The 144179-nt window shown below is 40.2% G+C and overlaps 5 protein-coding genes across 5 annotated transcripts; 3 read left to right on the top strand and 2 right to left on the bottom strand.

The window, feature by feature from the left end:
- Positions 1–301: 301 nt before the first annotated feature.
- LOC115384422 (leptin receptor-like) lies at positions 302–26737 on the top strand. Its single transcript, XM_030086693.1, is given in 24 exon segments — positions 302–423; positions 4005–4060; positions 5361–5413; positions 6648–6875; positions 8864–8993; positions 9630–9814; positions 13343–13491; positions 13964–14105; positions 15830–15990; positions 16081–16180; positions 16907–17006; positions 17242–17456; positions 18313–18361; positions 18363–18465; positions 19072–19119; positions 19121–19202; positions 19205–19225; positions 19424–19506; positions 20524–20737; positions 22392–22586; positions 22708–22791; positions 22934–23027; positions 23402–23477; positions 24859–26737. Coding segments are annotated over 23 exon segments (3456 nt in total). The 5' UTR covers positions 302–423; positions 4005–4046; the 3' UTR covers positions 25789–26737.
- A 21253-nt stretch (positions 26738–47990) lies between these two features.
- LOC115384415 (leucine rich adaptor protein 1-like) lies at positions 47991–57250 on the bottom strand. The gene is made up of 2 exons (XM_030086685.1): positions 56813–57250; positions 47991–48929 (listed from the first exon to the last, which is right to left on the bottom strand). Exons 1-2 carry the CDS (start codon positions 57026–57028, stop codon positions 48045–48047), a joined length of 1101 nt encoding a protein of 366 aa, XP_029942545.1. The 5' UTR covers positions 57029–57250; the 3' UTR covers positions 47991–48044.
- A 7566-nt stretch (positions 57251–64816) lies between these two features.
- Positions 64817–69893, top strand: LOC115384413 (tetratricopeptide repeat protein 22-like). Its single transcript, XM_030086683.1, has 8 exons — positions 64817–65166; positions 65420–65720; positions 66155–66210; positions 66289–66404; positions 66829–66947; positions 68199–68360; positions 68596–68748; positions 68835–69893. Exons 1-8 carry the CDS (start codon positions 64904–64906, stop codon positions 69369–69371), a joined length of 1707 nt encoding a protein of 568 aa, XP_029942543.1. The 5' UTR covers positions 64817–64903; the 3' UTR covers positions 69372–69893.
- Positions 69894–73868: 3975 nt separating this feature from the next.
- On the bottom strand, positions 73869–81988 carry LOC115384414 (secretory phospholipase A2 receptor-like). The gene is made up of 6 exons (XM_030086684.1): positions 81940–81988; positions 81579–81616; positions 81107–81403; positions 78518–78598; positions 77804–78178; positions 73869–76316 (listed from the first exon to the last, which is right to left on the bottom strand). The coding sequence occupies exons 2-6, from the start codon at positions 81607–81609 to the stop codon at positions 75895–75897; spliced, it is 1206 nt and encodes a 401-aa protein (XP_029942544.1). The 5' UTR covers positions 81610–81616; positions 81940–81988; the 3' UTR covers positions 73869–75894.
- Positions 81989–84108: 2120 nt separating this feature from the next.
- LOC115384416 (cornifelin homolog A-like) lies at positions 84109–88696 on the top strand. Its single transcript, XM_030086686.1, has 4 exons — positions 84109–84239; positions 85758–85861; positions 85986–86173; positions 86873–88696. Exons 2-4 carry the CDS (start codon positions 85795–85797, stop codon positions 87005–87007), a joined length of 390 nt encoding a protein of 129 aa, XP_029942546.1. The 5' UTR covers positions 84109–84239; positions 85758–85794; the 3' UTR covers positions 87008–88696.
- The last annotated feature ends 55483 nt before the right edge of the window (positions 88697–144179 follow it).

Genomic DNA, 144179 nt, shown 5'->3' on the forward strand with positions numbered 1-144179 from the left:
ACAAAAATAAAATAAAATAAAACCACATGGTCCTAACAACATTCAACTACAAAGCATGTGATTTCCAGAGGCGTCCTGAACGCATCACGGCAGGCTGGGCGTTCTTGTCTCTCCTCCTTCAGATCATCAGATCAGTCGCTCCTGTACTCCGAGAGAGAGAGAGAGAGAGAGAGAGAGAGAGAGAGAGAGAGGGAGAGAGAGAGGAGAGAGAGAGAGAGAGAGGAGAGAGAGAGAGAGAGAGAGAGGAGAGAGAGAGAGAGAGGAGAGGAGAGAGAGAGAGAGAGAGGGAGAGGGAGGAAAGGTTTCTTAGCGGGAAGTCCTCAGTGATCTGAGCGGAGCGGATCTTCAGATTGGAATAAACGCACCTGAATGAATGTGCGCTGAAGGGAAACCTGGAAGCTCCATCGCTCCATCAGCATCGATGTAAGAGTCGCGTTAATTCCTACCGATTCTCATTTAAACCTTTGTTGTTCTTACTCGAGTCTCTCCTTGAGCTCATTTCAGACCTATTGTACCGTGCAGCATGACTTTCACACTCCTGTAGCGCTGACAGCTTGAAGGATTTCAAACGCCAGGATGTGTTTTTTTGTTTAACTTTCTATTCATTTCTGAATTATGACACCTTTTTGATTTTTTTTTTTTTGTATTATTGTCACTTCTTAACCTCAAAATGTTCCTTTTTTTCGCAAGCTGGTTTAACATTTTAGTTACTTTTAATTAAAAAGTTGTCAGCACTGTCATGAGGTTTTTTTTTTCATACAAAGAGGAACATTTGTGTGAGTTGTTCGTATTTACTTGAATGAAAGAGTCTCTCATCATAAGTGTGGTGCTGCTGATGGTGGAGTGGTGGGAAACATGAGAAACAAGCCCCAGCGCGCTTCAGACCAGCAGCTCCAGTGACTCACCTCCTGGATGAATACTTGGCAAGGTGGAGTCTCTGTGGGACCAGGGGCCAAGGGGCCTGGTCTCTCTTGCAAGTGGAAAAAAAAAAAAAGTTTGAGATGACTGTCTTTATTCAGCCTAAGTGCTTCCAGAAAACATGAGAAAGCAGGAGTGTGCAGAGTTTGAATGAGCATCCATTGGTTGTTATTGAGAGAGCTGGTGTGTCTGCACGTGTGTGAGCAACTGAGGATCAGCAACACTCAGTGCATCCCTGCTCTGTCATACAAACATAATACCTGTGATCAGTGAAGTCTGTATGCCAGCTGTTTGTTTCTGGTCAAATATTAAGCTACCTGAGAACGTTGCCTCCTCTCACAGGTTCCACATTATGTTTTATTTATTGTCACGGTACATCTCACATCCAAGTTAAGATGTTTTTCAGGATTTGAATTGATGCACATTTTCATTATTGATAAATCTGAGTTAATTTATTGTCTAACTGTTTAGATGTTTGACCTGAGAAAGGTCAGGGGGATTTGAAGAAAAATGTTGATCACTTTGTTACGTTTCAGAAAAAAACTCACAAGAGGAAAATTTACTTAAAAACAAAACTCTTGACAATGCCAGTCAATTTGTCTTTTTTCTGAAATAAATAACTGTTTTGGAAAGGGTTGGCATCAGCATGTTCACAAAATAACAGCAAGCTGTTCTTACCAAAATACATAAACAAAATGACATTTGATTTAGTGTGTTTCAGCAATTCATCACATTTTTAGAGCCAATAGATTTGTAATTTTGACCTCATTTACCTGGACAATGTGCTGACTGATTATTTGATTATATGTTGTTTTCTCTAACTGAATGCTGAAGGCTTAATTAATGAAAATGGTCATTTAAGACCCAGCTAGGTGCCAGTGGCTGAATAGGTTGAGAAGCTTCTGTAAAATTGTCATTATGTTGTGAAACTGCAGTAATCCAATTATTATGGTGGCATGGCATGTTCAAAACAACCATATAGTGGAGAAACACACACACACACACACACACACACACACACACACACACACACACACACACACACACACACACACACACACACACATTTGGTGGAGATTTTGACTGTGACAACTCTCCAATTGAACTCCGACTGGATTAAACCTGTGTGGGAAGTGTGGCAAATCAGTGAGGATTTTGTGACGTCTGTGTTACATTTTATCATGATGATTGGATCAGTGTGAGGATGTATGCTTTTAATCAGGTGTTGCATTTATGGATTAGAAAACAATAAAAGCACATATTTTCTCATACATATCATTTCTCAGTAACTCTTTCTGAAAATTCGTCACCAGTTATATATACACACACACACACATCAATTTCTAAAAAATACTTTCCTCTAATAGGATTTTATCTGTTACGTACAACTCTGTTGCACCTTTTTTTATATGTTTCACTGCAAATACAAGATTCAGCCTGTTTATCTTTTCCGCCCGGCATGCAAATGAGCCTTACCTGTCAATGCAACATATCATACATTCCTCCACATTTCACTCCTAAATTAACCCATCTAAAACTAATCAGATACGAAATATTGGTGATTGATATTGTAATGATCAAGTCAGATTCATTATAAGCTTAAATGTTAAAATTATATCACTGAATGTATGCTTTTCAAGAGGGTCTTGGCCATTAAAGATCCAAATACCAACACAAAGTCAATACCTTTAGAAATAAGTTGACATTTTCAGTTTATAGTCAATAATGTATAGCTATATAATGCTGTAACCAGCTACTTAAAGATCTGTTATTGGTACTGAGACTTTGCCAGCGTCGATAAGTAAATGGAAACAACAAACTTCGAGACATGTTTGCGCAGATGTTTTCACAGTTAGTCATCGGCACCTGAGGTTGATGCCATATCTATTGTTTGCTTAAGAGCAGAGGCCTTTAAACACACCAGGTGCTGCTCCTCATAGTCTGGCATATTAGGATTAATTATTTAGGAACGTCTTGTTGTGGTTTGTTTTGCATCTCACAGTTTTTTTTCGTTGCATCGCCCACACACAGACACAAACACAAACAAACACAAACACACACACACCTTGCACAGACTCTCATGAACAAGTTAGTTGTGCCTATTTTTAGATGAATCTGCAAAAGATTGCCCTTTTACATCGTGAACACACAATTCCTGGTGTTTGCTCACAGTGCTGTTTTTCACAGCTGCTTGCGTCGGTGTAGAATATCAATGAATTAAAAGATGTGATTGCTGTGTTAATTTGTCTCCTCAGTGCTCTTGCTTAGCACCAAAGCAACAAGTGGAAAGATCAATGATCAAATCAGGATCAATAAAAACAAAGCTGAGGACCAGTTAATTAGATTAGGTTTCAATGAAAGACATAGAAAAAGTGGACAAACAGAGACCTGAACCATTCACACCTTTCTTCTTGTCAGGATTTCATCTGCTTCCTCTGTACAGAATCAGAAGAAAATGTACATTTTAAAAGGTTTTTATACCAAATGTTTAGTATTTTTAAATGCTCTCTCTTTATCTACATCTCTACCTGAGTAAACAATGTTTTCTTCCTTTTTGTCAGCTGGGATTGGGTCCAGCTCCATGTGACTCTAATTTGGCTGAAGTACAGAGGACGAGTGAATTCAGCTGTTGGCTGCTCTTCTTATTCAACTCTAGGCTAAAAGTTTGGAAAATGAGCTAAAGACGTATCGATGACCTCTACCAAGAAGATATCTGAATCAGATGACGAACATCGTGACGCATTCGCTTTTTTTCCATGAATAAAAAGTAGCTCTGGAATGTTTTATCAGAGAAAGTGAGTGTTGGGGGGGTTACTGTTGATGGAATTTCTGCTTCTCAAATAGAGTTTAGCCAAGAAATCCTTTGTTGTTGTTCGGTACTGGTCTTACATAGCGTTTACAGTCTCTTTGGTTCAAGCTTTGCCAAGCATTATGATTTATTTCCACATTGATTTCAGTTCCTACAATCAACTTCAGTGTAAATTCAGTCAAAATGGACCTGTCAGATCGTTCTGCATGTTTGGGTATCATCACCACGGGATGCCATGCCTCCTTAAATTAACATTGCTTATTTTCTCTCTCTACAGTCAGATTTGCCCGTCAAAGCCCAGCTAGACCATGCTCAGGTTATGACCACAACAATGTAAGTACTCCATTATATTGATGATTCTTTTGTTAAATAGTGTTCTGAAGAATTGAGGCTCTGTGATTTCATCTCACTCCACTCATTGTCTATTCTGAATGTGAAAATATGGATCTTAGACTTATAAGGTTATGATTAGCATTAAGCGATTAAAGGGTAGTTACTGAACCTGCTGGAGCTGCCGGAGTCACGTTCGGTGTAAACCAGTCAGTAAAATTTAAAAGGGTGCAAATAAGAGCATTTTTTAACCCTTTCACACTGTGTTGAAGCCCTGAACTGTCCCGGTTTTCTTATCTTTGTGCTCTGTATTGAACCCTGTCGATCTATTCTGCTTCAGTTTCAAGCATGTTTTAACAGCTCTTCATAAAAGGACAGCTCATTCAACTGGAAGTCTTTATTTCTGGGCGCTTCTCTCACTCTGATCTGTTTGGTTGTGTGTTTACCTGTTGAGCACGAATTGAACTAAAGGATGTTTTCTGTGGGTTTTGGCCAATTCATCTAGGTCGAAAACAATTTGAATTTTAGGGAAATGCATTTCAATGGAAAGAAAAAAAACCTCCTAAAACATAAAATTTTTTAAAAGTTCAAGTCAAAAGTTGTCATAATGCTCTGTACATGAACAGACAACTTACAGTAAATACACTATTCAACATTGGGTTTTTTTTTGTCTTATTACCATCTCAGAAATTCCCCAGTTTGCATGACACATGCGTAAGGTTCTCATTCTCGTTTTGCATGACGGTGGTGGTATATCTGAGACCACAGCTTGTGTGGCGACTGTGAGCAGGGCGGGCGTATGAGTAAATGAAGCCACAGCCCCCCTCGGCACTGTAGCGCTGCATGAGGAGCCTGTGATAATGCAAACTGCTGACCAGTGTTGTGTGATGCAACACGGTGAGTGTGTCGGATGAGTCAGTGCACGAGGAGAGGAGTCCGTCAAGTTCTTCCACTGAGCCGATCGACTGTTAGAAAGCTGCCCTTCAACGGTACCAGACTGATTGCAGCGTCACACACGCCTCGCTCTCTAGTTTCCTAACATGCATTTTCATTTTGTCATTTTCAAGCTGTAAATGAGTGAAAACAGATTTCTCTATCGATAATATAACATATTTATGAAAATGTCACATCAAGGTTTTTTGCTTTCTATTGTATTCTCACAGCAGACAGACTTTATTGTTTCTGTTTGTGTTCCTGTCTTCAATTCACCTCTCACTTTGATTTCTGTTTTTATCGTGCTTTTCTCCTGTTTTCGCTTCTTACCAGTAGGACGCTGATTATCCTCTTATTTGTCTCTCCTCAGGATTCGCTCTGTGATGTTATCGGTCCTGATTCATGTTTTTCTGGTGTCTAATGGTGAGTTTCCCAGCTTGACAATTTGTTTCCTTGCTGAGCCTCTTTTCTCCTTTAAGTGACCGGTGCTGTTCTCATGTTCGGTAGAGACTATCGAGACAACTGATCAGTCTGTATTAGAACAGATCATTTCATAATATTGGCACGAAGACGAATGTTTGTCCCTTACATGTCACGTTTAAAGTTTACGTTGTTGTACGCTTGGTTCATTCCAGTCCTCATCAGACTGGAGTCTTATCTAAAGTAGATTTTATGACGGTTTGTTCTCAAAGGTTTTGGTTATTCGGGAATAAATGTGCCTGTCTTCCAGGAACTAAGAAATATGCAGAAATAACAGGAGATGTCATTTAGCCATTTACACCATTAGACATTTTGTCCATGTGTGATAATATCTGTAATTTTGCTCATTATATTTAAGAGTGAGAATACACTGTAGAGTAGTGTGAGTCTGCATTGGTCCAGCTTGAGATGTTTCTGAAAAGGCTATTATCCTTTTTATCTATTCCAAACTGAACATAAGAACTTCCTTAGAATCTATATCAGATCTAGTCTTTGGTCTTTTTTTTTTTTTTTTAATTTATTTAAAATCTGTGAAGTGATTTCTTACAGTTTTCATTTCCCATTTTCTCTTTGACAATGTTTCATTCATGATACCTTCACCTCCTTTTAAACAGATGATGATTTCCTACAAATCTTAATTTCTTTAATCGTAACTTAAGTGGAAAAATAGTGAAAATGTACTTTTTAGAGTGAACCTTGAGAATTAGTTACATTTTAATTTCTGCAAAATTATGAGTGCTAAACTTAGGGTATTTTACATAATAGTTTGCATCATTGGAACTCTCTGTGGTTACAAGGACATTTAATAATATGACTTAATTAAATCTGGATTTTCTAAGATAGATTTTCTTAGATGATTTATTACACTCAGCAACATTCAACTCCGATTGTACCATGTCAGACAGACGAGCACTTCTGGATTCTTTGACCTGCCAGGATAACAGAGGATGGAAATAAAATAAAATAAGAGAGAGAGAGAGAGAGAGAGAGAGAGAAACAACCCAGTGAGCAGCAGTTGTCTGGGTGAAGATGTCTGGTTGATGCTGGAGTTGGAATAAAATAACTAGACTAGAGAGCGGTTGGCAAAACATCAGAAATGTAAAACATCTGTCTGCAGTCTGTCTCTTTTCCTGTCTGTGCTTAATTTCACTTTCCTTTCCTGCACCTCTGCACGCAGGTGCTCAGTGTTTGGAGCCTGAGAATGGAGCATCTCCTGGCCCAGGTGCCCTTGATCTCCCGTGGCAGGATGAACTGTGCTGTGACTCACCTGCAGCCCACAGCAGTGTAGAAGGAGGCGGCAAAGACTCGCCGGGGAGAAACGAGTCTGAATTGCAGCTCCAGCGCCGTCGGCACTGTTACTTCAGGAGCTCCGTAGATGACTCCAGTCCTCATGACACATCTGGCGGTATGATTCAAAACATCTGTCTCTCATAATGAGGCTACATTCTCTTCTGTGTCCCACAGAAAGAAAGTGATCAGCCAGTCAAGATTAGTTGTCAAAAATCTATGCAGATTGTAGCTCTTCTTGAAAAGTATTGAATTAAAATGTCTGTGGTTGCGCTTGTTTTGTTGGGTTGGCCTCACAACGGGAGCACCCGGGAACTTTTTCCAGCATATTTCCAACATTTCTTCATTTTTACCAAATTAATTATGACAACAAAGATTCCCCTTTACCTGCAAACATTTTGCACATATTTGGTTTAAGGTTGCTAATTAGAAACGACCATATCATGTTCATATGCTCACTGTAACAGGTGCAACTGTCACAGAAGAAACCATTGGAAGGTGCCCTTAGGCTGTTTCTCCAGAGTGATTTTGTCCGGTCCTATTGGTCCTATGATGAATATTGCAACTGATAGTTTTAAGCTTTTTCTTCCCGTGGAGACATTTCAATGAATTCTGTGCATCTGTGGATTCGCAGCTTGATGCGGATGCCGCCTTATAGCCGTGCCTGCAGCAGCGTTACTTGTCGTCACTGATAGAGATGACCTCAAAGATCAGGCTGACAGGCTCATTACCCTTTAATGACTTTTCGTCCTGCATCCTCCCCCAGCCTCCTGTGGGGGCAGAGGACCATGTGACTGCACTGCTGTGACTGTCAAAGCTCCCTCGCCCTTTCACCAATCCGCACAGCAAAATCCAACCCACTGCATATACAATTTCAAATGGTGAAAATTAATGGAGCTATTTAGATTAAACAGCAAATATGAGCCAGTTGAAGAGGGTAATAACCATGAAATAGCTCCCTGTTAGTGTCTCTGGAGGAGAAGAATCGGACGAGGTGATATAAGTGAGGAAGGTTTGTTTGCTCCTTTTGATCAATCAGGCGCTGCAACATGTGAGGACTCCCAGATTTATGCCAGAACAGTTAAAGGTGCACATTGTGCCTCCCAGGTCGTTTACAAGGGCTCATGTCAGTGTGACTCAGGGACTTAGCTCTCAGTGCACAAAAAACAGGATCCACAGAATCTCACAAGACTTAAATTCACACAGTCATTTTGTCTGTTTTGCTCATTTGATTTGCATCTTTTGTTGCTGCAAAATTATCCGCCAAAGAGATGTGAGGGCTGAAAGTTAGGAGAATGAAGAAAACTCAAATAGTGCTTTTATAGAAACAAATAAAAACAAACTATAAGCAGGCTAGCGTTTTTTTCATGAACCGTTTTAGCCGGCACACAAGCTTGTGCAGGTCAGTAGTTTTGAATAGAGCGGAGCTCATTTTGGAGCGATGCAATATTTACTAAACTCAGAAAAAAGGTTTTCATACATTCTACTTGTTGCAAATTTGTTGTAAATTAGCCTTTTTATTGTATCTGTTTTTTAAAAGATGGACAACAATAAACCAGAAATGCTCAATATTAAATTTGTGTTTTAAAGTCTGAGTCATGATCAAAGTAACACCAAGGCACTATAGAATACATATGAAGAGGTCATTAAAAAGGAGAGCGAGAGACAGGCAGAAAAAGTTAATGATATGTAATGCTGACATTAATAATGTACACAGAGCAGAGAAAGTCTCAGTTCACTGAATAAGATCTACTATCTTAACCTACAGCAGCATAGCTGAGAAAGTTAATCAATGTGTGGAAGAGACAAACATAACAAAGAGGTTTGTCAAATAGAAAAGTCGCCCTGTATTCCAGCTGATGTTTCACTCAGTATCACCTACTGTATCAGAGGAGAGCTCAATAAAAAAATAAGATTGGCTGCAATTTCCACAACTTAAGAAGCACATGGATTCAAACAGGGAAAGTACCAGTAAACGGGCGGTGGGAAGGAAGGGTTTACAGGCATGAAACATTCAGCTCTGAGAACAATGCACTCAGCCCATTTCTCAGAAGTACTCATTGGTAGTTCACAGCACACTAATATGCAAATGCAATGTCTTGTCAGGCACCTGTTTGGACATTCGGTGCAGCGTTGATGAAAACTGGGGAAATTTAACATGTGACTTTGGGTCTCGCGGCCATCCGTCCAGCACGCCGTGGGCTGGGCTCGCGGTGATCAGACTGCAGCGGCTGATGTGAGTGTGAAGCTGCTCCGCTGTACTTGTTCCCTGTGTGTTTTCCATAACGTGCATGTTTGTATGTGAGTGAGTCACTGTGCTGAAGTGTTCTAATCTTTCTGAACTACTCACTGGGGGGTTGAGCATGTATATTGACTCTGATCAGAAGAGAAAGCGGGGTGATACTCCAGGGGCTTTGAGAAGTTATTATGGCCTCATTAAACAGGCAAACACTGATTTTAAACCATGAGAAGAAAGACGTCATGCTTCTTGCATGCTGTGCATTGCCACTTGTAAAGGCAGATAAGATTTGACTACACTGTGCTTTTGATCATGTCTGACATATGAGGAAATCTTTGGTAAATTTACTTTTCTACTTTGAAAAAGCCTTGAAGTATTATCATTCCTGCTAATAAAGTTAAAATGATTTAAGAAAGTAAATATGCACTTTATTCTGTGTGAAGAAGTTTCGCCTCAATAAAGGAAAACCACTTTATTTTTATGAATAAATATGCAAAAAATACAGTTTTTGCAAGGACATTTACAGCATTCTGAATTAGTTGAAACTCTTTGTTTCTGTTTTATATTCAGCATCAAAAATGATTTTTCTTTATTCATAAAACATTTTTTAAAGTTATTTTCATTTGTTTCCAGGTCCCACAAAGGGGCCACAGAGGGAAGTGATCTTGCGTCTGATAATCTTGTTGTCTGTGAAGTGAAGAACTCCTTCCTGTGCTCAGTCTCTCTCAATCACACCAAAAGTTTGGTCACAGTGGTGACAGTCAGCATCGCTGACGCTGCAGCTCCACCAGTTCTGCTCCGAGTCCCGGCATTTCCTGGTAAGAGATGGTTCTTTGTTAATATTTGTTTATAAACTGCTTTTCGTAACGGAAACACTTTGCTTTCCAGTATTTTAAATCCAAAAATGCATGCTTTTCAGCTAAATGCTTCCCATATTAAAACTTAACCCACAAAGTTAGATTGATTTTCCAAGTTCTGTTGAAACCACAAATGGCAAACAGAACACATCCTGTGAAGTACAGTCAGTGCAGCTTTTAATGGGAAACAGTCGCCAAAAAGTGGTGCACAACACCTGTTTATACTTCACAACTCACTTTTACACCAAACACCCTAAAAAAATCACCCAAAAAAAGCCCCTGTGTACTTTATATCTGCTGAGTTGCACTGAAATATTTTAATAAATGAAACCAAATGGGACATAAAACATTCTTCTTCTTCTTCTTCTTCTTCTTCTTCTTTCTTCTTTCTTCTTCTTTTCTTCTTCTTCTTCTTATTATTATTATTATATATTATTTTTTTAAGTTTTGCAATCTCTCTCATTTTGCATATGAAGATAGAACCGGCTGAATAATAACTTGTGCTTTATAACCACTTGTTGCCATTATAATGTTGCTTCATGAGATGTGCTGCTGATATTGAAGAGGCATCCTGTGCCTTTCTGGAAAGAAATGGTAAAAACATCTCCCAATGTTTCAAGCAGTGTCAGCGTACAATTTTTAAGCCATTTACTGTGAGTCGCCTCAGTCAAGACCAATATGTAGCCAGTTTCTGACTGAATGTTTGACATTTAAGATTAAGGACGAATATTTCAACCATTTTTACCACACTCACTTTAGGGCATTGCATTAAGTGTTCAAGGGAGTAAGTTCCCAGCAGCATTCATGTTTTATTCTTTAAGGTCTGAAGAATACATGCGCAGCCTTGCATGAAAATGAAGCAGAACTTCTCAGTGTTTGAAGCAAAAACATTTTCCTTGCTCACAATGATCCTTAAGGTGAATGAACACAGACAGATAAGGAGAAAAAACTGTTACTAAAGCTGTCAGTGGCTCCAAAAAAACAAAAAAAAACAGTGCAAGTAGCTGGTTCATGTGTACTTGCGTGCACGTGCACATGCAGATGTGCGTGTGCATGTGCATGCATGTCTGTGTGGGTTTTTACAGCTGTTTGATGAAGACATCTTTTAATGTTCATAGAGTAACGCGAGAAAAAAAAAAAGCACCATATGTAGATACATGTGGTTCAATATTAATGTAATGGTTGGACAGACGGTAAGGTAGAATTACATCAGCAGGACCTGAGTGTGTAGAGGCAAAGGAAATGCACCTGGATTACAGTGATCAATATGGGATTAATTGATCGTTGTTGTGTCAAGGGAAAGAAAGTCCATATCATCATCTGTTAACACCCACAACTTACTGTCCAGTAAACTCATGCTTGTCTTTCTAAAACATCTGCACGTGAAACTTGTCAGTCAATAACAGTTTTCCCTTCCAGCTGGAACGCCTTGCGATGCCTTTATGCACCGTGTACCACGTTTAAATGAATGATTTACAGTCTGCTCCTAACAGAGTAAATCTATGAGTGAATAGATGAGAGTGAATTCAGAGAGAATTCATTTAATGTCCCCTCAAAGTGTTGAATACACAGCAGGTGTTTCCGTGTGATTTCTCGAGCGATGGAGGATTTTCCATGCTCAGTTTGTCCAACTTGACCTCTTGTGTCAAACCAGCTGGAGCAGAGCGGAAACAGCAGAAGTGCTCACGCTCTGTTGCTCATAGCTTTCATGTTAACAGTCTCAGCTTCATGACCCCGTCAGGCTTTGTGGTCACGCTCCTTGAATAACCTTTATCTTCTAAAAGTTGCTCTCATCATCGGTATCTTTTCATTATATTTTTCAAACATCCAAATGGAAAGTGAAGCACTAAAGATTTTGCACCTGATGGGTGGATGGAAAGAATGTTTTGTCTGTGTTTTGTCTGTCTCACTTTTTTTTATTTTTTTTTATTTTTATTTGGAAAGTGTGGAAAGACTTATGACCACAGTACTTAATAGTGTTGTTTTCTTGGATTCTAAGATTTCTTGGACGATGTGTAACGTAACCATGGAGACTGTGGGTTAAATTTAAGCTGCATCACGTAGCGTGGGTGTATGTGTGTGTGTTTACTGTTTGATGGGTGAAAAGTCATGCTGAATCAACTCATTGCAGGCTTTGTTTGCCTTGTAAAAAGCAACAGTCAGTGGACAGTGTAATCTGATCTGTCGGGTTGGGACTGGTGGATTAAAGGGGTTTGGAGCCCCAAACAGGACTCAGGACTTTACCTTTAAATCATTTACTGGCTGTGCTCACAGTGCAGGACACTGATCCATGAGATAAAGCATAGAAGAGTCTTCTGGAAACACTTTTTAGTTTAAGGTCATCTCGTTGCGGAAAAGCTCAGTCAAGTTCATTTGCTGCACATTTCCTTGTGTCTAAATTGGACTGGATCTCTATGAACATTTCTGTTGCCAATACAGTTTTCAAGTCTGTTGGATCTTTTTGTTCCGCGCAGTATTGTCAAAATAAGGGAAGCTGCATAATTATGACCACCTGATACAGGATGTTGATTTCACCTGTCATCATTACAACTCAAATGCAAATCTCTTTGCATGTTTAAATTCAAAATATGTTCACGTTTATACAGCTTGGAGTTTGTAAATATGCATAAAATGATAGCATGGTCAAAATACTTGCATAAGTGTAAAAGTGAGTCGCTCAACCTCTCTTGTTTCCAATGTCTGAACAGTCTGAAAAAAATAGTTGGACTGTTAATCATCAGACTGTTTAATTTCTCCACTCCTTCGAGGCATGTTTGCGGTTTTATGTCTGTCAGTTATCTCTTCATTCATGAATCATGATTAAATGATGAACAGCTGCACCTTTGTTATTGTAGCTGCTACGCCTTCGCTGACAGTAGACATGAGTCTGGATCCACAACTCAGATTTCCACCAAATATTAAAATGAATACCAGTGCACTCGACATTAAAGACGTATTAACCAAATGCATTTGACATTTTGGTGCTGCTGAGGCCTAAAACAAGTGAGAGATCATGACATTTGTGCCAGGCTGCCATGTTAAATTACAGGCTTGTTGTTTTTCTTTTGAGCTCTCTATTTGAGGTTGTTGATAGATTTGTGTTTAATTTATGATTGTGCCACATATAATCTTAATAATAATATCATAAACTATCCCTATATGAAAGCAAGTTTCATTGCAACAAATCATTGGCTGAAGAGTGATGCTGTTATTTCATATTATATCAGTGACAAGTTTTAAGTACTGACCGAAAGTAAGCAGCAGGCGTCAATGAAATATCCATGAGTTAATGAGCTATGGGTAAAATGTAATTACCTCATAGTTCTCTGTTGCAGAGGGGATTAAGTGCCCTCTTCCATGCAAAGTGGCATTAAAGCAGGATCAAAGTGGTGTTATCATTATGAGTAATTTGTCAGACGTATAGTGAAACAGCTACAGTGCAGCACAAGGTACAATGATCTGTCCGGCCTTTTTTTTCTCTCTTCACAGTGAAACCGAATCCCCCCGTCAATCTGTCCCATATTCAGACGATTGAAGGAGACCTGATCTTACAGTGGGACGACCCTTCACACTCTGATAACAGCCCATTGAGGTATGAGGTCCGGTACTCCTCCAACGCTACTGACCCAGCCTGGCAGGTAAGCTCTGACCTGGTAGATACTGTACATGTATTATGTATTGATCAGACACCATGCAATGGAAGAACCAATATTTATTTACCAATAATTAATAGGGCTTAGTACATGCAGATAAATTATCTGATGATCAGACAGAATATTTGTCTTGAAAGTTGATAGATGCATAATACTTGTCATGTAATGTGCTTTTTTGGCTTTGAACACTGCGTTAGAGCAAAATATTTCCATAATATGTGTTTTTTGCTTTTGGACAGAAAGGAAAATACAGACTCCTCTAATTCATGTTGTGTGAAGTCATGATTAAAAATATAAAGTAAGCAATATGACAAAGATAAACAGAAAATGACAGAGCCCTGTTGTTGTTAAAGGCAAATTTTATCATAACGGTCCAGCTGCAGTTGTGTTATGATGATGAGCTTCAGTCATTCATCTTCTGTGCCGATTCATGTGTTCACCCTCCTTGTCTCTGCAGATGGTTTCTGCTCCCGGAGAGCCCAGGCTGTCTCTGGATCTGAAGCCCACACTGAACTACACGGTCCAGGTTCGATGCTCCAGCCTGAAGGAGCCTCCACTGTGGAGCGAGTGGAGCGAAGCTCACCACATCTGCCTGAACAGTAAGAAACACTTATCCCATCAGTAAGGTTATATTATTAATCCCATAAAATGTTTATCTTGAAAATGTTACAAGTTCCTAAACTTTTATTAAGTTAAGTTTAAGTTGCACTTCTTTTCTTCTTCTTCTTCTTCCTCTTCTTCTTCTTCTTCTTCTTCTTTTAAATGTCATCTTTGGACATGCTGCAGTATTGTTGCAGCTGAAAAGGCATCGCCTTATGTAAAACCCACCGTACTTCTACCCTCCTACGCAGGGGACTAAGGGACAGGGAAAGGGGGGAAAGGGAGGAGGCTCGAGGATTGAACATGGGGTTTAATTATGTGCAGACCCACACTGGTTCTTCAAAGAAAGACTGTGTTGGCTTTAATAATACACACCGACATTACAGATGTCTTTAATGTGACCAGAACTAAAAGTTTAATAGTTTGCAGTGACAATTTATAAGAATGTTGGTTAATTTCACACCCTCTTTATTTACAACAAAACAAAACCCACAAAAACTGGTAGAAATTTGTCATTTTGTTGCTTTCAGTATCCGTTGTGTCCAGTGGATGTTTGAAAATTATGCAACACCTATTTGCACCCAGTATTTTAAATTAGGCTTAATGATGGCAGTTCCATCCCTCATTTTATCTCAGAAGCTTTAAAGATGATAATTCATAGCCATGTGAGTCAGGTGACCTGTTGATCCTGATTACATTTTATGTCTATTTACACTGGTGCAAAACTATTAATAAGGAAACCATCTCATTAGCCCGAACCATTAAAGCGGAACTCATTTCAATACAGCTAGTGTCAGTAATCCCTGAATCAGAGGTCTTCTCCCAAGGTCGGACACCAACTGCACGTTCACAGTGGCCCTAAGCATTCCTGCATCTACTTAGTTACTACTGGACCTGGAGGGATACAGTCTTTCACCTGCTTGATGGTCATAAGTGATTTGTTGTCAGGCTCTGCTTCACTTCAGGATGACTCATTCATTAAATTTGATGTTTTGGAGTAAAAGGACAATTGGACAAGCACAAGACTGCAGCCCTCCAGAAGCCATGTATTGTGTTCAGTATGTCTCCATTCATACTTTCTGGCTGTTGCATAAACAGATGAAGATTTCAGAAGCTGTGTGGAATATTGAATTTTTCGTCCTCAAAAAATCCTCGAGCAGCACTGGCTTTGTGTTTGTGTGTTGTGAGAGTCGAAGGTCTGCACCTTTGAGTAGTAAAACGTTATGAGCCGCAAGAAACATTTTAAAAAGCCATTCCTGTGTAAATGTTTAGGTAAATGCTATATTAGAATGATGAATTATGATAGAATTGTGATTACAATTATAATTTTCTTGTGCAAGTATACACTTCAAATATCATGCAGATCTATCCAGTATTCATGAAAGTTTCTTTTGTGATTTGCTGATGAGTCATTTTCACTTTATTGTCTTTGCTGACAGAACAGATGTTTTGGTTCGATGCATCATAAGAAGCTGTCAGATAACAATCCTCATCTTTTCGCTTCAGCTTCAGATAAAAGCCTTTATGTTTTGTGTTTTCTGATATATGCTTTGTATTTTTTGTGTTTTATAATTAGGAAATTGTGGGTGAATTAATGAAGTGTTTCTTCTGCTGGACAGTTTTTGTTTTCGTTACCTTTATTACTACGAAATCAATTTATCTGAGTTTTGAGTTCATTCATTGTGACCCTTTTTTTTCATAATCTGATGTTTGGTGTGTGCAGTGGTGAGCTACATTCCTGAGAAAGTTGTTGTGCGACCGGGGGAGAATGTGACAGTGTACTGCGTGTTCAACGACCGCAGCATCAGTGCCAGCACAGCCATGTGGATGCTCAACTTAGGGCAGCTTATCCCTCGCAGTCAGTACCAGACAGTCAGCCAGCGGGTAAGAAAACTGTTTCTTTACTGGTCTGAAACTTTGTCTTTGTGCTCTTAGAGAATGTAAAAGATTTTTTTTTTCTTTTGTTCAAACCAGGTCAGTCAGATCACCGTGCATCCGTCAGAGCATCGGATGTACCACCTGCTGAGGTGCACGCAGGAGTTTTCCATTCCTTACAGTCAGATCTACATAGAAGGTGATTCTTTCTTAAAGCAAAAATTGCAAGAATGAGTTTCACCCATTTATTTATTTTTTAAATATTTAGCTATATCCTCAAAACCCTAGTATTTATATGACAAGAGCAAATTATGATGAGTTGATTAAATGTTCTAAAATCTGCGCCACTGATTTTCATTCGAGGGAATTCCATTTCATAGCCTGAGACCACCAGTTTGGTTCTTCAAGTGATATTATGGTTAAAAAAACAACGATGGAGACACAATACAACATGTAAAAAACAGTTAAGAAAGTTAGATGGACATTGGAAGTCACTAGTCTTGAAACACTAAAAACACTGTGAAAGTCTTGCATTAAAAACATAACACTTCTTGGTGTGTGACACAACAGCGCAGTGTGAGCATTCAGGTGCAGTGTGTGTGTGTGTGTGTGTGTGTGTGTGTGTGTGTGTGTGTGTGTGTGTGTGTCTGTGCATGTGTTTCAACAGTAGTTTTCATCACTAATTTTGGGGGACAAAATAAACATTTAGTTTTAAAAACATTGCATTTCATGTAGTAATTAAACATTCTGGGGATACAGTTTTGCTGTCTCTTTGTCTGTGTTCGCTTTTTTTTCTTTAATTAAACAAAAACAGAACAGACTAACAACGGTAAAAACAAAATGCATTGCAGAGCTCAAAAGATATTCCGGGTGAAGCCACTTTTTGTTACTAAGCCTCACAGTGTTTCTCTTTTATGTGTTTCAGGGGCACCAATTGATATAAACTGTGAAACCAATGGGGATATCGATGCAATGGACTGCAGCTGGACAATGACACAGTGGACTAAGCCCATATTTAGATCCAAGTAAAGCAACATGTACTATAATATGAAGAGTCATTCTTTCACCATGTTGGGAGGGCTTCACTGGGGCGGCAGTAACAGGACAGGGGTCGCAGTGATGTTATTTCCCAGCATGTGGATGTTAAAGCAAAGAATGTGTCAAAGTTTGTTTATTTTTTTGACAGTAAAACATGATAGTGAACTATGTGAGGTGAAGATGAGCACACATGATGTTTTTTTGGTCTTGTTTCCAATGAAGGTGGGCTGACCTGACATGTGATGAGATGGAGGAGAGGGAGAGGCTTGGGGAGGATGTGGGGTCCATGGACCCTGAATGCACCTCAGTGAAATCCAGGTCAACAACTTGCATCATCCAGCCTCTTCGCATGAACTGCTACAAGCTATGGCTGGAGATGCCGTCCATATTCGGCCCCATCAAGTCCAAACCTGTCTACGTATCGCCGATAGATCACGGTGAGAAAGGTTTTAAAAACAGTATTACATTACAAACCCAACAACTTTTACACTGGTTACATGTGAACACAAATATCATCACTTTCTCCTCCTTATAATGTCAAAAGTGGCTGCTTGTTACATTTTTACCACAGAAATTTAAATTCAGCCATGAAGACAAGACATTGAGTCATTTAATCTGCTTGGCTGTTAAATTTATATTTACACATGGTCTACAGATCATATGCGTAACCAGTCAAAACAGAGTGAAATACTATTTTGCTCTTTCTTTACTTTTACAGTCACAATTCAGAGTTGTAGTGAGAAGATTTATCCTTCTCCTACATTAAGCAAGTCTGCAGAACTGCCTTCTTCCAACATGTTGACTCAGAGTGACATTTAAAAACTAATTCATGCATTTATTACTTCCAGAGCAGACTGAATTTCTTTCATCAGGGTGTCACAATAACAGCTCAAAAGGTCTTTGCAAGATTGAAAATGCTTGCAGCAAAAAAGAACTGACAATAACCAGCATCAGAGATTCACATCGGTTCCAATGCTCGCTTCTCTTCATTAACTTACTGCTAAATCTGGAATCAAGTCCGTCTTTAAAGCTCATCATATCTTAAAGTGCTGCTAGTCCCTTATTAGCCAACAGAAGGCTTGTTCTCTGAGGTCCGGCTTGTCCCGAGGTTTTTTCTAAGAGTACAAGTTGAAGCAGAACTAACAAATTAAACTGAATTGATCTGAACTCAACAGAATTGAATTGTTACATTTTTTTTTTTACATTCATTGTGTTACATTCCAATATGTACATAGTTGTGGCATGTTGAAAAACAAGCTGAAACTGTTTTTGTGTGGTTTGCCTCACCTGCAGGTGAAACCCAATCCCCCACCTCCGTGAGAGCAGTCAGTCAGAGGACGGGTCCTGAGGGTCACCTGGGAGCCGCCGTCTCTACCAGCACAGGGTCTTCAGTGTCAGTTTCGCTACCGACCAAAGTCTGTCCTGGGGGACCAGCCAGAGTGGCAGGTGAGGTCTTCCTCTAGACTTTTCAATATGAGCAAAGCGACAGAAAGCCTTGGTGACCTTTATTTACCATTAGTGGACATTTTTGATGCTCTCTCAGTGAATGTGTGATTGTCGACTAAGAACTGAGTGTGTGTCTGTTGCATTAGTCACGTCTGTCATGAAGTGAGGACATCATAAAAAAACATGCATTGCATCCATCCACACAGGGGAAATTTGACTATTTGGATCTTCAGATACAGATAATGAGTGAATGAAGTTTTTGCTGGATCACAATGTTGAACTCACAAGCCCCATGTCAGATCAGTTTTTTTTTTTTTTTTTTTTTTAAATTTAAATTCCTATTACAATGGAATTAATCATCTTTGGAATTGTTCACATCTTTCTATTGGTGAGATCCACTCATCCCTCAAAAATATGAACAAAAAAACCCTTTCTCTCTCTGATTGATTAGAAAGGCTAGAGGTAGTGCAGCTGTCCTCTCCACACACACACACACACACACCACACACACACACACCACACACACACACACCACACACACACACACACACACACACAGATATTTTCCTTTCCTTTCCAAGAGACCTAAAAATATTGTGTTTGCAGGTCCTGAGCTCGGTGCGGGTTTCCATGGCGGAGGTCACAGTGTCAGACAATGTGCCAGGTGTATGCTACACAAGTTCGCTGCATGCACACAAATGGCACCGGATACTGGAGTGAATGGAGCGAGTCAGTTTACTCACACCACAAAACAGCAGAGGTAAATATAGAAATAAATTAATATATATCAAATGTATTGACATCAGTCCCAACTTCTCCAACCGTTTAAAAAAATAAAAACCTGGACAAACGTCTCTTGATTTATTCCCATATGGGAAATTCCCCCTGCCAGTACCATCTGCTCGATCACTAACTGTAACAGAGAAGTAATCCTGTCATATTTTGTCTCCTCTCTCAGCCCCTGAGCGCGGCCCTGATTTTTGGAGAATCCGTCAGGATGCCTCATTCGGAAACCAGACCAACGTTACTCTGTTGTTTGAGGTATGCAGAAACATTTAAGCCCATGATTGAATGGTTAGTCTTATTGTGTTTGTGCTGCTAAGAGGTCATCAGGATGATGTTAATTTGCCAGGAAGCAGAACACAACGCTCGCACAATTCAGACGACAGAATGAGGGATTGAGGTATTCGTGCAAAGGTCTTACGGTTTCAATGAGAGATGCCTGGGCAATCAGGCAGAGCAACCATAAAAGTATCCATAAAATCCAAACGGTGAAGATATATCTTGTACCTGGGAAAGGAGCAACGCCAGGGGTGTGTTTGGTTTCTGAAGTTGGAGCGGGATTGGAGTTGAGACATGGCGTGGGTCACAGGAGATTCAGACACTTTAGATCTGCAGAAACAGAAACAACAGCAGAGTCTGGCTTTGTGTGTGAGTCTGATCTGATCTGACAAGGCTGTTTTCTACCACTGTGTTTTCGTGAAGTGAATGAGTTTTGCCTGCAGCTGTTCACCAGCTAAACATCTGATCCCCCCTTCTCCGCTAGAGTCCAAAATTCATATCATTAATGCGAAAGCTCTAACGAAATGAACAATATCATAATTTTCAATATCAAATTTCAGAAAAATATTGATATATCTGAGATTTTTGATATATTGCCTAGCCATTTAATAAACATTCTAAACTCTCACACAGCAGGAGGTTTGAAATAAAGGCATGACACATATTCTGCAACTTAATGAACTAAATTTTATATCCTTTTATATCATGAAACTTGATGTTTGTGCAGAATCAATAGAAAGGTGACTGATTGAGTTATTGAGAGAGCATTGACCCAGGACATGTTGAAATCTGTAGTTTGAATCCCATATAGTCTGAGGTCTACATTGGCACGTTTGTGAAAATAGAAGGAAGACTAGAAGGAAAGACTTCAGATCAGTAGACATTAAACTATTAAACATAACAAAGAAAATTGCTGAGTGTTAAGCAAGGTTAGCTGAATTTTGTTTTCACAGTATTTACAGCTCATCTTTAAAAATTCTCTACTTTGTCTCCCAGCACCTCCCTGCATCCAGAAGCTCCTACTGTGTGGATGGATATATAGTCCAGCACCAGGGTGCAGGCGGCTTGGTGAAACGGCAGCGAATCAAGCCGATGTCTTCTTACAGCTTTGAGTGGAACCAGGAGCCCCAGACTGTCACTGTGGAGGCCTACAACAGTCTGGGAAACTCCTCTGACAACATGAACATGACCCTGGACAGAAAGCCTAAACGTGAGTGAGCACGTAACATGTTTATTCTACCTTAGAGGCAAAATGAATATGATCAAAAAAAGACAAATCAAAATACAGATAAAATAAGTATAGAATCAACATATTTACTTACATAAAAGCAATACTTTGGATTTGAAATTCATGTTTATAGCATTATGAAAATAGATTCTGGACGGACGACTCTACAGTTCACATTAATTCATGAATCCTATGATCAGTATTTCACTGTCAGACTAAAGATTTAAAATAAAAGAAACCCTGTACTAACAGCTTTTTTATTCAGTAGACGTGAGTTTCATCAGCTCGTTCAGGTTCATGATTCATGGCTTGTATCCACAGACCAGACACGGGTGCAGATTCACTGGAAAGGAAATAAGATGCTGAATGTTGTATTCAGAGCTTCTGAACAGCACAGCATTTCCAGGATATTGTTATCTTACTTATGTACTTGCTTATTTTACCAGGTAACCTATAAACACTCAACTTGACAGAATTTTCTATTTCCTAAAGTTTATTGGAAACAGCATCACTTTTTAAGACAAAATAAGTCCAGAGTAAAGTTTTTCATTTGTTTTTGTATGTGTTAATTTGCTATTATTTGGGCACATCTGTCATATATGCATAATTAATTTATGTATGACAGAATAATGTGCCTCAAACTTTGGGATTGCTTCTACACATACAGCTGAGCTACATGTCTCTCTGCGGAGTACATTAAGCAATAAACAAGACCTGGCAGCCATTAGCTTCAGGGTACTAAATAGTGTGTGGAGCATTCAAAACAGAGGCAACAAGGCTCATTTTGTTTTAATGACATCCGTCTGTCTGTGGGTAATTTCCGTCTCTGCCATTACTCATGACTCAGACGCCTAACTGGCAGAAATAAAAATGGTTTCCATGAAGATGGCCAGTTTTTTGTAATGTGTTTTCACGAAAACATTGCTTAACATTTTTTCACTTGTGCTGGAGTATTAGAGAACATGTTTACTCTCTCCATTATCATTTAAAAACAACTAATGCAGCTCTGAAAGGTCAAGCTGCCACAGTGCCTGCTCTGACAACATGTTTTCTTTGTTAATTAGGAACAAAAATGGCTGTCTGACAGATAAACATATGAGATTATTAGCAAACTTGTTTCCCAGTCCAGCTTTAATGATGAATAGTGATGGTGGATATTCATACATTATTGTTATACACTCAGAGTGATTGGAGATGGAGATCAGAAAATTTTATACGAATTTCTTACATTTTTCAGATAGTTTTACAGGGTTATTTCTATAACTTACATGACTGCTAACTTTTTTCTAAGCCTCAATCCTGTTTCACATTGCAGATTATTCCAAACAGTTAGTTAAATAACTTGCACACTGTTCACACGGCTGTAGTTGATGAAGCCACACATTAAGTTTTTGTGATATAGTTCAATCTCGATCAGTTAAATTGATAATGTGGTTGAAGGAAAAGACAATGACACTTGGACAATTTGAAGCTCTGTTAAATGTTCCAACCACAATAACCTGCAAAATTATCACCTGTTTGCAGATTGGATAGAAAAGACGAAAAGTTCAGGCTTAAGGTCGAACCTCAGACTGTACTGTATAAATCACTAGACTGCATTGTATTCATTCATCTGCTGTCACTTGTTCACTCGCAGGTCATTGTGTGCGTTCGTTTCATGTGGCGGTTGTCAACAGCACGTGTGTGTCGCTGTCGTGGAGCTTGTTGGACAACTGCTCCGTGCCTCTGTTCATGGTGGTCCAGTGGTCTCCACAGGGGCAGCAACAGTCGGGAGCGAGTGAAGAAACCTGGGCCAGACTCCCATACACAGACCGCCTCGTTCATCTGAGGGGTAATTCCTCGACCATCGCCATCACCTTGCTATTTCTGTTTTGAACGGATACCTGTGTTTCTATCAGGTGAAAGTGTGCGTATCCACACTAACCTGCAGCTGTTTTGATTTGTCCTGTCAGGCGACTTCTTCTCCTCAGAGGAGTACGGCTTCTACTTGTATCCTGTGTTTGCTGATGGGGAAGAACAGCCGGTGTTCACACTGGGTATGTCTGAAGGTTTCCAACTGTGATATTCTTTAAATAACTCAAGTAGTAGAACATTAAAAAATTCCAGCACCTTTACTTGTGGCATTATGTAAAGCTTTGATATGTTTTTTTTTTTTGTTTGTTTTGGTTTTTTTTTCAGCGTCCAGAGGAGATCCTGCAGTGTACATGATGATGATGATCATCTCCTTCCTTTCCATTGTGCTGTTAGTCACCTTGGTCCTTTCCCAAAACCAGTAAGAGCTAGTGAAACGGGTGGGAGTAAAACTTCAAACCTGTGGATACTGAATTACGTTCGTTCACAAGTCAAAAACAGCACCTACTATGATGAAGACGGATAACCTTTTTATGAGACTGTGTGAGGTGTCATGCATGTAATTAGTTTTCTCGACAAACATGTTAAAGGATGGAAGCCCTATGTTCATTTAATTTGGAGTGAAGAGACACCAGCGATTAAAAGCCTGAGATGTGACATTTCACAGGTCACAGGGGTGAAATTAGACTTGATGCTGGCTGATGAAAGGAGGAGGCATGAGACAGGAATATGTTAGGAAAAATTACTGTTTCCATGTTGTATCTCACTTGAATATCTGTTGTTTTTCATTTCCAGGATGAAAAAGTTTGTGTGGAAAGATGTCCCCAACCCAAAGAAGTGTTCTTGGGCTCGAGGGTTGGACTTCCAAAAGGTAAATCAACTCACAAACAAACAAAAGTCATGTTGAAATCCATTATTTGCAATTGAAATTGAACTTTTTAATAAAGTACTGTTAAATGTCACTAATTTGCTTGATAGTTGACAATTTATATGATTATCCAGCATTACAATAAACGTACAAACATTAATTAGGATTTTCAAACAGTTCCAAGGTGAAATCTCAGTGTTTTTACTGCAGTTTGAGTTACTAATTCATAAGAAAAGCAAGAACCAAAGGTCCCTTTATCCCACTGATTTTTATTTTAGAAAATTAAAAATAATATGTGACAGCATGAAAAAATGCCAAGTCAGCCTTGCTCAGTTCAAGCATGATAGTCATGATATAATGCATACAGAGGTCAGAACACTTCATTCATAATGAAGTCAATTCAATTCAAGTCTTCCTGTGAGAGGAAGAGGGTCAAACTGTGGTCCAAACCATGTGGTCAAATCTCTGATCAATCGCTTAGTATCCGTCGAAAACCACATGAGAAAAGTTTCTGGCCATATGTTGAAGCTACAAGAACTCATATTTATGCCATTACTTCCTCACAGCCCTGGATAATGTGGAGGTTTGTGTGTAGTACAGATACAGACCTTCATCGAAGTAGACCGAAACAGATGAGGGTAATCTAAAAAATTACACGTCAGAAGAAATGCACAGAACTGGACACAACAAATAGAGATGGACTGATCAGACAGAGGACAGCGCATATACACACTGCAGGTGGAGAGATAATGAGGAAAGCCTGACACCGTCCATTGGTCTAAAACATAACCAGCCACAGCACCAAACCAAAACATGAACTTTGGCGAGAACTAGACAAGAGCTACAGCTGTTAAGAACACGCAGGAGCACTGACCAGGTAGAGGATCAACGATCCCCAACACAGTAGGCTCAGAGGTGAACCTTAATGCTACGTCCTACAGAAACAAATATCACCTGTAAGTAAGCCAGTCTGATTGTAGTGTCTTTAAATGGTCAACCAGGGTAAATGATTAATATAGAAAAATTGTCAGTTTCAATGAAAGTTTTCTACTCATTGGCAAAGTTGTGAAATGCATTAAACAATGTGCTCGTTCTGGTGGATATGTTCCATTATCATTTTATGGGAATCAGGGCTTGTGGGAGCCTTTTTTTTTTTTTTTTAAACAAACATTAAAACATTTTCCCTGTATAGAATATCAAATATAAGGTCGTTTTTATGTACAGCAATAATAATCACATCAGGAAGATCCTGCATCAAGAGTTGTAACTTTTGACATGCCCATAATTTTTGGCCACTAGGGGGTGTTGTCTTAAAATTTTATTCATTGGCTCTTGATTAGAAAAAACATGTTTTAACTTCATTGCTTCGGTTATTCCCTTTTAGGTGGACGCCTTTGACCACCTGTTCCGACCTCCAGAAGGCCTGCCTGCCTGGCCACTGCTGCTCCCCTCTGAAAAGATTTCCAATGTTATCGTAGTGGATAAAACTCAAAATATAGCCCTGATCCAAAACCCACTGGTGTCCCTGACCCCTGAGCAGGCCACTGCAATAGCGATCTCCCTGTCCCCAGGATTTGACCACAAAGTCAGCCAGCCTACTGGGAGTGAGGGTCTTCTGAGTGAAACTCCTTCTGTGACCATCGCGCTGGACGCTTTAAGCCCTTTAGACCTCAGACCTGATGAGTTACAGCCATTTCCTCCTCTGGTGGACCAGCGCCAAGGAGGCACCGACACTTCGGCCCAGTCTTCTGTCACATATGCCACCGTGCTGCCCTCAGAACTGAATCAGGACCAGCAGCCCTTCCAACTTCATGACAAAGAAAGTAGTGGCAACAGTTCCAGTGATGAGGGAAATTTCTCCGCTAACAACTCTGACATTTCCGGATCTTTCCCCGGTGGCTTGTGGGAGCTTGACAGCTGTCGCGGTGGGGATATGGATGATCCCCGGCACTCCTGCTCCTACAACTCTGTGGAGGAGTTCTCTGAAACATCAGAACAGGAAGATGAAGTGGACGTGAAGAAGGAGACAGAGTTATATTATCTGGGGATGGACTATCAGGCAGAGGATGAGGAGAGTGAAGATGAAGACGAGCAGCAGAGAAGGGAAGAGACAAAAACTGAGCTTCTTAAAAGTGTTTTGAGCAGCGAGGACTGTCCTGTAGAGTCCCACCCGCTGCTCGACCCCGAGGACTCCAGGGAACGACCATCAGAGATGCCGTCCAGCTTCTCCTCACTATACCTGCCTCAGTTCAGAACTGCTGCGTACATGAGGCAACTCGCAACTCAGAAACACGACAGCACACCACAGCTGTAACACGCTGGTACACCATTAAAGCCTGGGTGTAGTTCACCGTATCATGATTCAGCATTTACCACAGCAGATTTGCATTTGTTCCACCAGACATAATGAGGTGTGGAGCTGGAAAGAGTAAGCGCACCTCGATTTATGTGTGATTGCAATCATTGTGGCTTTTGTGTTGTGTGGGAAAAGACATCGAAAAAGGCACGAGCCTCATGCATTGCCATCTCTTTCTTTTTTCATGATCCACATTATTGTGTGCAATAATGCAATCGTGCAGAATCTGTGACTGATGCTGTTACTTTTCTGGGAAAAATAAAGCACCTGGTGAGTAGCAGGCCGTGTGCAGGGAAGGCACACTGGTTCATCAGAAGGGATTGTAAAGAGTCACCGGGTGACTTTGTGCATCTGGTGTTATACGTGCATATTTAGGAGGTGGAGTAATGCGAATGCCTACTTGCACTTGTTGGCTAAAACACTGGAAAGCAGTATTTTCCAATTAATTTCTTGTGTTTAAATGGAAGATGAAAGAGAGTAAAGGCATACACACAAACCAAGAGAGAGAAAAACCCCATGATCTGCACATTTTTGGCTTCTCAATGTAGGTTTTACTGTAAAGCCCAACACTTGGATGTCACTTCAAAGCTTTTGGTGTGTCTAAGTGAGGCCAGCTGATGGTGAAAGTCAGTGAGTTACTGCAGGTGTCAAGTTGTGCCGTCACAAGCAGCTTGTGCATTAACATCTGCATGAACTGACTCATTCAAACCCAAAGGAGTTTTTTTGTACTTTGTGCAGTCCTGTAACTGACATGTGTGATATCTATTTTTGTTCTATGTTTGAATATTTTAAATTATAGTTGTATATAAAGACAAAATAATTTACATTTGAATTTAGCAAGTTGACCAAAATTATTATAAAAATGGAAATACAAAACAAGATTGACACAAATCGATATTGTACATGGAGAGCTTCTCTGTATTTTTCATGGTAAAAATAAAGTATTTATTGTGAACTTTGTGTTTGTGTATTTATGTGCACGTGTTTGAACTAATGAGGGAGCTGCAAGACGAAGAACTAATATCTTTAGCAGGAAGACCATCCACAAACACTCAGCATAGGGATAGAGGAAGCTTATAAAGTAAGTAAACACGTATATATTGGAATCATGAGGTTTTGGGTCGAGGTCATGTGATCCGGCTGGTCTGAGCACATCAAGGCTGCCAATTTTCCAATTTCAAAGCTTCATCCTCATGTAAAATGCATCAAATATTTTCTTTCTCAGACTGGAAGATTCTAAACAAGTCAATTTTTCTTTAGGAAAAAGTGTTGGCCATCAGTCCAGTTTTTCTAATGGTAACTTGAGGTTAACCAAAATGAACTTCATATAGTAAAACACTGGATTATGCACATTTTATCAGTGACAGAGCAGTTCTTTGAAATTATCCCAGGACAAAACATAAGACTTTTATTTGGATAAATCAGCCTGAGGATGAACAGGAACTGCCATCCCTCTGTAGAGTGCTAGCTCACCAACACAAGGCCATCTGGTGCTTCATGCGGATGTAGTTTCACTTCATAGACACAAGATGTCAGGAATGCGCACTGGAGGGATTCAGGGTATTTTACAGATGCCATGAAGGATGTGTCCTTAAAGGCTCTCTGTTCTTTTTCCCCCCCTCTTTCTGTTGTGTGTTTACCATAGAAGGCCTCTGCAATGAGAAGCCCTGCTGCCTCTGGAAACGAGAGGCTACAAAGTGCTCAGGCCTGAAGGAACGTCAGGCCCAGACATGGTTATACAAGGAAAGGTTACAGAGAAGGGCAGCAGTTGCTGTTATGGTGGTAGATTGACTTGAAGGGGCCAAGATTAGTTTTGCAGAACTAAAACAATTGCAATAATATTACAGGGATCAAAAAAAAAAAAAAAAAAAAAGGTGACTGTATAGAACAAGATGGAGCAAGCGACAAGCTGAAGTCCATACTACTTCACAAAGATGTATTCTTCTGATGGAGAGCAGTAAATAAGCCACTGCTTTTGCTTTTTTCCATTAGGATTGTATGTTAAAATAAGAAAGAAAAAAAATGGTCATATTTTAAAGTCACACCTGGCATGGCAGACAGCTATGGAAATAAGTTAAACATTGAGCTTATTAAATGAGTAATACATTTAAGAAGACATTTTACAGTTTCCGCTTTGGATCGCTGGAATGAAGCTGGAGATGATGCACCAGGAAGTATTTTGGCAATTCTTCCTGCTGTAGTTTAGATTTCAGACCTTTGAGTAATCAATGACTTGTTGCGTAATTGCATTTTTAAAGGGTTAGGGTTAGGTAAATAATGCCACTTCTTTCTGATTAGAGCCTATACTGAGTTAATCACTGCTTGACCTCGTGAACTTCATCAAAATCACACTTAGCTCAGTGGGGCTGATGGTGTCAGAATCAAAGTGTTCAGTAGAGCAATGATCCCAGTTTTAAAAAAAAACAATGATGGTAGAAAAATGTTGCAGGCTGAATTGATGAAATATTTGATGGAGGAAACGAGAAAGGTGACACTATGACAAGAAAAGTTATTCATGAAGAGTTTCAGGAAAATACTGCATATAAAAAAACCACAGTGTTTCTTGAGCCATACAGATCCGTGGAGAAATTCCAAATGTGTTATTTGCACACAACTTAGGGGTGCACAGTAAATATTATCCACTTTCTATTTCACAAATATCTACAGCTGCCACAGCTCAGAGTACAAATCCAAAAAGCACAACAGAACATTGGTAGAGATTCGACTGAACACGAGGGGAAAAAACACAAGCTGGCAGACAAAGCAAGGATTCAAGAGAAGCCAAAAACAATAGTGACACAAGCAGGCTTGAATATTTGAGGGCCAACCAGTAGACAGTGAATCAGGTCACAAACTGACCAGGTGGTATAATTTCCATTAATCATGGAGGTGAAGGTAGGAGGCAGTGATGTTTAGACCAAGGCAGGGCTTGGTTCAAAGGTGATAAGGGTGGTACAGTGGGGGTGAAGGGGATGTTTAAAAAATGTTTAAAAAAAAAAAAAGAATTTGTTGAAATGCTTAATGTGTATACTTTGAATATCTGATTTTGTCAATAAAAAATTGATGAGAAAAAAAGAAGACAAAGAAACACCAAAGCTAGAACAAGTAAGACTGCAGATAGACTATGGCTAAATTTTGTTGTCCTTAACAGCTAAAAAATTGAATAAATAAATAAATAAATAAATAAATAAATAAATAAATAAATAAATAAATAAATAAATAAATAATCATTAAAAAATCATGGCAATTAGAAATCTCTTTTGGCAAACAGCAACTGTTTTTAAAACAAACAAAAATAACTTACATTAATTCAGATACACTGAAAAAACACAAATATTTACCTCTTTGCATCTCATTTAAAATTGTTTCTCCTGTTAGAAACTACTTGAAATAAGAAAAATAGCAGCCAGCCAGCAGGGTAGAGCAAAAGCAGGTATACCCTCCACCTTAGACAGGTCAAAACTCCACCAAAACAAACACGAAATCACATCTCAAGGCAGTTTATAAAATCCAATAAAATCATAACATGTTTTGCTTTTTTTTAGAAATCAGAGAGAGAATGAGTGACTTATTATCACTGTTAGTAGACTAAATGAGTGAAAAAACAGACACTCCGACAGATTGAGATGTTGTTAAACTCAAACATAAATAAATAAATAAATAAATAAATAAATAAATAAATAAATAAATAAAATCACGAAAACATTGTTTTATCATCGGTCTTGATATAAAACTGTAGTTGCACTGTTTTGATGTTTCCTATTTGTCAGCAGGCTCAAATGGTAAATGGACTCCAGTTGTAACGCTCTTTTTGAGCAGAGCCAAAAGTGCTTTACACTGTTAAAGGACATATTCAAAAGAATATAAATAAAAGTTCAAACAACAAAAATATCCTTTCTGTCATTGATGAACTCAATACTTGAAGTAACATGAAAACTGAGAGATAGTTTCTCGGGGCTCTTACAAAGCATGTCAACATTCTGAAGTGGCAATAAGTAAAACAACAAACCGAGCAGTCAGCAGAAGAGCTGATCGACAAACCAGAGCTGAGTGATTTTCCTTGAAGGTTTAAGCAGTTGAGCACATGTCACTTCACATTTTGTCTGAACAGCCAGTAAACACCATCCTGTCTGAGATATGAAGTTTCAGTTTGTTAACTCGTTTCAAAAGCGAGTCATAGTCTCCTCTGATGTGTTCCAGTGGTTCAGAGAGGTTATCCACTGCAATAATGCTCACTACTTCTCCAAAAAAGACCAACAAAAAAAAAAAAGCATGAGTTAGGTAAGGACACAGCATATATTTCTAATGTCAACACTCTGAAACACAGTGATTAAACCTAAAACAAACACAATAAGTCAACATGTCTCTGCTGGCAATTCCCAAACAGCAGTGTTCCTCTTCCCACACACACACACACACACACACACACACACACACACACACACACACACACACTGACATTGCTGTTCATGCTCCACCTGTTGCCATCAACGGCGCTAATGTGAATCAGGAAAAAGATTTAGCAGCTTGACGTTGTAAATCCCTCATTGATTGACTGGTATTAATTTGTGCAGCAATGGTCAAAGGCTTGAGCCACTGATATTTATTCACGTTGGCTTTGAAGGCCTTAGCATGTGGGGTAAAGGTCAGATTGTGGTTTAGTTCACTGCAAAACTCTGCAACCACAGAGGAAATAAGGAAAATCTGCCTCTGCTGGTTTGTGCATTCTGCATGGGTTGTTTCTCTCTCCTTCCATAAACATGAGGTTAAAAGATAAAAGCTTAGTTTGATTGTCAGGCACTACGGCACAACAAGCTGGGCAGATTTGGGTTCTTTGGGAATGTAAAGCCTCTCCCTCTCCCTATAATCTGCCTCATGAGCTCAGTTGAAGCTTGGTTATCGGGGATCATGTTGTCAACATTTATGAGGACGGGAGGGGAGCTGTGAGAGCAAAATAAAGTGCAGACAATAAAAAGTTAGTCACAGTGGCAAAAACAGATGTGAAAGAGTCTCGAGCATCAGGTGGAAATAAGACAAGCAAATGGAGAGAGCGAGGGAAAGATTTGTGGAAAAACCATGTCGACAGGAGCTGCGTTGACCTCTGAGACCTTTTCCTGAGGCCCTTTCTGCGCTGGAGGCCTCAGAGAGGATTTGGGAGGACATGCATGTTGTTCTTTTACTACACTGCTCCCAGGCGACGCTGTAAATATACAAGCACTTTAAAACCTTATCATACAGTTCATCAGACTCCTGGAGATATTTAATTTTGGACCGAAGAGTTTTTTCAAGAGTCTAAACATCAACATTCAGCTTGAAGAGTGCTCAGATTAAACAATTGTTATTTTTTAAAACAAAGCAGAAAGAAAAACACAAAAAACTTGAATGGTTATTTAACACAGCAAGTCCAATTTCCTCAGTGGTAGAAAAAGTTCATATTATGTATATGGAATTATGCAACTTGAAAACAAACGCACACCACTGAAGTGCAGTTACCTGGGTGTCTGCTTAGCACAAATAGAAATTCATGAAATGAGTGTTGCTCCATCATATTTTCACCTTTTCATTTGTACATAGCAACAATGCTTGGTCAAAATGCTTTTCTTTTTGAAAGGAAATTCCACATGAAATATTGCACACATGTTTTTGTTGTATGTTTGCTGTTTCTGTTCTGTGGTTCATGATGAAGCCGTTTATAAAGCATTTTGTTGGCTCATATGAAAAATCATTCGCCAAAGGACATTTGTTGTGTCACAGTGCAAAAAGTTGTATAATGAATAAACACAAAGACAAACCATGTAGAAAAAATGGCCATCCAGTGAAGTAACATCTGGTTTTGAAAAGATCAGGAAATGAGGAGTTCTGCAAGTCTTTTAATTACCGCAGTTTCAAATTACAAACAGCCCTGAATAAGCCGACAGAGAGTGCACTGAAGCAAATACTGATGCATTCAGTCCAGCAAATAAAGTTTGGCAGCATTATGTATCTCAATCTTTATGCAGTTTTTTCTTTATTAATTTATTTTTGTAGTTGCTTTCATATCGAACAATTGGGTCACTTAATTTCACTGGTAACAAACAAACAGTCAGTATTAAAGGATACCGCCAAAGAGCTCATCCATGTCTATTCATATCTATTCTCTTGATTGCGAGAGGGAAGACGGCCATTAACCCACATTTTTATAGGCCACAAAGTGACATTCAAGAAAAGCCATTAGCCCAATCATTTACATGGCAAAACATGCCAGCTTGTTTGTCAGAGAAAACGTGAGCTGCACATGAGTCTTTGGGAGGGACCTGAGGCATCCCATCGCTTTGGCCTCCTGTGTTGTAAGTGGGTCGGATGAACGAAATGCCTCCAGATCAGTCCGTACGTGTGTCACAAAGCATGCTTGTCTCTGGCTAACAGGGTGAAAGAGGTTCTGCTCAATGGCCCCCTTTTCCCTCTGACACTCAATTAAGGCCTAATTGGTTTGGGGTCCACTGTGGGCATGTGGCAAAGCAACACCCCAGGCCTCTGTGCATTTGCTCCCTATTTTGACTCTCCCTCTAGAAATATTCCTTTGATGTGTGAGCAGCCAAGTACGATTTAATGAAATGGGATGATAGCCTATTTTCTCTTTCAGTTTTGGATAATTATTTGAGTATTTTTACAGTTCAGTTGCCTCACAGATGAAGTAGGCCCTGGCAGTACCACACAGGATAGAGTGGTTTCCAGCTAAGTGCAGATATGGATCCTTTTTTGGTCATTAGTATTGATCCATCTCTCTTCACAGAGAGTTTCCCTGAGTGCATGAGAAAGGGAGCTATTTCTAACAGCTATGTCAGCAGCAAATTCCATCTCCTTATGGCGTGGTGCTTGACTGTAATGCATTACTGGAAATCTTCATCAAAGCAACAGTCATATAACTGCAATATTACTGTGAAGTCTGAATGGACCATCTAAACTAGGAAATATTAGCAATACTCTGTAGATCATATCAGAGATGAGATACTTTTATTAATAATTCATGGGATATTGTTTTATGTGGGATACAATCTATCATTCCAATGTGATTCAATGTGATTCAATGCTACTTCATCAATGGAGTGAATAAAATGCTTGGATTACATACATTCTAAAATCAAACCTCTACAAACTTTACAATCATATGCAGCACACGCTAAGTAGCGTTTTGGCTAATGACAGACTTCGTAAAGAGTTTAGATTTTTAATGAGACCCAGAAATTAAGATGTTGCTCCTGGTTTCATGAATGTGTGATGTAGTCTGGAACCGTCATACCTGTTAAACTCAGGGTTGTTCTCGTTGATTTTACTCTTCATTCCCCGATCTGAACATCTGATTTTCTCACAAGTCACATGCTGTATGCAGCTGTATAGAGACCAGGCAGCATTCATGATCTCCAAACTTCCCAAACTCAAAAAAGAAAAGTTAACATCTTTGATGTGTTCCTATATTGTGACAATGTAACAATATATCTTTGGCAAGTTCAATTATTTCTATACTAAATGCTGACATGCTTGTAAGAACATGAATTTTTGCTGGTATATAGGTCAGTAAGAGCATTACACCTCTGAAAAACGGGTATAATTTTCTCTGGCAGTGTGCGAATGAGCTTTTCACTGTTGTTGTTAGCCAACACTGATGAGACTGGGGACTCAGTGGTAGTCATACACAGCCACAACAGCCTGGTCACACACTCCTGCGGGATGAAATCACATTCTCCAACCACACATTTGTCTCAAGGCAGCCATCCACTAGATCCTGCGTGTGTTCAATCTCATTAAGGTCTGGACGGATGTGTGGATTCTTTTTTTTCCTCTCAGCGAGTGTGGTGCAGCGGGAAGAATATTGTCTGATCACTGAACATAAATTCCTCCTCATTTTTAGGTTCCAAGTGAACTGGAACTTCCAGTGCACTTGTCGGAAATCACAGAACAAAAGGGCAATAATTCCAGGCCTTGTGGCAGCTGCATGAGACCAGAGACTGGCTGCATGCTGCCTGTTCTAGATTGTCCATGCAGAGAGCCGTCAGACGTTACGTCCTACAAACACTGACTGCAAATCTGTTTGTTAGGCGCAAAGCCTTCTTCTTTTTTTTTTTTTTTTTTTTTGCCAGTCAATTTGAAGTCAACTTGAAATGGTCACATCACACAGGAAACAGTCGTCCACAGTGATCCCTGTGATGAACCAGCCACCCCAATATCTTTAATGAGTTAAGACCTGTGGCTCTGACATCGCTTGTCATGAAGTCCTTTGAAAAATCGATGAAGAGAGAACTTTTTATCAAGACCGAACACCCACTGGACCCTTTACAGTTTGATTATGGGGCTGGGCAGTTAGGTGACGATGCCACTTCCATTTTTTTAAACCTGTTTTTTAAACTTCAAACTTTTAATACTTTTAACCTTGATTTTATTATTTTAGCCTGGATTCTTGATTTCTTTAATGCTTTTTTGGAAGGACACAGAGGGTTGGGGTAAATGGATCCAGGTCACGGAAGATGTCTTCCTCCACTGGGTCTCCCAAGGCCTGTGTCCTCACCCCGTTTTGCTTTTCTTTAACTAAACGTACAGAAAACCAAGGACATGTGAGCTGATTTTAGATTGAAGCTCCATAACACTGGTCCACAAAGCCATCATGAAAGACCAGACAGTAGACGCTGTTGATAATTACAAATAAATTGGAGAACAAGCTAAGTTTTGCTTGTCACTCCAAGAATCTCTACAAAAAAGGTAAACAAAAACTGTCTTGTCAGAGCAGCATTCCAAACTCTGACTCGATAAGTCTCTAAGCTTTATGTATAATCTACAAATGCATTTCATTTTGTTTTGTGTAGTTTATTTCTTTTGGAGCAACTTGTACATAAAAGGAAGCCGGTATTGTCCAACATATATAGTAGATAAGATAGGTGTGTTTACTTTTTCCCTTTAAATGACAGGAAAAAATAACAATAACCAACATTCTGTGTGCTGTGTCACAGACTGAATCAACAGTCACAACAAAAGAAGGACACAACGTGATGTGCAATGGTTGATGTGCAACAGTTCTCAAGCAGAGAGAGAGAGAGAGAGAGAGAGAGAGAGAGAGAGAGAGAGAGAGAGAGAGAGAGAGAGAGAGAGAGAGAGCGAGAGAGAGAGAGAGGGAGAGAGAGACAGAGAACTCCATTACCATCATAGTACACTGAGTTACTAATGAACAGAGCTGTGTGAGATTGGACAGTTTGATATTCCTGCCAGGACTCTTCATGATAACCTGAGATAGCTTCGCTATTCACTTTAAAACAAAGTAAACAAATGAAGATATCTTTAGATAAGTCTGACTAAAACAGGACAAAGACCACATTTCTGGACTGATTCACATAATCAGATTTGTTTTCCCATTTTCTCCCATCAGCAGATTTCTCTTATCGGAAGATGTGACGTCCTCGAAGTAACAGTGACCATGTCAGAAACTTAACTCTTACCGACAGCATTGCATTACCCTCTGGCAACAAACCACATCTCATGTGAGCATCGCAACGCTCTCATGTCATGTGGCTATAGTATTAGACATGTCCCTTTTCATGGTTTTTCCTTTATGTCATTTTAAAAATGCTGAGCGTAACGTTTCTGCCCGAGAAAGTCATGCTCTATCATTCATTGCCTCAGAGCCATGTCATGCAGATGTTGCCCTGAGGTACATATGTTTGTGACTGATACATTGTTAGGAACCCTAAATCACTCATCATGAGTTTTATTATTTATTTCACCTTCTAAAATTCAGAGTCATGTGGAAGAGGGTTAATTATGTTACGATGAATAAGGATACAGGCACTTGACGCTAGTGTTCCCATACACAGGTTAGTTTTTGTATTTAAAGAAATACCATAACCTCATAAACGTTATGCCATTTTCATGTGCAGCAGGACATTTTCAACAGTTTCAGTTTTTCTTTGTTTTCATGTTTGTCTTGAATTTTATCTTACTGTCTTCTCTAAGTTTTTTCCATCAGTTCATCTGACAGAAATTAATCTTCCTAAACAACAGCAACCTGCTGAGAGATGCTGTGACTGGGGAATCAGGCTGCGAAATTAACACACTCGCATGCTAACACAAAACAGATGGCTTCGTCTCCGAGAGGTTATGAGTTACTTTAGTATCTTGGGGTAGACATTGGAAACTCAAAACAACAATTCCCAACATGGGGATCTCTGCTGACCTTGACCCACGTTGGGTTACGTCACTTGGTGGGAACGCTGCGGCCTAAATTTGCCCCTTTGTTTGTTTCCCTCAGCATCCTGTAGAGCCCAGAGACCTCTGCAGCAAAAACATCCAACGGTAGCAGGCAGCTCATGGGACGGCCGTGCACATTCCTCCATCTGGGAAGGTCCTAACAAACTGTCAGGGGATCCAAGTAGTCGTTAATGTGTGGGGGAGGAAGAAACGACTAGATAAATAACATAAAGTTGTAAGATCTCTCTTTCTCTCTCTCTCGCTCTCTCTCTCTCGCTCTCTCTTGCTCTCTCCCATTCTTATTAAGTTCAAACCTCATCAGGAAGACAGAGTGTCACTTGAAGATACAGTATATGTGATATTTGATCAGCATTACATTTTTCCAGCCGTTTCAGACTGGTTGTTTTGAAAGTGAATCCCAGTGAGCCGGTAGAGAATGGTGTTATGAGACCTTCTGTAACAGAAAAAAACAAACAAACAAAAACTCTTGTACCAGGTTGACCAATGACACGGATGAAGCACAACTCTGCTGCAACCCTTTTCATGTTTAGTTTCTTCTTTAAATTCACAAAACTCTGTGACCACAGAAAAACATCACCACTTTGATTGAATAGAGAGACCTTCAATGAGGAAGAGAGTTAAGCTGCTGTGAAATGAAAGTTGTTTTTTACCACCCTATAAAAATTGCATAACATGTACTGAGCTGTTAGCCATTTTGATGCAGTGCTTTCATATTAAAAATTTTGCTTTTAAAGATATAAACTTTTTCAGGGGGCTCCGTCTGGAAGTGGTTTGCTCCAGTGCCTCAGAGGAAGAGGTCTGGATTTGAATCTGGTATATAATCTATTATGTGTGAAGTTTGCATGTTCCCCCTGTGCCTGTGTGTGTGTGTGTGTGTGTGTTTTTTTGTTTTTTTGTTTTTTTTGGTCAGGTACTCCAAAAAATGTTTGGTTTGTTGTCTCTTAGAATTCATGCACAAACCTTAGATTAAATGAATTTGTAGCTTTCCGACGATATATCCTTTCATATCAGCTGCAATAGGCCCGAGCTCTGTGAATTTGATAAAACTGGTAGAAAAGAGATGGATGAAATTAAACGTACAATGTTCTTCAACTTAGAGGCTCGTCAACCAATCCAGATTCAAAAAGCAAAATTTTGTTCATATAATGCCTAAGAACAGATGAACCAAAAGTTGGTTTCAAAACTGCAACAAGGATTTCTGTTTTTCTTCTCAGCAAAGTGCATAAATAGTAAATTATTCAACAACAGACAGATGGACTCATTCATTGTTTCAATTTCCAAATTACAGGGGAAAAGAGCATTTAAATATTGTAATTAAGTAATTATAATCAAAATCAAAATGTCACTGAAGTGTTTGCTGTTATTTTTTTCTGAGTTGTCACTGCAGTATGCTATTGTTTAGACAGACACCATCTAAGATTTACTGTCAAAATCATGGTTCTTGCTATTTTGATTTGCAGGTGCAGCAGATCTTAAACATGGTGTTGTTTAATAAATAAGTACTTGATGGAGATGAGGGAAACAACATAATTTTGGTGAAATGCTGCTAAAAGTCACCATTGCCTTGATTTGTGGGGTAGGCTGTCTTGCTGTGGCGGAGCCAGAGTGGGGGCAAGGGGGCGGTCGCCCCAGGGCCCACAAGGTCATTAGGACCCCGTTTCATGTGATGTGTTCACATTTACTCGTAAATAAATTATTATAATAAAATGTGCAGTGTGTTCGAGAAGGTATACGCATATGATTGTGGGCTCCAATTTGCCAATTCTTACATTACGACTGTCCATGAATGCATCAGAGCTGTAAGCCAGCGCTGATTGGCTGTGCGGCATGAACCAGTTTTTTCTTCTTTGCACTTGATCTGAACTCTTTGGAGGGAAGTTAAACTGTATGCTAAACACTATGCTAGCCGCTAGCGGTACTACCCAAACCTAACATCGGAGCCATTGGTGAGTCAGTGAAACCTTCAAAAATATTATCTTTATCAGAATGCTGTGGTCTTAAACACCTGCCTATTTGAATGTGCCTTGTGTTGCTCTCAACTATAAGAGACCGCTGAGTCTATTTTTTTTCTAATATACAGTACATGAATTCCAAAAGATAGAGATTGCTGTATCTATATCTATCTGAATAGATTGTGTAATTTTAGACCAGCTGTGTTCATTTTATATTGAAGCTGTATCAAAGATGGTACAGTTTTAGCCCGTGAGTTTCTATTTGAGCTTTCAGCACCATGGACAGCGGACGCTCTCAGATTGACAGCTGTCACTCAGGCTGCATTTGTGTGTGTGCGTGCGTATGTGTATTTGTTCTTCAGAACAAGTTTGTGAACTGGTTTGTGACTTTATTCTGCTTTCTGAGGCATATAGGTTTGCTTGGCTCAATAAAAGTGAACATTAGTGTGTTGTTTGATGGTAGGATGAGGCTTTGTTTGAATGGTGAAATTACTATCAAGGGCCTATCGAGAATGCTCCGCCCCCTCTGTACTGAGCCCCACGCTCCGCCTCTGCTGTCTTGGCTTTGCTTTGATTTACTACCTTTTCTGAGCTCCACACACATCACATCTCGGGGTTGTATCTTTTACTTTATGCCTGATTTTATCCCTGTTTCATATCAGAGGTTGGACAGAAGGAAAAGTCTGTGATTCCTGGATTGAGTCACAAAATCCACATGAAATTGTATTTCATTGGCTTCAGTAAGGTCCAACTTTGTGAGGTCATTCTCTTCCGTGTTTGGCACTCCAGCATAAACCATAAAATGAAAAGTACCGTTTGACTCGCTCTGTAGCCACTCACATCTTCACAGTAGTTCATCCAGGACTAAATCTGCCTTGTTTGAATTCTAATCAGCAATCACACATCACTTTGAGTCTCATTTACAGACAACTTCTTGCAAATTCATGCCAAAAATGTGTTTGTGTCAATGCTCTGCGGATGTCCTGCTAATTCACTTTGGAGTAAATCAGTTGTGATCTGAGATTTCCTCTCACGACGCCACACTGAGCCTGAGTGTGGGAGGGCGGCCTGTGGTGCGTTTTTCTCTCCAGCTTTGAAAGACTAGTATTTTGAATAGTTGCTGTCGTGACACTGGCATACTTGAAGACATTAGTGGTGCCGTTCAGCTGGAATCTGTGGCAACCATTAACCCTAACCTGATCGGATGGGTGACAGATTGGCTTCTATTGGATATTACAGTCTAAATATACTGGTTTGATATGTTATGCTATTTGACAGCAGAGACTACTTAACAGTCAGGGCAAGTAACTCTGACATTACAGTTATTTGCCTCATTAGCTCTGAGAAAGGAGTTTAGTAAATTGGATACAGAATGACTCAAACTGAATAGAACCGTTTCAGATTATTGTAATGCAACAACAAACAATCAGCTTATGGAGTACAGCTAAAAGACAAGCAGGGGAGCCTCTGGCAAAGTATTTTATTTTATATATATTTTTTAATTTTTTTTATTTTTTGGGGGGGTTGGGGTTACTCTGAGTTTTACTCATATAGGATAAAATATGAAATATATGTTGCAACCATGTATTATTTGGATAATGCAGAGAAATATTGACGTCGGTTATATTATTGATTCCAGGTGAAATCAATGAGACATTATTTCATTATTGTGACTTGGAGTTGCAGTACTGGAGACACAAAGTTATACTTCGTCTGTAAATTTTAAAAACATTTTGATCTGATTATTATGAAATTGTAAATAGTTACTGCTGGGAAAGTTTTGTTCTCATGGAGTAAGTTACTACTGTGCACTGTTAACTAATGTTGAATGCTTCACTTACGTTGCAAAAATTACAATTCAGTTGTTTTTGTGATAATTATATTAAATGTACCTTAAATTGCAAACTGATTCTGAATTAACCTTTCAAGAAATGTTCTAAAAGAAAATGTGTCATTTGAACCTTTTCAAAAATTAAAGTTTTTTGTTTTATTTTCACATAAATAAAGACACACACTGGCATATTTTCCCTGTGCTGAGCAAATTATTGGGTTATCCGTTAAAGCATCTGTAAGCTAACATCTCTTCAATTTGACTATTACTGATCTTGTTTACAGAGATTAAATTGAAAAAAAAAATAACGTGGTCAGTATCAGTTTTTCACTTCTGTGATGACGAGAGTTTTACTTCCTGCTACTATAATCATGGCATCAGTCTTCCTTGTAAGACATCAGCAACAATATATCTGTTCATGCAAATCTTCTCTCCCTTTAAGCAAAAAAAAAAAAAACCAAACAAAAAAACTTCTTTATTGTCACTGTAACACTGCATTAAAAACCTTCCTGCTTTATTGGCGTGCATTCCATACACATGCTACCCACTGTGAAGGAAAACATGCTGAAGTATACAGATAAAAATATCCAGGTTGGAGTGGTGGAATTCATATAATCAGTCGATTGAGGGTGAGTTACAAACTGCCGCTCTATTGTCTGCACAGCGCCAGCGGGCCTGTTGGATTCTTGTGGTTGTTGGTTATAAAATGAAAGTCTGTGCTGACACAGGCATCAACACCAGCTGCAACCACTTAGTGTTCTTCAATCAGCAGAGCTGTACATTACCAGACAAAACCACTGTCTCTTGGACGTTGAAAATCAATGGCTGATACTGACACCAGCTCACACTAAAACACAGCCGTGAATTTAAACATGGCTGCCGCAAACTGTCAGCGCAGCTCTGATTTCTCTTCCAGCTGACAGAAAACCTTTATTCGCCTGCATATGGATGTTGTATGTTTCAAAACTTATTAAGAAAGCACATTTTTAGAAAGCTAATATTATATACCACCATACCCTATAAAGCAAACACATTTTATTAAATTCAGCCCAATTCATCTCCACCTACAAATTAGGCTTTAGACCTCATTTACAATGGAGCTGTATTTGTTGGTTTAATTAGGCTTCACTTTCCACCCCTCAACAGTCCACAGCGGAACCATGACAGCTGGATGTGTTAGCTTTTATCCACCCAGAGGGCATTTTTCACACTCGTCCTCTCACAATCTTCTCGCCCACGCACCCTGCTAGTTTCACCTCAATCCGGTGAGTACCAGCTAAAGCTGAGATCAGCAGAAAACCCATAACTACACCGCATTCCAATCCATCATGCTTACTCTCCTCTGACAATCTCCTTATTCAGTGCAGTGTAGAGACAGTTATCCTGCAGAAAAAAAGGATACCATAATGTTCATTTTAACGGTTTCAAATAGAGCTTATTCTATTATTGTTGTCCCTGGAGGCTTGGAGTTTCTGCTTCATGTGTTTGTGTATGCTGGAGTCCAACAATGGCAAATGGGTTGAGGACACGACACCATATGGATTTTAGCGTTGGCTAGCCAATTGTTTGGTGTTGATTTCTTATAACAGAGGCTCTGCTGTTTCATTATATGTGGAACATCACTTTATTGTGCTTTGCTTTGTGCTGTTTATGAATGAGATTTACATCCTGACTACGGGTCCCTGGTTTTTAAAGGGCTGTGACACAGTTGGTAGATTAGGACTTCTTCCAAGCCTGAACTTGGCAGTGTGGTGGTAGGCGAGCCCGCTGCATGACAGCTTTGGCATCCTGTTGTTGAGTGACAACTGAAACGTCTCAACAAGATGACACATTGGTACAGCAGCTTGGTGAATGCCGAAGCTGTAAAAATAATTGGGAGTGATTTATCTTGACAACAGATGAACTGTAATTCTCCTGAGCTTGATTAGAAGGGATGTAAAGTTAATGAATGTATTGTGCAAAACCTAGCTGTTTTTGAGTTTACAGCTAAATGTGTGATCACATATAGATGTGTGATCACACATTCAAAGGGTGCATGTTTGATTGACAACAAATTCCCTCCCAAATTCCCAAGTCCCTCCTCCAGGCTTCTGGAGGAGGGACTCTGGTACTTAAAATGATTTTATTTGATTTAACAGCCTTTTCATCATATATTAACTTCATCATTTCAACGTCAAGGTCAGTGTGTTTTCATACGAGTGTTGACCTTTTAACTTGCATTAATTCATCAGTGTAAGGCCTTACGGAGTATGCATGTCTGTGAGTGTGTGTGGTTGTAGTTGTATGTCGTTTTCCTGTGACGGACTGGAGATCTGTTCAGGGCCCTGCAACATTCTGCAGCCATGCACAAGATAAAGTGGTACCTAAGATGAAACGATGGATAATTTTCATGGTGATATATGTTACAAATGCATTTCGTGTACGATCCACGTTATGTCAAAGACTGTATATCAGAAAGTGATAAGAGTGGTTTATTTTCTGGTGAGATGGTGAAGTAAGGTAACCCTGAGATGAGCCTGTCCTCTTACTACACAATACAAACTTATACTAATCTCATGTACTGTACGTTTTATAATGGAAGTTGTGTTTTGAGATGGGTTGAAATGTCCTCACTTTCCTCAAAAATCTTGTGTATTTCTGATTAGTTGCTGTGATGGACTGGGAATCTGACCAGGGTGTCCCCTGGGATCACTTTAACCCATTGTAAACTTGCACTGCAAAAGGAGTTTCAGTATTTAGTCTGATAAAAATATACTCTGAAAGAGTCAGTCTGTCATATAAACTTCACTGCACATTATTACTATCTGTTTTGTTCACAATGAAAAAGAAATACAAAGAAAATGCAAAATTGTATTCTATCACTCATGTCTTCACTCCAATGTAGAATATCTTCTCATACTGACCTGAAAACTAAATGTATCCCCTTTCTTCTGCACCGGCGTCATTCAGACATTGCAGCAACACACCTCGAGAAGATCATCAGCCCCTCATCGCATTAACACAGAGAGACAGAGACTCACACATATGGTCGATTGGGAGCGACCAGTTATTTTCACAAGCTTCTCAATAGAATATGGGAGGAAGTCAGGCCTGCAGGAAGAAAATGTCACATGGGCCAGCTGAATACTGTAGATTAACATATCCACAATAATTGCTTGGCTTTTGTGTAAGTATCTCCAATACTGGCCCCTGTTTACCAGTTTCACACTTTGAACACTCCCTACCACAATTTAGTTCTACCTTATTCTGGAATCAGCTTCTACAGTTTTATTTTCATTTCAGTAGATTTGCATGTGGACCACATGAAACTGTGGATCTATTATTTTCATTATATTCTGAGTTTGGCAAAGAACTAAATGACATGATCCCGCGGGTGTTGTTGGCTTTGGTTTATTTCTCTTATCCAGTCTTATGAGTAATGACTCAAAATTACCCTATTTGTAACACATATATCATAAGATGCATACAAATAATATGATGCTTAATGATTTCTGCATATGCATTGCTTTTGATGCTTCCTTTCACTGACTCCAGTAAATCTCTGTGTTCAGTCTAAGCATTCTGTATTATTACTATCTTTGAAGTAGTCATTGAGTGGCTTTAAGTGCTAATGGATGTGCATTGATACATTTATGCAGAAGGGCTGGGTCAGATATTGATTTGGAAGCTGCATGAAATCACTCAGTGCAGCTTGTTTACATTAAGAGTTCAGGTGAAAAAAACTGAACTACAGCTGATTTATATATATATATATATATATGTATATATATATATATATATATATATATATATATATATATATATATATATATATATATATATATATATATATATATATATATCATCTTTAACAATTTGTGAACATGATTAAATTAATTTTTTTTTATTTTCAAAATAAAAAAAAATGTTTGTTTTGCACGAGAGAATTCACTACTCCTTCTAATACCAATTTGAAGCGTTAACAAAATATACAAGCATGAGAATTAAAAGGACTCATGAAATAAGGGGGATTGTTAGATACTCCAATCAGTTCTCTGGGTTTATAAGGGGAAGGAAGTAAAAGTGGTACACTGGAAACTCCCATTCAGCTGCATGCTGCACACTCGACTCCATGTTTATCCCTCTCTCTGTAGTAATGCTTGCACAAACACTCTGAAAGTCTGAAATGGCCCAAAACGGCCAGCTTGACAGCATTTTTGGTGGCTTACAGAGAGGGAGAAAAGGAAGTAAAGCAACTAAAAGTGATTTAGTTTGCCGAGATCCCTTTCAGCCCCGATTGGCTGCAGCACCCTGCAAACCTGGGCTCAAGAGAGTAGCGCAAAGTGAAAACCAGTTATTTTGCTCCAATTTTACTGTGGCCAAAGTATTCCTACTTTTTAAACTTTTCCACATTTTGTGAAAATACGTGATGATGACATATATTGAATTATCTTTCTGCCTTTTGCTGCAAGCCTCTTTATAAATGCCAAGGGAACAGCTGTGATGGACCATACATCACAATGGTTTTGTTGACACATATGCAATTGTATTTTTTTTTTTTTTTTTTTTTTTAATTTAAAAGCATAATTAATACACCCTTTCCTGCTGTCATGGTCATAATAGTTTGACATTTCAGAGTTGGGTGTGATCCAGAAGACTGTATGATTTTTGGAAAAGCTTGAGTTTGGGAATGGCTGACGTGAAGAGCAGCTTTTCACTGGCGCTGGCACGGCGTGTAACATTGTTTTATGTAGCCACTAAAGCGAGGAGCCTGCTCAACCTCATTGTCATGGCAACCCGTGTTCACGTGGACACCCACCAGTCTGTGTAATCATGCAGTTTGTCTTGCACCGAGAATAGCTTGAGGGTGCGCACACCTGAAGCCAAAGCAAACACATCATGCACTGCACTGGGCACCTGAAAACTGCTGAGCATCGGCGGGACAGAATAGATGTACTTCAGGGTGCTGGGCTGCCAGGTTGCATTTTTCTTCAAAACCCTAAAAAGATTTGTGAAGTGATGAGAAGTTACTTTTCACTTTGATTAAAAGGGATTTTCCACAAGCTTGCCAAGGTTTAGTTACACGTCAGTTTTGACTCATGCACACAGTAATTGTTACCCCTCTTTAAAAAACAATGAAACCACAAGAAGCTCCCTCTGGAAACCCACACTGTCAGCAATCATTAAATCTCTGTCAAGGAGTGGCTAAAAAAAAATCACAGATTATAAGTTTCCACTGGATAAATCCTGGAAAAACAAATTATAACCATCATGAGCTACAGCATATTTTTGGAAAGACACATTACAGGTTTATATGTTATATATTTTACAGATTTCTTCCCTCCACACATGTTTTTTTTTCTTCCATATGCCTTAGCTAATTTGGAAAGAAAACCACACACCAGCAGGGCAGATGGCTTTTTTTTTTTTTTTTTGGCAATGTTGCTTTTACAGCCAACACATATAAGGAAGGGGGTTTTCAATGACTTCACTATGATTCAAAACATAGAATGACTTAAGTAAATGTACAAAAATGGATTCACCCTGTACTTGTATTCAAATGGAGAAATAAATGGTCCCACTTGTCCAAGAGTCCAAGGTTGAGTTTAAGCACACTTTCCTTGCTTGTTTCCATGACTGGCCCACAGTCCCTGTTCCTGCGGTGCCTGGTTTATGGTGCCGTCTCCAGTGAGAGAGCATTGTGTGTGTGTAATGTGTGTGTTGGCACAGCTTTAACACTTTCATCAAACCACTGGAAAGTATTGTGAAAAGACCGATGAAGAGGAGAAGGAGGAGGAAGAAGAGGAGGAAACACTTCAGTGGCTCAGACAAATGAAGACACTGGCTTAATGTCTTACTGCAGCTGCACAGAGAGAAAGAATTTCTTTACAGTAAAACCTGGCAGGGTGAATGAAATGAAAGAGGTTGGGTCGCCGAACTCCAAGTCAAGACGTGATACGTACTGCCACACTACTGCAAGCAAAAAAACCAGGAGATTAATGGGCCTTTTGTGTACATCTTTAGATCTTGAGTTCAGCTCACAAAAAATGAGAGCAAAAACAAAACTGTTCCATTTAATACTTTTGTTCAGTATAATTACAAATTTGAAAAGTATCAACATTCTTGAAAAAGCTATATTGCGTCCATGTCAGCATGAGAATATTACATGCATATTGTTCCCGTTTGCTCTACAGGCCCATCACTGATCATATCACACCCAAATCCAAGCCAAGCAGTCACAAAAACATTAACTGAAAAAAGTATTATCATGCTGAACTTTTAAAGGATTTTTTTTTTTTTTTTTTTTACATTTTGACAACTTATAATACGGTTGGTTGTAATTTCAGACTATGTAATCTTGACCAGACACCTTTCACTGTGTCTGCATCATTTACATGGGTCACTGCAAACTGGTATAATACGTAGCATTACTGTGAAGAGTGAGGAAAAAACAAGAAGACCTTCTTAAAACCTTTTGTTATATCTGTTCTTAACTGAACTTCAAAATGCAGCTGTGCTCAAGAGAGCAGCTGGCATTTACCCCATTCTCTCACAAACACCCACACACCAAGTAACACACACACATTTCCTTGGCAGCAGTGATGACATCTATTGAAGAGCAGGTTTTATTATTAGATTTCATTTGCTGAGAGCAGACTGCTTATGTAAGCCAGCAGACAGGCTTTGAGAAATATTGCTTTTTTTCTCTCTGATTGTGTTAGGTCCTCCACGCAACTCTCACAGATCAACCAATAAAGCTTTCGGCATGCAACATCCACCCAGCCAACAAGACATGTTTACTGATCGTCACTCGTGAACAAACAGACTGTTGGTCTAACGGCTTGTACACAAAAAGCTGAGGCCAGGAGGCAAAAGGAAATTCAAAAGGATTATCATATCAACAGTGCAGTCATTTCATCAGGGGAAATACAGGCATATGTAGGTAAGGTTCACACCAATCAGGCACAACATCAGCTTCGAAGAAAAACTAACACAGGGTTACCTTAACTGTCCGAACAAAAAGAGAATATTCAGCCATATTCAGGAATTCTTTACTACCAATCACAACTATTACCTGATGCACAGAGTAGCGGTATTGTGATTAAGTAAATATACAATATTGCAGAAGGCTTGCACTGAATTTAAAAGCTTCACAAGATCACAAATGCTAACAGTGGTACATTGCTTCAATAGACAAAACCTCAACTAATCTCAGTGCTTTGTCTTTTTGTCATTTCTATCAGTTGATCAGGAATACTTTTGAACATTAAACTTTATAATAATAATAATTATGTGTTCATTGCATATGCTTGTGTTTTTTTTTTTAATATTTTGCCTATTAATGTAATTCAAACCAATGAATGGGTTTAGTCATACTGACCATAAATAAGGTTCTATACAAATTTATGTAAGATTTCAATGTGAGGCTGATAAACAGATTTGGTTTCATATATCTCTAGGGCCTTTAATGCAGAACATTTGGCTTTATCAGTGCTGTTGATAATTTTTCAGTCTGGGTAAACTACACGAATGTTATTATCACATTAAGGTCTTAATTTGTAACAGGAGTAAACAATTATTAAATACGAAGCTGTAAAAAAATGCAAAAACAAACAAATATAAAAGATGTGAATTGTAATTTCAGCTAACCCATTGAATGCTCAGTGCTCAATGACTTCTAATATGTTTGCAACTGAACTTCAAAGCATTTTTTTAAAACAGCTCAAATCAAGTTACATTAAAAGTTAATTCTGAATTCCCATTGGTTCCTTTGATAAAGTCATTTTTTGAATAACCACATTTTGAAATAGTCTTTCATCTCTCTGGCAAAATGTCTCAATGTGCTTTATTTTTGCAGATAAAATATAATGAAATAAAATAAAATAAAATAAAAGAAAGTAATCAGGGACTGCTCGTAACATCCTGAGAATCAGTATGACACACAGGATTTTAAAACTGATTTTCCTATGTTTGTGTGAGGCAACCCAGTTTGGCTAACAATGGTCAAAGTCCTGTAATGTGCATCCATCTTAGTACTGACATCAATATTTAATAGAAAGATAGTGCAGTCACAGGAGAGACAAACAGAACCAAAGCATTATTGTCTTTCAAACCCACCAAAGAACAAATGGTCTTTCTCTAGCTTTCAGTGGGCTTGGACACTCCAGGGGGAGGGTTCAGTAGTGGATTTGGTCCCCTCAATATCCTCTTTATTCTTCTTACAAAAAAGTCACATCTTCTTGAGACTGCACCCAACGCCAGTGAGCGTCATATTCCAGATGCATTTTTCCATTCATTTTGCATGTCTCCAAGTCAATCTTGCCATTTTTGTACGGTTGGAGTTTGGGGCTCTGGCCGAGTTTGGGGTGGGTCGGGCTGCCTGTTTGTGTGGTCGGTTTCTCCCGGACCCCATTAGCCTTAATGGCTTCTGCCAGGATATTGTCGTTAAAAACGGGGCTTCCCTTGGCCGTCTCCGGAGCCTTGGTCCAGATGGGAATTTCTTGCTTTGGGGCCACTGACTTGGCTTGGGGAGAGCCAAAAGGAGCTACCAGTTTCCCAGTTCCAGTTGCCCAAGGCCCACAGACAACACTACTAACCCCTTTGCCAGGTCCACCTCTAACATCTGCTCCATTTGCAAGCCTGGTACCATTCTCATTAATCCCAGCCCGATTCCCAGTCTCAGCCCCAGCGATTGAACCAGATTTCACCCCTGCTCCTGCCACAGTTGCTGATGCAGTGTTTGCAGCCCCGGGTCCACTTGTTGTCCGGCCCCCAGCAGTGGCTTCTGATGCCAGCGGAGTGGTGGAGCAGATCACTGACTCCGAGCTGGAGGGGCAGTACTCGTCCATGTCATCCGCCAGGGTGTCCAGGTAGCTGCCGATAGAAATGTTGTCTAGCTTGTCATTGGGGTCCTGCAGGCTGCTCCACGAGCCTCTCCATGAAGTGTCAGGACCCTCGCCCAGACTGTACTGGCTGCTGGTCAGGCTGCTGCAACGGCTTGTTAGTGTGCTGCGCTCCTCCAGCAGCCATTTCACAGCCTCGATCCCCTCGTGGACTGTCAGCAACTGCTGCAGGATTTTTACATCCACTGAGCGTAAATGAGCCTGTGGACACAAAAAAAGATGTTCTCAGTTTAACAGGAAGATGGATGGCACAGCTCTTTTCTCTGTGGTACTGATTTGGGAGTGTGCAAAGTGCAATGAAAAAAAAGCAGTATATTGCAAGTGTTTATTTCATACTATGAAGATGTTTTCAGAAGTTGACAGGAAACCCTATCAAAATGCAAATTGTCACAATCAGAAAAAAACAGCTGTTGATAATGTGATGTTGTGCCTGTCAGGAGCACACAGCTAACTGATGAACAAGAGGAAAAAATGGCTGCGCTCGGGGGAAATTCCTCTCCAGAATACATTTGCAGGGGTCTTCAGTGACGGTGAGAAGGTGAAATATGGCACCAACAGTCACAATTGTGACATGCACTAGTTTCTGCAGAGCACAGAGAATTCCTCTTTCTCATATCTAAAGCTTGTGGTTCCTCTGCATTACACAGCAGAAAGCTTCATGGTGAATGAAGAAAAGAAAACTTGGGAGTCAGGGGCCTGTCTTTTTACAACATACATAGTTCTTTAGCCTTTTCTTTTTTTTTGTAGAAAAAAGATAATTAAAAAGGAAGTATGTCAAAATGGTGATATATGATGTGAACTTGTTATATTAGATTTTATGAAAATACAATTCTTGATCAAAGCCACAAATTAACAACAAGACAGGCAGTTTTATTAACCACCAGCTGCACAAAGTAACAACAACAACAACAACAACAACAACAACATGTAAATTCTCCAGAAAATTGTCATTAAAAAATGTGCATTTGAAGAGTTAAATTTGCGTGATTGTGTGTGCTAAATGCAAAATGTGTGCTAATTAAGGATCCATTATTTGTGTATCGGTAATTGTTTATCGGTAGATTGCACACATCACCAACAAGTGTTGGACACCTCTTCTTCAACTTTTTTCGCTATGTTGTGTATATCTACAAAGTTAAGAATGCAGGGAAGGGTGGGGCCGTGAGAGTGGGAGTGGCTGCATGTACGACAGAAATGCACAGAAACTTTTCAAACTATTTTAATGCAAAAAGCCAAACTGATATCAGTGATGTTGTCTTTATCAACTGCAAATTTTAGGAAAATATCGATATACCATAAATTTTGATATAATATTACTCAGCCCTATATCAAACATCCTAAAACTGGCTGGCTGGGTTTTTTGCAATTTGCTCCTGCTCAGGCATCAGTGGGTGGGGCGGGACCTCAGCTTCCAGGATGGCGGAGGGGAGATTGGGGAGCTGTGTGTCCGGGATAGATGAACACCCTACTGCTGTGGTAAATTACTTTTGCAGTATAAACATGAACACAAGTTGCAACTACTGTGCTATTTTTACTTGCCATGCCTCTATTCCAGTCACAAACGGTTTAGCATGGAGCAAAAATTTTACTATTATAAACTGTGGACTATATAAAGGTAAATATTTCAGATTTAAATCTCAAGAAGAGTCATGCCTATTTTCTTAAAACCATTAACTAGAATGTTATTACAATAAAAACAATAAACAATGCTTCATTGATCAGCAAAGTGTGTGCAATGTTAAGGTCGGAGGGGTTTATGTACGTGTGTCATCACAACACAAGAAGAGGATTAAAAATTTCACACGCTCATTCAGAATAGAAACCTTATGTACATTTACTGGTAAATCTGTTTACTATCGTGAGGAGTGATATAAATAAGAAGACAAGATCAGCAGCCGCAGCTCTTCGTCTTGGAGGCTTTTAAACTTGCTGGCATCCTGGCACACAGACATTTGGTGGGGTTCAGGCTTGAGGTTTTTGGCTGGCAGAGAGAGTGGCTAATGAGCAGGGCAATAAAAGTACCTCCATGCATGTCAGCGCTGAGGTGGCATAAAGCTTAGGAAGCTTCACGCTCCACCAGTCTGTGAACACTCCGCCCGTCTGAGAGTATAGACCAACTAAATTCATTACTGCTGTCACACCTTAATGTTTTACTCATTAGTCTGTGGTGAAGCAGCAAGATAATCATGTGGTCTGTGATTCTGTAACCCGAGAAACCAAAATTATACAGATAAAGTAAGAAACCACTCAAAAAGTAGACTAAAGCAATTTTAGGTCTTCTGAACTCTCTAGTGGACTCTTAATCATCTATGAATCAACTGTATTATCACTACAACATGAAAACAGTGTTTCATTTTGCAAAGAGTGTAGAAGGCCTTCATGACTTCCTTGGGTCGACCCTGGAATCCATCCAGTTGGACATTTGTGCTAAGCCTGTTTTCATGTGGGAATGTCTTTCTTTCTCATTTTTAATATTTCTGTACTTATTAGGGCCTTTCTTTGTGTGATATAGTCATACTTGTGTATAACTCAGCCAAAGCCATCGATACACAGCCTCACAAATTCCAGTTTGTCTGCTCGGGCATAAAGCAAAGCACCATCTGGCTGATCCATAGGACTCCTGGAAAGCTCATTTTCCTGGATTGTATGTCTGGTAACATGGTTTGTGTATGTGTGCTCTCCACAAATATCAGCATGATTATTTATAATAAATCTGCATATAAATCACAGAATTTAGGATGCTACTAAGTAAATTTCTCAAAAAAATCCCCAAGCTGCCATTGGGACTACAATGTGAATGGGGGAAAAATAACACTCATCAATTAATTTAACTGGAGTAAATATTAACCATCAAAAGTTTTAAATTCTTCTCCAGTGAGGATCTGTTTTCTTTGATCACTTTTAGAACCTTTTCAACAATATATGTATACAGCTGCAGTTTTTCAAACTTCTTCATGAATGAAATCATTTGGGCTTGTCATTTCTAACACTGCAGCCTCAAAGTGAAAATCCCAGCGCAACTGATTTTGGGCATTTGAATAGAGTTTATATGTTCTCATTTTCTTTGGTCCTGGAGACTTGAGTGTTCCAGAGGAAAACGTATGAAAATATGCAGTTGAAGTCTGCAGTCTAGGACCGATACAATGAGCTCACCCTTATGTTAGCATGGAAATTTTAACAGTGCAAAGAAACTAAATTGATACACACTTCAGAAGGCAGACAAAAAACAGATGAGTAAATGAAAATAATCCATTACACTCAGGAAAAAAAAGTAGAACAAAAACAAAAAGGTTAAAGTGAAAACAAAACAATGTGGAACTTGGAAAAGCTATTGAAAAGTCAATCCACATCTTCTGGATGGACTGACAGATTCCAGCAGACACCAGTAACTCACTGACCACCACTAGATGAGCACAGTGATTTATCTCAAGGTAATAAAGGAATACTTATCCACAGAAATATATAACAAACAAAGGGAACATACTATTTGGGTTGATAGGAAATATCCATGTGCAGGTTTTCTCCGGGTAACCTGCGACACTGTGATGAAACTCTAAATCGCCCTTTGGTATTATGAATGTGATTGTGACCCGGTTTGCTCTCTGATGGAGTGATGCTCCATCTAGGCTGTACCTTACGGTTCACTCTTTGTGAACTGGGAGAAGATCCAGCACACCACATCCCAAAGTTAGAGTTATATTGAATAGGAGGGTGATGGATGAACAACTTAGAGACACTTGAGAACTTACTATCTATTCGGTAAATTAAAAAACCACTGTTGTAGTCCCCACATACAAAAAAATCCCCAAAAAACAAAAAACATTAGGCGCTGAGGATCACAAAACCCTCTAGAGACCTGGGCTGACAGCAGCGGCAGTGCTTGAGTGATCTCCCCCGCATGAAAGATTTCAGCTGTCGGTGTGTTTTCTTCTCAGACTTGGACAAACCTACGTCTATCCACTTTAAAGCCGAGGATAAGACCGTGCTGACGGAAGTAAAAAGCAGCTTTGCATCCAGTGATTACATATTGATAGCTGGAAAGCTCAGTAGAATGGACTGTTTGACTGTAGTTTTTCTTAGACACATTGTGAAGGGTAAGGAATTTTGATCCAGGGTTTTGTATTTGTATTTTGTCTTTCTATACACAGTGTGAAGGACCTGTGAAAAGCAGATAAACCATACAAAAGTTTACTCAATCACATTTACATTGATTGTATCTGTGTTCACCCATTGCACGTGGGTAAGCACAGATAACTTGTCTTCTTTTGTGTTGTTTTTTGTTTCTGAGTTAAAAATAGTCTACATTCAGGACACATTTCTACACGTTGTTAAAGACTGTGCTGTGCACACCAAAAAAGTAGTTTTGAGAGAAAAGGGGATCTGTCAGACAACAAACGAAAGAAAACAGAGTTCTGAAAGTAGATCGCTGAAATCAGAAGAGTACACCATCACTAACACTTTCCTTGATGCCATAGATGAGAATCATTCTTTTCCTTATCAAGTATTTAGTAGCTACGATAGATGTTTAGGCTTTTGAGAGGGGTTTTTGTTTTTCACGGATATGTGACATTGATGTCTCGAATGCATCAAAACACAAACATTCCCTGATGATACTCTAAATTTTGTCACCATATCCACAGTGGAGTGGCATCTGTAGTGCAGAACCATGTGGTTTCACCATGTGGTGAAAACAGCTTCCCAGTGTCAGTCAGACGTCTGAGAGCTGAATCACTGCCAGCTGAGAGGTGTATATTATATCACACACCAGCAAAAGCAAAAAAAAAAATACAGTCCACTGCCACCCCACCCCACCTCCACGCAGGCAATAACCCTAAATTGACTGTGACATCTGTGAGCAGATAGCCAAGCAGGCAGGCTGACACAGAAAGGTAAGATTCAACAGACTTGACTTTAATTTTGCTCAGCTGGGCATTCAATAACTGACGTTGCGCTGACATTCATCTGCTTAGGGGTGGACGGGGGGGTCCAGACGAGAAGATTTTTCAAAGTTGACAGCCGTTTAGTTTGATGATCTATTTGCGCTTGAAGCCAATAGCAAACATGTGTTGGGATATGCAGAAAACTGTCAGTGGAAACATGTAATGTTAAACAAATGCAACATGGCATTCTGTTCAGCATGGTGGTGACACTTTGATAACTTCCCTAAACACACACACACACACACACACACACACACACACACACACACACACACACACACACACACACACATAAACACACAGCTGAAAAGTCACACTGAATACCCATCCTTGATCTTACAGTTGACGGATGCTACAGGCCATCATCATTAATCTGTGTGGTTATGGATCCAGAGTAACAGATTAATGAGGAACACAAACCCAGGAATATCAAGAATAACAAGAATCCAATATTAAACAGCTATTTAAGACCTTCCTTGCTAAATCAGGTTCACGGGTTTGTCAGCCTAACAGAAAGCGATGGGAAAGTCCATGAACTCAGCCTGACTGAGTGCACGGCTGTGTGCACACACAAGCTTTTCCGTCTCTAGGCACTCTGCACATGCATTACTGCACATCTTACTAAGCAGATTTTTGTTGAAAATGCAATCCTGACATTTCTTCAGCACTTTCATTACAGCACAACACTCTCACAGATGAATGAAGCAAACCCACACATGCACAGGGCAGAGCAACTGCACTTTGCAAAAAGTTTCACTCCTGTCTAGTTAGGCTCAACAAATTACAACAAACACATTTTTAACAACATCCAGATGGTGTCTGAATACAACGTTAACAAAACATGCACTAGATAAGACTTTAGCATAAATGTGTGATACTTCTCTGAAAGTGAAAAACAAATTATCCCACTTTCACGACACCCCTTATGACATTTTTTTTGTTGTTTTTTTTGTTGGTGAAGTGGGAGTGAAATCCACGACATGAACCTGCAGCCCATCAGCCTGCCACCTATTGATCTGTCCACTACTTCTACAACATCAAACATAATGTTGCCCGAGACTGGAGTCACTCCCAGCTGATTATGGCTGTAAGTATGGTCCACTGTGGACACATCAATTGTCCCTCACAGGGCAAACAAAGGGACAAACACTAACATACACTCACCTCAAAGGGCAAACAAAGAGACAAACACTCACATGCACTCACCTCAACAACTAGTGGCAGCTTAGAGTTACCAATTAACCCAAATTATAGGTTTGTGGACTCTAGGAAGGAGCCAGAATACACAGGTACTGTAGACTGCTGCATTACAGCAACACCCCTTAGCTATTGATGGGAAGGTGGGATTCTATATAACTAAGAACAGATTGGATTAATGATACTCAAAATAAAGTTTATGAAGTTTGAGGAGTTGTGTAAGTAGAGTGTTAAGCTTCTGACAAAGGAAGAGTGAATTCACCTCTGTGGACTACAAGGACTATATAGGAAAATATATTGCAGTCTCTAACATGAAGAGAGGCAGCTTGATTTATTCAACAAAAGACAAGCAAAGCTCCTGCATTTCTTCACACACACACACACACACACACACACACACACACACACACACACACACACACACACACACACACACACACCCACCACCACCAGACCTCCCCCATGTCCTCGTACTTTACGTCACTTCATACTCATATCAAACACAACTGTTAGAGCTCAGAAAAAGTTTAACTTCAGGCTCCAAGAGTTGTGCCCTGCTATGTTTTGTCAACTGGACTGGAAATTTGACTCCCCTGAAAATGTCACAGTGTAGCATAATGTAGCATAATGTAGCAACATGGTTTTAAATAGTCATTATTCCGAAAGTTGAACACACTGTTTTCCTTTTCATCTGTGACAAACTGAAGTTATTTGCTACATTTTTTTTCCATTTTCAGTCACAAAAATAAAACTACTACCTTTTCATTTGGATGATGAACAGTATGATGATAATTCACAACTCCAACTACAGCTCTTCAGGGTCACTAGTCCAATTCAAGGCAGACAGAGAGACAGATAGACAAAATAATGATAGTTTTTTTTATTTATTTACATTTCTGTGTTCAATTTATTTTCAATTCTGATAAATGGAACCCCTTTATTTGTGTTTTCATTTTAGTTTTAACTCTTTAACTTTTCTCTCATTGGCTTAATTTCCTGTTTGTTCTTTAAATGGTGTCGGTATTGTTATTGTTATTGTATCTATGTCAAAAATAACTTTCATTGATTGTCAGTTACATTTTAATGCACTTGTTATGTTGTACTTATTGTTCTCCTGTTCTGTTTAGAGGTATTATAGTTTACTCAATCACTAATCAAGCACAATACATTTCTATCACTTTAATAAAAGATGCTTCACAATTAATTATGAACTGTTTGATTAATTAGAAAAACAATCAAACATAAAAGATGAGAGAAGAATACCATACTGTTCACTGTACTGGGTAGAGTTACAATTGACATTAAGAAAACATTACAGTTATTAAAATATCTTAGCAGTGTACTCACATTTTTTATTTAAAACATAAGGAAATGCAAACATTACATAGAGGGTGTAAATGTCTAAATATCTGACTATAGAAAAATAACAATTATTTGAGATCCAAATACATAATAAACCAGATATGTCTGGAGAAACTTTGACGAGCTTCCAAAATTAAGTATTTTCTCATTTTGCAAGAATTCTGGCATTTCAAAGTGCACTCCAGTGGGAGGTCTGAATGTTCAGCAGGGGCAGGAAGGAAGTCCTCTTGTGAAGTTGAGCATGCTCATTTAATCATCACTGTCAACAGATGCACCATGGAGTTTCACTGTGCATTAACTGAACTCATTCATTCAAAACCAAGTATTTCAATCATTCATCTTCTCACTGTGGATGTGTTCAAGCCTGTGCACACCTTTCTGTTTTCCCTGACTGTTGGTAAACAATTTGCTGACAGGTGTAGTAGTGCTGTGCAGTGGAGCAGAGGGTCTACATGCCATGTCTCATATTGCTGCATCACTTTCACAGCTGTGTGTGTGTGTGTGTGTGTGTGTGTGTGTGTGTGTGTGATCCTTCCAGGAAAAAAAAAACAGCATGCCAGACTCCAGCACACACTGCACTCTTACCATCTCCAGCCTGAGTTTCCTTATCTTTTCATCTAAACTCTTCCTGCCGGTCTCTTTGATGGTCTCGTGCGCGTTGGGCAGCTTGGCGTCTCCGCGGAGAGAGGACGCCTCTTCCCGCATCCACCTGAGCAAACCCTCTGGAGTCTTTCGCCCGATTTTTATCTCTATGTCTTTAAGATCCGGGATGGACTCGCTGGAGGTGCCTTCGTCCATCATGTTGGTTTATTCCCACCACGAAGGACAAGACAAAAAAAGAACTACGTCCTTGTGGTTGTTTTGATGCTGTTGCGTGTCGAGCTGTGAGAGTCACTTCCGACGAGGTTGAATAACATCCTATGCGACTCCTGCGGAGTTGGACTGCGCCAAGAGAGGGAAACAGTTAACACTGCCTGTTTATACCAGGAGAGAAATCCTCCGTTAACCTGCAGGCTGCTCCATCTATCTCACCCCCTGACAAGTCAAGTGAAACCCCTAGAAAGGGGCGACCGCCAAGCGGAGGCTGAGAAGCTGTATTCCAGACTGTTGCTCCTGGTCCCGGCGAGCTGGCTCCTCTGAGGGGGGGTCCGGAGTCCTGTGGATGGACCCGGAGGCTGGAGCACACTGCGCAGATTCCACCTGCATGATGACAGCGACCAGCAGCCGCAGAAGAGGAGAGGACACCCCCACCCTCCCCTCCCACACCGTCAAGTCTCACGGAGAAACACGGAGCTGCATCCGGCGGGCCTTTCAGTATAAAAGCTGCGCGACCGCTCAGGTAGACATGGGTGGTACAAACTATCAAAACAAAACGGGAACATACAGTAAGTTAGTTAGTATTATTGTGTTTAATTCATGATTATTTTATCACATTGTTTTATAGGCATTCATTTATTTATTTGATTTTTCATCCGTTGTTGTTCTGTCAGATTCGTTATTACTACGCCTGAATTAAAGATTGTCTTACTTTTTAACCCTTTTCAGACATGTTACATTAGATATATGTGTAATAATTATATTTCTATGTATATAAGTATAGCAAATATGTTTTTTAAAAGTCAAATTAGTTAATTTTCAAATTATTTGAGATTGAGATTTTTTTTTAGATTTTGAAAGTTTATTTTATGCATTGAACATGAAAACAAAAACAATAGCATGCAATGATTAATTTATTCAATAAGGAGCGGGAAGAAGCTCAATATTTATTAATCTTTTATTTAATCTTTTTCCTTCCACAATTGCTCGAGGGGTTTACGGTTAGAATAAGAATAAGAATAAGAATAAGAATAAGAATAAGAATAAGAACATCCAAGTATTTTGTTAAAACATTATCTTTGGTTTTTGTTTTGTAACTGTTGCATGCTTGGGCGCTTGCATGCTTGATTTCTTAACCCAAACTGTTCCAGTGTTTCACTCCACATAATGAAATGCAGAATCTTTTTTCTGTTTGTATGGTATTTGTTCATTTTGAAATTGTTTCCCCTTCTTAGCTGATACCCCCTTTTTCGATTTGAAAGCAATCCCTGCGTAATTTGTGACAAATCGTAGTTTTTAGCTTTGCACATTTGTATGGTTTGGAATCCCACTATATCTGTAAATATTCGTAATTTTCCCTGATAGAAGAGGGTGTGAGCACGATCCCAATAACCAAGATTGTGAATAACCCTTATTGCTCTTTAAAAAAAAAAAAAAAGTATATATATATATATATATATATATATATATATATATATATATATATATATATATATATATATATATATATATACACACACACACACATACATACATGCATACATACATATATATATATATATATATATATATATATATATATTATTGAACATTTTGACTTCCTGTAGTTTTTTTCCCCAGATTCTACACTTTAACTGAAACATGACAAGACAATGGAACAGTGTAGTGATTTATGAAAAGCTTCGTGAGATTTTGCTTTGTGTCTGTTTGACATGTGATTTCAAGTTAATTTCTTCATTGATAAAACTTATATCATATCAACAAATTCTGAAAGCACTTTTTACAGACAAAAACACAACTAGTCAACATATGTGAAATGTGAAGGTGAAAATGAAAAACTCCTGGAAGAAATGTATTTTAATAAAGTTCAAAACAGTCTATCAGATTGCATTGAAGTATCAGAAAATAATTTATCCAAAGTATTGTAAAAGCAGAATTACTGAAACCAAAGTTGTAGTCTACCTTTATTAGATTCTGGAAGGCATCACTGAGAAGCTGTTCGGATGAGAAATAGCTTCAGCAGAGTAAAACATGAAGACTTTGTTCACTTTTACACAACAGATGTCTGCCTCTTTAAAGACTACCACATTATACAGAAAGATTTTCCCATAATAGGCCAGGACGTTCTCGTGTAGAACTGCGGCTGAGATAATACTCCAAGGTGAAGTTTGTGTTTAAGCAACTGTTGAACCACAGAAAGTGGTTCAGCCTTGGGATAAAAGGGATTAGATACTATTCTCACTGTAAAAAGACTTGGTCCATTACACGATTAAATGAGATACAAAATGAGCATGACTGTGTTTCCTTAATTCTGTAAGACATAAAACAGATCTATATCAGGACATCGTTCTTGCACAAATCTAACAAAAGAACGAAAAAAAAAACCCCAAAATAAGGCACATCTTTCAAACAATCTGTTCTGTGTTATTTTCTGCATCGCTCACTAAGAGACACAATATTGGCACATTCATCTGTGTGATCAGCACCAGGAAAAACCTCCGAAGAGCTGAAGAGAGAATTTTTACCGTGAATACTTACTCAGACTGCCAACACAGAGCTGACAAACAGTGGAAATTCTGTCCTCATCAAAACCAATGAAGTGACTGGCAGTCACTGGGGTTTCTCGAAAAGGTCTGTCTCAGAGGAATACAAGAATTATGGAGTCTAAGCAAAGGAGGGGGGATGAAAATGAGTCTCAGTAACAAGATGATTTCATGTATGGAAATGGATTAAAGCAGTCTCTTTTCTTTCTGATATGGTATGAACATAAGCTTGAAAAGCAGACTACAGCTTCTTTTCTTTATTTTGTGTTACAGAACATTGGATACAGGTTAAATTGTAATTCCACGCACCCTTAATGCTTTGAAAAGTGGATATCCACAGATAAGAGTGTAGCAAAAGCTGGAGAGAGCTCAGCTGGGAAGATCTGGATGGAAAGGTATGAACTCTGGATTAATGGGGCTTTCCTGTGATCCGAAGATCTTTTGTATTCAGTGTCACATCTCATGAGGGGCACCAAGTTTCCCAGCTACACTCCTGTCAGCATAAACATTACGTCTCTCCAGAGAAGACTTTAGAGAACTTTGATGCTTGATTGCAGCTCAGTCTTTGTTCTCATTAAACTGCACCGAAGTAATGTGGAAAAAAATCCTCACATGATGATGTGCATGAGAAAGTGGGCTACTGTTTCGTCGTGTTGCTCTGTGCATGATTTTCTTTCACTCAGCTACATTAAACATTCTGACATATGTGACTATGTGATGTAGGTTGAACTACAGTATAAGTTGAACTTAAACTTGTCATTACAAATCTAAAATGTACTATTTGAGAATGTGACATGAGGTTTTAACAGTAGGAAGAAAAGTCAATGAAAAAGCATTGTCTACATTCATGACATTGTTTCAAAAGCTGGATGCTAATGAAGTCCTCAGCAAATCATGGAATTACAAAAATATGACAACAAGTGACAGTAACCTTACCACTGCAGCTGTTTAACAATGCTTTTTCCCCCTGAAGAGAGCAGGTTATTTATTCAAAACAAAATCCAGCCTAAATAAAAAAAATGTCTTGCATGTTATCAACAAGAGGAAGCTCAGCAAAATGCTGTGCTTAGTGCTTTATCCACAGTCTTTGATTTACCAGCTCCCATATACTGTTCATCCATAATTAATCATTTGTGTTGTTAGATTAGCAAATTTCACTGCGCAAATGTAGACGAGGTTTCATGTTTATTGTTTCTATGTCAGTGACAATAAGTGTCAAAACAGAAATGAAGAAAAACACCAAAACAACTATGTAGGTTAGCAAGGGGTTAGCTTGAAAGAAAAGGAAGACGCATCCCTATGAGGGACACATGTCGTAATCCCACGTTAAATGGGAGTAAGCTGTGAAAGGATTATTGGGCATCAATATCACTCCTATAATACCTTTGTTTTTGCTCTTAGCTGCTGGATTTTTTTTTAAGTGTTTTAGAAATTGAATAATTTTAGAGAAAATGGGGTTATATATCTCCCTTTGGCTTTAAGAGCATCTGTAACCATTATGTTGCCATGCAATCAGCCTTGTATCCATGATGACCGCCATGGCAACGGCTGTTGAGTGCAAAAGATTTTCAGATTTCTACCCACCCACATGGTACAAATAGACAAGAGCTGCCCACTGAGGCAGATTTTGAAATACCACATCCACATTACGCAACACATTCAGACAGTTTGAGGTAGAGTCGGCACCGCTATGTAAACCTGATGGAGGTGTTTGTGTATGCATTTGCATGTTGTATTTATACATGTATGGCTTCGCGTTGAGTGATTCAGTTTCCAGTTGACACAAACTGTAAAATGTGCCAGGAAAACTCATCCCATTGTCAAGATATATCAATATCTTTGTTTAACCAAGGGAACAGTGTTTTCTTTCAGAGACTGAACCCTCTGAGGAGGAATAAAATCCATGATGACACCATCCGTCAATTTTCTACTCCGCCTTCATATGATTTATTGTCATAGGGGCCACATTACTTCTGAACTGTGAGAGCAATGCGGCCCCAATGACTTTTTGGCTTATTCCCATTGTGGGAGGGAGCCAAAGTACCAACCGAAACAAATGCACAGTCAGAACTGGCAAATTTAGCACAAAATGTTTCCAAGCCCACAACGGACATCAGGATGTCACCAAATAATCAAATATTCCTTAAACAGTCAAAAGTCAACCAAGTAAGTCTGTGCAAATTAATATATGAATTTGCAGAACTACATACATGTAATTTGTAGCACTTTGTAATCAATAAAAGCTATCCCTGTGTTTTTAAAACATTTGGAATTTCCAGTGTGTCTTTTGTGAAAACATCTGAAATGCAAATGTGAGCACATCTTCCTTATTCCTTATTGATGTTCATCTACTTGCACCACTTACTGCAGAAACCTGATAATGAGAATTTCAATAGAATCTGGCGTTTTGAATAGGAAAAAAACTGAAGTCGGCATTTTACACTCAGAAGAACCTACAGTTCTCAAATCAGATGAGAGAGTTTATTTTGTCTCTTTAGTTTCTTTAAAGGGACTTAAGGCAAGATTTGTGAAAAACTACACATGCATTTCCAGTTTATTCAATGCTAATGGGTCGTGAAGCATTAAAAACCTAAAATAACAGGACAATCCGCGTATCTGTCTGTTGCCTTATACAGGCTGTGTGCCACAGAATTTGTTGCTGTTCGGGGTCCGAATTTCCCGCGCGCGCAATCGTGGGGATGTGACGAAAATTGACACTGTATGCGCGTTGCCGAACAGGAAGAACATGGCCGCCGTGGACACGGACTCAAACACTGCTCGGATCAGGGGCGGGCAGTGTTGCCAACTTGGTGACTTTCTCGCTAAATCTGGCAACTTTCCAAAGCCTCTTGGCGACTTTTTTTTGTCAAAAGCGACTAGCGACAAATCTAGCGACTTTTTCTGGTGCTCTGGAGACGTGACAGGACATCTCCGCTGTCCTCAACAAGCAGCGGGTGCTGCTGTGAGCCCCTACCCCATCCCAAAACACTCACAGGCGGCCAGTCTCATGCAGCGCTCCCTGCTACAGTCAGAGCAGAGAGGAGACCCACATCACTCCGTCCACACGTCAAATGAATCACGCGTGCGCAAATACGCCGCTGCTCACTTGCTGACAAACCAAGAATCAACAGAAGAAAGTTCATCTGTAGTTCTATTATATATTTGCTCCCGTCTGTGAATCGAAGCACGAGCACCCCCCCTCCCACTCCCCTATACAATCGGATAACTGCATCCACTCAAAGCCCACAAAAAAACACCACGAAGAAGAAATAAAGGACTTTATCAGCGTTATCTCGTGAGTCAAAAAAAAAAATAAAAAAAGACCGAAGCCGCAGGCACCCCAATAACTATTGGATATACGTTTGATTCATGGAGGGAACTTCAGCTGCATTTGGGAGTGAAAACGGATGCTGACAAAAATCACATAATATGCGCTGTGGTCTTGCAGTAAACCGCGACGTAGTAAACAGCATGAGCATCCCTGGTGCAGTCCTGTGAAGACGGACATTCTGTAAAATGTTTGTGCGCGCTCCCGTGCCGCCTTGGCTGGTGGCTGCAGTTACCCACAGCACCTATCGCGGCAGCACTAAGATAAATTTTGTAAAGTTGCCTTAAGTCCCTTTAAGTTTTAGTTTTAAACATATATTCATGTGATTAAATTTATTTGCGGACCACATCCTTCTGACTTTTTGGGTTTTAAGCAGGAGGTGTCAGAAAAGTTACCACAGGGATAACTGGCTTGTGGCAGCCACGTCGCTTTTTGATCCTTCGATGTCGGCTCTTCCTATCATTGTGAAGCAGAATTCACCAAGAGTTGGATTGTTCACCCACTAATAGGGAACGTGAGCTGGGTTTAGACCGTCGTGAGACAGGTTAGTTTTACCCTACTGATAATGTGTTGTTGCAATAGTAATCCTGCTCTGGGATTAATAGGAAGGGTCCCATGTACAGAGGTTATATGCCTGGCTTTTTTTGTTTGGTTTCTTCTGTCTTTATGTTTGTTTGTTTTTTTCTCGTTAATGCATTTTCCTTTACGGGTTCTCTTTCTTCTTATCTCTGATGTCTTGTGACTCTGCCCTTGTGCACTCCTTCTTCCTCCATTAACCTTGATCATTATCTTGTGTGTCTAATCAAACTCTGGCCCCAGTGTATGAATTTAGGCTTTGTAGTCTGTCCTTGTGTGTTGTTGGCCCAAGTGTTCAGTTTCTTCATCTCCTTCCTTCTTATCTTGTCTTTTGCTTCAAATTTTTCCCTGTGAATGCACTGTAATAAAAACATTGTTGATTTATGTGATTCGTAGCTTGGTTCCTCGCTCAATGTTACATTATCAACATAGTTATTTTGGAGGAGTGAACATCTATTTAAATAATATGCCCATGTTTGGTAACCCATATGAGCTTCTCAGGATCAATGAATTAGACACAGCATTTACCACTATTGTCACTTCGGTTTGCCACAATACAAGTTTGCCCTCCGGATGAGTTTTGGTGTGTATGCGGAAGTTTTCAAAAAGAAAAATGTGCTTGCGAGTTATGCTATTTTCTGTTGGCAGTATGAAGGCATGCAAAATGAAAAGGAAGAGTAGTGTAGGTTTGCTTGCAGAGAACTATGAAGGCATTTCATTCCTCTTCTGGTTAATCACGCATGCTGCTTTTTAAAAGTGAATGTCCAAGTATTGTTGATTAAATTAAATATCTTATGTAGAGATATCTGCTTACCAATTTTGCAGGTGACATGAATGCAAAAGATTTTACAGCAGTCAATATTTCCCAATGTTTCACTCTGATCTTGATGGGTGACATTCTTGTGCAGGTCACAATCATGATAGAGAAAGGGGAAGGTAAAGCAGTGAAAACTTCATTTAAAATGAGACTTTTGAAAACATATTCACCAAGCACAACACATAAATATCTTCGTCCTGTCAGAATGGACTGCAAGGAATGTAAACCAGCTCTCTCTCTTTTTTTTTTTTTCTTGGGCCAAATCATTAAATATAGCCATGTAAGCTACAGCTCATCTTCAATCATTGCTATCAAAAATGCTATGATTTCAAAGTTGACCAATGGCTAAAGTCATCCATAACAAGCAACATGTATCGAGACACATGTATCAAAATTTATACCTATCTCCCTTGGCCTTTCTGCTACACTCCTCTGTCACTCCCAGGCCTAACCTGCTCAACCTGTCCTTGAAGATACTGGGAACTTGTGCAACTGTAGACAGACTAGGAAGAGGCGTTTTCTTCTGTCGAATGCTCCGTTTAAAGAATATTCACTGTACTTTGTGAAGGCTTTGTGATACGTGTGGGAAGTTCTTCATGGAGTCACACACCGAAGAGGACATTGAGGAGCTCATTGAGGACATGGATTACATTCCTGGCCACTTTCATTTGGAGCTCAATCTTAATTGTGATCCTGTTGGACCTGTGAGGCTACGCCATAGAAACACTTATCTAAAACAGGAGAGCCTGCAAACTGAGCTAGAAGCTGAGGTCGGATATCTACAATATGCCGTCAGAAATCTTCTGGGCCTTCTGGCTTTTCATCTTGAGCAGCTGGACAAGGCGGAGGAAATATTCAGGTGATTATAAATTGTAATTTTGTTTTAAGGGTACAATATTCAGAGCCTTTTTCAAGTAAGTTTTAGTGCCTATGTACAGTATCTACAAAGCTTGTTATGTTGTTTCTACCACAAATCTGCACATTAAACAATCCACTAAACTTAAAACCACTGTGTTTTCAATCCTTAGTAATTCCTGTTGGTGTTGTGAATGACTGATCCATACTGTTGCTGCACTCTTAATCCTGTCTGTCTGTACGCTCTGGTCTTTCAGGGGCATTTGTAAAGAGGATCCTGGGAACCTCAATGCATGGGCCAACCTGGGCTATGTGTATGACAAGCTGGGGCGAGAGCTGGATGCAGGGGAGTGTGTTGATAAAGTTTCCCACCTAATGGGTGTGGATGCTGGAGAGGCCTCTCAGGATGAGACCAGGATACTGGCGGCAAGGTGTCTCGCCGAACAGGCCTATGTTTATCCGTATGATGTGGAGCTGGACAGTGAGGACGAGCTAAGAGAGAGACTGAAGGCAGCACTCACACTTTATAACAGAGCCCTGGATTATGGAGGTCATCTGGTAAGATGGCAAAACTAAAGCCAATGTTTATTTACTGAGGATTAAGCATGCACATCGCGGAGCAGTGAAACAATGACTGGTTAGGTGTTGAGCAATGTAATTACTACTGATCAACTTGTCAACAATTTGATACAATTTTAATCACACACTGCATACAACTATTTGACATCTTGAAAATCCATTGCAGACAAAAGTTAATTGTGCATTGTAAGAAATGTGATTTAGCTGATCCTCAAGAATCAACCATGTCTGCAAAAATTAATGCTTTGTACCACACCACACCAGCAAGTTGACTTATGTCAGCAAACCAAAGATCTTGTTCACCTGAGAAGCTCAAACCAAGTTTAATGTTGCGAAAACAGCACAGATCTGAGTTCCTACAATATTAATACTATTATATTACCTATGGCTGTTTGGCTGTTGTTGATTTTCAGATACCAATGGAAGAAAAACGTAGCTGGTACTTTAAAATGGCAACTATCTACATAAGGTGAGGAACCAACTTCAAAACACCTTTATTCATAACATTTCAAAGGGGTAGGGTATTTTAAATGATTTATCCCAACAGGCTTGATGAAATAATAAGAACTGAAGGTGATTCTGAATACTCAAGGCTTTCTCACTACAACAAGGGACTCAAACTTCTCACGGAAACACTGGAGTCAGAGAAAATGCAACACAAAGGTAAACACTTTGTATGATGCCATGTTGTACATGAATATACAGTAATATTGTTCTTGTTATATCTGGAATAGACAGCATATTTTCATATCCGTATACTGAAAAATTCAGTATGAATTCACAACAGTACTAGTCCTGTCTTAAAATCCTTACTTATGTAAATGTTCTTGTTTGATTGCGTTTAATGAATAACAACTATAAGTTCTGAACTGAATACATACCGGTCCATAGCAAAAACTATTTTACCATTAGACTATTGAAAGCAGTACTCAATAGTCATCATTATTGCTGTTCTGTAGTTTAAGTGGCACGTTACTATTTTAAAGGTGATGAGAGGTACAACACATGTTCAAAGTTTTCAAACTAATTGTTAGAAAAATCCTATAAACCTACTGAAGTGGCAGCCCATTTTGCTTTCTCCTCTTAGCTTTAGCCTGGTGTTATGTTGGCCTCATGTTGGAGAGAAAAGACGAGTTTTCTTCTGTGCCCATGTCCATACATGATTGCGGCTACTCAGCTTCTGACCCCTTGTCCTGCTATGGAACAGTAAGTTCACTGATTAATTTATGTCTCGCGAAAAGAATCGGAAAATTAATGGCTACTATCAGTCAGGATCAAATGACAAAATAGTAAACAAGTAGCAACACAATGGCAAAAATACCCATATGGAAAAGAATTCTAAAAATCATAAAAGAACTTAAATAAATCCCTCTATATTTTTATGTAGAATTCGTATGAGTCTCATGTATGATTGACTTTTTAAAGTGGCCACTTTTGCATTTTTTCAGAGAAAATAATTATAACAATTCTGTATGAAACAAGTAAAAATCATATAAGTGGCATATAAGGAAAAAAAATGCAAATCATATTCTCCATAAATGTATAATACATGTTTCACATTTGTTTTTTAACTTGAAATATCATTTGCCATTCAGATTTTTCTTTTCCATGTGGGTAGCAACACGTAGAGCCATCTCAATTATTTTTATCTGTGCAATCTACATTTGCAATTCAACTGCTTTTCAGAAAGCAACAAAAAATGAGTTAAAATGATATTTCAATATGTTTGGGCCTTTTGTTTACACGTGAATAAAGCTACAAGTCACCAAAAACAATTATCTCTCAAAATTCAGGCCTAAGTGGATATTTTGAAAACTCTTTGGGCCTTTGCATTTGCATGTAGACTGGGGTAGACGGAGATTTTCCTCACAGTATGTAACAGAAAACAGCATTGTGTGTGACTTGTGTTTCCATTTTTTCAGGATTCTGACTAGCTGGCATGGGTTTATGCTTCTTCTTACACTGCCGCCTATAAGTCTGGCATGCTTATGGAAGATGTTAGTGAGGATTTAGACGTACATAAAAATAAGCAATTTGTCTCAAAAAGAAAAAAAAAAACACATTCTGCCCACATTTTCTCTGTTTAAAGAAAAAATACAATATCTTTAAACACGCAGACCAAATTTTTACCTATTAATTTAAGTTGTGGGTTTACTCAATAATGATTTCTGATTCTCTAAACAGATTATATTTGGAAAATGGCACTTAAATAAAACGATATAACTGATTTTGCCCCAAAAGTATAATTACACAGAATTACCACTCAATTCCACTGATTTGAGTAACTGTCATTCAATATATCCACCCCTGGCTATAGCCATTCTCTTAGCCTTAGCGAGCTAACAAGCAGTTCCTCTTCCATAAAGCTTAGGCAGTGTAAGAATATTAGTACCACTGCAATTTAAAGTGACAAATGCATTTTAAATGTCATAATAATATAAACTTTTATATTTTAAGGCTATAAAAATGGCAAGTGGTGATGCCTTCACTCTGAACCTTCTGGCTAAAGTCTTCTTTCTGCTGGGCAAACATGAGATGGCCACAGGGATCTGCAACATGGCGCTAAGCGTGCTGCCAGATCCAGAGCTCAACTGGCAGGCTTACTGTACCCATGCAAAGGTACTGCAGCACGAGACACATGAAATACATGGTTGATTAGCAGCATTTGATCTACCCTTTTAAGGAATAGATTGCAGATGCAAGGATTTATCGCATCATTATTTATGCTACTTCGCTTTTTGATATGTTAGCTGATTTTCACTGTAAATTACAATATTGTAAAAAGACATTAAGTTCTTTTTTAACTTGAATGTCAATAATGCAGTGCATGGCACTTACGAATATTTTACTTTAGATCAACATAATCCTGTACATCAGAGACCTAGAGAAGGCGAAGCAAGGTGAAGGTGGAATCCCAGACCGACAACACCTAACTGATGCAAGAAAAGACTTGGACAAGGTGCTCGCTGTACGTCCATGTCTGAGGACTCATTTAGAGATGGCACAGGTAAAAGCAAAAGGGATGTTTTTTTCTTTATTTATTTATTTTTTTCTGGAGCAACGGGGTTTTAATTTTCATATTTTCTCTCATAGGTGTACTACTACATGGGTGTAGATGCACTCCAGGAGACACTTTTAGTGGATGAGAGTGCAGTAAATAGTGCTTTGGTGAGTCTTTCTCATGCCCTACAGTTTGAGCTAAGCAACAGCTTGCCAGACCTCCATGTGCTCAGAGGACGTTGCCTCCTCCTGAAGGGCGAGGAGCAGAATGCTGCAGACTGTTTCAAGTTAGCTGTGGATTTGGAGAGACCTGGGAGCAGAGACGCCACAGCCCTGCGCTGCCTCCTACAGGCCCTCCTGACTCTGTTCATGCAGGGAGGCCATGATCCCAGCCCTGCCATTAACCAACTGGAGCTCTGGGTGCATAAAGCAGAGAAGATCTACCCTCAGGACGTAGTGGAAACCGAATTGAGGTGGCTTTACAGGACGCATACAGAAGAGGTCACAGAGTTATCAAGGGCTCTGATCAGGGCAGGAAGGCTGGAACTGGTCAGGAAGCTTCTGGAAACCGTGGTTCCTAAACAGCTGACTAAGAAGAAAACAGTGGCAAGATCGTACTCCTACACATGAAGGATATGCAACTTAAAATAATACAACCGTAAAAGGCAAACCAGGCAAACGGTCACTATTGAATGTCTTCACACCAGTTCAGAAACTTGAATTAAAAAGCTGTCAGTAAGTACTGTCTGTTGTGCAAGAACTGTGTTGTGTTTATCTCAATACTTTAAAGGAAGCCATGTAAAGACTAATACAGTGCTGCTTGTGTTTTGTGAACATGTACTTACATATCAGGATGGACATGGTCAGAGATTGTCTTTGACTTTTCTTCAGTGCTTTGAAAGCAGTGAAATCAGTAGTTTCCAGCAGTAGCTGAAGAAAACTTTCTTCTGAGTAAAATACAAACATGAAGAATACCTCTATCTGAGTTAATGCTGGTTCGCTGATGACCAGCAGATGGGGGTATAAACCCTGTATGTCCTTGTTTTCTTGAAAAAGGTTTTAATGACCAGATTCAATGATCAGTAGAATTGAATTGCTATGTCATGCATGTCTACTGGAATTGAATTCTTGAATAAATACTGGTTTTGAGTCATTTAACTGATGCTGATCTGAGTCTTTTTTTTTTTATCGTACAATACCTTGAGTTTTTGAAATGACCAAAATGTTTGAAATGCAACCATTGACATCCAGAGGAAGTTGATCTGTCAGTGATTGAAACAACACAGGAAAATGCAGTCTTGACAATTGAACATATAATAGAAAAAATAGTTTAGCCACATCTCTGATAAACCTGAAAAATACGAGGGTGTACCCAAAAAAAAACGGAATTTGATTATAACTTTTTATTTATTACATTTCAAAATAAAACACCACCGTCGCCTTCAAAATAATCTCCATCCGCATTAATGCAGCGCTCCAGCCGTGTCTCCCACTTCACGAATGCGTCGTCAGACCCGCGCGTAAAAGTGCCGTTTTGTGCCGGCTGCGATTTTTCTGTCACCTCCTCCACATCTGCAAACCGCTGTCCCTTCAGCTCCTTCTTCAACTTGGGGAACAAGAAAAAGTCACTCGAGGCTACTTCTGGCGAATAAGGCGGATGGGAGAGGAGAGTCATTTATTTTTCCCCCCCTATAACTGCGTGACGCGCAGCGCCGTGTGCGCTGGCGCACTGTGGTGGTGGATCACCCGGGCTCCACTCCGCCACTCCGCGGGCCGCTTCCTCCTCACATCCTCACGGAGCCGTCTGAGGACTTCCATGTAGTAGTCCTGGTTTACAGTCTGACCTGGAGGGACAAACTCGCTGTGGACGAGACCCTGGACAGCGAAGAAGCAGCTCAGCATTGTTTTCACGGCTGAGCGCACCTGACGCGCGGACATCTGGCCCTGTTTAAACCACCCGAACCACTCATGGACCTGATTCTTCCCCAGAGCATCATCCTTGTAGGCTTGCTGCAACAAGGTGAGTGTTTCTGCTGCTGTTTTTTCCCAGCAAAAAGCAGAATTTAATGTTTACGCGCTGCTCTGGCTTCCCAGTCAATGTCGCCATTTTGGAAAAAATCGCAGACCGCCTCTGCACTCTGTTGCTATAAATAGCGCCTGACAGGCGTCAGTGTAACTCTCGGAGCTCAAATTTCTCACAGATGTGCACGAGGCTTACCTGCAGCACATCTGACGGCCAGAAGTCGGAACTCCTTATTATTATTGTTTTCTGACCAAATTCCGGTTTTTTTTGGGTACCCCCTCGTACACTGAAATGTTTTAGAGATCCTAAATGTTGTAGGACTACCCAGTGATTGCACTCATCAGTTATGATATAACTTCAGACTAAACATGCAAAGTATTTCTGAATGAAAATGTTAAGCTGTAAATGAAACACTTAGTTGAAGAGAAAAGCTCTACATCCAGAATGTCAGAGTCATATAGCAATTCAGAGCCGATGGACTCTCCTGTCATGGAGGGCCACAGTTCTCAATGATTTTCAATGCCTCCCTGCTCCAACACACCTGGATTTACTGAATGTATAATTATTAAACTCTGCAGAAAGCCTGATCATGAGCCCATCATTATTGACAGGTGTGTTGAACAGACAGCTAATTAAAACCTTGCAGGATGCAGCCGTCCAGGAGGGCCCAAATAGCATGTAAACTCCAACGTTGTGATGTTTTAGTGCAGAGCAGCAATTATACTGTATTGTTTATTACTAGTACTATTATTATTAAGAAAAACATAAAAAACTACCATTCAGGAACTTCTTAGTCCTCATTTGCTCTTATAGCTTGCATAAACAATATATGGTAATAATTAAGACTTTTTATTGTACTACTGTAATACACTCATAATGTAAGTGAGATTGCAAAAATAAATACTTGAAAGATTTGTTGATATACATGCCAAGGAGAGTTGCAGGTGTGAAAAATATGAATACTGTGACAAGATTACATAACTGTGAATATTTGAAAGAATTACACCATCATTATTATTATTATTATCATCATTTGCTTAAAGGTTCATTCTTGCACCAGTGATGTGTTCATTGTGTCAAATTGTGATTGCGCATTACACAAAAAAGAGGCTGCATTACAATAATATAGGAACACATTTGTTTAATGTGATGAGTGGACAAAAGTTAATTATTAGGTAACTCATTCTCTGGCTGCTATTACAGCAACATAATATGCAGTGACATTTCATTTAGTGTAAGTTTACACTGAATAAAAATATAAATGCAACACCTGTTTTTGCTCTCATTTTTCATGAGCTGAACATAAAGATTAAAGAATTTCTCTACATAAACAAAATTCCTTTTTTGCACAAAGTAATCGAAATCTGTGTTTGTGAGCACTTCTCTTTGACTGAGAAAATTCCTCCACCTCACAGATCAAGATGTTGGCTGTGGATATTATGTCCACCAAATGTTACCTGTTAATTGAATGTTCATTTGTCTACAATAAGCCACCTCCAAAGCAGAATTTGGTAGTGTTTCCAACCAGCCTTACAGTCAGAGACCATGTGTAACCAATACCAGACCAGGACTGGAACATTCAGCATCTTCACCTCCAAGATGGTCTGAGTCCAGCCGCCTGGACCGCTGCCGCTGCAACAGTCAGTAACCGAAGACTTTCTGCTCAAATTGTCAGAAAGTGTTTCAGGGAAGCTCATCTGCAAGCTCATCATCTTCACTGCTTGGACCTGACTGGTCAAACGCTCCCATTCAACAGCATCTGGTATGTTGGAGAGATGTTCTCTTCACGAACGAACTCTGATCTCCACTGCATGGGGCAGATGGCAGACAGCGTGTACTGCATTGAGTGGGTGAGTGGTTTGCTGAAGTCAACGTTGTGGATCAAGTGGCGCATGGAGCCGGCGGTGGGCTATATGGTATGGGCAGGCATATGTTATGGACAACAAACACAGGTACATTTTACTAAAGGCATTTGAATGTACAGAGATACTGTGACCAGATCCTCAGGCCCATTGTTGTGTCCTTGAAGCAGGATAATGCAAAGCACCACATTAAATGACCTGAACACCATTCCTTGAAGTTGAAAACACTTCAATTCTTGCATGGCCAGCTTACTCACTAAACAAGTCATCCGTTGAGCATGTTTGATATGTTCTGTATCGGCATATACGACAGCGAGCTCCAGTTCCAAGGTTACCAATATCCAGAAACTTTGTGCAGCCAACATTCCACAAGCCATAATCAAGTGCCTATGACAAGGAGATGTGTTGCACTGCTTGAGGTAAATGATGGTGGCTGCAGCACATGCAGACTGGTTTTCTGACCAACCCGAAGAAATTCATAATTTGACATGTTACTGACTCATTAGCAAAGCAGGATCACCAAATGTCTGTACACATGCCCACGATAACTTTTTGGGTTTTGGACAAAGTGAAATAATTAGAAACAAATGGGTGGTTGGTGTTTTATAAATGAAATAACTCTGTGGCAGCCTCTGCTATCCACTGCGTCGGCATCTGCTGGGCCCCGGGCAGCACAGAGCAGGACAGGAGGGCCAGCTCTGCCCTGGGCTGCCCACTGGACTCTGTGGAGGATGTGGGTGGGAGGAGGATGCTGGCCAAGCTCAAATCCACTATGGACAACAGCTCTCAACCACTGCACCGGATGGTAGAGGAGCTGAGCAGCTCCTTCAGTGGCCGACTGAGACACCCTCAGTGCAGGAAAGAGCGCTACCGCAGGTCCTTCATCCCCACCGCTGTCAGACTGTACAACTCTACTGTGTAGAATGTTGCAATAACCCTGGTCATTATAAGATCCTGCAATCATGGTCACTTTATAACCCCCTTAAGCTATCATGGACACTTCATAACCATTCATTCTGCTGAACTGAAAACATATAGTTCCTGTTATAGTTTAAGGTTTATGTTGTACATGAAGTTAGATCTTTTCTTTCTTGAGTTTTCTATTATTCTGACTACGATTTGCACTATTACTTATTCTTTATTTGGACCTTTCATCACCTTTTGCACCCCCCTGTGTGTCCTACGAGCCTCTGCACATGTAAATTATTCCGCTGTGAGATTAATAAAGACTATTCTATTGTATTTTTTTTTTTGGTTATATTTCTCATATCAATACAAGCAATTACTGGAGAAAACTGATTTACGAAGAAGCAGCAACATCTACTGTACATGCAGGCTTGCCATTAGACAGGTTAATAAACACGAGCTCCTATTGCAGCTGTTGGATACAGGCTAATGTCACTTACAGGCATTTTTCTGTGAAAAAGATTGGCTGTGTGGTTTTCCATCAGGATCTAGTGTTTTACTTCCTATCCGGTACGTTTTCAGTACCAGCACAGTCAATGTTCCATGCTTATTTTTTTTCCTCCTTCTTGAGATTTTATTAATTTTTTAACAGATTGTTAGCCAGTCAACAATGCAAAGCACATTCAGTGTACATAATCTCAGATAACAATTTTGTCTGAAGAGTAAGGGGAAAGGAGGGAAATGGTAAAGAAAAAAAAAGAAAGACAAAAAGTTACATGTCATGATAGGTCATTTAAATTGGCAGAAATATATTTAGCAAAGTGCAGATTTTTACTGTTTTCCTTGTCTAGAGTTTGAATGTTTAATAGAAAAAAAACCCATCAAGAATTGCTTTTGAATATGTATGAAAAGCAATAAATCACAACTTTCTTTCAGAGTATTTACAACAATTAATACAATGCTTTGATATCAGGAATTACACATCTATCAGCTAAGTAAAATTACTTTTAAATAATGGTCCAAATAACACATTCTTCAAATACTACAAGGTCAATTGAATTTTAATTTTGATATTACTGAAATCATACCAATACCAAATCATTGTTTCAGGGCATTCATTACAAGCTACATTTTGCATCAGTAGCTTTCTAAAATCTATCCAGCTTTTCTTCTTTCTTAATTTCAGTTTATTAATAAAGTAATCAAATACCAATTAGGGTGGAGCCAAAACATTTAACATGAATATCATCTGACAAGTCACCAAAGTGACATGCATTAAGTAAACAATAAAGAAAATTCATATCACATTATTTCATAGCAGTGGTGTAGCTTAAATTTCAGTGCGCATTTTCTAATTTACAGCAATGTTGCAAAAAATAACCAAGTTAAAAACACAAACTAGTTCGAAGTTATACTTCAACAAAGCACTGTTATATGGAAAAAGCGGTTAACTGTTTAGCCTGTGAACATGTGATCCATGTCCTTAACATCATGACCTTAACCGTGACTTCAGGGCAACTTTCCCTAATCCAGCGGTGCAACTTCACAGGGGTCAGTCATCACACCAGCACTGAAGCTAGAACAACCTATGACCAATGTCAGCGGCACACCAAGCAGCTGTTTAACATTTGAAAAAAATGAATTTTTGTCAGGTGGCCAATGTCTATTGTTGGTAGCAAGATCAACAGATGCTCAAGTGTCAGGAAGAGCAAGTTAGTCATTTAGAGCATGTTAGTTATTTAGAAATCATCCCTCGGTAAGTTTCAGTGAAATGCATCATTGAAAAGAGAGCTGCTGTTTGGTGGAAACAGAGAAGTTTGCTTTGGTTTCCACTTTATTGAGTTTATTAATGGTGTGTTCACCAGCGACATCTGCTGCTCGAAGTAAATCATGACAACCAAGTTAATCAAAGGATGGAGAACAAAATTAGCTGTATGTTAAAATTTCAAATGCTTAATTTGAAACAAAAGTAATAAAGATTACTGCAGTTTTACCAACCCCCTATATTTATTCCTAGAGGTAATTTTCATCCATGTAATTACATTACATATTGTTAACCCTGATTATCAATTTGCTTTTGGCTAGTAGTCGTGCTTTTCTGTATATCATATCACTCATTATTCATTCCAAATATTTAGTGCTATTTTGTCTTTGGTGTACAGTCCTATTGCTGTGTGGGATTTGGGGTTTGAAAGTGTCATTTTTCTTTTTCTGGTATAGACAGTTCCTCCCTACACAAATGAAATAATGAAAAATGGAAAGGATTCAGAGACACATTGCTGCTGTCAGTAATTGCTATGTGATGCTTGACATTTGGATGTTGCATGTCTGAGCAATTTCTATAGAAAAAACAGTGTTATATTCAAGGATATTTCAATGCAGCATCTTCATCGTCTTTGGCACACTGCAAACCATAAAAACTTAGTCCTTGACCAGTGTCGCTGTAGTTCAGGGAGCAAATGAAGTTATATTTTTTATTTTCAGATTTTCGGACCATCTTGTATTTGCCCTCTTTACTCATGGCCACAACCGTGTCACATTCCGGTCTTCCTTCTTCAAACAAGTCCTCCTCGCTGATCATGTCATTGAGCCAAAACCACAAATCAAGTGAACAACTGTACTGCAGTCCCAGCCATACGTACTCAGTGCTGGCGTTCTTGACCTTTTCCTGAATCCAGCTCTGATCTTCAAGGCTGACAATGGAGACCAGGTCCGAATGTTTTTTTCTGCAGTAGCGAAAGGCTTCATCCCAAGACTTTTCATCCTTTTGCAGTATTGTATTATCTGTTATAAACAAGATTTTCAGTTGAAAATGAGAACACATTCTATTACCATAGACAATATCCTATTTCTAAGAGGAAATTAAAAATGGTTCTTTGTGGGACTAAATTAAATCCTCTACAAATTTGACCATGATTCAATTCAAATTGTGAAGTATATTCAGAAAATTAAAGAGCAAATTAAATCAGTATTTGGTTTGACTAATTATTTAGCAGTTTTATCAAAAACATACAAGCTGCTATGATTCTCTTAAGCTTATGCTAAAATAGCACAGGAAAACAATACTAAAAGTTGTGGTTATAGTTTAGTTACTTTCCTTATCTCATAAAAAAGTGAATAACAACTGAAGTAATAGATTACTTAAGACTTAATGTTGGAAAAAAAATGTTGATGAACAATGTACATTTTATACATGTGACCATCATTTCCTTCCGATATTGAAATGAGACAACTTAGCAATTCCATGACTCCCCAGATTTTACTTGTTATCGCAATAGTGTATTTCCTGTAAGAGGTACTTTAAAGAGCAGGGGTGTCAAACTGAAGGGCCATGGGCCAAAACCAGCCTGCAAGAGGCTGATCTGACACACCAAAGCACCAAGCAAATTAAAATTAGATTTTAATAAGTTAATTAAATTAGAATACGAGGGGGGACCCAAAAGTTACCAGACTGTGGTTATTAAAATAAACAAAAAAACAAGAATGATTTCAGACTTTTGGCCGTTATATGTCGCTATAGCATAGCCTTAAGCATAACTGTGAAAAATTTCACCTCCCAAAGACACACAGGCAGTGTTTATGTTATTACAGTCCTGCCCCCTTTTTCGAGAAATGCGAAAATGGTCCCGCGCTGTCGTGCCAGCTGCAGCACTGTATTCAAGCCGAAGGAGAGTACTTTGAAGGAGACAGTTTTGATTAAATGTGAAAAGAAAAAAATAAAAAGTTATAACCACAGTCCGGTTTCTTTTGGGCTCCCCCTCGTAAAAATGGAAAATTTCAGAGAAAGCTTGTTTTTTTTTCTTCTAAACACCTTTTTTTTCTAGAGTAGGGAACATAACACTAGGCTCAAGCTGAGATACCAGCCTGAAAGAAAGCTACCACATTCCTCAAAGTCATGCAGTCAGAGTGAGTCTGTAAAACAATGCAATAGGACATTTGGACATTTCACTCTATTTTGCCATTTTGCACCAGAAGGTATCATTAAAACTGACTTTATATTGAGATTTTTGCAATTTTCAGTATTAATTGTCTGGTGTTGTGAAAATAAAGACATTTTCTGCTCTGTGCCACAATAAAGAAAAGCCTTAAATTTAGAATTTATATTTTACTGCAGCACGATTTCACCAGTACAGCCCACTCAAGGTGAAATTGCAGTTTGCAGCCCCTGAACTTAAATGCGTTCGACACCCCTGTTATACAGGCTTTGGGTGGAATAAAACTTGCTGTAAAGAGTTTGAACCTATACATGGGCAATTTGAAGTCAAACTCACCTTTGTAGCAGAAGAAAGGTTGAGCTTTACTACAGTCTGTTTGTGTCCATTTTCCTGTTTTTTCTTCCAGAATCACTGCAGCACATGTCTCATCGCATTTTTTTTCAGGGTTATCATTTTCACAAAATGTTTTCCAGTTTCTGTAAGAGGAGTTACTGTTGTCTGACCATCTCCAGGTGTCTTGGAATAACCCAATCCAATACTTGGATTCAGATTCAGTGAAATTAATTCCCGGGTAAATCTTGATTTCGTCTAACTGTGTGTTACCACTGACCAATTCTGAGTTGATAGATCTATTTCTGCATTCATTCTGAGCATCTTCCCATTTCACTTCAATGTCACTGAAATAAAATTTATCATGGCCTTGTTGTTTTTCTGTGGAATAAGCAGACATATATTATGAATTAAATGTGCAAATATGTTAACTGAAAAAAAAGGTTGGGGGGGCAGGTTCTATATCTGTATCTGTGTCTGGGGGGCAGTTCTGAAATCTTATGAAAACATAAACATGTTTAAAAAAAACTTTCATTTCTGCTTTAGAGGGCCCCACAACAGCACATCAGAGGTAAAAAAAAAAGCACACTTTTTCTGTATTTGGGTTTTACAGGATTAACCTCTGGTATATTTTTAACTGTGGAAGGAAACGAGAGAAAGGAACCTAGAGGAAACTCAGGCAATAATGGCATCTGAAAAAAAGAAAGAAAAAAAACTCACCATCATAGCAGACAAATTTACGTTTTGAAGAACATTTTATGTCCCCCACTAGTACTTTATCGGAAATGAATCCACAGTTTTCTATAGAAGACACATTATTGGACAAGATACTTTTTGTTAGTTTGATTTTCTGTTAAATTGACATAATCAGATTCCATTAAATGGGTCCTTTTCTCATTTTTTCGTCTTTGGGAAAAAAAAAAAAAAAAACAGAATTTAACTGTTTTCTCGTTTTTCTGTTCTGATTGACAAAACGGATTTCCCACTCATTATTTCCTGTTTGACAGGTGGCATGTGTTTGCATGTGTTTATTTTTAGTTTGCATATTTTAATCAATCAATCAATCAATCAATCAATCAATCAGTCAATCAATCAAACAAACTTAAAGCACTTTTCATATTCGTAAAAACAACGCAAAGTGCTGAACAGTAAAAACAGTCATTAAAGAAAACAAAAACCGTACCATCAGTCAGTATGCGCTGCACACACACACACACACACACACACACACACACACACACACACACACACACACACACACACACATACACTCAAATACAAACAGACACACTCCCATTTTGTTGCACACAACAGAGGAGACATGGCATGGTACTGAGCATCATGGGAAAACACCATCAGTGGGGCCATCCACACCAGGAGAAGGCGAAGGTCATTAACACTGGGGCCCCAGCGCCCAACCCCCAACCCCGTCAGATCAAGGCAGAGGCGTAATTTATGTAGGGTTGGTGGGTTATGAAAAGCCATGGGCCCTCTTGTGGTGAAATCCACTGCCGAGGATTTTTGTTTGTTTGTTTGTTCCCTTGGTCAACAAGGGAACCCGCACACCGCACGTATTAAAATAGAAAAAAAAATAACATAAATAATGATGGAAATAGAGGACTATAAAAGTGAACATGAACTTTCACGTGATTTAAAAGGAGTTTAATATCTAAAAAAGTAAGTCTAATACTGGTATATAACCAATCAGGTTATTTGCAAAGACAGGAAGCTGCAGTGGTTGTTTGACATTGAGAACACGACCAGTCCAAAGTTTGGATACACTTTCTTGTTTATTGTTTTTTCTTTTCGTGACTATTTATATCAGTGAAGGTATCAAAGCTATGAATGAATACACATGGAGTGTGAAATAAGACAAAGCATGTTTTATATTTTACTTGTGTCAAAGTTGGCACCATGCACTTGCTTTGTTGATAGCACTGCAAAAAACTTCAACTTGGTTTACAGAGACAATTTGACCCAGTCAGGATTTGAGGAGCTGCTCATCCAGCTTTGGTTATTGGTTGGTTTTGGTCTTTGGTCACATGGGGTCCCTGATTTTTTTAATTTTTCAACAAAAATACTGGCAATCCAGGTTAACATGATTGTACGTTCTAAAAACTTGGTGGCACATATCAGTACAGACAGTTGGCTGTCCTCTCTCCTCCGTCACTGACATCTACTGTACCTGGTGCCTTAGCAGAACTCAGAACATCATCAAGGACAGATCACAGCCCAGTTCTCAGCTTGCTGATCTGTTGTCCTCTCAGAGGCTTTACAGATGTATTAAAGTGAGGACAAATACCATGCAAAACTGCTTTTTTCCAAGAGCCATCGCCATCCTAAACTCTTGCATGAAACAACTACTCAACAATATAATGCAGCTCTGTCTTTGCTGCTGTTCAGTAAGTCATATCCACTCATCACCTGCAATACAGTGGCACTAAAGTGTGCAAGCCACCTATTTACGTTGTTCTTTAAAATTCTTTCACAGTAAAAAAAAAATTATATTTATTGTGCCTGCACTGTTAAGGAGAAACTGTCCAATCTCATTGTACGCTGTATAATAACAATAAAAACCATTCTGGTTGGTGGCTCCAGGTGCAATGTTCATGTCATATAATGGAAATTAATTATGAGGCTTCTCTGTCAGAAGTACCGTTTGAAATGTGTATCAAAGTCTGTATTTATACTGGGTTTATGATATTTGTGTGTTAAAAAATGAAAATAGTGATATAACACTAATCTGCATAACTCCACTGTGTTCCTCCACTGATCACAGATGAAGAGGCTACAGTCCAGTGAGGGCTGGGTTAATTAGAAACAACCTCTTGAGATGTTTTTATTTTTCAGCATATCATTATTTCCACTTATTATTTGGATAATGAATAGAATGGAATGGAGTGGATACATTTGGAGTGATGAGGAGACGAAGGCAGGGCGACTCCCGCTGGTCATTTTTTGTAACTACTTTTATGAAGTCAGGAGCCGAAAAAATGCATTTTTTTGTCCAACAGTTAGAACCAAAGAGCAGCAAAGCACGGAGTCATCATTTGTGCTTCGTAGTAAAATAAATACTGTACAGTCCTGACAGGAGGTTGGAGCAGCAGTCAGACATTTAATGAAATAGACAAATAATGAAAATTCGTTTTGTCAGACAGTCAGATTGGAAAAACGGAAAAACGAGTTGAATTCTTTTATTTTATTTATATATTTATTTATTTTTTTGCCTAAAAACTAAAAAACGAGAAAAGGACACGTTTGATGGAATATTGCGTCAGTTTAACAGAAAATCTAACTAAAAAACGGTACCTGGTCCTTCTTTATTATTTGGCTCATCCGTTGCCCAGGGGACGGCATCCATCTCCATCTCTGGCTGAGACCATCTCCATGTCTGCGTTGGTTGTGGTTTGTTGTACAGCCCAATCCAGGCTTCACCTCCGGCTGTTCCGTTTATTGTGTTTTGTAGTTTCTTCATAAACTTCACATTAGGCACTGTGGCCAGATCCGTGTAATTACTTCTACAGTATTTTTGGGCTTCCTCCCAGGATTTTGTGGTATCAATAAACTCGTACTGATGGACTTGACCCATGACAAAAAAAAAGTGACCTTATAGGGAAAAAATGCAGATAAAGTCAAGCAAATACATCATGCTCTATTTTATTTTTATAATCCAGTGTGCAGTGGAGTGCATCCAGACTCTACAAATCCAGAGTAAACTGTAGCCACTTTATAGCAATGGAAACTGTACAATCTGTAGAGAAATGCAACATGGTCTACTTACCCATCAAAATCTGCAACAGTAGATTCTGCATCTTTGTTCTGTTAGATGAAAATAACTTCGTTTTAAATGTTTTTCTCTGCTATTTGTAATTTAAATACATTTTGCATAAATCCTTATTCTTTTTAAAGGATATCGTAAAAGATCGTTAAAGACAATACAATAACAAAAAACACACACCCAAATCACATCACTGCAGAAAGAAAATTACAAAACTGAGAAGTCAACATGTGTCCAAAAGTTATGGCTTTGTCATTTGGCACAATTAGCATCTCAAAAAACACTTCACAAACAGGAAATATCTCAAATGTTCCCTGTGTGCAGGACGGACCATCTCAATATCAGGGAAAATCTTTAAACTTACTGTCCTTTTTCTTTTTCCTCACGTCCTTTCGATGCCTGTATAAACAGCATTCAAGAAACGTTCGAATGCTCAATGTTAGCACAGAGTTGTCTTTATACCTTTTTTTTTGGCAATATTTGAATATACAAATGAGAAAATTCCGAATGTCCTGCTCAAAACATAGACAGCTGTCTGGGTCAGACACCTGCATACTGCACAACACACAGGGGACAGGTCCCCTGAATTAGGAAGGTAAATATCGCTGTTCCTCTGTGCAGATGCTGGACAGATAGTTTTTGATTTGCGTGCATCATACAAGTTATTTGGAAATGGGTAACAGCACAAAGAAATTCATCAACAGGCTGAACTCACTTCTGTCTGTGGTCCGTGGCAGCGGAGCATGTTGCCATCTGGCAATAGATTATGATTTCCAGTTCGCCATAAGATTGTCGTTTTCTCGAGAGGAGAAAAATAACTCGAGATCTCGAGAAAACCACTGAAATTAAGTCTTTATCACGGCAAAATGGAGGAAATAAAAAACATATCTTTTCAGGGCTTCTGCAATATAGCTGGTATAAGTCCATTAAAGAAATTTAATCAATCGCAAGTCTGACCGTACAGTTAATCATGATTAATTGCATCATTTGTGAACTTGTAATCAACACACAAAATGTAATGCCCAAAAATGGTTCTTTCTCAGTCTTTAACCTTAAGTGGAGCAGTTTCACATCAGAAATTCTTTCTGCTGCTGCCCTACAGAAAAAGAACACAGAATAAATAGAATAAAACCAAAATATTGAAACGGTGACTGGCACAGGAATAGAATGATATTAACAGAAATGCACAGCAAATTTTTTTTATCAGGAGGAATAATAAAGTCTTATGGTCACAGGAAGGATTAGCACTTTGGTTGTATAAGTATGATGCTGCAGGTGCCCCTATGTGGACATCCAGGGAAAGAAATATATTTTCATATGATACTTTAAAAATAGTGATCATTTGTTTGATGTCCCCGGCCTTTATACAATGCACCCTGTCACAACCAAATTTTAATAGCCATCTGTTTTTCCCCTTTGATACACTGGAACCAAGTAATACACTATGGTCATTCAGTGAAGGGGAAAGGGGAAGTCAGCAGGCAAATTACACAGTGCAGACTTGCTTCTAAGCTTAAGGCTGCTGCATGTTGCAGATGAAATAGATATATGGGTTTATTAGCAGTTTAGCAGGTATTCCTAATGTTTTGGTCAATTATGTAATGGCATCAAGTCAGAAAGTTATTTTCAGTGTCAGCATTACAATTTAAATTCAACATCCATTTCAAGTTCAAAAGCTTCAGCTGTCACAAACACATTCATGGAGTGAAATGTGTTCTGCACCTATTTCAGACCAAGACAGCAATGAATGTTTGATTGAGGTTTATTTTTTATTCAACAAGGACCTTTTTTTTTTTTTTTTTTTTTTTTTTAAAGAATTAGTTGCTTTTATTTTGCATGAATGGACATCCAGGTGAACTGTATGAGGGGCCAACAGGAACATTATTCAGAATTACCATTCACACACACACACATATTAAACAAAACAAATTATAGTGAAAACCTCACACACTTATAGCTGAAACACTCCCATACACACTACTGAAACGTTCTCACACACACTACTGAAACGCTCTCACACTACTGAAATTCTCTCACACACTACTGAAAGTTTCAGTAGTGTTTGGCAGAGCATTGTGGTTGTGTGTGACAACAGTTCAGTAGTGTATGTGGGAGTGCTTCAGTTGTGAGTGCTTGAGGCTTTCTCTATACTGTGTGGATATGTTTGGTTTCATATGTGTGTGTGAATGGTAATTCTGAATAATGTCCCTTTCAGCCCCTCATGAAAAACCTCCTCTTAGATCCTACATTTTTTGCCAAATTTTTCAAAAACTAGACTGTGTGGGTTTCAAAGCAGTCAGAGGCCTCAGTTTGTGGGAAATACAGGATTTTCTCCCATTGGGAAGTTAAACTGTAAATCATCTATTCTACTGTAGTAATTGTGTTTTGTCATGTGAGACATTGCAAAAACTTGAGTGAAAGTGTTCATGCAGCAGAAAAATAACATCACCCACAAGCTTGTCATTGGGAGCCACTCAGACGGTGGAGACATCTCTCTAACAGGAGAGAAAGCTTTTTGTTTTGCACCTGTGTTTACATAGGAATGCAGGTTTTGCAGCATAGTTTAGCTCAGTTTCCAAGCTATGCAGAAGATGCCACTCCTCCTGCAAGGTGTCTTTGCCTAGCAGCTTTGTGAGGTGACAACAAGGATCCCCGCTTGTTCAGGTAAGTGCTTTCTGTTTATCAGAAGAAAAAACTTGGATTGACTTTGTGATTACAATTATGTTTCAGAAAAGAAAACATTTCAATACAAGTAACCTTGTACAAAACGTGAGATTACTGCAGTGGTGCCTGAACTATGACAATCATGCATCATCATGAATATGTGGACAGATATAAATATAAAAGGTCTATGACTGTAAAAGCATATGAAAAATGGTTTGTGTTTCACTGAGCACGCAACACAGTACACAGTCTACAGAGCCCACCATGCATGGGCAATAACTGTGTAATTTAAGTGATAAATCACAGTACATTTCACAACATAGCTGGAAAGCACAGTTAGGGAAAAGTGATCATATTCAACCAAACCATTATTATTACAATCTTCAAACAAATTATAGATACAGCTTCTTTTTTAAATCATCATGGCATCCAAATGTAACTTTGTTTCTTCAGAAACTAAGCAGCTGTGTCATTTCTAAAAATGCGTTCACACCCTGATGTTCTCCATTTTGTCATTTGAGTCAGAGAACCTGTCTGACCGGCACTTCACGTGCACTGGGTGAGACAAATTAGGGCAGGTATACAGGTATATTCCCATGAATTCACAAACAAGAATCACAGTGAGAGAAAACAATACCATAGTTTAATAATTTCAGATTAAAAAAAGTATATTATGTGTTATTTTTTTTCTTTGAACATGTAATGCTTACCTCCAGATCAGTGTGAAAACCGTGATCATATTCTCATGTAAAACTCAGTCAATCAATCTTTTTTCAAGCAGCAGTTTTTTTTTAAAACAGCCAAGGAACAAAATAAAAGACTAGGCCAGCACAATAAAGATACTTTCACAATTAATCCCTTGAAGTGTCTCTGCTGCGCAGTACCAGGACTCCACAGAGAATTGTGATATTTACAGGTTTCATTCTGACACAGGTTCTGTTCCTGATGCCCATCCTGGGGTAGGCTTTGGCACAGTTGATAGAATGAGTCATGTGCCCATCCAATTATCTTCCAATTTGCAATGGATGAAAACACAGTTTAATTTTCCTCATTTTTCCATCATATCAAGTCTACATTTCCAGACAGCAACATTACAGAGTTAAAGCAGTTTATTAACTTGTTTTTAGTGATTCTTTTTTTATGCCCTATTTCTCCATTTTTATCTATTGTGGTGTTGCATGACATAATTACGGTGATTCTACTGTGTCTTACATTTGGAGCAGAATTTCCCAATAAAGCTCACTTTGACTTTGATGTATTTTCCAGTCCTAATGACTACACAATAATATTTGCCAAATTAGCAATTGAAACCTAAAAGTGAATGAAAATGAGTCAAAAATGTCGACAGCCTGTTTGCTTTTAACACCTCAACGTTTTCTACGACCCTCAGATCTCCAGTTTCAGAGACACTGTGGGTCTTTGCTATAACTTTTGGGATGACTGGTTAAACATCCACTGAAGAGAGACCACTAAAAATTCATTCTTTTTAACACCATTCTGATTAATGTGTGTTTACAGGTTTTTTGGTCTCGGTCTGTGGATAATTTTGTTCCCAATGGCAGCACACCGTCAGACCAACTGGAACACAGGCCTCTTTGGCTGCTGTGAAGACGTAAGCTCCTGTAAGAATCAATAACTTATAATCTGAATCTTTGTACAACTCAGTTATTCACTTTCAAATGAAACTAATCTCATCAGCACTTTAAAACCACATGTAATACAACAACAACCCTTGTCATTGTTCAGGCTGCTATGGCTTTTGGTGCTGTCCTTGCCTTGCCTGCTCGGTTGCTGGATCATTTGGAGAGAACCGCTGCCTCCCCTTATGTGATATCTGCAGCCCTGCAGTGGTGTCAGCCTTTGGAATACCTCTGTTTACACCTCCCGCTGTTTTGGCTCTGAGGGTTGGCATTCGACACAAATACGACATCAAGGTAAAGCACTTTACCTAGAACCTGAAATAACCTGGAGATAGTTTGTACTTGACCGAAGTTCTTTGAAAACAGGTAGAGAACAGAATGGCCAAAGGACATAAACAGTTTTATTGATAAGTGGGTTGATTTGTGTTGGTGCAAATGTGTGAGCTTCGAAAACAAAGGCTGTGTGTCACGGAAATGCCAGGCATGCCGAATACACTGTCGTCAAGCCAGTTGACATTGTGTTTATAATGACACGAGAACTTTCAACGTTCCCAATGAAAAATGGCAAATTTAACAACACTCAGAGTTGTTTTCAACTTGAAAACATTTCAGCTTAAAAGAGTCGCAAGGAGTCATGACTGACACCATTAGCTTAGCCACAAACAATGTGATGTCAGAACAGGTGATTAACAAATACAAACATTTTAACAACCTTACAGAAGAACATGTACAAGCTCATTTTCAACTATTATATATTTCAACATATTGAAGTGAGTGATCACATTTGTCCTGTGTGACTTTTGACACCAACCGTCTTCATATGAGGGATTGAAATGATGCACTTCATGTAATTTTTACATTAAGGCATCCTGGATTATAAGAACTTTTGTAAATAATTTGATAAATGGTGCAGTTAGTTAAGCATTCAAATAAATGCACTTTGCAATGTGAAAATCTGTACCATGAGCCTGACTGAATACTTCTTCTCTTTAGGGTTCTCTCTGCAAGGACATTGCCACCTCATGTGTCTGTTTGTGGTGCTCCTGGTGTCAGATGCACCGCGAGCTAAAATATCGCAAGAAAAGCCCCACAGTCGTCAACATGCAGCCCGGTCCAGTGGGGAAGTAATGATGATTCCACAAACCTGTCTGTCATGCTGGCTTTGAGTCCAAATTGGGGTTTTGTGACATCAACTTGAGTTAAATGAGCACGTTTGGTCTGTTATGCCCTTTGAATATATTTTGATTGAGTTGATGTCAGAGAGCCAATGTGCAGTCTTGTTTTTTCACTGTTCAGCTTGCTATTCCCTGAATCTATTCCTCAGTGGATTGGACACATTTCCAGTTAATTTTATTCAACAAAACTGGCAAAATAATTTGATTGCCAAAGCAATGCTATGCTGGAAGTTGGGAGATACTTTCACCAATCAAATCAAAAAAGACTAAAGACATACATTTTTTAAAGAAATTCCCTCTGTATTTTTTTTTTTTTTTTTTTTTTGGGCATCTTTAAAAACTGAAACCACAAAGGAACATAATAAATTATTCAAATAAAAAGTATTTGTTGATATTTTTCTCCCCTCTGTTATTATGCGAGCTTAATGGGAGTGTTCTGTTTTATATTCTAAGTCTTTTGTGTGCAAATTTGTAATCAAATGATGATATTGAAGCTGTCAGTTTTTATTCACACTTTTTGCCATCGTCTGACTGATGTCTGTGTAGCTGAATGCAAAAATCAAATGAGAAACCTTTTTTAATGCAGAGAGTTTTTTTTGCCTGTGCCACACCTTAGCATATTGTTTTTGTTTTTTTTGTTTTGTTTTCATTTTAATTCATTCATTCATCCATTCAAAATAAACCACATTTTGTGTTTTGGCTTAAAGAGCGAGTTTTTGGAGTGACTGTGACAATGATATTCTAATATGCTTCAGTGACCCTACTGGGAAGCCAAACAGCTATTTATTTTCTCTATCTTGTGAACAATTCACGATCTTATAAAAATTATTAATATCATATTAATTTTAAAATTCGAACAAATGTATTTTCAGTTCAGCAGTACATGACTAACTGAATAACTTGAGCCAACAATCTTGGCAAATGCTGTATTAATTTCTTTCAGCATTCCTCTCTAGAAGGTAAAACTTAAACAGAACGTAAGACTTAAACAGGTTAAAAAAATTCTCAAATAAGTATTTGTGTATCTAGTATTTAAATTTCGTTTGAAGGGATGACTTCTGGACACAAAGTGGCACCCCAGTGTCATGGATTCAAATTGGTCGTGCTCTTTCTGTGTGGAGTTTCGTACAGTGTGTATGTGGATTTCCTTCTGGTACTCCAACATAATTTACCCCTGGGAGTGAATGTGAGTGCATGTGGCTGTTTGTCTCTGGTTGCCATGTGATTTATTGGAGACCTGGCCATGGTGTATCCTTCCCTCACCCATAATCAGATTAACTCCAGTGCCACACGACCCTGTGCGGGATAAGGTGGTGCAGAATATGAATGGATGAATGAATGGGATTTGTTTCCTTTCAATTTTGCTGGTGTTTATAAACTGTTAACATAAGTGATCTGAGGATTTTTCGTCCGGCTGTGTAGGTGAGGTAACACTGTAGATTATTTGTATTCACACAGTATGCACACATTCACACAGAGTTTCACAGACGATCTTTATTGTTGTTGTCTTCTTTGTTCCTTTCTGTGGTTACACATGAACTACTGTGCACACAACACTGCCCCACAAACCAACAGTGGTATTAACCCATTTGCTTCATAGGCACCCTGGAAACACACCAAATAAAGGGCATGATGAATGTAACAGTCAGAAGGTTCTGTCCTTACTCATCTGCATTTCAATATCAAACATATTTGAGTCTTTCGTGAACCATCCACACTCTGATGCTTATTTCTTTTTGAGATGTTTGTGTCAAATTGTTTGCATTTCGCAAAGCTCTGCTGCTTCCACATTTTGAAACGCAGATATAGTAAGTGGCTGATAGATTCTAACTACTTTGAAATGTTCTAAAGAAAACTATTCTTTAGCAGTGGTTTTTGTCTTTTTGATTTATTTAATGAGTGTTATCCATTGTTTCAAAAGATTTTGCAGACAATCAGTAATGTGGCATAAAGCATCACAAACAAGCTCAGAGTATGTAAAAGAGTTTAGAACAATTAAAGGGGCTTAAGGTAGGACTTGACAAAAACTACACATGCATTTCCAGTTTATTCAATGCTAATGGGCCGTAAAGCATTAAAAACCTAAAATAACAGGCCAATCCGTGTATCTGTCTGTTGCCTTATACAGGCTGTGTGCCACAGAATTGGCTGCAGTTCAGCGTCCGAATTTCCCGCGCAATCGTGGGGATGTGACGTAAATTGACGCAGTATGCGCGTTGCCGACAGCTCTTGAACAGGAAGAACATGGCTGCCGTGGACACAGACTCATTTCATTGCTTGACGTGGTGCTTGTTTAGATATATGCACTGTGGTCTTGCAGTAAACCGTGACATAGTAAACAGCAGGAGCATCCCTGCTGCAGTGCTGTGAAGACGGACAGTCTGTAAAATGTTTGTGCGCGCTCCCGTGCCACCTTGGCTGGTGGCTGCAGTTACCCACAGCACCTATCGCGGCGGCACTGAGGTAAATTTTGTAAAGTTGCCTTAAGTCCCTTTAACAAAGAAGGAGAAAAAAAAAATAAAAACACAAAATGAAAAAAATTAAATGTGTGGGCACCAGTTTTTATCATTAATGTGTCTGTGTGTGATCTGTGCTGTAGGGGTTTTGAACATAAAAAGAATGTATGCTCAACTTATAAGTCAAAGAGGAAACCTCAGACAACCTCTAAAGTTTTAGGGCTTGTCAGCATGTGCCAACTTTCAATCCAGTTATCTTGAGCAATGAGCTACAGTGTCCTTTCTGTCAGAAGCTAAACTATGACACTCTGTCTTTGAATTTGATTTTGATGGGAAAACTTTATTTTGAACATGTAACATAAATAAATAAATAAATAAATAAATAAATAAATAAATAAATGAGAGAACAATCAGGAAAAGAAAGGAAAAAAACAGACATCCAATTAATTAAGCAATATGAAAGAGTTGTCACTATGTGTCTTTCACATGAAAGAAAGTAGGAAGAAGAAGACTTATTTAATCCAACCAACCTTGCACATCATCGCTGTTATCATAATTCTATTCTATTGATTCTATTGTCTCTTGATAGAAATCAAGCTATAATCAGTCCCACCACTTTGTGATCGCAACAGTTAATGCAAGTTCGATCAATCTCTGTAAATTCTGCATGCTTTGCCATTGTTTTCATGTTAAGCTGATTGGACAACATTGGAAGGTCAGGCAGAAATCATGGAGGCTGGTTTAATTCAAATTAATTGTTGCAGTTGCAACAAAGCAACATTGCAACTTATCATTGTACAGTTGCTTTACGTTTTCTTTGATAAACTACAATACAATTTGTTACATCTGAAGAACTTTCTGTAATCTATAATTATCTTCTATTTAAAGCTCTTTTCTCTTCACAAGTTACATTCAGTTAATGTATGGAAACTTGTTCATCATTGAAGGTTCTGCTGATATGTGCTCTTCTTGTACAGGGAAAAGACTTCAGGTGGGATTTCCACTGAAACTGTTCAAGAGAGTAAGATAAAACAACAGCAAATGAGAAGACCTGTTTGAGGCCATCTTCTTACAAAGTTGTTTAGTAATCATGGGACATGTTCAAAAGTGTTACCAAGCAGATATTCACTAAAAAAACAGTGAATCAAAATATCACTCCACTGAAACAGATTTATGAGGATGAAGCTTGACTAGTGATGATCCTCACAGATGCCTTAAGTCTATTTAGCTTGGTTTAAAACAGAGAATGTTGTCCCAGCCCAGAACACCTCAGCTCAAACCACTGACCTATGTCCTACAAGCTACATCCTTTAACATTAAATCGATGACTTCAATCGAAACTCTATAATTTAATAGGCGTGTCTGCCACTGATTTATTATACACTCCCACCCGTGGCTTTTGTTGTGGGTATGACGCAGCTGTTTTACTTCCTTGTATTGAAACCTGAGAGGCTGCCAAAGGTCTCGAACCTACATACACTCAAGCAGCAACAGGAGCCTCCACCCAGATATTTATACATATTCATACCCAGCTACTCTGAAGCAACGTGTAAAGTTTGAAGTGATCATGTTTAGGCTTTTTCCAGGACATTTCCCTTTACATAAAGAAACCTGAAACTTTGAGGCATGGCCAGGGCCCCATCCTCTGACTGTTGTGGAAAGTTTTTGACCACCAACCCCTTTTCTGCCAACAGGCCAAATTTGAGGTCATTTGAATAAACCCAGGAGGATAAGTTCTCTCTATAAATTTTTAAAATTTGGCATAAAATGATTAAATCAGCCATAATTGTCTTAATGGCAGACTTCCTATTGAGTTTTTGGTCAGTGTGTAATGAGAGCAATGGCTATAAATATACCACTTGAGTTCTACAGATTATACTGTCTTCAGTAGATTTTCCCACCACAATACCCATGGTACCCAACTTTCCAATCTATTATTTCTGACAGATGATCTGTTGGTTTTTCCCTGAGTTCTCTTGTGTCTGAGACTTGATTCTCAGGTCAACTATGCGTCATGCAGAGAGACGTTTCTACCTTTCAGAGATTATGTAGTTTTCTCACACTTCAGCTTTATAGTATCTGATATATGATGCATTTGTGAAATTAGCCCAAGTTTGCTTAAAAATGGAAAATAAAAGAGGATCATAACATCATAAAAACGGATTTGATGAATGACGCCACACGCAATTGTGGCATAATACCTTCAGTCATGTTAATTGTCTCCAGAGATTAAGGAAGAGTAATTTTACTTCAGTGACTGCCAGTTTCAGGTTTGTCAAATTGTTTAGCCCTGTGATACTCAAAAGATGACTCTCCTGGTGCAAGAGAAAGCATTTCATGAATTCAGCTGAAGTACTGAGAAGGTGACTGTTTACAGAAGATGAGATTTTTTTTTTTTAAATCCCAGTTCATATCTTGATGGTACTTTAGAACAAGAACGTGTCAGATTGTTTACCATCTGACACTTTGATGTCTAACATTAGAAATAGTTCGGAAGCATAAATTTTTTCTTAGTTTAACATCACAGTAGATCTTCAATGAGGAGAGAACTTCATAATCAAAAAGAAGAATGCCTTATTTCCCTTTTTTCTGTCTTCTTTTCCCTGTCTTCTTGTTGTTATTCTTGTTCTTTTTATTAATTCAGTGAGACAATGACTCCTGATTTTTTTCGGAGAATGTAAATGCTAAAATAAATAAAATGTTAAAAAACATATTTATAGCCTATATATACACACACACACACACACACACACACACACACACACACACACACATATATATATATATATATATATATATATATATATATATATATATATATATATATATATATTTTTTTTTTTTTTTTTTTTTAATTTATTTATTTTTTTAAAGGAAAGGAAAATACTTGATAAAACATGATGAAATTGTTCACTTCAGGTGCAATCAAACAGCAATAGGGTATTTTGGAGTGTGTGTGTGTGTGTGTGTGTGTGTGTGTGTGTGTGTGTGTGTGTGTGTGTGTGTGTGTGTGTGTTCTCGTATTTCTATCCTTGTTGGGGCCAAATGTCCCCACAAGGATAGCAAAACGTGGAACGACGTGCCTTGTGGGGACCTTTTTCCGGTCCTAAGTAGGAGAAACAGTGTTTTCTTGATCATGTTGTTGTTACTGAAAAAAGTAAAAGTGCAAAAACATTTCTTTAGGGTTAGGCTTTATTGTGGTGTGGGTTAGGGTTAGGGTAAGGGTCAGGGTTAGGGGCTAGACATGAATGGGAGTCAATGGACGGTCCCCACAAGGATAGAAATACAAGACTGAGCGTGTGTGTGTGTGTGTGTGTGTGTGTGTGTGTGTGTGTGTGTGTGTGTGTGTGTGTGTCTGTGTGTGTGTCTAACATTAGAAATAGTTCGGAAGCATAAATTTTTTCTTAGTTTAACATCACAGTAGATCTTCAATGAGGAGAGAACTTCATAATCAAAAAGAAGAATGCCTTATTTCCCTTTTTTCTGTCTTCTTTTCCCTGTCTTCTTGTTGTTATTCTTGTTCTTTTTAATTAATTCAGTGAGACAATGACTCCTGATTTTTTTCGGAGAATGTAAATGCTAAAATAAATAAAATGTTAAAAAACATATTTATAGCCTATATATACACACACACACACACACACACACACACACACACACACACACACACACACATATATATATATATATATATATATATATATATATATATATATATATATTTTTTTTTTTTTTTTTTTTTTTTTTTAAAGGAAAGGAAAATACTTGATAAAACATGATGAAATTGTTCACTTCAGGTGCAATCAAACAGCAATAGGGTATTTTGGAGTGTGTGTGTGTGTGTGTGTGTGTGTGTGTGTGTGTGTGTGTGTGTGTCTGTGTGTGTGTGTCTGTGTGTTGTTGTTGTTGTTGTTGTTTCATCATGTGCTCACAGGACTGACATGAATTAGATGAATAAAACCCACTGTTTATTCCAAACAGTACGTCTGATCCCTGAGAAAATAAATGTTTGATTGGCTTATTGTTTATTTATGAATGTGTCCAAAGTGGCAGTGTCATGAGAAGTGAGGGTACTGATCGCAGCACAGCACTCTCTGCTGGAGCATGGCTGCAACTTAAAACGTGTCAAAGCAGTGTCTTCAAAAACATCACGTATAAGAAGCATCCCAAAGCACAGAAATGTATTCAGGTCAGTTGGTATGTACAGTTATACTGTACATATCAAAGCCCTAATTCAAGTGATTTCCACAGTTTCTCCAGAAACTTAACCAGGGCATGAATCAGAGTCTTGGAGCATGGCCTGCAATAGTGCAAACAGCCAGTAGAGTTTGTGGTCACTGCTTGATTAGGCATGCATGAACAGAATAATTACATATTAACTGATGCATATTTGAAAGGCTGTACTCTGTAAATACAACATGTCCTTCAAATTTTACAAGTGGTAGTCTTGACTTAAGCATTGCCTTAAACAAAAGCCATAGTGGTTGTTTTTGTTTTGTTTTCCACATGCATGAAAATTCATTTCTTTATTAGACCATTAAAGTCCAGTACTTATGCATTCAAGAACACATGCAGTCACATGAAGAAATGTAAATAAATGTTGTTAAAAGTGGAAAAAATACAGATGGAAAAAACAGCAACAAAAACAATCATACTGTCTTATAATGGATTAGTTCTGTTAGATTGTCTACTGTGTTGAATGTTCTCTGTAATGTTGCCATTTGTCTGCATTGATTTCACAGCATAACTTTCAATTATCTGTGACTCAAGATTACTCAATGGCGGACAGACCCCTGTCAGACTGGAATACTGGCCTCTGTGACTGCTGTGAAGATACCAGCACTTGTAAAAGCAAGACTTTGGCTTCTTTTAAAAGAAATTAGTTCTTTTCAAAGAGGTTTCATCGCTCTTTTTCTCTCTGTCTTACTCTGCTTGATAGGCTGCTATGGATTCTGGTGCTGCCCGTGCTTGGCCTGCACCTGTCAAATAATTTCAGAGAGAACAGGTGTCTGTCTCCCTTTGTGTGACTTATTTTCTCCTGCCATCTTTGCTGCCTTTGGGATACCTCTGTTTGTCCCTCCTGCAGTCTTGTCCTTGAGGGCTTCCCTCTGAAACTGATACAATATCAAGGTGAGATGCACAAGATGTTGACCCACACAAAATGTCATCACGTTGTTGGTAACCACAGTGAGAGAGTCATTGCTTTCGATTGCTTCCCTGCAGGGCTCACTGTGCAAGGACATTGCAGTTTCCTGTTTCTGTAGCACTTGCTCTTGGTGTCAGATACATCGCAAGTTAAAAGAGCACAGGAAAGCCCCTATTATCATCAATGTGCACAATGTACAAAGTGCACAGCCTCCACCCGTGGTGGTAATACGCTAACACCGACCGCAGCTTCATTTGGTAAACTAGTCATAATCATTTGGAAATGTTTGCTGTCTTTTATTAATTTATATGTTGGCCATAATAATACAATTTCCATCACTAATACAAATTCCCTCTAGTCAAAGTTACTATTTTTCCATAAACAGTTTTCTAACAACTCATAGGGTTTTTGGTTTTTTTTTTTTACTCTTTTGATCTTTTCTTGTTACTGTAAAAACATTCAAGTATAATGCAGGGTAGTTCATAAATCAAGAGCTTGATTTTAAAAAGAATAGGCTGAATAGGTAATGCAGTAGTAGGCAATGTCAAACTACATAAGTAACACTGTCCGTGTGTCTCAAACGACAGTCACTAGAGGACGCCAAAGATACCAATATTAAAATTTCTCCACTCACCATGAACCCCTCATCTGACAATTGAATACATTCGGGGTTCATCTTCCTTATCATGTATTTTCAACCTGACAATAGAAAAACAAATGTTTGATAAACTAGTGGAGTAACACACCAAAATTAAAAATTGAGGACTTGTAGAATTTCTATAAATTACTATGTTACAAGACACTGCGGCATTTCATGTGTATTTTATGTTATTCCTACATTTTATCAGAGATATGGCATTTTCTTTTCTTTCCAAATAACAACAATACAGTTTGTGGTAAGATTTTGTTCCTGTGCATTGTGAATGTCATCTCCATCCCTGACATGTTTGATTGTGCATTTGCAATAAAATTGAGGGGAAAAAAAGAAAGAAAAGATAAAGAAGGCATTTTCATTTTTAAATCCTCGTATGAAATCTAATCTGAGTTCTTTACAACAAACATTTTTATCTTGAAGAAGGAAAACAAATCATGATGCCATGTGGGTAGCAGCTCAAAGGAACTACATTTCATTCTAGACTGGGAAACACGTGACCATGATCTTTGTGGTTATCATGTTCTCTTTTCATTTAAATGTTGTTGTTCTTTTTAGATGAAATGTCCAACTTCATTTTTCTATAGTCTCTTTTCGTCTTCAAAATCTCAGTCTCGTTTGCATTTCATCAAGATCCCACAGAACCAGCAAGCACCATGGGTCTCTCTCTCTCTCTCTCTCTCTCTCTCTCTCTCTCTCTCTCTCTCTCTCTCTCTCTCTCTCTCATGCAACAGATGAGAGGAACACAGACAAAGTAACAGTGCGGGGTGACATATAATAGAGACTATAGTAGTAAACTGTACTGTACTGTAGTAAACACTTTGTAGGACTTACCGGTATGTGGATGTCAGAAGGGTTCAGCAGCATGTTGAAATATGGCCATATTGCAATTGTTGGGAGCTCAGGTGCTCAGGCCGAGTATGTCTGAGAGCCTGCTCAAGACCAAAAGGTTTTGGGTCAAAAGGCATGAGAATAACTATCTACAGATGTGTGTTTATACTGGATGAGTTGCATTTTGGCATTGCATGTCATGGGGGAGGTGTTGTTGCTCATAATGTGCCAGTTAAGAATGTGAAAGATTAAGAAAAAGCACAGCGTCGTCAACAGCCTATTCTTGTAAGAGTATAAAGAGACACAGAGATGTGTTCACACTGTGATTGCTCATTTACTGTGGTCCATTTGTGCTGTGTATGTTTTTGTATGCAGAAACACCAAACAAGCAGATAGCGAAAAATGGGTGTTACTGAAACACATTTCAGAACAAACTCTTGTGTGATTGGAGTGAAGTTTAACTGGAGTCAAAGAGTTCATCATAACTGATGTGCCCTATGGAGTACTTCTAGACACAGTTTTGACACTGAAAACATCTACGAAACTAATGAATTTATTTTTTTTCTTTTCCCTAAATAAATTGGGGGAGGGACGCATACACTCGGAGAACTGGAGTTATGTTTAGTAACTACTAATTCTACGTCGTGATATGGTAAGCCCGCCTACGGGCTTTGCTATTGGTATAAACCAAGGCGTAGGCCGTAGGGGATGAATGTACCCCCACTTGGCATGCTGACAGGATTGTTGGGGAAGAAGTGGAAGTAAGCAAACCATACGTCAGAACCGTCGAATAACTTCCAGAGAAAATGGGGCAAGCAGCCTGACCGAGGCGCTGCCCAAAAATGCATAAGTATCACCAAGCGACACACACACACACACGCTGACCGGGGCAAAGCCACAGCGGCAGGCGGGCCAAACCCTGGCCTGCGACCCCCACCGGGCGCGGCAGCTGGGCCCTGAAGACCAGCACGGTTAGGCGACAGAACCCCTGTTCTTGCCGAGAACTGACATGGCCACAATGTCTGTGCACATATCCATCAGATATGAACACACAAAGGTGGACGCGGACGCCCAGGAGGCAGCCTGGCAGATGTCACCCACCGTGACACCTCTACACAGGACCACGTAAGTAGCCATACTCCGTGTGGAATGAGCACGAATCACTGCCGGCGGTGGAAGATTCTGCGCCTCATAAGCAGCTGCAATAGCGCCCCCCACCCAGTGGGTGAGACGCTGGGAGGACAGCGGGGCTCCACGCCCTCTGACCCCGTATCGCACAAACAGCTGGTCCGTAGTGCAAAAACCAGCTGTGCGCTCAACGTAGAGACGCAGAGCCCTGACTGGGCAAAGCAACCGCAGCCGCGGGTCATCACCGGACGAACCAGGCAGGGAGCAAAGCATCGTGATCCGGATCACCCGCGACCGGAAGTCTGAGGTGATCACCTTGGGATGAAAGGTCGGATTAGGCCAAAGGTGCAGGAGACCCCATCTGGGCTGAACATCATGCAGGATGGGTGGACCGACAGAGCGCAGAGATCCCCAACTCTCTTGGCAGACGCTAGCACTAACAACATGGCGGCCTTGAAGGAGAGAAAGCGGTCTGCCGCCTGCTCCAAAGGCTCAAAGGGGGCTCCCCTTAAGACCCTCCAACACAGAGTGGAGGTCCCACAGGGAGACCACATGTCTGGGGGGTGGCCGTAGCCGACACGCCCCATACAGAAACCGCTTCACCAGCGGGTGACTGCACGCAGAGGAGCGGCTGAAACCACCATGACCTGCTGCAGTGGCCGATGTAAACACCGTCAGGGTGGATGCAGCGTGACCACTGTCCAGCAGGACCTGGAGGAACTCCAAAACTCCACCAATAGCGCAGGAGACCGGGTCCAAGCCCCTCTCCAAGCACCACGTGGTGAAGAGCTGCCACCGAGACCTGTAGGCCTTGACAGTGAGGGGGCCCTGGCAGTCTGGGTGGTGGGAACCACCGCCAGGGGGAAATCTAGTTCCACTAATCTCACCCTCTCAGCCTCCAAGCCAGGAGCCTCCCGCCCTCTCCGAAGGGCGCCCCCTGCCTGCAGCAGTGTGTCGGGCCCGTCAGGGATCGGCCACAGGTCTCTAACCGCTAGCTGGACCAGGTCCGGGAACCACTGTGCACTCGGGGAGTCCGGAGCCACCACGATCACAAGGAGGTTCTGTGTCCTCACCCTGCGCAGCAACGGGGTTAAGAGGCGGGCTGGAGGGAACGCGTACAGGAGGCCCGGAGGCCAGCTCTTGTGTGCGAAGGAATCTACCCCGAGAGGGGGTGCGTCTGACGACCTGAGTGAGAACCAGAGTGCACACTGTGCGTTCCCTGCACTGGTGAAAAGGTCTGCCACCGGGTGGCCGAACTTGGATCGGAGTTGGGCTGCAACTCACGGGGACAGGCCCCACTCGTTGTGAAGTGGGCCTCCCTGGGACATTCTGTCCATGCCGACGTTGAGGACCCCACGATGACGGAGGGACTTCAGCACCGCCTCGACACACTTGGTAAAAGTGCGAGGAGTGAGAGAGTAGCTGAAGGGGAGCCGGGTGTATTGAAAACACCTGGTCCCCACGGCAAACCGGAGGAAGGGCCTGTGCCTCCTCAGGATGGGGATGTGGAAGTAGGCGTCCGTGAGGTCGACCGACGTCATCCAGTCCCCAGTGTGGATGCTCTCCAGGAGCTGTTTGACTGTCAGCATGCGGAACCTCCTGGTGGTTATGTGAGCATTTAGGACCCGCAAGTCCAGAATGGGCCTCATACCTCCGCTCTTCTTGGGAACCAAGAAGTAGGGGGAATAAAAACCCGAGTACGCCTCCTCTGCGCTCAGCTCTGTTACCGCACCCCGGCGGAGGAGCGAGGTCACTTCTGCCTCGAGAGCAGCCACCCTCACAGAGCATGCGAACCACGTTCGAAGGATCCCATTGAAGAGGGGCGGGCGACGGGAAAACTGCAGGGCATAACCACTTTGTTGTGTCCTGGACAACCAGGGTGAAAGCAGTCCCAGTATAGCATGCTACGTCTGGAAGTGGAGCGTCAGTGGCTGCACCACGGCCTGAGGGGACGGCCCTCCCATCCTCCCGGCCTCGGGAGACCGGGGGCCACCGGTGCAAGGGCTGTGAAGAGAGTGTCCCATGAAAGAGCGCAGGCTCAGGGGCTGGGAGCCAGCACTTTGTTGGACACAAACCCATCGGCGGCAGCGTGAGTGCAGTGCCACGCGAGCCACTGTCCTTCATGCTGAAGCCAGAAGCGGGGTGCTCTAGAGTGGGAACCTGGGCTGACCGCGTACAGCGTCCGTGATGCACTCATAAATGATCACAATTCTTTATAACATCAATTGTTATCCCTCAGGGCCAGGACCTGGTGTCTAACCCTAAACCTAACCCTATGCTGTATAGTGGGTTATGACTATTGTTATAAAGCATTGTGATCATTTATGAGTGTTTATAACTATAGTTATACAGTGCTATAATGGCATTACAATGCTTTATAGATGCACTTATAATGCATTATAGAGGTGGGCTTCAAGTAGTGTTACCGAAATGTTTATTTTCCTGTCAGTCACTTTTACTTCCATTTCTTGTACTTGTGAGCCTAGTTGTCAAGACACATCATTAATGTTAATTAAGCAGTATCACATGAGTGGGAATGTTGCTGTGAACATCAGTAGTGCTGTAATTTGGTCAGATATGTGTTTTAACATTGCATTGTGCTGTTCAGACTTCCATTGTAATGACAATAAACTGAACATCTAATTTGCAAATCAGAAACAAGTGCATTGTATATTATACTGTACATGCATTCTATAGTGAACATTATCCTTGATTCTCTTTGGGGTTGTTTTCTATTATTATTTATTTTCATTTTATTCTTGGAATCATATGTTTTTATTATTAGATGCTCATTGCTGTCATATATTCTTTTCATATGTGCTGTTGACGTTTCTAAATCCCCCTGGATCATTGACCACATCTGCTACTGCTACCTCCACCTCAGCAACACAACCCACCAGCAGAATCAAGTGCTCCTCCTGGTGCCTCCACCTCAGCTACCCCTTCATAAAGAGAAGCAGAAATTTTACCCAACATGTAGGCTGCACTGAGAATCTCTGCCATGTTCCGGTGCCAGTGGCTGTTGCTGAAAGAAGCTTGATGTTTGATTTTGTGTGTCATTTATACTTCGTGTTATTCATATTGTGTTTCATATATCCATTTCTATTTTTTTTTTTTTTTTTTTCCATTTATTTATCTAGAATGTATTATCTTGTTGACAATTCTGATTGGGAATTTGCTTTCTTTAAATAACCCATCCAGTCCTGGGTTAATGTTATCTTTGCAACATCGTTGCAATTTTGTTGCAACAAGCCTTTTGTTTCCTTCCCCCTGCTGGTTTTATGACTTTATGTTGTTTCATATGATTGAATTTAAAACAAAGAAACATTGAAACATTGTTTCAATGATGTTAAAAGACAACATTGACCTCGATCCCTCGCGAATGCTGACGTCAAAGTTGTTTTTGCAACATTGTTTCAACATGGCGTCAGTGTTGTCTTCACCGCACAGTCCCAGTTCTGTTCGGAGAGGTACAGTGCTCCAGTCAAACGGTGCCACAGTGAAAAAAAAAGTGTATATTTTGATCAGTGGCGTAGCTGGGATTTATTCCACATGGGTTTTCATGCGGTGCCGACAGTTGCGGGGGGGCGGGCGGGGGTTGGCGAGTCCAAGTCTGAGCGATGCCGAAAGGTGCGGTGCTGGCACGGAGTGGCGGAACGGCACAGGGCAGTGCTAACTCGGAACACGGAGCGTCGGTGCACCCCCTGTACAGCCACGGCGCCCCCCACACTGCGCCCTAGACGGCCGCCTAGTTCGCCTATGCCTGCAACCGGCCCTGCTTTGATGCAAGCCGGGTAGTAGTGGGGCCTCATTGGGCACGTTCCTGACGCTGATATCCGCCAAACCGGTGAGTACTCGGAAAGGGCCCCATACGGGAGGTTTTCGACACGCTGTCATTGCAGCATCTAGTGTAGAGCCTTTAATTTGTCATTGAAATTGACTGATGTCAGCTGTCTCTCGGGGCCGCCTTCAGCTAGCTCAGGGCCCTATGTGTAGCGGCGCTTCTGCCCGGAGAGAAGGCAGCTGCTGCGTTCATTCTGCCTCAGATTTAAACAAACAAAAAACAAATCAAAATTTTTGATGAAAGTGAAAAAATACAATACAATACAAACTAAATATTCTCAATATGCAATCACCCTAACATCAGCATTTTGGGTACAGGCAATGGTGTAGTGTAGCGTATACACAGGTACTTCCAAATCCTGAAAGCAGACTGGTTTGATTTTTTTTCCCCAGTTGGATGAAGCCACGGCTCGCCCTATTCTGTCTGCAATTGGCCAGTAGTAGCTGCACTGAGCGATTTGATTGGTTTGCCATGGGCTTGGAGGCTTGAGGAGCCAGTCAGAGGCAGAGAGGGGCGGGTGAAGACAAACACTGTTAACTCATAAATTCTGAATTCTGTGACTATGGAGCCTTTTTTACTAAATAGAGTTACCTAACACGCCACTGCTTCTTGAAAAAAAAAAAAGAAAAGAAAAGAGAGGGGTGAGGGTCTGGACTGCTTTAAAGCTCTGCCTCCGCTCTCTCTGGTGCACATGGCTAATTTGCATATGTGCAGAGGACTGGCTGACTCGCTTGGAAAGAAAAAAAGAAAAAGAAAAGGTGGAAAAAATGTTTTGAAGACTCAGCTTAAAAATATTTTAGCAACCGTTACACTCGCGGACACGCACACTAAATTTTAAATCTCTTTAAAAATTTGCTTCTGAGGTTTTCAAGGCCTCTGGATGTTTGTATTTCCTCCAGTGTACTTTATTTGTAAATAAATAAAAAGAAAGAAAGAAAGAAAGAAAGAAAGAAAGAAAGAAAGAAAGAAAGAAAGAAAGAAAATAGGTGTTTTGTCTAGGTTGCTTTAGGTTCACTAAACACAAATAAACACCTAAGGACATGAGATAGCAGAACAGGTTTTGGATTCATCAGGTTTGTGATCAGGCAGACAGGAAGTGAAACATCTGGGTGAGACCGACAACTTGATCCTGAACATTACCAAATCAACAACTGATAGAGTAATAAATAAAAAGATCATTGGGGACTTCAGGGAAAACAAGTCCAGCACACCCTCCTCTCACCACACTCTGTCTCTTTGTTCCCATTGATTTTCCTGGGCTCAATTCATGAATCACATGTAGCTAGTAACCTTGCCCCGTGTATGTGCTAAATAGAAGATGCGCTTCTTTCGACAGACTATATAACTATCACTTCTTCGATCAAAGAATATACCCTATTTTGGTAATGATATATGGCAGTGTGGCAAAATACATTCGTTGCAGCTAACTTGATTAATTTCTGCTGTTTTGGTGAGTGACCCTTACAAATACTTGTTTTGTCGGTCCTCTTTCTGATGATATTTGAGACTTTAGACTGCAGTCATTGCTTTTTTTCCCCACCTCCACAGTGTGGCCCCACCCACTTCACAGTTGCAAAGCACTCACTGGTGGTCAATCCTCACGCAGCAGTCCGTTCAAGTGGCAGTCTGAATAGGAGATGTTCACTCCTCCACAGCCACGTTGCAAATGAAACCCGCATGTGCAAAGAAGAGTTCGGGCATGTGCAGAACTTATTATTTCAGTCCAAAATGGAGGCAGAGTACAGACTTCACTCCAAAATGGCGGAATAATTCATTCATTGTTTTTGCATGTGCACTGGGGGGCAGGGATGACGAGAAATGAGACGGAGGGATATGTTTGCTATTAGAAGTTTAAAATGTGACTTGCTTCACACCTTTCCACCAAAAGGATAGGATAGGATCAGATTTTATTGATCATGAAAAAGGAAATTTGATAAAAGAACAAGTTTAGAAATAAATTAAAGAAAGACTAGTGAAAATTTCGCACATGTGTGGTGTCTTTCTACACTTTTTTCCATTGTTTTCTTCTCATCTTGCAGCATATCCTGCTGTGGTCCCACCCACCCACCGCCCAAAGCACTCCCGGGTGGTCCAGTCCTCCTGCAGCAGTCCGTCCAGCTGCATTCCTTAAAGGAGATGTTCACTCCTCCACCGCCACACTGCAAATGAAACGCGCATGGGCAAAGAAGAAAGGCTGACCCCGCCTTCATGGCGTGTCATGCATTTTTTGTTTCTTCCAGCCAAACTTTTTTTTTTAGAGGTTTTGACACACTACTACTCTAAAGCAACATATTTACTAGTCTCTATGAGATTGGATTCATTTTATAGTATTTATAAACCACTGTCGTTGCATTTGTGAACTTGTGATACATTAAACTTATGGGTAATCGGGTGCTTTCTCAAATTATAAAATCGTAACCTGGTGATAATAAGTGCTTTTGGGGCTGGTCAGAGTTTTCCCCCTTTGGAAAATATTTTGTGCTCAAGGCTTTTCAATCATTGTCTCACGTTGTCATCATTTCAGTGGTCTTTCTTAGCTTCAGTCCGTCTGTGGTGTGTGCAGGAAGTCGATTTGTTCTGCTCGTGCATCCTGGACATGCGCAAAACGTATAAATTCACTTCAAAATGGAGGACGAATTAAGGTTTCACTCCAAAATGGTGGAAATAATTCCCTCTTTATGGCGCCAGTGAACAGTGACAACATGCTTAGAACAAAAATGCTTCTGATATTTCTAAAACTGCACATTTAATGATACAATACTCAAAAATCCACCAATGTTAAGGCAGATCTCACTATGTGACAAGTAACACATGTCAATCTGATCTAACTTTGGGGCAAAGTTAGATTAATTCCAATAAAAGGCTTTCTATTAAGTTTTACCAATATCTCCGTGAACCAGCAGAACTTTTAGAAAGGTGTTTCAGAGAACATCGTTTTCATTCTTCTCAGCAACCAGCAGGTGTTGTATTGCGCCACTTCACCGTCCCAAAGCACTCCCGGGTGGTCTAGTCGAGCGCAGCAGTCCGTCCGAGCGGCAGTCCGTACAGGAGAAGTTCACTCCTCCACAGGCACACTGCAAATGAAACACGCATGCGCTAAGAAAAGTTCAGGCATGAGCAGAACATATGATTTCAGTCCAAAATGGAGGAAGAGTACAGACTTCACTCCGAAATGGCGGAGTAATTTATTCGGTCTTTACATATGCACGAGGGGGCAGAGATGGACGAGAAGTGAGAGACTGTTTATCATGTTCAAAATATATTTCAAAGGTCCTTTGCTACATATTTTGTGGCAATAACGGTACAGACACGGCAAAAAAAAACTGACTGACATGTGTTGAGTTTTCTCCAGTTTTTCCATTGCTTTCTTCTCATCTTGCAGCATACCCTGCTGTGGTCCCACCCACCCACCGTCCCAAAGCACTCCCGGGTGGTCCAGTCCTCCTGCAGCAGTCCGTCCAGCTGCATTCCGTAAAGGAGATGTTCACTCCTCCACAGCCACACTGCAAATGAAACGCGCATGCGCTATTCACTGCAAATCAGATTGGTTGCTCCTCTGAACTTCAATCTGTTCTGCGCATGTGTGTCATGATCAGCCTCAACTGGGGCGGAGTCTGTCTGAACATGCGTAGAACGAATGACTTCACTCCGAAATGGAGGCAGAATTCAGGGTTCTCTTCAAAATGGAGGAATGGTTCATTGATTCAACCGGCTTTTTGAGCACATGTTTACTACAACCACGTGCAGACTTAAGGCGAAACACGCATGCGCCCCACCCTCTCTGTCAGACAACACCCACTTTGGCCATGTGTTTACTCCCATGTTTGTTTTCATATATTGATGTCACCCAGAGTATCAATTACAGTACCATACAGGCTGTGAACTTATACTCTTAACTTGTTATTGAATTGTGCTTCTCACAGTTCTAAAAATTCCATGTGAAGTAAAGTTTTGAGGTTGATCTCTTCTTTTCTCCCTGGCATCTTTTCGAAATGTATTCATTTTTCATGGTTTTTTGATCACCGACCCATTTTTGCAGCCTCTATTGATTTGTCCTGACGCCAGCAGTGCACGGCACAGCTGGGAGTTATTCGAGTGGATGGTGGACCTTTGGTTAGGCCGTGCGTGTTCGGGCATGCGCAGAGAGGATGCTTTCACTCCAAAATGGTGGAAGGATTCAGCATTCTCTCCAAAATGGAGGAATGGTTCATTCATTCAACCGGCTTTCTGAGCACATGACTACTACTGTGTTTACTACTCCACGTGCAGGCTGAAAATGAAAAACGCATGCGCCAAACCACAGCAGAGCCAGTCTTGTTTTACAGGTCGGTGGTTTTACACAATTTTTGTTTGTCCCATGACATTTAAACAATTCATATTACAGTGAAAAACTTTTTTCTACACCGAGGAGTTCATTAGATTGATTACATTCTGTGATTGCGAATTTGAACACCCCATCAACATTGAAAATGAGATGAGGCAAAATCTATCCTTCCAACTTGTTTCAATTGATTTTTGAGGAGTTGTAGTTGCGTTTTTGAACGTTTTGATAAATTTTGTTGAAATTACCCATCTAAAATCGTGTTGTTCTATGTATGTATGAGGGAAAGTTGGTGGACATGCTCAAAACAGGATGTAGTACAAAATGGTGGCTATTCTGCACTCTGAAATGGCGGACAATAATAAATTCATGAGGATTTGGGACAGTGTTGTCAGGAAAATATGTCTATTATAAATGTATTGTCTTGTCCTAATTGGTGTACATTTAACACCCCTAGAGATAAAGTCATCAAAAAAGAAAAGTTGTTCAACTCACCACTGAATACCTTGAATTTACATTGGGTTGGAGAAAAGCCTGAGCTGTTTCTAAAAGTTTTTCAGAGTACTGTTTTTTTTGTTTGTTTTTTTTTAATTGAAATTCTCTTCCAAATCGCTAACACAGATAACATTGAATTACAACTATAAGCAAAGATATTTGGTCTTTGGAACTCAGTGTTGCACAGTTAGTTTTTTCTTTTCGTTCTTCTCAGCAACCAGCAGGTGTTGTATTGCGCCACTTCACCGTCCCAAAGCACTCCCGGGTGGTCTAGTCGAGCGCAGCAGTCCGTCCGAGCGGCAGTCCGTACAGGAGAAGTTCACGCCTCCACGGTCACACTGTAAATGAAACACGCATGCGCTAAGAAAAGTTCAGGCATGAGCAGAACATATGATTTCAGTCCAAAATGGAGGAAGAGTACAGACTTCATCCGAAATGGCGGCATAATTCATTAGGGTTTTTTTTTTTTAAATGCGCACTATCGGGGGCAGAGATGGACGTGAAGCGAGAGACGTATAATGTTTATAACATGTTTCAGATCACTCGGGCTTTATTGATTCAACGGGGGAACTAAGGAAAAAGTATACAACAATCAATACAAAAATAAAAAAAACAGACTACTGACAAAAATGAACTTTTCTTGAGACATGAAAGCGTTTTTCATTGTATTCTTTTCAACTTGCTCCAGTGATCCCGTCCATCCTCCATTTCAAAGCACTCCCAGGTGGTCCAGCGCTCACACAGCAGTCTGTCAGAGCAGCAGTCTCTACAGGAGATCTTCACTTCTCCACATCCACACTGCAAATGAAACACGCATGCGCCCTAAACTTTGCTTCTGCGCAAGTCTGCTACCGAGTCTGTGTTCTGACATGCGCAGGGCATACTTTTTCAGTCCAAAATGGAGGAAGAATCCAGAATTCACTCCAAAATGACGGAGGAGTTCGTACATTCATTCAAGCTGCAATCCAAGCAGGAGATGTTCACTGCTCTGCATCCACACTGGAAATGAAACACGCCTGCGCTAAGAAACAGCTGTTTGAGTCCGCCCCTTTTGGGTCCATCTCCTCTGCTCTGCCTTGCTTCACTGCTGTTTCTCCCCCTAAACTGATTGTAGTATCTGTGTATTAAAATGACATGCATGATGTATCAGTTAGGGATGACACCAAGTAGTGATTTTCAAGTAAATAAACAAAAGTTACTTCCCTCACTGAGCACCTGAGGACTCTCAATCTGCACAGTTTGCTGGATGAGGCAAAATTATATTAAAAAAAAAACCACGAATCTGATTTTTTTAATGCTAAACTTTCATTTCAATCTTTTAAACATTATTTGACTGTCCCTAAAATTTAAAACTGATGGGGTGAGCAGGAACCATATGTTCTCGCCTGTGTGCCATAGCTTTACCTTGAGTGGATAATTTCTCTCCAAAATAGAGGATGAGTTTAGTTTTCTTTCCCAAATGACCACCCCCCCCCCCCCCCCCCCCCCAAAAAAAAAAAAGGTGCCATTCTTGGATAGGAGGGCCAGCTGTAACATATTGAAGATTGAGTTTGTGAATGGATGCTAAAAATGCTGTCAGTCATTCATTTGACTTTGCATCTGACAAATCCATCAAGGCAGGACTCTTAGAACATCAAGATCTCAGTTGGCAATGACATAAACAGAATTTAGATTATTTTAAAGACAGCTGTTTCTGATTGGTTTTACAATAACGTCTAAAAAAATCAACACTTTTTTTTGTTTTGAGCAGACCAGTGACTAACAACCTTTTTTAAAAGAGAATAGATGATAAATAGTTTATCACTTTCAGAGGGAAAGTCTTTCAACATAATTCTACATAGAATAGAACATAAAATAATTAGGTAAGGGTAAGGTACTTTATTTGTCATTATACAGTGAATGTACAAGGACACTCTTCCGCTGAAGCATTCCTAAGGAGTAGTGGGCAGCTGCGGGGAGCGCCCGGGTATCCATCTCCAGATGGAGAGCCAGGCTAATGGTCAGAATCACTTGACTGGAGGATTGACTAATCGTGCATGTTATGGTTGATAACAATTAGCTTCGAATGAGCTGGCTATTCCATTAGCCAATAGAGAAAAATGCTCACCATGGTCTCCAAGGGCTGGCACAAAATCTGGAGAAAAAAACACCTTTAATTATAATTAAATATAACAAAAGTACTTATTACTATAAAATCAGAAAACGGGAAATTTCAGAATTATTCAAAAGAAAATAAATGCCCTCTTCACATTCTTAATATTATTCATCATGGCTTAGCCACGCACATGCAATTTTAAACTGCAGGAGCTGCTTATCAATATTTTGCTTTAATGACAATAAAATATAATAGATTATACATTATACATGGATTGTATTTTTCTTTTTCTTTCCTTAACTAAGGAATTATCGTTTTTCATATCATGGCTGTCTCTTCAGACGAACTTTTAAAATTGAACCTCTGCAAATGCGTGGCACACACAAGCATAAAAATAAAAATAGTTCTATAGGGGTATTTTATATAGCACTCTATATCTTGATCAGGCCACAGATGATTTATCTCGTCAGCGGATCAACAACACTTTTTACCTTGGGAGGGTTAGGGTTATCTCTAAAGTCAGAGAAGTGTTGTCAAAGTCAGACCACGGACCAATTATTCATGATTTCATTTCATTATGTATTGATCATTGTAATTCTCTTTTTACTTGTTTCAACACAACTGTTTTTAACAAACTCCAAACCGAACAAAACTCTGCAGCTACTGAGATTTATGGTCAGAACATCCCACATTAGCCCCTTCTGTCCATTCTTCATTGGCTTCCTGTTCAGCCTCAGATTGACTTTAAAGTTATACTTTCCAAGCTCTGCATGGTGTGGCCTTCCAGTACATACAGACTTGTGCCCCTACTCCTCACAGTGAACCCTCCAGTCTTCAGGGCAAACTCCTGAAGGTCCCAAAGACACGGTTAAAAACCCAGGGAGACCGATCCTTTCAGGTTGTTGCCCCCACTATGGAGTCACTTGCCCAAGGCGCTGGTCGAGTCTGTGGACTCCTTCAAAACGGACTTGATGAAACTTTTATTTAGAGAAACTTTTAGCTGAGTATCTCCCCAGTGAGACCTATATGTTTAAAATATGGTATTTTTTCCTTGATTCTGTACAGCACTTAATGATTTTATCTGAGAAAAGTGCAAAATAACTTATTTATTTGTAAACTGTGTGGTTATTTAAATTGTTGTCTGTTGTTGTTTCTACAATGTATTCCTATTATGCTCATTTATTCACTTATTCCCAACATTTGTACTCTGTGGTAAAGGTATTTTTTTGTATTTCAGATTTTTTTTTTTTTTTTGTATTGCTTTGTATTTTATTTAAGCAGTTCATATGAACTGGGTGAAATCTTATCTTATAAATTCAAGAAATGGTAAAAACAATGCTGTTGGGTATATACTTTAATTACCACTTGCCATGATGAAGTAAAACAAACAGCTATATTAACTGCAGCACCTCAGGTCATTGTGATACTTGTCCTTGAGACAAGTACACCAACTTTATAAGATGTTCTGCTCTGTTTTTTATAAGATGTGGGTATGTGTAAACATACCCACATGTTCCGGTGATACCAACACTCACACTAGAGTTCCAAACATACTCGATAATGATATCAGCCCTTGGTTGGCAGCTGACATCAACACCAAATTTTCCAATTGTGATTGAAGTACACCCCATCTGTCAGGGCAGGCCCAGCCCAGAAGAATATGGAATAAAAGCTCTGTTGCATGAATGATCAGGATCCTTCAGGAGCAAAATACTCAGGGACTGTCTTGCATGTTTTTCCCTGTAAGGTCCAGCACTGAACATTACATCTGGCTGTACATATATGAATGGTGATAAACTGAAGTCAGTTGTTTTGACTTTTTCATACCAACTATAGAATCAAAGAACCTGGTGAAGATGGATGGAAGTCCTAGGCTCCAACAATGCTATTTGATTTGTTTCATTGCTGTATGTTGATTTGCCAGTGGAGGCAAACGCACCCTATAATTCACCTGGGGCAGCACTTTGGGTAGGACTGACTCCAAGTAAGTTAAAATTTCAATAGGACTGAATAAGATTAAATAAGTAAGATTAAATATTGACATAAACAGGACGAAGTGCATCATCTTCCTTTGGAGTTTTTGGAGACTGTTGGAACAGCTTTCAATCTTTGCATTCTTCTGCATGAACAGCAGGTGCTGCTGTGAGCCCCTTCAATGTCTTGAAGCACTCATGGGCGGCCACTGGACAAGTCCTCATGCAGCAGTTTCTCCATAGAAAATATAATATTAATTGTTTCTTTATTGGAAATTATTTAATTTCGATAGAGTTGCATATGAACTCCGTACAGGTGAGCCCAGAGAGTATAAATGGTATAAATTGAGGGCATTGTGATGACCAGCACAAGCATTTTCAGCAACAGACTCATCCCTAAAATGTACTATACAGAGTTTCTGAGCATCCTGCTGACCTGAGTCCACCTCAGTTCTCCTCACTGGAGCAATTGATCTAGGGTATTTTTTAATCACCTTTCCACCAGCATCCATTTCAACACAGCAAATTCATCAGTGTTTATTAACTCAGAGTTTATGAGTGGAATCATACATAGACTTTTTTTAGTGTTAAAATATCAACAATGGATAGTGTTATTTTTTTTTAACACTGAGTGCTATTAACACTATTTAGTTCACCAGCTTTAATGATTAACTCTATATTGTTTTAATTTTCAGAGTATGAAAAATTGTCACTTTCAAAGTTAATTTAGCATTTAAATTTTAATGGACACGTTTAGTCTATTTCTGTTATATTTTTGCCCTTCATCGCATTAATAGTGAGTGTTTCAGGCTTCAGCTGATTGAAGGAAAAAAAAAACATGCATCCCTAAGATGAAATGCAATGTCCTTCCATAGGCCGCGCTGTCTCTATGCAGGGAAACCAGCAGCAACATAAATACGCTGCTCATTTCAACTGGAAGCCCCTCCTGTGGAGGAGTTAAGTAACTGCAACTTAAATTGTGTTTTGATCAGGTCCTCAAACGGTAATATCTGCTCAGGTTTCCTATAAGATAGATATACCTTTTTTATTACCATTATTTCTGGAAAGTGTTTATTAATTTTCCTTCAAATACTTTTATAATCTCTTCGTTTTATTGTTTTTCATAATCTTGATTGCATAAAATTAAAATTATTAATGGCCTTGCATTATTGAAGCAGGGTTTAAAGCACTGCAGCTGCTATGTGTCTGAATTGACCGTGTGTTGTTGTCTCTCTGACCTGTTCTTGGTTTACGCAATTAAAACTTTTTTGAGTCTTGGCAAAGCAAGAGGTTTATTAGCTGGGATCTGAGCAGTTCTGACACAAATCTATTTGTAGGACTGGAATAAACAATTCAGCAGCACTCGTCAGTCACCTGAGATGAACTGGGGTATTTTGAGATACACGATGTGGTTTCACTTTCGTTCAAATGTTGTCATTTGCAGATGAGTGTTGCCATTTACTGAAAGTATATTCCATTGTATTTTTTTGAAGATCGTTATTTGCTTCTAAGTGATATACTTCTACTTTTTACAATACCAACTACTGCTTTTACAAGGGTCTCTGCTCAGTCATTTGTTTAACAGAAGATATATCCTGTTGTAAACAGCATGGAGACAGCTTCACTGAGGATATCCTCACAAAAACCCTGCTCATTTCAACTGAGACTCCCCCCTGTGGTATAATTGAGCAACATCGGTTTGAATTGGTCCTGTGAACTGTATGAACATGTTAATCCCAATATCATCAACGATGATATGTGTCAGTATGAATAACAAGTGTTTATTTTTTTATTTACTTTCTTTTCCTTTCCTTTCTTTTCTTTCCATTTGTTTATTTGCATGGGTTTACCCATAATGTAACAAGTGTAGAGGAGAACTGCAATGTGGAAAAAGGTTAGAATGTAGACCGCACGATTTTAGGTTTGACGCATCAAACTTCAACACTGTTAAATGCTTGTATGACAGGAGAGATGGCTTACATATGAACCAAGTAGAGGACCATTTGACCCAGTGCCTGCATCCTTTGTATCAGTACTTTCTTTTGTCTTTGGGCGATGTGTTGGGGACATTTGGCTTTCTCAGATTCAAACAGTCACTGTCACTATTTGGCTAGGTGTTATATTTTCACTCAGTTTGTCTTGCTATTTTCCTGGTTGTGTGTGTGTTCTTGTAGATACTCAGTTGTGAGGACCATAAATACTTTTTTACCAATAGAGTGAGGACATTTTTGCAAAGTGAATACATTTTTGCCGCTCCTCACTTCTCGACAGACCTTTTTGAGTTGATTTTTGGGTTCAGGTTTAGGATATGGGTTAGGTTTAGGCATTTATTTTTGATGGTTAGAGTAAGGGGCTTGGAAATGCATTATGTCAATGAGTGTCCTCACAACTATAGAAGTAAAACCTTGAAAAACGTGTGTGTGTGTGTGTGTGTGTGTGTGTGTGTGTGTGTGTGTGTGTGTGTGTGTGTGTGTGTGTGTGCGTGCGTGTGCGTGTGCGTGTGCGTGTGCGTTCTTGTATTTCTATCCTTGTCGGGGCCAAATGTCCCCACAAGGATAGCAAAACGTGGAACGACGTGCCTTGTGGGGACCTTTTTCCGGTCCTAAGTAGGAGAAACAGTGTTTTCTTGACCATGTTGTTGTTACTGAAAAAAGTAAAAGTGCAAAAACATTTCTTTAGGGTTAGGCTTTATTGTGGTGTGGGTTAGGGTTAGGGTAAGGGTCAGGGTTAGGGGCTAGACATGAATGGGAGTCAATGGACGGTCCCCACAAGGATAGAAATACAAGACTGTGCGTGTGCGTGTGTGTGTGTGTGTGTGTGTGTGTGTGTGTGTGTGTGTGTGTGCTTTTGTCTTTTCGAATATTTTTAATATTCATCTGATAGCTTCCAAAAATTATTTGGGGTAAACCTCTGAGCCTGAAAATAGCCACTTCATGTGCCTTGTCATCCTTTATGTATGTTCTGATTTTGTTGTTGTTTAGCACTTTGAGATCCATAAATATAAAGTCCACTACCAAAAGAATCATTTTTATTATTATTAATATTATTTTTGTTATTATTGGGGTCAATATTAGAACCTAAAATGTTTATACTGTGTACACGAATGACACTTGTGAAAATTGTATTATTTGCTGATGGCTCAAGTGTTTTGCAAACTGGTGAAGCTTTATGCCAACATTTTGAATTAATTACCTCAGAGTTTGGGGAAATGCATGGTTTGATACAAAAAAGCTATTAATAAATCTTTGAAAAACAGAAATCACAATTTTTTGGAAAATGTAAAATAATGAAGTTGATGGAGGGTGCAGATACAGAAAAGATTAATCAAATCACATTTTTAGATGTATTAACTGCTGACAAAATTTGTTGGAAATCTCACATAAAACATGTCAAAAGAAAAAAAAAAATCTGCAGAGCATCACAGTCCTGGTCAAAGCTAAGAACAATGTAGACCAGAAGTCTCTTTATACTATTCTTTACAATTCACTGATTTTATTTTATCTAACTTACTGTGTGGAAGTAGGGGGAAACACTAATGAAAATTCACTGCAAATATTGCACAGCATTTTAGGAGTTTATCTGTGAAAAGAACTTTATAAATAATCTTTATTTACTTAGCTGTTAATCTGTAAAAAAGAGCAATACGAATTGTACATAAGGGTGGCATTTGTGACCACACTACTCTTACAATCAATAACTTTAGAATTCATGGATCTTGAGGAGTTTTAAACTGTTAAAAAAAACCTTAAGAAGCAAAGAATAAGTTATTACAGAGTAATATTCAAACAATGTTCATTGAAGGAGAAAACGATTACGATCTAGTACGCAACCCCTTGAAAAGGTTTTGTGTCACAATATGTGGTGTAAAAGTATGGAATTATATGTGTGTGGAGATGAGACGATTGTCAAACTCATGTCAATTCAAAAAGAGGTATCAAGAGATGATTCTGGGAATGTACTGGGTTTGGTCACGACAGGAGGGTTGGGTGTTTATTGTGCTGAATTGAGTGATGAATGTGTTTTAACTGTTGACTTTCGGATACAGTGATGTACTGAATTGGATATCAATCATTAAAATGTAGTGTTTGGCAAATTGAGGTAATGACAACTATGCGAAGAGGTAGGATTAATTAATTATTCACTTCATACTCCTTTTGTACATGTAAACATGACTGGCACACATCGTGGTCTCTCCTCTATATTGTTTACGTAATTGGATATTGGATGCTCTGTCTTTCTTTGTTTTGATTGTGTTGTTTTTTTCCATGTTTGAAAAAAGCTTCTATTATTATTAGTAGTAGTATTATTAATACTAGTAATAATAATAACAACAGTAACAGAAAGGAGGCAGAAACGTTGCATGGTGTCTGGCAGGTTGAACACAAGGAAGCCTGCAGCCTCACAAACATCCTGCTCACATTATCTGTTACTCCACCTTGTGGCCAAATGAAACAACAGCAGGTTAAATTTACTCGTATATTACTTTGAATCTGTTGTTTTCAATGAGATTAGCACAAACACTGGCCGTGCATCTGAAGGTGTTAACTACTACCAGCTAAAACGCCCTCTTACAATATATGACATTAAATGGACTTTTACAAAGCACCCATAACTCCCAGATAAGCTACTCCATCTTCAAAGTATTGACCACTTGATGTAGACATGCCAAAATTAAAATAATAGTAAAAAATACATTTGCTTCTGAATACTAGTAATAACTGAAAGTGCATAGGAAGAGTGTGAGGCAGCATGGGGGGGGGGGGCGGACAAAACCCTGTAAGGTATGGCATCCCAGGCATAACATCTTGATTGGCATTTAATTTTGTCTCCACAAATTAATAATAATAATACTATTTTGAATCCATGAATTAGTAACAAGGAAAAACACAAATACACCCAATTACTCCCAGGAGTAGTATATAGGTTGTTTTTTTTTTTTTACAAGGATTGTATCCAAAGTAATATGACAACTAATGATTTTACCATAACGCATCAAGTAATTTTAACAAAGGTAGATTTTAAATATTACCAGTTTAAACAGAGGTAGCAAATAAATTCAGAAACAAATCAAATCATTTTCCTCCTTTTTAGTGAATTTTTAACTTAAACTTCAACAACATCTCAAATAAATATTAATTCTTGTTAAAGCATATTAACTAAAACTTTGCACTTTAATTGGGGGGGGAAAAAACATTAAACGTAAAGTTCTTATTTGAAGCCGGAATGTCCCAAGTGCTCCTGAATGCAAACAAACATTTCTCCTTTAAGCCAACGGAGATATCTGTGCAATCACTGTTCTGCGACACTAACCAGATTTCCATCTACGGTCGAAGAGGTTTTGCACATGATAATTATAATAATAACAATAATAATAATAATAATAATAATAATAATAATAATAATAATTATTATTATTATTATTATTATTATTATTATTATTATTATTATTATTATTATTATCAAGATGCCATAGCCTATAACGCAGTTACTTAGATGTTAGATGGTAGCATTAAAGTCTAATGTTATATGTATTAGATAAGACTATTTTACTAGATTACTGATCATTGATAATCAACTAATATTCAGTCATATATTGGTGGTATTATTATTATTATTATTATTATTATTGTTAATGTTGTTATTATTATTATCATTACTACTGCTACAATTGTTACTATAATTATATCATCAACATATATGTTAATTTGATAATACTATTACTACAACTACTATTATATCTTAATCATGCACAATACATTGATATTGTGTTATTTTCAATGTATGACTTGTTATATTTACTTTGCAAACACAAAATCGATACAGTAAGTGATAATGGTGCTAATCTTAAACAAATACTTAAAAAAATTACACTCAACAAATCTCTAGTATAGGGCAGGCAAGGGGGGCTCTGCTGTTGGGAGGCCACCACCGTCTAGCAGTAGACTCCCAATTCTTGTCTTTTTAATGCACAGCATAGGACATTTTGCAAAGGGTGGTACTGTTGCCTTAGGACTGACCCCTCTGGCAGCAGGTCCACAAAACACCTGGACCTTTGACATCACAAATCTCACCTCTACTATGCACTAGCAAAACTAATGCTTAAAATAAAGATAAATATAAACTGTTAGCACCATTGACTATTGACATATTGACTATAATTACTGGTGCTATTCCACTATATGTTGATATGTGTTGATGATGTGATAAGGGCGGTGGTGTTGATAATGGTAACAGTAACATTTAAATGTATATGTGTATGTATGTATGTATGTATGTATGTATGTCTATATATATATATATATATATATATATATATATATGTTTGTGTGTATGTGTATATGTATGTATGTATGTATGTATGTATGTATGTATGTATGTATGTATGTATATATGTGTATATGTGTATATGTAGGTATGTATATATGTCTCGACTAAATGCACTTAATTCATCAATTATGGCAACCTAAAGATGTGAAGGATGACAAGGGGTGGGAGTTAATAAGTTATCTTCATCCCACTCCTTTTTGAGGTACACTCATCAAACTGAATACAACACATGTCTAGTTTTTATTCTTCTTTTTTTCTTCTGTTGTTGTTTTTTTTCTATACTACTTCTATATAATCTGTTTTTTCCCCTGCCCAGTGTGGGGAATTTTGTGTTAAGTACTGTTCAGTGTATTATTTCATGTTGTTTTTCCTGTGCTTCGAAATAAATGCATTCATCTTCATCTTCATCTTCATAATCCCAGGGAGGAACACTTTTCTGATCATTCCCAGTTTGTGTGAGCTGTGTCCTACTTTGTGCAGGAAGGCTGCAACATAGCTTTCCTCCACCACTAGCTGGCCAGGGGCATCAATCAGGTGATTGGGTCCACCTTTCTCCTTTTTGATGAGAGATGGGAGGCAGAGCCAGCGCACTGCCACTTTTGACAGAACAATGATTTAATGTACAGTAAACCTCAAAATCAAAATCAACAAACCAATATAAAGTACTTTCTATGACCTTTAACTGTCTCAAAAGTGTCACTAAAAAGACTGAAGGATGGACCCAAATGCTGACAACAGGAGGGTGGAATTGAGAAGAATGTATTGTTAAGTCCAGGGGCAAAGACTGTTGGAGGAAATAAAGTAAGATGAGCCAACAACCATAAAAGAGGAAAGAGGGGTCTAAATAGAGAAGACACAGCTGCAGCACATGATGAGGTGAGGCAGACACAGACAGGTGAGTCTGATCACACACTTCTCAACATAATAACCTGGAATGCGAAAGGTCTCATGATGTTAAAAGAAAGAAGTTTCTCTGGCATTTAACAACTTGGTTAGGAATGGTGTTCTTGCAAGAAACTTCCTTTTAAAATAACCACTATCATCAGATTCAAACAGATTGCATATAGGGAAAGTGTTCCACTCCAAATTTATTTCTAATAATAGAGAAACGGCTATGCAAAATTCACAAAAATGTTCCCGTTATTGTATATATATATTAGTTTAAACACAAATGGCAGGTACACACGCACACACACACACACACACACACACACACACACACACACACACACACACACACACACACACACACACACACACACACACACACAAACATGCTGAGCACCATTGCCAATCTGAATCGTCATCATCTAGTTCTATCTGGGGATTTGAACTTGGTACTTGTCTTGAATCATTTATCTCATTGTGTGTCAAATTTATCAACACAAACAATCCAGACATTTATGGACACACACACACAGCCTTGTAAACCTAATGCAGGTTTAAAAATTTCAACACTATGGAGTGTTTTCTTTTTTCTGTTTGAATATTCCAATAATCAACCCTGAGTCAAAGGCACAATTAGAAAAAAAAAAAAAAAAAACCTCAGTGTGGAGGAAAGTGGTAATGCAATTATGTCCCTTCAGAGTGGGAAAGTCCCATGCCCTGATGGGTTCTCCACGAAGTTTTATTTATTTATTTATTTATTTATTTTTAATTTAAAAATGAACAAATCTCTCTGCTTCTTTCCATCGACTCAGAAGCTCTCAAAAGGAAAGCAATTTATACCCCTCTGTAGCGGAGCCAGAGTGGGGGCAAGGGGGCGGTCGCCCCAGGGCCCACAAGGTCATAGGGCCCCGTTTCATGTGATGTGTTCACATTAACTCGTAAATAAATTATTATAATAAAATGTGCAGTGTGTGCGAGAAGGTATACGCATATGATTGTGGGCTCCAATTTGCCAATTCTTACATTAGGACTGTCCATGAATGCATCAGAGCTGTAAGCCAGCGCTGATTGGCTGTGCGGCATTAACGAGGTTTTTGTTTTGCACTTGATCTGAACTCTTTGGAGGAAAGTTAAACAGTATGCTAAACACTATTCTAGCCGCTAGCGGTACTACCCAAAACCTAACATCGGAGCCACTGGTGAGTCAGTGAAACCTTCAAAAGTATTATCTTGATCAGAATGCTGTGGTCTTAAACACCTGGCTATTTGAATGTGCCTTGTGTTGCCCTCAACTACAAGAGACCGCCGAGTGTATTTTTTTCTAATATACGTGAATTCCAAAAGGCATAGATAGCTGTGTCTATATCTATCTGAATAGATTGTGTAATTTTAGACCAGCTGTGTTATTTTATATTTAGGCTGTATCAAAGATGGTACAAATTTAGCACGTTATCTGAGATTTCAGCACCATGGACAGCGAACGCTCTGAGATTATTGACACCTGTGACGGCCAGCGCCCACATACTGCGGAACGGCTGCACTGCGCTGCGCCACGCAGGTCGCAGCCCTCACGCAGCACTGGCTGCTTTCTGAGGCAAATAGGTTTGCTTGGCTCAATTAAAATGAGCATTAGTGTGTTGTTTGACGGTAGGATGAGGTATTGTTTGAATGGTAAAATTACTGCCTTAAGGGCCCTTCAAGAATGCTCCGCCCCCTCTGTACTGAGACCCACGCTCCGCCTCTGATACCCCTTGTAGGAGCCAATTAGCACCAGGTGTATAAATAGGAAGTGATCGTGGCTTGGCAGGGGTTGCTGCCCCGAGAGGAAAAACGGTTTTGATCGCCGCCGCCGTTGCTGTTGCCGTTGCTGTTGCCGTTGCCAGTGATCTGTGTTCTGTGGTGGAGTTTGTAAAGAGGAAAATACATGGACATATTTCAAACATGCAAACGATCGCTTCAGCGACATCATTCAGGCCGTAAAGGGTGTCAGCGTGCCAGCCAAAAATCCAGGTTGAAGCACCGCAGGGGCTTCAAGCGTAGACTTTGCCCCTACACCCCTCTTGTAGAACAGTGCAAAATTGGTCTATTTTACCATTATCTCTTATTGGAAGAGCAAACTTCGCAAAGATGAATTCATATATTTATTTCAAGTGGTACCTGTCACAGTTATTTTTCAAAGTATTCAAACAGATATGGTCTTCCTTAGTTTGGAATAATAAACAACTTGTATAAGTAAAGAACTCATGGAAAGACCAAGATTTCTAGGTGATTTTTGCCATATTACTGGGCCACAGATCTAAATTTTATCCCCCTGTGGCTTAGAAGATTAGAAGGTTTTAGCGCCAGCATGGTTGTAGATTGAAGTGTCCACAAGTAGGCTAGTCCACCTTTACTCCCTGCTTTGCTTGGTACATCTATACCATCAAGAGTTAACAATATTTGTTTAAAAGTAATTGTTCCTTAGTCACTGTCTTGACTGTAGGATGGACCCAAAAACAGACAACACAGGGCAGAGTTGTGATGAGTTTATTGTTAAGTCTAGGGGTACCGAAGGCAAAAACTAGAGACATTCGAGGCTGCAGAGTGAACAGGAGCACACGAGGGAAGCAAAGACAAACCACCACAGACAGAAGACAGAGGAAGTTTCTCAATACGCGTACTTGTATGCATCAACATTACACAGGTACACGCCTTGCCGCCATCTTGTAGAGGAGGAGAGGTGGTAGTGCATGAAAGTGTATGGAGGTAAGAGGTTCTTCTTCATCCCAAAGTAGAATTTTTCTCAGAATTTTCCATCGGTTGCCATGCCATTTGATCTGTTAAAAATGTCACATGTAGTTATGACAGAGGATGCTTAGATTTTTTTTAAATGCTGATTTTACAATTTCGATACAATATTACTGGACAAGATGGTGGACTTTTGTCCCCCTTACAGATTTTCTAACGAGGAGAACATACAAGCCAGATCACAGATTTTTCAATGCGTACACAAACAATAATATAGAATGAGCTGGTTGTTAAATAGTGAAATAAACCCAGACAGGACAGATTCAATCCTTCCGTTCTGCATCCATGTTCTTTCCATAATTGTACATTATTCCACATATTACACAGCTACTTACCGGTGAAATTACTTATCTGAGACCTTATAGTGCTTAAAATGCATTGTTAAATTATTTAACAATGTATTTAGTTTAAATACATTAACTGTTTTTGCCCTAAAATGTTTTGTGACAAACCATGAAAATTGCTGATCTAAAAACTTATATCAACTGTTCACATCACATATTTCAGTTTGATTTGTTTTGCGCTTTCAGATGTTGATCTTGAAGATTTGAGGAAGACCAGACTAAATCTGGATGGACTGATGCTGGATCCCATGGCTATAACAAAACATGAGCAATCACACAATCCCCAAACTAAAACAATGTCAGGGTCTGTGCATACGGAGATGGATTCAGTGAGACAGATTTTGCATCTTAGGTTCTCCTGTTTATGGGGTTCATCAGGTTTAATATCAATATTAATCGTAATATTGATGTTTAAAAGAAAATGATGAGGGACTATCGAGGAAACAGAAGCCCTGATCCAGTGGAAATCTGGAAATGAATCCCTCCCTCAGCGCTGCAGCCCCGGCAGCCCCCCTCTTCCCATGCTAGCGCCTGGGTCATCTCTGTCATTCATCTCTGGCCTCTATGATGTCACCCACCACTGCACAGATGTTGTGGAGAGTGCAGCAGAAACCATCAGGACATATTTCCTGGCTCTAGCTCTAGCTCTAGCGAGTTTTCAGAACTTCAAAGGTGCACTGAATGATGCTTCTCCCTTTGGTGTGGTGTTGGTTCCAGGCTTGAACTTGGCCTGTAAATTAAAATTGATTCGGCTAGCCAGACGGAAAACATTAATCGCTGCTTCGACCGGATCCTCGTGGGAAAGCCGAACCAAGCATCCACCCCCTCTGCTTCTTCATCAAAAGCCAAGAGACAGCAGAATGAGGAATCATCTGGAGCCATTTCTCCACCTGCAGAGGACTTGACTTCTTATCTCTGTAGATAAGACACTTTCCAGCCTTGATGCCCATTTGAGCCTGTTGGAAATCCTCCATAAGGAATTGACCATTTCTAACATTTTTCACATACCTTTGACTCAGCATTGAACATGTATGGTTCGAGCGGTTGGAGTTTGCATGGCCATCGAAATATATTGTAGCGGCCGTCAGCCTGATCCACAAGGCATAGTGGGTGGGAGTTATTCTGGACATTTGGGGGCTTATTTTATGGGCTATTTGAGTTACTGGTGTTATGTTCATGCTTATTTGTGTTATTTAATTCTACTTCACATTTCTGTGTTTATTTTGTGTGTTTTGGGGCATCCTGTATTTTTCATTATGGTCTCACCGTGAGTGGGGGGATATGACCAGGGCCTGTGTGATGCTGTTTGATGCCTGTCCTGAGTGCTTGGTGACTTGTCACAAAAAAAGGCCTGAGTTAATCTCAAATATTCTCGTCATGTTGCTGCCTACTTCCGCTCCAAACGGAATATGTACAAATAGCCTGCTTTGCAAAGAAATCACCTTCCTTTTTACTTTTATTGGGACAATCATTATCTGCTGCTTCTTCCCTTTCGGGGTCGCGGGTGACTGGAGCCGATCCCAGCTGCTGTGGGCGAAGGCAGGGTCTGCCCTGGACAGGTCACCAGTCTGTCGCAGGGCTGACATATATACAGACATACAACCATTCACTCACACATTTATACCAAGGGGCAATTTAGGGTGGCCAATTAACCTGACATGCATGTTTTTGGACCGTGGGAGGAAGCCGGAGTACCTGGAGAGAACCCAAGCACACTAGAGATGCGAGGATTGCGGTTGCATCCGCGGAGCCCGTGGATAACCGCAGATCGGGCAGATGACGTGTCGAAAAATTAAGATTTCAATTACATTGGGCGGGTTGCGGTTGAAGCACTCAAATAAAAAAAAATATATATAATATTCAAAATGTAAAGAAACGAACGAAAACGATGGTTAATTAATTTATTAACTGCAAAATTAACTTATTTATTTTCCAGTACAGTTAGTATAACAACAAAAACTTATGTTAAATGTTGAAGCTGCATGTTTCAGGAAGGCTCTGTGGCTCGGCACCGGCGGGACATAAGTAGTGCAGTGATATCAGACAGGAGAACCACAGAAAGAAACAAATGATACTGTTACACACAAAAGTGTGCATAATCATGGTATTTACAATTTAACCGCACATTCAGCATGCTCAGAGGACAACGCAGCTTCTCCTTTTCAAGGGCGACCAGCGTCTCGCTGCAGTGTCGGCCGGCAGGTGAGACACGCCGCATGCAGGTGGTTTATCTGCCACTGTGTGGAGGTCTGAGGTGATGCTGGGGTCCCTTTCTGGCTGGTGGACGTTGGGGCCTTGCCGGACTCTCCCCGTTCTCAGATGACTTCTCATTGGTGACAGACCCTCATCTGCCGTCACCTTGAGCCCCCTTTCCCCCGCGCGCCAGGTTGGTGCGCGCTTCCTCCATGCTCTGCTGCATGCCTGCTCCCTTTCTGTGACCTGGCCAAGAGCACAGGCATCTTCAGTAGAATCTTTTTAGGAGGCATCTTCCTAAAAACTATTCTGTGGATGGCGGGCGGGTTCGGTTGTGGAAATTAGTAAAAAATCGTTCGTGTGGGCGGATAGCGGGCGGATGGAGATTTTAAGAAGAGGTTGCGGATGGAAAAAAAAAGCCATCCCCACATCTCTAATGCACACACGGGGAGAACATGCAAAGTCCACACAGAAAGGCCTGAGCCCCAGCAAGTATTTGAACCCAGACCTTCTTGCTGTGAGGCACGAGCACTAACCACTGCACCACCATGCAGCCTCTCTTTATTAGGACAGAAAAGCATTATTAAAACTATTTTTGGTCAACTACAAGTCCCAGTTTTGTTTTGTTTTTTGTCTACCTATAGCGGAATAATTTGTTTGATACCATTGTATCATATCTGTTCTGCAGAATTGTTGGATCTTTAGACCCATTACAAGGAAGCACTAAAAATACAATTTTCCTCCTTTTTGACGTGATGATGAGTGATTAGTGCGCCCATCTCGGATGTGTCCATTTCTAAAACATGCAATTTCTGTCATGATCGGTGTGCCGTTTGACCCAAATGCAGAGAGACAGAGACAGGATTGGCATTTGCACAGGTTTGTTTTTAAGCAGGATGTCCGGGAAGACTGCACCCTGGCAGCAGAGATCGTGGCGAGGTTGTGGCGTGGCGAGGTCAAGGCGATATCCCTCACTGAAAATGGCAAGCAGTCTGGTGAGGACAACGATCCAGCACGGAGCAGGTAGCAGGCAGAGTGGCAGTCCCCAGGTGACTGCAATGAGAAATCAGCAGGACCCAGGGAGACTGTGACTGCCCGCTGCCTGCCTGAACAGAATCCTAACAATTTCAGGACAAATTGTGGTCAAAATATTGTTCAATTACAATTTTTATTATCCAGTCATGATTAAATCCTTTTTTTCCCCTTTGTTTTGCTGTGAATGGCTTGCTTTGCTGCCACAGCCCACAGACAGAGGAGAGAGTTTATTTCTGTTCCTTTGTGTTTTTGCAAATCATCTGTGGTTTAGAGTTATGATGCTAATAAATAAAAGACTGTCTTGAACCTTGGAAGACCACACACTGGTGACTTGATTGTATGCATATGTGTGTGTATGGATTACTTATTGATTAGATAAGATATGCCACATCCCCCCCCCCCCCCACACACACACACACACACACACACATACAGAAAAAGAAAAAAAAAACCTCTTTATACTAAATAATGATAAACCAACAATGTATGCTTTGTTTTTTCTAAATAATGAAAGAGCAGATAAGCAGCTGGTGGAGCTAAATAAATGACTACTACTACTACTACTGGTATTACTACTCTGTGATAACTGAGAGGGTGCAAGTCCATGGTATTCTATAAAACTTGCCCGTTTTGTTGTTTTTATCAAAACGGTTCTTGTCACTGACAGCTCAATCCGTGCATTTACGTGGGATTTTTTATTCCTGTGTAAATCCGAATAAAGCCTATAATTCCGCTCTAAAACGATCATGTCAATGCCTAAAAACTTTACTCAGAATTGAGTTTGAATTCGAATAGACTGGCGGTTTCTTTGGAAGCGAAATTATAAGTAAATTAGGCGCGACTATGCCAGTCATTCTGCGCATGCTCCGTCGTGATTAAGAGGAGATCAATATAATGTCAGACACTACAATAATGTGAGAGAAACTGATCATAAAACACAAACTAAAACATGAATCAGACATTGAACAACGCGAAAAAGACGTAATGAAAGTAATCAAATCAAAATGACACAAGAAAAAACAATAATGGAAATTGCTGTAAAATATTCAGAAGGTGACACAGAAGAACTACAGATTACAACTATAAGACATAAAGCAAAGACAGAAACAGAAACTTGTCATCAAAAATGGTTTAAAAAAGACAGGAACAGAGGGAAGAAGGACTTGCATGTTTTCTGAAACTCTAAAATCTATCCAGAACATCAGTAACATGAAACTTCAGCATCATAATACTGTTTATATTGCAATGTTTTCTGACACAAGCAAGTTCTGCAACATCACACTGCCACATCTGAAAGAAACTGATCATTTTTGGTTTTTTATCAGCCCATTTGTAGTTAGTATTGCTTTTCATGTATGTACATGAAGGTGAAAACATTATGGAGCTGCCATCTCTTGCCACAGACCTCAATGAGCTTTGTGCCTTAGCATTAGCTGTAGTCTTGTCAGGATCCCATCTGTGTCTGTTGCTCCATCGCATCTCCATCTGGTCTTTCCAACCGTGCAGTGGTCTTTGTCCTTGTGTCCATTAGGGTAAAGTGAAGGTTTGATGTTTGGTGGTACTCACTTGGAGTATACAGAAGAATGAAGAGAGAAAGGTTTGAACAGCATTAAACATATTGTAGTGGCCATGGGGGCCACTAGGGGTCCTGTTGGAGTAGAGAACTGCTCCCTTTTCCTGAAAGATGAGGCCACACAGTGGAAAAACTCTTTAACTGGGGTTCAGTGGAAATGGAAATGAAGGAGGTGGCAGCCAGTCAGCCTTTAAAAATAACACCGTTAAAAAAAAAAAAAAATCTTAGCATTTTAAAGTGAAAAAAAAAAAAATAGCACCAATAGTAAATACGCAATAATTTTACCAGCACTAATTTCAACATAGAAATATCTAAATACATTAGAACATAAATATGTAAATGATTGTGAAAACTATTATGAATAGATTCTAACTAGTGCTGTCGGTTTTGAATGTGATTAATTGAGGGACAGTTGTCATCGATTAATTTTTTAGAATTGGAATTATTTGCAGAATTAGGGTTAGGATTAGTAATTGCCTGAAAGAAAAGAAATAGGAGAGAAAACTCATTTTACTGTCATTTTGACATTGTTCTTTTCATCCCTGTACAGTTCAGGTGAACTGTGAGGATTAGATTCTTCATTTGAAGCGTGAAAATATTACAGACATCCTTCTGTGAATGTTGATGTTTTGGACTAATCAGCATCGAAAGAGAAACTGGGACTGGCCTTCCCTTGAGCATCTCAACTTTAAAGGTGCATTAAAGCTCGTGTCCAGAGTTTCCATTCGTTTCCAATGTATGTATCATTTTTTAACAGAGCTTAAATGTGTCCGTCTGGTTCGATACTATGATATAATATTAGCATAAAGCAATATAAAAATTTATTAATGAGCCCCGGCTTCGTCTCATAGATTCCCATGTTATCCGAAAAAGCGCAGGCCAGCTTCAGCCAATAGATTTCGAGCTTCCGCCTTGTGGTGCTGTCAATCAAAATGTCCACGCAGCCAGAGAGCACGCCCACTCGCCCAGGCTGAGGTGAGTTAGCTCCGCAGCAGCCGCTCCACTTACCTCGGATATATCCATTGTCTGCTGAACATCCACCGTAAACAACTGAACATGTAGGATGCTGTAGGACTCGGAGGCTCTCATTTTCACACGACGGATAATAGCGTGCACAATTAAAGGGGCGTGGCTTGGTCGCTCATGAAAGCAGAGGGAGGGCGGAACCTAAGACGTTGGATTAAAAAAAAACCTCTCTCTTTCAAAACTCCAGACATGAGCTTTAAGGAGTTTTACAACCTTAAAAATACTTATTTTCCACCATAAATATGTTACACATTTTTAATGACGTGTACAATGTGCCCTGACATATTCGTTACAAGTACCTCTAACAGCGCTAAATTGTCACTTGAAAGTTGCAGTGCCGGTCCAGCACCAGCATATTCTTGGGGAGAATTTGAAAGGAATGATGTAATGCACGCTCCGGCTCCTTGAGTTTTGTTTTGTCCGCCATTACTCCGCCAGATGCTTAGTGAGCAACAACTGAGCAGTATCTTCCAGAAAGTAAGAAAAGACTGGCTTCTAGCACTGCCACAACTCCAGCACAGACTCCACCAGGTAAAAGAAACTTAAATTTTACTTGAGCGCTACTAAACGAGCGAGGAAGGAGTTCCCCTCTTCCGTGCACGCCAGCCACAGGCATGAGTTTTTTACTAAGCTGCATTACGCCCAAGGCCCGCAGGGGGCGCTGTTTCGCATAAAACGTGCAGACTCCTTAATGCACCTTTAAAGTGTTGGATGATTCAATTTCCGAACTTGTTTGAGTGTTTTCTGATGTGAAACTGCTCCACTAAAGATAAAAGACTCAGATAAATCCATTTTTGTAAATTAAATTAGTGATTTTATGTGTTGATAACAACTTCACAAATGATCATGATTAATTGTGGTCAGAGTTGTGATTAATTAGATGTTTTTATTGATTGACAGCACTGATTTTAACAGCTTACTGAATATGCATTAACTAACTTGAAAATGTTACATTTCCTTCCGTTTTCACAAAGTGACATGCCCTCGTTTCACATGGTTCAACAACGACAGACTTGGCTGCATCAGTGTCGTGAACCAAATCAAGGGGAAGAGCAATCAGAGGGTTGGTCTGTGAAGAAACTAACAGGGTGGAACGGGAATGGTGTTCTGTTTGGGGTTGGAACTAGTGCTCAGGCTCCGGATCACAGCTTCATCCAGGTGTGCCATAGATTTTCACAGGTGCAGTTTGTCAAGATTTAAATAAAAGCTGAGCACCTCTAATGGCATGAAGACCAGCACACTACTGAGTGATGCTCGAAGGTTCCTCTATAAAATTATGTTGGTAATTTGTTTGGGTTCTCACCATTAAAAAATATTTTTTCCAAGAGGAGAGACTGTTCCACAATATAGAGGTGCTTGAGGTTCAATATACTAAAGTCGCTTAACTGTAAATTACTAAAATAATGTATTCGTTTGATCTGCCTATCTTTAAACTGATCAAAAGTGAAAATTGAACCCTTTATATTTTCTCATCCCAGATGTAGTTGGCAAACAGACACTTTGCAGCTGCTGGTGCACTGATCAGGAATAGAGACTGACATATTTGAAGAAATAGTCCTGCACAACTAGTACATACCTGTTGCCATGACTTATGGATCTCAGTGATGTCACCTGCAACCTTTTCGTATGGTTTATTAGGAACAATGGTTTTCACTGGATCTCTGTGTTGAGATATGGAATTTCATCTTGCATGGAACACATTATTTTACAACTGGTCAACCCAGGAACTACATTTGTCTTCATTCATTTCAACAGAGTTTCAACTTGTGCTTGAATTTCAGTTCTCTGCTCTGGTGTTACTCTTCTGTTTAACTTGTGTGGCACCACCTGTTCAGATATGATGCTTGATTATACCAGTACAGCTGTCTTCTTCATCTTTACTGAATATAGCAGAATATTTCTAAAGCAGTGATTTCACAGACTGCACTTGAGAAGGTGACAGATTTGTTTAGTTCAATTGAGCAAACACTTCAATGCCTTCAACAATAGCACAGATTTGAGAAGAAACACATTGTTGAGATGGAGCATATTTCTCATCAGCCAATCGTTTGGGAGCATCATCCCGGTTCTGTGATGTCAAAGTTGATGTTTGCCGTGTGTGTGTGTGTGTGTGTGTGTGTGTGTGTGTGTGTGTGTGTGTGTGTGTGTGTGTGTGTGTGTGTGTGTGTGTGTGTGTGTGGTCCGGGTTTTACTATGGTTGTGGGACAAAATGTCCCCACAATCATAGGAAAACCAGGCACAATATCATTTGTGGGAACATTTTTTGGGTCCCCATGGGGGGAAACAGTGTTTTCTTGGCCATGTTGTTGTTACTGAAAAAAGTAACAGTGCAAAAACATTTTTTTAGGGTTAGACATTGTTTTGGTATGGGTTAGGATTAGGGTTAGGGGTTAGACATGAATGGGAGTCAATGGAAGGTCCCCACAAGAATAACCATGCCAAAACCTGTGTGTGTGTGTGTGTGTGTGTGTGTGTGTGTGTGTGTGTGTGTGTGCGTGCGTGCGTGCGTGTGGAATATGTAAAACAAAGCATATTTCAGATTCAATAAATAGGAGATGGATTTAGATAGTGATCCGGAAGCAAGCGTCTTGTCATGTTTCCATTATTATAACTACTTAATGCTACATGATGCATATTCTCTGATCACCAGAGTCTGATGAAAAACCGCAGATCATCATGTTCAGCAAAGTAAATTCCAGCAGCTCTGTGATGTTGTCAGGTGAATAGGGATCAAAACATCTGAGAAACACATGACAACCTAGTTAAGGTATTTCTGATGTTGAACAGTGATTCTAAATGGAGTTACAAGGTGTAACTAAAGAATGGATTTCACTTAGTGCTTTTCTATCACTTGAACAATGCTCAAAGTACTTTACACTGTTAATCACAGTCACCCACTCACACATCTATAGAGCCAGCTGCCAAGCAAGACTGGGGTTCTGTGTCTTGTTCAAGGACACTTCAACATGTGGAAAATAAAATGTGGAATGAGCGCGAATCACCATGCCTACAAGGTGATTCCGCGCCTCGTAGGCAGTTGCAATAGCGCCCCCAACCCAGTGGGCAAGATGCTGGGAGGACAGCAGGGCTCCATGCCCCCTGGCTCCAAACCGCACAAACAGCTGGTCCGTATTGCGAAATCCAGCTATGCGCTCAACATAGCAACGCAGAGCCCTGACCGGACACAGCAACCATAGCCGAGGGTCCTCCCCCGACGAGCCAGGCAAGGAGCCAAGTGCCCTGATCCGGATCACTCGCAACCAAAAGTCCGAAGTGATCACCTTGGGATGAATGACCGGGTTGGCCAGAGATGCACCAGTCCCCCATCCTGACTGAACACCATGCAGGAGGGATGGACCGACAGGGCACAGAGATCTCCAACCCTCTTGACGGATGCCAACACCAACAGGAGGGCAGCCTTAAAGGAGAAAAAGCGGTCATCCACCTGCTTCAAAGGCTCGAAGGGGGGTCCCTTCAGACCATCCAACACCGTGTGGAGGTCCCACGGGGAAACCACATGCCTGGGGAGCGGCCGCAGCCGACATGCCCCTTGCAGAAACCGCTTCACCAGTGGGTGACTGCGTGCTGACAAATGGCTGAAACCATCTTGGCCCGCCGCAATGGCTGATGCAAACACCACGAGAGTGGATGCAGTGCTACCACTGTCCAGCAGGGCCTGCAGAAATTCCAGCACCCCACTGATGGCGCAGGAGACAGCCCTTCTCCGAGCACCACGAGAAAGAGGTGCCACTGAGACCTGTAAGCCTTGACAGTAGAGGGGGCCCTGGCACTCTGGATGGTGGATACCACAGCCAGGGGGAGATCTAGTCCCACTAGTCTCACCCTCTCAGCCTCCAGGCCAAGAGTCTCCTGCCCAAGATGGGACGGGACCGAAGGGTGCCCCCTGTCTGTAGCAGGGCGTCGGGTCGTTCGGGAATCATCCACAAATCCTCGACTGCCAACTGAACTAGGTCTGGGAACCATCTGGCGCTCGGGGTGTCCGGGGCCACCACTATCACATGGAGGCCCTGCACCCTCACCCTGTGCAGCAATTGGGTCAAGAGGCGGGTCGGAGGAAACGCATACAGGAGGCCCGGAGGCCAGACCCTGTGCACGAAGGCGTCCACCCCGAGAGGGGATCCATCTGACGACCTGAGCGAGAACCAGAGTGGGCACAGTGCGTTCTCTGCACTGGCGAAAAGTTCTGCCACCGGGTGGCCAAATCTGCGCCAGAGTCGGGCTGCCACCCAGGGGGACAGGCCCCACTCGTGGTGGAGTGGGCCTCCCTGGGCCATTCTGTCTTCACCGACGTTGAGAGCCCCAGGCACGTGTTGAGCTCTCAGAGAGGACAGGTGCCGGTCCGCCCACAGCAGGATCTCCGCCGCCTTGCAATGTGGGGGGGGAGATCTCATCCCCCCCGCTTGTTTAGTTACGCCACCATCGTGGTGTTGTCCGACCTGACCAGTACGTGGCTGCCCCACAGCCTGGCTTGGAAATGGCGCAGCACCCGCTGCACCACAGTCATTTCCAGCACATTGATGTGAATGGGTGTGGAGTCCCAGGCACTGCCCACCGCGAGGTGGCCTAGGATGCCTCCCCAACCTGCGAGAGACGCATCCGTGAACACCTCGACGTGATGCGACATGCAGCCCATTGGAACTCCTTGCAGGAGAAGAGCGGGATCCAGCCAGAAGAGGAGAGCCTGACGCACCCAGGGCGGGATTGAGACCTTTCTGCGTCTGTCCTGTTTCCCCGATAGGCGGAGGCGACTGAACCACCGTAGGAGTCTGCACATGTGCCGAAGGCCCAAGCGAACCATGGGGTGGGCCACAGCCATTAGTCCCAGGACGGTCCTGACCAGGTGGACCCGGACTGTGGGCACCGCGATCAGGGACCTCAGAGTTGACAGGAGAGAGGCTTGCCTCTCCGAGGAGAGGCGGGCTGTCTTGGTGAGAGAGTCCTCTCCAAGCCCAAATAAGCTATCTGCTGAGCTGGGATGAGCGTGCTGTTGTCCCGGTTCACCATGAACCCCAGGAGCTCGATGTGGGGGAGGACCAGGGCTGTGAGCTCCACTGCCTCCTGGTAGAAGGGCGCTAGTATCAGCCAGTCGTCGATGTAGGTGAGGATCCTTAGACCATGATGACAGAGGGGCTCCAGCGCAGCCTTGACGCACTTGGTGAAAACACCGATCTCCCACGGCCCATCTGAGGAATCTCCTGTGCCTCCTCAGAATGGGGATGTGAAAGTAGGCGTCCGTGAGATCGACTGACGTCATCCAATCCCCGGGACAGACGCTCTCCAGGAGGTGTCTGACCATTAGAATACGGAACCTCCTGGTGGCCACCTGAGCATTGAGGACCCGCAGGTCCAGAATGGGTCTGATTCCACCATTCTTCTTGGGAACCAAGAAGTAGGGGGACTCGAAGCCCGCGTGCACCTCCTCTGCGCTCAACTCCGTTATCACACCCTGGCGTAGAAGTGAGGACACCTCTTCTTCCAGAGTGGCCGCCCCCGAAGGACATGCGAGCCGTGTACGAAGGATCCCGCTGAAAGGAGGTGGGCGACAGGCAAACTGTAGGGCATAACCGCATCTCAGTGTCCTGGACAGCCAGCGTGAGAGCGGACCCAGCATCGCACACCATGTCTGGAAGTGGAGCGTCGGCAGCTGTACCATGACCATGGCCGAGGGAAGAGGCCTGCCCGCCCTCCCGGCCTTGGGAGATGGGGGGCCCTTGGCGAAAGAGCTGTGGATGGGGCAGCCCAAGAAGCAGCGTGGGTGGCCGCCTTGGGGCCGCGCACCAGCACTTTGTCACCGTCGCAGGTGGCGCTGTCCTGACACACCTCGAGCCGCTGGCCGCGCCGAAGATGCCGGTGTCCAGGTGCTGGAGAGCGGGGATGTGAGTCGGTAAAACCCCGACACCCACGGACTCCCCTGCGCTCCCTCAGGGAGGCGGAGGCGTAGAAGGCAGCCTGTGGCGCTTATGAGCTGAAAGCCAATCACCGGAGTCGCCCCTCTTGCCCTTCCGGCATGAGGACGAGTTGGCCCGGTCCGCCGCCGCGATCTGCTCCCGCGGGCACAGCGTGGTGAACCTGCCGTCGAGGGAGAGCCGGCGTGGAAGCGTGAGGGAGCTGCGTGCAGGTAGCACTGTGTCCGGCGGCGGTGGGGGGCCTACGACGAAGATTGCGTGCTGGCTAAATAGCCGCGGCCACGCTCTGTGCTGCCCCGGGATGCTGGCGTGGTGAAGGGCTGCTGCTTACCAGGATGTCCGAGATGCGCCGCAAGCGCACCGCTCACCTCGACACTCTGCTTTATGAGGCAGCGGAGGGAAGGAGGGGGAGAGCTCTGCTGCGCTCGGCATGCTTCAGTCATGCAAGCACAGTGAGAAAAGGAGGCCGAAGGTTTCTCTTTAGTGATATAACGGGCCTGACGGCCTTTAATGACAACACTTTTCACGACAGATGCAGACGGTCGAGAGCATGGGACCATTTCGGCTGGTCGGAGCCCTGGGAGGATGAAGACCGGCAGGCAGCTGAGCGAGCCTGGTCAGGTGCTGTGGAATCCCAAGGGGCAGACCTCCGCCGCTCTGCAGGACACCGTGCGGTGGATTCGGCGCACAGTGGGGCTGGAGGTGGGGGACGAGCTGCTGTGGGCCTCGGGCCACCGCCTCCAGACACTTGATGATCACATGGATGTCTGGAGCGCAGAGGGAAGAGGTAGAAAGGGGGAGCTCCAGAATACCCTTCTGGTCTCGTTCAGCGAGGGTGGAGAGACCAAGCCACAGATGTCTCAAACCGAGCTGGACGCTGGCCATGGCACGACCTCCGTTGATGGCAGTGGCATGGCACATGAGCATCAGGACCTCCGCCGTGTTCTGGATCTCCTTGATGTCCTCCGGTGATAGCTCTAACCGCTCGTGGCAGAGCTTATCAATGGAGCCAAGGAGGAAGGTCATATTGTTAGCTAAGGCAAACACCTGATTGCCATAGCATAACCACGGTCCAGGAAGGCAGCTATGCACCTGTTTCTTTCAGACGGCAGCACAGGCTTTCCGCCGAGCCACAGAGTGGAGGTGGGTAACAGGCAGAGCCTCACGTAATCCTCTATCACTGGGACTCTGGAGACAGGCGGCCAACCATCCACGCAGCAGTACTCATGGTAACCCTTCCCCGCACCCTTGGCGGTGAGCAGCGCACACCAGTCATGCTGCACGTTGGCCTGGAATGATGGCAGGGCGGGACAAAGCAACCCCGGGCCAGGACCAAGCCCGCGACTGGGTTGCTTGCCCGAGTGCGAAGTTGCGCTGCGCACGCTCCGGAGGTTGCAGCTGGAGTGCCAGGCCGGTGCGGTCCGAGCGGTGGTGAAGAGCCCCGCGAGGTGTTCCACAGGCTCGCGGGGGGCGCTCATGCAGCTGGCCTTGGAGAACGTGGAGAGGGAATCATCGTGCCATGCAGATTTCTCCGAGCCGGAGAAGCTATGGTAGCTGAGAAGATCCCGACCCCGACTAGGACCAGTCGGTGAAGGAGGCGGGAACAGCGGCGAAGTCCACGCCAGCGTCGCCTGGAACAGAAGCCGGTGAAACAGCGCCCATGAACGCCGCTTGCCGCTCGGACTCCTCGAGCAGGAGGGCGTGGCAGGCAGGGCAGGAAGCCCGCTGGCGCTGATGCTGCCCGCCCAGGCAAGTGAAGCAGTGCTCATGGCGGTCTTGCTCGTGGAGCGGTGTGCCGCAGCCGTGGTAGGTGAATGGCCCAACGCCGGATGGTGACTTTTCATGGGCCGGCTTGTCCATGTCTTCTTGTCTTCGTCTTGTCTTGAACGGACATCCAGATCAATCTCGAAGGCTGAGAAAGAAGAAGGAAGAGGTTCTGCCGCGTGCTGATTATATCCCCTTGTTGAGGGGCGTGGCAGTGTGCCAGCACGTGTACGGGATTGGCGCGTCGATTTCGAAACTGTCTCATTGACTGGCTGGCGCCAGAGGACAGTACCAATAGCGAAGCCCGTAGGTGGGCTAAGCACTACACAAAGTAGAACGTGCAAACTCCTTAATGCACCTTCAAGCCGAGATCCTATCTTAGAGTGGCATCATAAAGACTTCATTCTTTTATTTACATTTTAACTTTAGCCATGTTATATAATCAATAAATCATTTCAATTCATCTTTAAAGAAATAGGTGTGCTTTCATTTTCAATATGAAGTTTTAGATAGAATAACAACTACAATTTGGCACTCAGAGAGCGCAGCCCTCCGCCACAGCTCAAATCAGTCACCAACAACAATAAGAACACCATATATAATGAAAAACATTGTATTTCTCCCCAACACAAACAATGTATGGGAGAAAGCTGTTTGTTGCATGTTCATATCTCAATGTGTTGCCTCACAGTGACTGACACTCCGGAATCCCCCTTTTTTTTTGTCTGTTCTGGATCCTGGTATCCAGATCTGGATCAGCAGCTGACATCTCTTATACCCCTTTCACACTGCAACTAGCGGGTCGACCCGTGTTGCTAATAATCGCCTTTTGTGTCCTTTCACACTGCATGCAGACCCGCGTCTAACTGCCTGCTGGCGAGCCGCGTCGCTGCGTCTTCCCGCGCTGATAGTGTCCCGCGTTGATGACATAATCAGTGCGACGGAGCAAAGCGAAAGTAAACAATGCAGCGGAACACAGTCCCCGTTACCTGTAGACGAATCTCCTCTTCCCCACGGATCCAGAGGAGCTCTCTGGTCTCACTATCTTGCCAATACTGGGTCATCTTGACAAAGGAAATCTCACGCTGTGTCCAGAAACAACAACTAGCGTGCTAACGTAGCCACGCTGCGTCGACATCATCACGTAAGTTACCGCGTCGACTCACATCTGCCTTTCACACTCCCTTTCGCCCCTCCCACTAAAAAGCCGATAGTAGCGACCCGCTAAAAACCCACGTCGATGGGTTGAAAAACCAGGGTCTAATGCCGAGTTAACACTTTCACACTGCCATGAGGACCCGGTTAATTAGCGGGTTTAAACGGGTTTTTTGGCCAGTGTGAAAGGGGTATTAGAGTCATTGAAGAACTTACACTGTAATTTTTTGCTAAGCCCCCTTGTCATTTATTGTTGAGTCATGCCCAACTATGTCAAAGACTGCCCTATCTCTCAATGATAAAGAATCCTTTAAAAAATTCCTGGATCCAGACAGTGATCCGAATCACCACCAAAATTTAATGGATTCTAAGTTAGGCCAAGACCCACCATTCCACAAAGTTTCATTGCAATCCGTCCATAACTTTTTCCGTAATGTTGCTAACAAACCAACCAACCAACCAACAAACCAACAAACCAAAGTGATTACATAACCTCCTTGGTGGAGGTAATAATGTTGAATTATCAATGAAAATATTTCTGATGGTAGTTAAACAAAAACATATGCTTTCAATACTGACTGACCTCAAGTGTAATGGTCACTACCAAAACCATCAAGTCATAACTAAAATATTACTGAACATACTGAACAAATTAACAAATGCAACATAAATGACAATATCACAAAACAATATCAAAAATTTACATTAAAGCTCGTGTCAGGAGTTTTGAAAGAGAGAGGTTTTTTCCGCCCTCCCTCTGCTTTCATGAGGACCAAGCCATGCCCTTTAATAATGCACGTGAATTATCTGTCGGGTGAAAATGAGAGCCTCTGAGTCCTACAGCATCCTACATGTTTACGGTGGATGTTCAGCAGACCATGGATATATCCAAGGTAAGCGGGGTGGCTTATGGAAAGCCGAGTGAGTATTTATTATGCATCCTTGATATCCTTGATATCACAAGTCAAAAAAGCACACTAGTTAACTAGTGAGCTGCAAAAACTCTGACATGTCAACTAGTCAACCATGAATTAAGGTCACTAGTTAACTAGTGCGCACAATTGCATGATACTAGTTAACTAGTGATGGCCAAAATGCTCACTAGTTCACTAGTGAAGACCAACATGCTCACTAGTTAACTAGCTCAGGCCTTTTTCACCTTACTAGTGAACTAGCTGGACACAACATGTTTACTAGTTGACTAGTAAAAGTAGGAGGTATACTAGTTAACTAGTGAAACCATTTTCATCTGCACTTGTCAACTAGTGGGGCTGAAAGTGTACACTAGTTTACTAGTGCAAGGAAAAACAAAAACTAGTTAACTAGTTACAGAAATAAAATTAATAATAAAGTGGGAGGAGTATGCACTGAGGCTTCTTATTGGCTCTCCAGTCAAAAATTAAACATGACAACCAATTAAAACTGAGGATTTTGGTAGTAACCCACCTGCTTCATTTGCACTAGTTCACTAGTGAACATGTTTCCTCAGAAAATACAGCATGTTAACTTGAGAGTGCATCTCAGTGTGTACATGTTAACAAGTGAAAGAAACAGTGCTTACTAGTTAACTAGTTGGGGTCCATTGTGAATTTACATGTCAACTGGTGGCGTTTCAACATTGTGCATGTCAACTAGTAAGAGCCACTGTGTCCACTGCTTTTGATGTTGTGCCTTCCATGTTAACATGTTTGTGCATTATTTAAAACTAGTGAACTACGTGTACCCAGAAAAATGAACAAGTTGACTTGCAGTGCAGAAATAATTCTCACTAGTTAACTAGTGGAACATATTTTGTATCACTAGTTAACTAGTCATGCAATACAATTTTAATAGGTAACATGCATGGCAGTCACACCATTTCACTAGTTAACTAGTTGAATTAATTTTGCTCCACTAGTTCACTAGTGAGTAAAAATTGTATGTTACTAGTGAACTTGTTGCTATTTTAGGCCTTACTAGTTCACTAGTGGGAGAACATGCCTGTAACTAGTGAACTTGTAAGGTGACTTTCACATTAAGCAGTGAAAATTCTGACATAGACATTCACTAGTTAACAAGTGAATAACTTGACTCTGACAAGCTCACTAGAGTGAGCCACTTGAAATGTTGACTAGTTTACTAGTAAACTAGTGCACATGTCAGCAAGTTTACTAGTTAACTAGTTGACATGTGAACTACTTTACTAATAAACTAGCTGACATGTGCACTAGTTTGACTACAAGGCGCCATCTAGTGGTACATGCCTGCTAGAACTATGGCAGCACAACAGAAACACCAAATACAGTACCCGAGAGTGAAACATGGAGGATAGCAAAATAGCTACACCAACATGTAGTCCATTATCTGTCACTCAGGTTCGTCCTTTTTCATGACACCACAGACATTTATACTCTGACAGGATAATATGCTTTGAAAGGGCAATTTTGAAGAGAAGGGAAGAAAAAACAGAACTGCATCAAATGTGAAATTCACACTTTTTAAAAAAATCTTATTTTGTCTCCCTGTGTGAACTACAGAGGACTGAAACTGCCATAATTAAATATGAATACATAAATCTAAGAATGGCTAAATAAACAAATTTATAAGCCAACAAATACATAAAAAATATACATTTTTTCATGAAAAACTGTTTAATTTCTGTTTCATATCATTTTCAGTTCAAATTATCAGTTTGGTGATTTTTAAACTTCTTTCGTAATTAATTTTTTTGCTGTATTTATTTCTGTATTTATTATTTTGCTTTCACATTTTTTATCCCCAAATTATATCTTTATGTATTTTATTTTCATGGGAAATTTTATTTATTTATTGATTGATTGATTTATTGATTTATTGATTGACTCTTTTTTGTTCACTGTCACATTTACGTCTTCATTATTCCCAATCTTGCATTTTCTTCCTTCTATTTTTTCCAGTGTATTTATTTATGTGTCTCCTTTACATTTCTATATGTATTTTTGCCTCTTCATGTAAATGATGGGAATGATGTTTCAAGGCATGTCTATGGGGTCAGGGACGTACAAGGTACCTTTTGTTAGTTTAATTTTATGTAAAACAGAAATGATCAGATTCCATAAAACAGGTCCTTTTCTTGTGTTTTCGTTATTGGGCAAAAACAAAAACAAAAACAAAAAACAGACTTCAACAAGGTTTCTTGTTTTTCCGTTCTGGTTCTGACTGACAAAACAGATTTACCAACTCTAAATAGCTCCTTTTTTGACAGGTGAGTGGAGCTTACGCCATTCTCATCAAAGTATAACTGCCAATATGACTCCTGGTCCTTCTTCCTGTCAGGACTGTAAATGGTAATTAATAAAAAAATAAAATAAAATAACCAGCAGGATTCTCTCTGTATGGATCTCTTCATAACTCCATATTCCATGCTCATTTTCTTAAATAATCAATAGAAATGTGGATACGGTTAAAAAATAAAATTCTCATGCAGTTGATTTTTATTAATCCAGCCCTCGCTGAACTGCAGCCTCCATCATCCGTGATCAGTGGAGTAATACATTTAATTCTGCAGATTTTTGTTATAATATCATTTTCATGTTTTACCATTGCAAATATCATTAAGCCAGTACAAAAAAGACGAGCTTCAAGACAGTTTTGCAACGGAACTTCTGAGAAAGAATCCTCATAATTCATTTCCACATATGACAAACACTGACCCAGGAGCCACCAGTCCTCTGAAGGGATCCAAATCCAGTATCAGACTGTTTTTGCCCCATTCTGGTCAAGCTCCCCTTGTTTTGGATTATGATAACATATAATCTAAGGTGGATCAACGTCAGTCCTCTTTATCTGTGCTTGGGAATCGCCAGTGTCCGTTCTTATGGCCATCTCATGTCAGCATTGTGAATCTATGGTCTCAGATTGTTGTGTAGGTACCATGAAGCAGGAGACTAACAGGAAACAGAGCTCTTTTGTCATGTTCTTGATGCACAAGATCCCAAAAGTAATGCTGATGTTGGCTGATCAATCAACTCCTGAAGAGTGATATTTCTTTAGAAGGAGCCAACTCCTTCACAGCTCCTTCTACTGTGCGTCTGTCATAATGACAGAGGACAACTGCAACAAACCAGATACATGAACAAAAACACATCTGGACCCATGCACTTTTCACATAAAATATGTTTTTAAAATGACTGCATACAAATAAGTATATGTTTTTTGTTAGTATTTGAGAGCATGAAGTGGATAAAAGAAGCTTGAACACCTCATTGAAATGAGTCTCCAGCTTCATGGTGCCTCCACACCACCAGTATGGCAACAAACTGAGAGCAGGAGTTCACACTGCTGCCATGAGACGACCATCAGAAAGGATACTGACCATTATCAAGCACCGATAAAGAGGACTGTAGACTCACTTCAAAATATTACAGTCAAGAACAAGGGGAATGTGGCCAAATAGTGTTATATTTGTTGTGCCTGTAATGGCAAGGAGAAACTCTCCAATCTTTTTCTACACTGTATAACAGCAATAAAGACCATCCTGATTTTCATTGTGGTGACTTCAGGTTCAGTGTTTTTGTCATATGTGGAAATGAGGTTTGATGCTACTCTATCAGAAGTTCCATTTCAAATGTGTATTGAAGCTTGCTTTTGTACTGGTTTTATGATATTGACATGGTAAAATGTGAAAAAAATAACAATAACAATAATCTGCATAACTCTGTTATTCCACTGATCACAGATGAGTGATGAGGCTACTTTCCAGATAGGGCTTGATTGATAAACAACTTGAGCACGGATAACGGAGTGATGAGGAGATCCACACAGGTCGACTCCTGCTGGTCATTTTTTTAATTACATGGCGTGTACCTCTCTACCTGCAGACCCGGGATGATATATTTATTGAATCTCAGTGTATCGTCTTCAAATACGTCTCAAGACAGCGTCTGCAGTGTCTGCTAAATGCTTAGTGTCCTTGCATGGAAAAATGAATTAAAGAAGGAAAACGAAATCCCTTTGGACACTCCCACGAGGCCACGACATGATGTTAAAATTGACCAATCACAGTCTTTATTGCATCTTCCCGCCTGCTTCATTTGAATATTGCACACTAGTTAACTAGTGTGCAATGTGTTCACTAGTGAACTAGTGTGCAATGTGTTCACTAGTAAACTAGTTCACTGGTGGACATGTCAGCTTGTTTACTGGTCAGCTAGTGAACTAGTTGACTAGTGGACATGTCAGCTAGTTTACTAGTCAGCTAGTGAACTAACACATATATGCAAATGAAGCAGGCGGGACATGGAATAAAGACTGTGATTGGTTAATTTTAGCATCATCATGAGATTGTCCAAAGGGGTTCCGTTTTCCTTCCTTCATTTTTTGATGCAAGGACACTAAGTACAATTTCTCCAGGTCCTCAGGTCACAAGTGGCTTCTAAAACTGATGAATTTATTGAGTCCATCTTGTTACAGACTGTAAACACACCGTGAAAACTGAAAGGCACAGGGAAAACAATAATTAACTTCAAGAAAAATACAAAAAATTGACAAATATAACTGCTTTTACGAAATAAACAGACAAAACGACACCTTGTTGGCGGGGTACTGAGAGGAATTGGCTTGTGGTTTCTCCTTTCTTCCTAAATGATCCTTATACCTCTTAAATGTTTATTTTTCCTCCTCTAATCATTCATCCCTGTCTCATCAGAGATCGCTTCTTCTATGGCAATGATGCTTTGCTCTATAAAGCCAATTTAGCACCACAGTTCCCTCTGGTGACACTCCATTGGAACAGCAACAAAATAGCCAAAAACAGATGCTAATCAAAATGCAGCAGTTACACTAAGTATTTAACCAAATTTTAAAAATGAACGCAGACACTGAAGACCCTGTCTTGAGACATATTCAAAGACGATACACTGAGATTCAGCAAATATATCATCCCGGGTCTGCAGGTAGAGAGGTACACACCATGTAATTAAAAAAAATGACCAGCAGGAGTCGCCTTGTGTGGATCTCATCATTACTTCATTATCAGTGCTCAGTGTCTTGCGATTGTTTATTAATCAAGCTCTCTCTGGAAAATAGCCTCTTCAATCATCTGTGATCAGTGGAATAACACAGTGGAGTTATGCAGATTATTGTTATGTTATTTTTTTCATGTTTTACCATGTCAATATCATAAAACCAGTACAAAAGCAGGCTTCAGTACACATTTGAAATGGAACTTCTGATAGAGTAACATCATACTTCATTTCCACATATGACACAAACACTAGTTTACTAGTAAACATGTCCACTAGTTCACTAGTTTACTAGTGAACATGTTCACTAGTAAACTAGTTCACTACTCGACATGTCAGCTTACCAGTAAACTAGCTTGATGGTAAGCCCAAAACTCTCTTGACTAGTAAACATGTAGAACCTTGCTTTTCACTAGTGAACTAGTGCACACTTTCAGCCCCACAAGTTCAGATGAAAATGGTTTCACTAGTTAACTAGTATACCTCCTACTTTTACTAGTCGACTAGTAAAAATGATGAGTCCATCTAGTTCACTAGTAAGGTGAAAAAGGCCTGAACTAGTTAACTAGTGAGCATGTTGGTCTTCACTAGTGAACTAGTGAGCATTTTGGCCATCACTAGTTAACTAGTATCATGCAATTGTGCACACTAGTTAACTAGTGACCTTAATTCATGGTTGACTAGTTGACATGTCAGAGTTTTTGCAGCTCACTAGTTAACTAGTGTGCTTTTTTGACTTGTGATATCAAGGATATCAAGGATGTATAATAAATACTCACTTGGCTTTCCATAGTGGCTGCTGCGTAGCTAACTCACCTCTGCCTGGGCGAGTGCGTGTGCTCTCTGTCTGCGTGCACATGATGATTCACAGCATGACAAGGTGGAAGCTCGAAATGTATTGGCTGATGCTGACCGGCGCTTTTTCGGATAACATGGAGGTCTATGAGACAAAGGCGGGGCTCATAAATACATTTTTATATTGCTTTATGCTAAAATTATAGTATTGAACCAGACTGACACATTGAAGCTCTGTTAAAAAATGATACATACATTGGAAACGAAATGAAACTCCGGACACGAGCTTTAAAGGTGCCTTAAGGAGTTTGCACGTTTTATGCGAAACAGCGCCCCCTGCAGGCCTTGGGCGTAATGCAGCTTAGTGAAAAACTCGTCCCTGTGGCTCTTGTGCACAGAAGAGGGGAACTCCGTCTTCGCTCGTTTAGTAGCTCTGGAGTAAAATGTAAGTTTCTTTTGCCTGGTGGAGTCTGTACTGGAGCTGTGGCAGTGCTAGAAGCCAGTCTTTTCTTACTTTCTGGAAGCTCCTGCTCAGTTGTTGCTCACTAAGCATCTGGCGGAGTAATGGCGGACAAAATGAAACCTATCCAGCCGGAGCGTGCATTACGTCATTCCTTTCAAATTCTCCCCAAAAAAATGCTGGTGCCAGACCCAACTTTCAAGTGACAATTTAGCGCTGTTAGAGGTACTTGTAATGAATATGTCAGGGCACATTGTACACATAATTAAAAATGTGTAACATATTTATGGTGGAAAATAAGTATTTTTAAGGTTGAAAAACTCCTTAATGCACCTTTAATGTTGCAGATATATATCACCTCCAATTAGTTAAAAGTTAGAACAAATAAGTCAGTAAATAGGAGGAGCCTCAAATTAAATTTATATTGCTAAAAAAAAAAAGCAGGAAACAAAACAAAACATAAAAAACTGTGCATTTATATCCTCATACAAAAAAGTAAACAAGGGGATCATAACCATTTGTATTCTGATATTTGAAAACAGAACTTATTTGCTTGGGCTTTGACTTTTTCTATACTTTTAAGTTAGCAAAGAGAGATCATTTTTCAAAGCAGGCCAAGATGGGGAAGACTTTGCCATATGGGATTTATGTGTATATAAAATTTAGTTACAATAATGATATTATTCACTAAAAAATCCTTTTTTTAATCTTTCAGGAAAACACCAACCTGTATGTTTCGGAAAGTGAATAAGTCTATGTTCACAGAGCTGGATGTCAACCACCAACAAACAGATTTCCAAAGGTTTTCGATTGTTGTACATTCCAAGAATACATGCTCAGTTGTCTCCAAATGATCTTCGCATAAGTGACATTTTTCTACATCAAGTTTGAATCATTTTTGAATAAATTCAGTTTAAGGATAAATTTCATTGAGAATTTTGAACTGTACTTCTTTATATTTTGGAGGGATTGGAAATTTAAGGAATCTAGTTCCAATGCCCACAATTTATTTTAGGGTACAGTCTCTGAAGTTTTGGATCTTCTTTTTGGTTCCAGGGTAAATTGAGCTGACAAAATAATATGAGAAATGAATTATTACATCTTTTCTGTAAAAAAAATCTACACAGTTGATATTTAAATGTGGTAATTTTGGCGCTAGACTGTTGTCTAAATTATTTCTAATCAAATTAATAAACTATTTTGCAATATTTTTTGTCACTTTCTTATATTTTCTAGTAGTACAATTTAGATTATATTCATCATTAAATTCATCCAAATCAAGTATGTCACCTCCTTCATCCAGATGCACAATTGACCAAATTTGGTTGGCCATCCAGTCCTCCATGAACACAGACCTTCCTCTGAATAAAATGACTCTAGTTTTCCTAGTCTGGGGGCTAAAGTTGTGTTTATATATCATTTTCCGATATGACAAAACTTGTTGGTGAAAGACAGACAGTTAAACAGATAATTTAGATAGTATGAAGTCACATTTTCGTAACATCAGTGCCACCCAGTTTTTTAAAGACAAATGAAGGTAATGAGAACCAGATCTGTTCACCATTCATCAAAAATGATTGAAAGCCATTTCATTTTTAGAACACCATCCATAATTTCAAAATCCATGGCTTTTATCCCACCATCTTCACATGTCCCGACCAGATCACTTGTCTTAATATAATGGTGCTTATTTTTCCAAATAAAGTTAAAGTTGTTTTTATTAATTTCCTTAATCAGCTTTGTGGATATCTTTAAAGAGGATGCAGGATTGACAAGCCGAGACATAACTTCCATTTTTGTCAATAATGTCCGTCCAAACATTGTCATCTCTCTGAAGCCAGTCATTCAATTCTTTTTTTTTTTTTTACAATTATCAACAGTTTTTTTTTTAAACTTTTTTTCCCTTTTGACTAAACATTTAGATATTCA

The sequence above is a fragment of the Salarias fasciatus genome, unplaced genomic scaffold (genome assembly GCF_902148845.1).
Source record: "Salarias fasciatus unplaced genomic scaffold, fSalaFa1.1, whole genome shotgun sequence".
NCBI classification, from domain to species: Eukaryota; Metazoa; Chordata; class Actinopteri; order Blenniiformes; family Blenniidae; genus Salarias; species Salarias fasciatus.

Coding starts and splice junctions, on each gene's coding strand:
- LOC115384415 (XM_030086685.1), bottom strand. CDS start 57,028: ATGATGGACGAAGGCACCTCCAGCGAGTCCATCCCGGATCTTAAAGAC. Junction 48,930..56,812: donor GGAAACTCAGGCTGGAGATG/GTAAGAGTGCAG, acceptor TTGTGTCCACAG/GCTCATTTACGCTCAGTGGA.
- LOC115384413 (XM_030086683.1), top strand. CDS start 64,904: ATGGAGTCACACACCGAAGAGGACATTGAGGAGCTCATTGAGGACATG. Junction 65,721..66,154: donor TGGATTATGGAGGTCATCTG/GTAAGATGGCAA, acceptor GTTGATTTTCAG/ATACCAATGGAAGAAAAACG. Junction 68,749..68,834: donor CTCATTTAGAGATGGCACAG/GTAAAAGCAAAA, acceptor TTTCTCTCATAG/GTGTACTACTACATGGGTGT.
- LOC115384414 (XM_030086684.1), bottom strand. CDS start 81,609: ATGCAGAATCTACTGTTGCAGATTTTGATGG. Junction 81,404..81,578: donor ACTGTTGCAGATTTTGATGG/GTAAGTAGACCA, acceptor TTTCCCTATAAG/GTCACTTTTTTTTTGTCATG. Junction 76,317..77,803: donor ACCTTTCTTCTGCTACAAAG/GTGAGTTTGACT, acceptor TGTTTATAACAG/ATAATACAATACTGCAAAAG.
- LOC115384416 (XM_030086686.1), top strand. CDS start 85,795: ATGGCAGCACACCGTCAGACCAACTGGAACACAGGCCTCTTTGGCTGC. Junction 85,862..85,985: donor CTGTGAAGACGTAAGCTCCT/GTAAGAATCAAT, acceptor GTCATTGTTCAG/GCTGCTATGGCTTTTGGTGC. Junction 86,174..86,872: donor GACACAAATACGACATCAAG/GTAAAGCACTTT, acceptor TCTTCTCTTTAG/GGTTCTCTCTGCAAGGACAT.